The sequence below is a fragment of the Pangasianodon hypophthalmus genome, chromosome 10, assembly GCF_027358585.1.
Source record: "Pangasianodon hypophthalmus isolate fPanHyp1 chromosome 10, fPanHyp1.pri, whole genome shotgun sequence".
NCBI lineage: Eukaryota > Metazoa > Chordata > Actinopteri > Siluriformes > Pangasiidae > Pangasianodon > Pangasianodon hypophthalmus.
Genome location: NC_069719.1, coordinates 9,125,331 through 9,269,509, shown reverse-complemented (window position 1 = coordinate 9,269,509; position 144,179 = coordinate 9,125,331). Strand labels below are relative to the sequence as shown.

General features: G+C 38.6%; 2 protein-coding genes, 2 long non-coding RNA genes, 3 pseudogenes and 3 gene segments (V, D, J or C); 5 read left to right on the top strand and 5 right to left on the bottom strand.

The window, feature by feature from the left end:
* Window positions 1-4,255: 4,255 nt before the first annotated feature.
* LOC117598362 (T cell receptor beta chain MC.7.G5) lies at window positions 4,256-21,444 on the bottom strand. Its single transcript, XM_053237524.1, has 7 exons — window positions 21,359-21,444; window positions 20,922-21,221; window positions 14,427-14,549; window positions 5,433-5,771; window positions 5,308-5,319; window positions 5,038-5,141; window positions 4,256-4,895 (listed from the first exon to the last, which is right to left on the bottom strand). Exons 1-7 carry the CDS (start codon window positions 21,399-21,401, stop codon window positions 4,878-4,880), a joined length of 939 nt encoding a protein of 312 aa, XP_053093499.1. The 5' UTR covers window positions 21,402-21,444; the 3' UTR covers window positions 4,256-4,877.
* Window positions 21,445-28,441: 6,997 nt separating this feature from the next.
* Window positions 28,442-52,718, top strand: LOC128319133 (uncharacterized; annotated as a pseudogene).
* A 5,871-nt stretch (window positions 52,719-58,589) lies between these two features.
* Window positions 58,590-59,034, bottom strand: LOC117598367 (T-cell receptor beta chain V region C5-like). The segment is given in 2 exon segments: window positions 58,590-58,894; window positions 58,989-59,034. Coding segments are annotated over 2 exon segments (351 nt in total).
* A 2,741-nt stretch (window positions 59,035-61,775) lies between these two features.
* Window positions 61,776-62,970, bottom strand: LOC117598265 (uncharacterized). The gene is made up of 3 exons (XM_034308011.2): window positions 62,857-62,970; window positions 62,459-62,758; window positions 61,776-62,011 (listed from the first exon to the last, which is right to left on the bottom strand). Exons 1-3 carry the CDS (start codon window positions 62,951-62,953, stop codon window positions 61,776-61,778), a joined length of 633 nt encoding a protein of 210 aa, XP_034163902.2. The 5' UTR covers window positions 62,954-62,970.
* Window positions 62,971-67,382: 4,412 nt separating this feature from the next.
* LOC128319125 (T cell receptor beta variable 4-2-like) lies at window positions 67,383-68,753 on the bottom strand. The segment is given in 2 exon segments: window positions 67,383-68,619; window positions 68,708-68,753. Coding segments are annotated over 2 exon segments (384 nt in total).
* Window positions 68,754-82,730: 13,977 nt separating this feature from the next.
* LOC128319120 (uncharacterized) lies at window positions 82,731-84,932 on the top strand (annotated as a pseudogene).
* Window positions 84,933-85,011: 79 nt separating this feature from the next.
* On the top strand, window positions 85,012-88,912 carry LOC128319126 (uncharacterized). Its single transcript, XR_008302509.1, has 3 exons — window positions 85,012-86,173; window positions 86,976-87,032; window positions 87,816-88,912. It is a non-coding gene; the product is annotated as an uncharacterized LOC128319126 (long non-coding RNA).
* A 4,696-nt stretch (window positions 88,913-93,608) lies between these two features.
* On the top strand, window positions 93,609-99,594 carry LOC113545041 (uncharacterized; annotated as a pseudogene).
* Window positions 99,595-107,519: 7,925 nt separating this feature from the next.
* On the bottom strand, window positions 107,520-108,139 carry LOC113545042 (immunoglobulin kappa variable 3D-11-like). The segment is given in 2 exon segments: window positions 107,520-107,986; window positions 108,071-108,139. Coding segments are annotated over 2 exon segments (513 nt in total).
* Window positions 108,140-139,911: 31,772 nt separating this feature from the next.
* Window positions 139,912-144,179, top strand: part of LOC117598368 (uncharacterized) — an 8,645-nt gene continuing 4,377 nt past the window's right edge. Inside the window, exons 1-2 of one of the 2 annotated variants that reach the window (XR_004579026.2) lie at window positions 139,912-140,199; window positions 140,911-141,032. This is a non-coding gene — a long non-coding RNA (uncharacterized LOC117598368). The remainder of the gene's footprint in view (window positions 140,200-140,910; window positions 141,033-144,179) is intronic. The other variant, XR_008302505.1, reaches the window with a different exon arrangement.

The following is a 144,179-nucleotide window of genomic DNA, read 5'->3' as shown; positions in this document are numbered from 1 at the left end:
TGAATTTGTTTTTGACGTTGGTCCACACAGTTTGACTGACACTCAGTCTGCTGGACATGCTGTAAAGCCTAGTGTTTGGATCTTGTTGGGCCGCATGGTCTGTCGCAACACTATTGTTTCTCTCTTTCCCATTCACTTGCCAAATAATGCTAACATGATCGGGATAAAAATCTGTGGCTAAACACACCAAAGTAACATTGTCCCAATATTTCTGGGCGTTGCAGATCTCTTTTGGAGAAGGTGGCAGCATGTTTATTGTTGGACTGGTGATGGTCATGTTGGGATCTTAGAGGAAAAGGAAACGAGTTTTAGGGGAATATATTATCATGAATTTCATCAGTGACATTTAAAACAAAAGACACCATTACTAAAAAGAAAAAATTGTGATGATTCATGTGTCAATCACTAATTCTGTGATCATTTATAAAGAATCACATAAAAGATGTGATGTCTAATAAATATTGATTCACATAAAAATGCATGGAGTGTTGATTGGCTTTAAACTGACTTTCACTGGTATCTTGCCATTTTTTCTTGATTATTTTATCCTCACAATTGTTTTGTAAACTAAAGTAGAACTGCAAGAAGTGATCAGGAAGGACATTTAAGTCTTTATCCCTTTTTCAGTCCTCATCATATTTGAATATTTTCCTGATGCTCAGTGGTCAGATTTCTTTTTTTTTTGGAACCTTGGTAACAACTTACTATGAAGTCTAAAACTAAGTGATGTATAAACACAACTTATTTATTCATAATGATAAATGAATACATGCCCTAATCTTTAGCACATCAGGAAATAATGATGTGTTTACACTAACAGGCTCTGAGTCATACAGTCCCCACCAAATGTATTGGAAGGGCAAGGCCGATTCTTTTGTTTTTGCTATATAGTGAAGACATTTGGGTTTGAGATCAAAATATGAATATAAGATGATAGATCAAAATTTCAGCTTTTCTTTCCTGTTATTTACTTCTATTACATCTAGATGTGTTAAACAACTTAGAACTTGGCACCTTTTGTTTGAACCCACCCATTTTTCAAGTGATCAAAATTATTGGAACATGTGACTGACAGGTATTTCTTGTTGCCCTGGTGTGCCCTGTTAGATAGATTGTTTAAACAATTAATAGCTCTGAATGTCTGCTCTTGGTTTGAGCCCTGGGTTTTACCTGTAATTTGTTGTTAAAAAGTATAAACCAACATGAAGACCAGAGAGCTGTCTATGGGAGAAGAGCAAGGCATTTTGAAGCTGAGAAAGGAGGAAAAATCTGGTGCAACCACCAGACATTTCACAGATTGGCCAAGGAAAACAACAGCTATGACAGCAATGACAGAAACATTGTGAAACAAAGGTCAAGCACGGTGGAGGTAATGTCATGGCTTGGGCTTGTGTGGCTGCTTCTGGAACAGACTCACTAATCTTTATTGATGATGTAAGTCATGATGGTAACAGCAGAATAAATTCAGGAGTCTACAGAAACATTCTGTCTGCCAATTTACAAAGAAATGCTTGTAGTGTAATTGGGAGGAACTTGCAGCAAGACAATGACCTAAAACACACTGCCAACACAACAAAGGACTTCATCAAGGGAAAAAAAATGGAAGGTTTTAGACCGGCCAAGTCAATCACCAGACCTTAACCCAACTGAGCATGCATTTCATCTCCTGAAGAGGAGACTGAATGAAGAAACCCCCCCAAAAAAGCAACAAATGAAAGAAGGTGCAGTACGAGACTGGGAATGCATCACAAAAGAAGAATGCAACAGTGTAACAGTGATGTCAGTGGGTTGATGCAGTTTTTGCAAGGAAGGGATATGCAACTTACACTAAGACTTTCTGTTCCAATACTTTTGCTCATCTAAAAATTGAGTAAATATCAAGAAAAGAAACTGAAATTCTAAATCTATCATCTCATGGTCATTGTTTGAACTCAAACCCAAATGTCTTCAGTGTATAGCAAAACCAGAAGAACTGGCCTTACTGTTCCAATAATTTCGGAGGGGAATGTATATGAATAGCAGTGAATAAAAATAATAGTTAAATATTAAAATCTTGTAACTTATTCTATTAATTACTATCATGACTTTTGATAGTATTAATAAAGATAATTTGCATTATGGAAAGTATATTAGGAAACAATCTCGGATAACTCAGATTATAGGCTATAAGTCTAAACATATAGTCTAAGTTTGAGACCCTTGTCATCAAAACAATTTGTTAGTGGTGTTGGCTTCAAATTATGAATTTTTCAAGTTACTTAAACAACCTAAGGTTTTGGTTAACCTACATTATGCACAAAAAGACACTGTAAATAATCTTTATTAATGCTGCGTAAGTATTTTTAATTAGCGGGATGAGTTACCAAGATGTTACCATTACTAACGGCTATTCATATATGACCAAGCTGTTAATGTAAACACATTCATTTATTAGTTTATCATATTTGTAAGTCATATACATATACATGCTAAACTAAAAGTGTTACCGAATGCTTTTATATTGTATATTTTATACTGTATATTTATATTATATGTTTTATGCTTGCATATTTGGGTAGAGTACTACAAGAAAATAAAAAAAAATAAAAAAAAAAGCTGATTTAAAACTAGACTGACAATTACAAAATTCAGTGCTACATTAAAGATTTATTCTTAATTTTTAACTGGCTAAATTCTTAATGATAATTGCCTAAGAATCTATTAAGCTAGTTTCTACTCAATGTAGAGCAACTAAACTTCAACTATAAGCTTGGATCTAGTCAATTAGTAAAAGTGCATTGTGTATATAGTACTTGTAAAATGATCACTGAATGTTATAATAATAATGCAGTAGTTAACTTACCCAGGACTGTTAGTTTGGTCCCTGGTCCAAATTCCACTTTTGCGTAACTAGTACACGTTGATTTAACTCACGACAGAAACCAAACTTGCAGCAATAATTTTTATTGGGGTTTTTCTATCTCAGTAATTAAATTACTATGAAATCAGTAAAGAACTCCGTAACTGCAAACAGCTTGATTGTAAACAACATAAAGTGGATTTTGTAAAACATATATTAACTGACTTTTAGCAGTGGATTGTAATTGCATAGCTGATCACTAGTTTTCCAACAGAGATACAAAAACTGTGTGGCATGTTGCCCAAGTTGTACATGCTAAATATATCATTTAGATTTATGTGAGAGAATGTTATTGAGGCAGTCATGAAAAATTCAATTTTAATCCATGAAGCTATAAATCACAGCTGAGGTTATTGAATAGCTGATCAAACTGACTTTATACACTATTACTATGACTAGGTAAATGCTTTTAGTACAAGGGAATAGAAGAGGACAGTGAAGAACACAAGGATAATCCTTTGAGGTTTTTAAGCAACTTACTCACCTAGAACTGTTAGTCTCGTCCCAGGGCCAAATTTCAAGTCGGCGAAGCTGACACACTGACACAAGTCCTGACATAAACTGCAACAGCTTAAACGCACTGATGGCTATCAGTATTTGAGGCCCCACGTCTATTAGAGACTGGAAAAGACAAAGCTTTCCTCTGTACAACCTAAGAGGGGCCTCTCGAATTTAGAATTGTGCACTATCTGCAGTATCTGCCAAGTTTGATTTGTGCTAAAAGTTTGATGGGATCATTTTCATTTTTTAATAAGCTCTCTATAAGGATTGCAGCATTATTTATAGCATGATCAGTGTGGGCTTAGTTGGGTTGCTAGCTGGGATGCTGTTTGCCAGCAATTGCTGCTGCTGCCTCTTAGAAAAAAGTCACATGATCTTCAGATGTGAATAATCAAGTAAAATAAATACATGTGGATTTCAGACATGTAATATGTTTCACATATTTTATATGGACCTTTCACATGTAGTGCATGTGCTTTTTATTTTTCCAGATATTTTTTTGTACATGATTCAATTATTTACACATTTTAATCTTTCGTATGTTGGACACAGGCCATCATGTTGCTGCCTCAGGGTTTCTAGTGGAATTCTGCATGTTGTCCATGTGCACATGTGGGTTTCCTCTGTTTTCTCAGATTTTGTTCTAATACCCAAAAACATGCAGGTAAGTGGATTGGCTATGCTAAACTACCCCAGGGTGTGAATGTGTGTGTGTGAATGGTGCCCTGCGATGTACTGGCATCTCATCCGGGCTGAATTGTCCCTCCTTTCTCCCAGTGTTGCAGGGCCTGGCTCAGAATTCACCATTGCCCTGACCAGGACAAAGCACTTAATGAAGATAAAGGATGAAGATGATGTAGGACACATGGTTTTATTTATCACATGTGTTTACTTGAATTCACATATGCAATCTCAGGCCATAACATGTTGAAATGCACTTTCACATGTTTTTGTGAAATGTATGTGAAATATATGTGTATAATGTTGCAAAAATCCTTCAACGATATTCCATGCCATGAACCTACGTATGTTTTATTTTAATACCAAAATCATTGCTATAATGAAGCATTACAAGCAAGCTTGAATAATGTGTACAAGCATAAAAACTGCAAAAGATTCTTGTTTTATACATCACATGAAAGAACAAGTGCTGAGTAAAAATATTTATAATAAAATATAGTAAAAAAAAAAAAAAAAATATATATATATATATATATATATATATATATATATATATATGTGTGTGTGTGTGTGTGTGTGTGTGTGTGTGTAAATTTTGTTAAGCTGAAGAAAACAAAAGTAAAAACAACAAAGTAGAGCAAAATTAGCTAAGCGCTTGAAAATAATCATGCTTTTAAATACAGAGCTCATATCTGAACTAGCTGTTAGCATATTGATAATGTATAAACTGTGCATCCTCCTCTGTCACATGACCACATGGCAGCTCTCCATCATGCCCACACCAGACTCATCGCCTTTACTTTGAAATAAAACCCTGTACAACAAAAAATTAGACTTTATGTAAAATGATTTCGCTCCATTTAAGCAGTTAATAGTGACTGTACATATCCTTAGTGTAATGTGCGGACAGTAACGTTACAAAGGTAAATATGATAGCAGAGAAGGAGGATATTTACCTGTCTCTTAATGATGAGAAGGATGACTAAGCCGTATACAAAACTTTTGAGAACGAATACGCCATAGGCCAACATAGTTGTTTTCACTCTTCGAACATATTTTCCTAAAATCAGACAAAAGAGAAAATTGTAAATTCAATTGTTTCAAAAGCATTAAAAATAGATTTAAATAAAGATGGATTTAAATAAAGAGGGGTGTTTTATCTAAGATTTGATCAAAAAGATAACCCTATTATACAGTATGCCATGAATTGCAATGAAGGATCTTACCAGCATCATCGCCTTAAAAAAAAAAAAAATTACACACATTACTATTAAGATATAATAATAATAATAATAATAATAATAATAATAATAATAATAATGATGATAATGATGATAATAATAATGCCTACTTTCAGGTGGTCCCACTATATAGTGCTCATGGTGTGTGTGATTTGTCCCATTATAGAATGAGACAATACAGGTGAACGTTTTGCCTTCAGTCCACTCTTCATAATCGACATTCAGTCTGCTGGTGATGCTGTAGAACTTGTCATTACCTTGGGTGGCAGCTTCGTCTGTACTAACATCAGTGGTACGGTTTTCTCCATCAATTTTCCAGTTCACATTCACATGGTCAGGGTAAAAACGTTCAGCCACACATACTAGTGTGACATATAGCTTTTTACACTCTTCCCACTCTGAAACACTCAGCACCTTGACAGTTGGTGGTGTGATTTCTACATTTGTATCTGAAAACACAAGAAATGGAACATTTGCAATCTGTCAGTGTTACAGCGTAACAATTAAGACAAGGTCACAAAAGATTCATGAAATTATTGTACACATACTCTTTAAATGAGCTTTTTATTTTAAGCAACTGAATGGTATAGTATAACAAAGAGAGAAAATTATAAAGTGTTTTATTTTATTTTGTTTTTTAGAAATATAACTCATTTTCACCCAGGTTGTCAATTTAAGGTTAAGTTAACTTTCTGTGGTTTTTGCCTACTTGCGCCAGTATATTCAAATATTAGATATAAAAATCACTCCTTTTTATACTAATTTATTGAGTATTCATGCAATTTATGCAATATTTATGTATTTAATAAATAAAATGCCCAAACTATGCTCAAAAGGTGATTCAGTTTTTTTTTTTGTTTTTTTTTTAAATCTACAACAAAGACTACATTGACCACACTGTGTACAGTTTCAGGTAGAAATATTCCAAGGTCCTTTAGTATAGACATTTCACCCTTAAGCTTAAAGCTTGAAAATTATTTCTAAATAATATAACTACTCATCAGTGCTTTGGCATATAATCATTTTCACAGAATTTTTTGTTGAATTCAATCATCCTCCTAAAGAGCTGTTTAAGAGGCCAGTAGGCAAGTGTAACACTTTATCTTTAATATGACTAATTTTAAATACAGTCTCCTCTGAAAATAAGTAAGCAAGGCCAATTCTTTTTTGACATTTGGGTTTGAAATTAAAAGAATATAGACAATAGACCAGAAGTTCACCTTTCTTTTCCTGATATTTATATCTACATGTGTTAAAGAACTTAGAACATGGCACCTTTTGTTTAAACCCACTCATTTTTCAAGTGATCAAAATTATTGGAACATGTGACTGATAGCTGTTTCTTGTAACCCTGGTGTGCCCTGTTAGATAGATTGATTGATGTTAGATAGATAGATTGATTGATGAATTAATAGCTCTGAATGTCTACTCTTGGTGTGAGCCCTGGGTTTCACCTGTGAAGATTGCATTTGTTGTTAAAAAGGATAAACCAACATGAAGACCAGAGAACTGCCTATGGAAGAAAAGTAAACCATTTTGAAGCTGAGAAATGAGGGAAATAGATCAGAGCCATTGCACAATCAATACTACATTTTGGAATATCCTGAAAAAGGAAGAAACCATTGGAGTACTAACAACCAAACAATGAACAGTTTGGCCAAGGAAAACAACAGTAGTTGATGACAGAAACATTCAATGTAGTGTCATGGCTTGGGCTTACATGGCTGCTTCTGGAATGGGCTCACTAATTTTTACTGATGTTGTAAGTCATGATGGAAGCAGCAGAATGAATTCAGAAGTCTACAGAAACATTCTGTCTGCCAATTTACAGAGAAATGCATCCAATCTAATTGGGAGGAACTTCATCATGTAGCAAGACAATAACCTAAAACACACTGCCAACACAACAAAGGACTTCATCAGGGGAAAAAAAGTGGAAGGTTTTAGACTGGCCAAGTCAATCACCAGACCTTAACCCGACTGAGCATGCATTTCACCTCCTGAAGAGGAGACTGAAGGGAGAAACCCCCCAAAACAAGCAACAACTGAAAGAAGCCGTGGTACCAGCCTGGAAAAACATCACAAAAGAAGAATGCAACAGTTTACTGATGTCAGTGGGTCACCAGCTAGATGCAGTGATTGAAGCAAGGGATATACAGCCAAATATTAAGTGTGATTTACTTTAAGACTATCTGTCCCAATAATTTTGCTAAAAAAAAAATGGGGTGGTCTGCCATCAAAGGTGCCATGTTCTAAGTTGTTTAACACATCTAGATGTAAATATCAGTAAAAAGCTGAAATTCTGTCTCAAAAAAAAAAAAAAAAAAGAATTGGCCTTGCCATTCCAGTACTTTCAGAGGGGACTGTATGTGCTTATTAAGTATAAACAATTACATGGTTAAAGTCAATTATTTTCCTACGTTCACCTCCTTTAAGAAACCGCTTTTTCTTAGACCTTGATACTCTAGTTACTTTTAGGAACCAGCCTGTTTGTATTACATGAGCTGTCTGTAAAGAAGCCTTTGATTTAAAGGAATACAACATGCTGTTCATACACACATGACTCAAATAAAAATAGAATTTTTTGATTGGTTGTACTTCATGGCAAGATAAATGTTGTTTTAAACATGTATTAAAAAGCAACACATACAGTATTATTTACATGTACATGGAATGCAACATGATGAAGACAATCACATAATAACCATCATATCTGATAAAATACATAACTCTTATGGATATTTATCAATTATTTATAATCAAATAGAAAAAGCTCTGAAAATACGTTATTGCCCTAGACGATGAACTGAGAGTGTCTGTTTAACTCAGTTGCAAAACAAGACTTTTTTTAAGACCATAACTTAAAAATAACAACTTTTCAGATTCATAATAAGGAATTAGATTGATTATTGCCGCTAACTACAGCCAGTAGAATAAAAATAGGGAATCTATTTCTTAGACAGTCACCTAAAGAATAATGCATAACTGAATAATGCTTACATTTTATATTCATATTATTGTATGAATGGTAAACATACAGTGTTAAATTTTCTAACACAAAAAGTAAATTTTGACAAACACACAGTGTCATTTCTTGAATTGTACTTTCTTGGATTATTCATCTGATGTTACAGTTGTATGTTGAACTCAACTGACTCCTTGGCAGGAAAACCACAAGCAATTTTCTAAGAAACTACAATGATCTTGTATGTTTGCATTCCAACGTACAAACCATTTCAAGCATACTTGCCTTCAAGTCTCTAAATTTTTATACATTTATCATAGACAGATGAATAAAGCTTAATTCTCAGTGCTTTCACTTGCATTATATACAAAAAAGCACAGCATTTTACAGTGATCTGTAGTCATTGGAATAATATGTATTACTTTAAAGATTTCAGCTATTTACTAACTTATCTGACATAACATAACACTATCTAAAAGCCATTACAATGCTTGAATAAAATACATAATCTTAATCTTACCGAGAACAGTGAGTTTTGTCCCCTGGCCAAAGTATGCAGGACGGTTGTTCACACAGAACTTCAGTATGAGTAAAACAACCTGCAGCTCCTACGCTTGAAAGAAGTCTATTTCTCTATCCATCTACCATACACTTTAAATCCCTGGGTTCTTAAAAATACTGTACTAAAAATAAATTTGTCTACCATGTGCTTTTATCTGCTATAAACTGAAGATAGAAGTAGAAGATGCAGCATAAATGTAAGCAGAACTCCGAAAGTATGTACTGATAGATAATTACTTGACAGAGCATCTCAAAGGCCTAAAGTGCCTCATTTAATTTAATTAATCATTCTATTATCAAGAATGACACCAAAAAGTTTATAATTTTTCTAATAAAGAAGTAAGAATATTAAGCTGAGCTTTAAGGAACTGCCTTCAAGGGTCAATACAAAAATGCAATAAAACTAAGGTAAAACAAAACTTCCACTTCGAAGTCTGAACATAAGTAAACACAATGAATCTAGAAACTCTTACCTAAAACGGTGAGCCTAGTACCAGGACCAAACACAGCTTTTTCACCATAGCACAGAGTTCAATCCTTCCACATCAATGTTTTTATCTACATACTATACTGTACGTTTACTCACAAAATGCCTAGTTCCAACATATTCATTACTCAAAGAACACTGTAAATGTTAGTGTGAAGGTAATAACAAAAAAACCTAATGCTGAAAGGTACTTTTTTTAAAAAAGAGTATTGAATTTCTCACCTATTACTGTGAGTTTGGTGCCACTGCCAAAGTATGCTGGGTTGTTGTAGTTCACACTGATATCATGCTATAGAGAAAACCTGCACTACTCTGTACTCTGTACACTACACTACATGATCTGATACACACCAACAATCAAGATTTTGAAGGCAATTAATGTGATGGTTAATTTAATTTAAAACTACTCTACGTCTAGCAATACAGTTAAAAGAAAGGCAAAAATATTTGCACTGGAGCTGTAACAGACTGTACTGCATTGCAACATGTCAGTTAAAATAAACATTTATAGATTTACCACTTGGAAGTACAAACCAATATCAAATAGTTAGACAATCCATTACAGATGACCAGAGCTGAATGATTAGTATATTAAACAGTGATTGATATTAGTAACATGATATTTCTTACCAAGGACTGTTAACTTGGTCCCTCCACCAAAGTAAGCTTGGAGGCTCCCAGAGGCACAGCATACACTAATAGCTCACTAATGAAATCAGCCAGGTATCATGTGCCAAATAGTCCATGCAATCTACAATTTGCCTATTGTTTAATTATTTTAGTGCATTATCATGCAACTGACATGTCTATAATGTCTATTTTATCATTCCACATCTATCCAAAAGGAGACCAGAATGTCTTTATTATTATGTTTCGGCTAAATAGACATCTATACATACTGCATTAAAATCTAAGTCAAGTAAATAATCCCTTTCAAGAAACCTCAGAAATGTTTAAAACACTGAATCAAACTTTCTCACCTCTGACTGTAAGTTTAGTTCCACTGCCAAAGAATGCTTGATTGTAGCCTGTCACATTGACACTAAGCAACTGAAAAAACCCTCACTCTTTGTGCAAAACGAATATAGCTGTGCTATTATTCACTGGCACAATTCTTAGGGGATTTGTTTTTCCTTACCTAAAACGGTGAGTTTGGTGCCTGCTCCAAAATATGCTTGCAAGCCGGAGCACAGAGTTTCAAGGCTGTATCTTTAACATCTACACTTAGCTTAGTCTATTATAGCATGTGTGTTTTTTTTTTTTTTTTTTTTTTTTTTTTTTCACAAAAATCAGACATTTACATCAAACAATTCATGTACTTCTTGCACTCTTAAAGATGTATTAGCTCTGGACATTTATAGAGAGATTTGATACCAAGAATGGTATGTTGACATTAAACTGCCTAAGAGCAATTACAATGCCTGAATAAAATAGATAAACTTACCGAGAACTGTGAGTTTGGTTCCCTGGCCAAAGTGTGCAGGCTGAGTGTTCACACTGAACAGCAGTAAGATTAAAACAGCCTGCAGCACTTAAGCTTGAATGAATGCTAACATTGAACTATTTACACTGTACTTTTAATTGTAAATTTTCTACAGAACCCCTACTATAATGTTTCTCATGTATATAGCATGCCAATTGAATCTGTTAAGAAGAGCAAAACCCCTTTATGATTATGATTGTAGTTCATCTAAAAAGAACTGTTCACATTGCTTTAAATGTAGGCCTTTTAATATACCTCACAAATAAAATTAAATAGTAATCAAGCAAAAAATGTATTTTCTCACCTCTAACTGTGAGTTTAGTTCCACTGCCAAAGTATGCAGGATCTGTATTCGTCACACTGACACTGTGCTACTGAAAAACCTCCACTCTTTTTGCGCAGAACGAATGTCAACCTTAATATAGCTCTGCTACTATATAATAGCAACATTTCTATGCTCTTAAGAAGATACATAGTATAGATATGGATTTTTTTTCTTACCTAAAACAGTAAGTTTGGTGCCTGCTCCAAAATATGCTTGCGAAGCAGAGCACAGAGTTTCAAAGCTGTATCTTTAATGTCTATCCTTCAGCTTAGAGGATTACTCTCTATATTGCAGTGTTATTTACAATATTAGACATTTACATTAAAATAAGCAGAGTGTAAGCTGATTTAGTTTGATGAAAATATAGAGCAAGTTCATATTTCTTACCAAGAACAGTGAGTTTTGTTCCTTCACCAAAGTAAGCTGGATAGTTTCCATTGACACAACATGAACACTTATTGAAGAAACAGCTTGAATTGCATGCTCTTGACTGTAGAACAAACTAGCCTGCTGTTTTTTTTTTTTAAACATAACCCTTCAAGATTTGCCTGCTTTTCACACAATGCATTAAAGTTCTCCAAAACTCAATCTTTATAATATTGCTATTGATTAGTAGCATGATATTTCTTACCAAGAACTGTTAACTTGGTCCCTCCACCAAAGTAAGCTTCGCGGTTCCCAGAGGCACAGTGTACAAACTCACTAATGAAATCATCTATCCATCATGTCCTATATAGTCTGTACAATCTATCATTTGGCTAATGCATGATTATTTTATGTGCATCACATGTATATCATGTACATAATATCTATGCCCTGCATATCATGTCTATGGCAGGTCTATCTAGCCTTAAAGGAGGCCAGAAGTTCTTTATAACTATACATTTTTTTTCAGCAAATCAGACAAGATCTGTTTTAAAGCTTTTTAAGAAATAAAATTAAATATTAACCATGCTTTTTAAAATAGTTAATGAAACTTTCTCACCTCTTACTGTAAGCTTAGTTCCACTTCCAAAGAGAGCAGGATAACTGCCTGTCACATTGATACTAAGCTACTGAATAACTCCTGAAGGACTGAATATTTTTCTATGCCCTAAAAGGACTACCAACTGTATATTCTTCCTTCTTTTCACAGATCACCAAAGCCAAATGCTAATGATATTAAAGAGTAATTGCAATTGACTAGTAATATGATATTTCTTACCAAGAACTGTTAACTTGGTTCCTCCACCAAAGTAAGCTGGATTGACCCCAGAGGCACAGCATACAAGCTCACTAATGAAATCACCCAACCATGTGCCATATAGTCTATACAATCTATTGTTTCCCTACTGCTTACTTATTTTTGTGCAATTAAGATTTCTCACCTCTGACTGTCAGTTAGCTACTGAAAAACTCCCTAAGGACTGAATATTTTTCTATGCCCTAAAAAAGGATTACCAACTGTATATCTTTCTTTCTTTTTCACGATCAGCAAAGCTATATAGTGATAAAATTAAAGAGTAATTGCAATTGATTAGTAACATGATATTTCTTACCAAGGACTGTTAACTTGGTTCCTCCACCAAAGTAAGCTTGACTGGTCCCATAGGCACAGCATACAAACTCACTAATGAAATCACCCAACCATCATGTGCCAAACAGTCCATACCATCCATCATCTGCCTATTGCGTAATTATTTTTGTGCAGCATATTTACATCCTGTGTATATATTTACAGCAAGTTTATCAAATCTATAAAGAAGCTAATTCCTCTGAACAGCGTTTCAATTATAGAGCTCTAAAATGCAGCTCAAATGAACAACCTCTTTCAAGAAACATAATAAATAGTCTCAGTGAAATCTAATCCTTTATATATCATACTTTAAAAAATACATAATTACATATATATAGTTAAGTTTTCTCACCTCTGACTGTCAGTTTAGTTCCACTGCCAAAGAAAACAGGATAGCTGCCTGTCACACTGACACTCAGCTACTGAAAAACTACTTAAGGACTGAACATTTCTCTACACCCTAAAAAAGGATTACTGTATATTCTTCCTTCTTTTCATAGATTAGCAAAGCTAAATGCTGATCATATTAAAGAGTAATTGCAACTGATTAGTAACATGATATTTCTTACCAAGAACTGTTAACTTGGTTCCTCCACCAAAGTAAGCTGGATTGCCAAGAGTGGCACAGCGTACAAACTCACTAATGAAATCACCCAAGATAGATTTCTAAAAATGCAGCTCAAATGAACAACCTCTTTCAAGAAACATAATAAATAGTCTCAATGAAATTTAACTCTTTATATATATCATACTTTAAAAATATATATATATAATTAAGCTTTCTCACCTCTGACTGTTAGTTTAGTTCCACTGCCAAAGAAAGCAGGTTCGTAGTTATCACACTGACACTAAGCTACTGAAAAACTTCCCACTTACCTCTATAGTGCTATAAAATTTACTATAATATTATTGTACACTGTGACAGATGGATATATGATACTGTAGCAGAAGTTTAACATAAATAATCCAAGAAAGGACATAATATTACAACACAAAACCCTTCTATAATTTTGAATCTAAGATGATTTTTTTCAGATTGCTTTAAGTCTTCTAAGAAACCGTAATCATGCTTTTTATAAGTTTAATCAAATTTTCTCACCTCTTACTGTGAGTTTAGTCCCACTGCCAAAGAATGCAGGATTGTAGTTCGTCACATTGACACTAAGCTATTGAAAAACCTCCAGTCTTTGTGCAAAATGAATGTGACCCTCAAAGTAGCCCTGCTGTTATACAATAAGTACACAATATATTGGATTTTTTCTTACCTAAAACGGTGAGTTTGGTGCCTGCTCCAAAATATGCTTCTGAATATGAGCACAGAGTTTCAGGGCTGTATCTTAAATGTCTACACCTTATCTTAGAGAATTACTGCCTGCTTTGCTCTGGCTTACTTGGTTTTGAACATGATCAGATTTACCTGCTTTCCTTCAAGAGTTCTCGTAATACCACTTGTACACTTCCTACAGTAAGAACGGCTAGAAACATTTCAAACAAAATATAAGCAATACTTACCAAGAACGGTCAATTTTGTACCGCTGCCGAAATAAGCTTCATAATTGGCACAGCATTTGGTTGTCATATCAAAAAGTGTATCTAGATTCATGCTCTAATGACTATTTATATAATTACAGTTATGCATGCCACTAGATAAAACTTTTATACTGCTGTCTGCTTAGTAGATTTTAGTATTTTTTTGTCATATAATTTCAAGTCAAAGCACTTTCTTACCTAAAACTGTGAGTTTTGTTCCATCTCCAAAGTATGCTGGATCATTGAAGGTCACAGTCTGATCGCATGAACTATTTTCCCAGATCTCTCTAATGCTAACTGTGTCAACCTGACATGACCAAATTTTTCATATATTAGCCTTAACTCTAAATAAAACCTGACTGCTATGATTTTAAGACCAAAACTTTCTTACCTAAAACTGTGAGTTTTGTTCCATCTCCAAAGTATGCTTGATCACGGTTATCACGGTATGATTGTGTAAACAAATTTTTCAGCTCTCTCTAATGCTAATTGTCAGTATGTTTGCATCAACTCTCTAGTTTTTATAGAATAAAATAGAAAAATAAGATCACCTGGGTTCTGCTAAGGCTGAGTGAATAGAAAATTACAAACTTAGACAGAAACCATTTTTACTTAAAGAAAAGTTCTCTAAGCTTTAAGTCAAAGCAATGTTTTTCTGCAATGCCTAATGGATGAATGCTTCAGATTTCCAATTAACAATGCAATTTTACAATTTTATATTGGTGATAATTACAAGATCAAAATATTCTTACCTAAAACAGTTAATTTTGTTCCATCTCCAAAGTATGCTTGATAACCGCTGTCACAGTATGACTGTGTGAACAATTTTCCCAGATCTCTCTAATGCTAATACTGTGGACCTAGCATGACAACATTTCTCATACATTCGCATTGTATTTGCGAGTTTATAACTTTGGAAAGAAAAACCATCTTGAGTGCCCCAATGGCTTGGTGATACAGCACTTTAGATGTAGAAAATGACCTAGATTTGAACCACTAGCAGAGAAGGTCTGAAATCATTTAATTAAATCCTAACATCCTGAATAGTTCAGAATTTTCACTACCAGTGAAATAAATTTAACATTGATCAACATTTCAAGAACAAAACTTTCTTACCTAAAACAGTCAGTTTTGTTCCAGCTCCAAAGTATGCTGGATTGGCATTGGCACAGTATATTTGTGCAAACAAATTTCCTAGATCTTTCCAATGCTAATTTTTCCTTTACTTTGTAAATTATATAACTACATAATTTCTCCTGGGTGCTTCTATGGCTAAGTGAAATGGTACATTAAATAGAGAACATTACTGACTTAGATAGGGTCATTGGCACTTAAAGAAACAATCTGCACCAATTAAATCAAAGTAGTTATTTTCCCCACTACCTAATGCATGACCTCTTCATGCATTTACATTAATTAAAAATTGAGGACAATTACAGAGCCAAAACCTTCTTACCTAAAACTGTGAGTTTTGTTCCAGCTCCAAAGTATGCTTGATAGGCGTTGGCACAGTACACTTGTCCAGACAAATTTCTTAGATCTATCTAATGCTAGTTTTGACAACCTGGCATAATTGCATTTATAAACCTACTTACGGCTGATGTGGCTCAATAAAAATGCATTGTAGAGTTACAAACGCATAAAAATGGATTTAAAAAATCTAGTCACAAGCTTCATGTTAAAATGTGAATCTAGTGGACTTACCTAAAACGGTCAGTTTTGTCCCATTTCCAAAATATGCTTGAGTGCCAGTGTCACGTTGTAAAGCAGTGCTTCAAAATATGCATCCAGTCCCCATAGTATTCCATAATAAAAGATAAAAACATGAAACAAGGCATATCCAGAATGATTTCCAATTTAAAGGCACTTTGGTGCAAAGTTTTAAGTGATGTGTCTTTACAAAAACAGTGTGCATTTCCATGAAGAAAAAAAAAATCATCAGTAATGAGTAGAAAAAGAAAGTCGCATATTGAAAAGGATATGTAGAGTCTGGAGGTTTAAATCACTGTGAAATAAACCACACGTTCCTGTTCATGGATCCACTGACACTACCAGTAATAGCAGGGAGGTTTTTGTACGGCGGCTCTATGGAAATGTATCATCGTGGCCCCCTGTCCCCACGGTGTTAAAGCATTAAACAAAAACAAAATTGTGTATTCTGCCTCTAACCCGTACCCCTCCCACACCTCACTTTATCTTTACTTCTCATCGGACACTTCGCACACTATTATAATTTTGTCAGGTGTTTCAGCAGGCAGTGCAATCTAAACTGAATGTTGCTATTTCTGTGAGTACCAAGAAATCGAGCAGGTGCATTGTATCAAAAAAAAAAATCTTCCTGTGTCATTACCCCCACCCACATCCTCCTGTAACTGTATCAAAGTATGACCGATTACAGGCTCTGCTGCCTTCACTGTAACTGCACCAGGAGATGGAGACACAGAAGCCTTATATTACAAATATTCATTTACCTACTGATGCTGAAAAAGCCCTGAAATACTGATGATGTACAGTGATTTGCATAAGTATTCACCTCCTTGGACTTTTCCACATTTTGTAGCATAAAAAAATCTAACTGAAATGGACATAATTGGGATTTTGTCATGAACATGTCTGCCATGCATATTTCCCAGGCCCGGGACTAATTACTCTAGTGCAATATTTAATATTGCTTTAAGAATTATACCACACACTCCCTATTAAAATAGGAGTAATATTATAGCTGATGAATTGCAAAAGGTGAGTATGCCTACATTTTTGAGCATTATAGTTTGATCAAACAGATTTTTGTTCATACACCCTTATTCTGCATATTGATGGACAATTAAACCCTCCTGGGCCACTCTGCCCATTCCACCAAAATTCCAACCAAAAACAATAACAAAGAACAAACGTGAAAGTTGTGATTGCAAAAGTATTCACCCTCCTTGCTGTGAAACTCCTAATTTTTTCCTAAAGCAATCAGTTATCATCAGAAGTCACATAATTAGTTGGGGTTCACAGGTGTGCAATCAAATTTGAATATGGTCTCAATATTAATAAACCTGTTCCCAGTGGCATACGGGAGGAGCATGCAAGACATGCACTATGGGTTGGAGACGTGTGTTGGGAGGGGGAGAGGGTTCAGTGTAGGACACAAAAAATGAACCTGAAATGTAATCATTATGCAACTGGACTTCAAACATTAGCAAAAATTTATAAATGTACAAAAAACACACGTGTGTATCAATAACTTATTTACGTGATATAGTTTTGCCTTGTTAATCGCCTCCTTCCTGTCCCATAGAGCCCCCTGCCTCACCCTGCCATCAGAGCCTCCGAATTTTGCATTCTATCACGGCCTGTTCCTGGAAAGACCCTAAATTTGTTAGAGAAAATAGCTAAACAAACAGAAGCATAAAGACCAAAGAGCTATCAAAACAAATCCAGGACAAAGTTCTAGAAAAGTATCACAATATTAGTATCTCAATATTAGTCCTACTTGATCTTAGTACTGCATTTGACACTATAGATCATAACATTCTCGTAGATCGCTTACAAAATCACATAGGTATTCAGGGACAGGCATTAAAAGGGTTTAGATCCTACCTGTCTGATCGATACCATTTTGTACATTTAAATTTAATGCCAGTGAAATATGGGGTTCCACAAGGATCAGTTTTAGGACCTCTACTGTTAGAAGACATGGGATTAGTTTCCATTGTTATGCTGACGATACCCAGTTATACATCTCATCAAAACCAGATAAAATAAATAAATTGTCTAGATTAACTGAGTGTGTTAAAGATATAAAAGATAGGATGACTGATAATTTTCTGTTATTAAATCCTGATAAGACAGAAATATTACTTATTGGTCCAAAAACCAGTACACAAAAGCTCTCTCAATTCAACTTGCATTTAGAAGGATGTACTATTACTACTAGCTCGACAGTGAAAGACCTGGGCGTAATATTAGACAGCAGCTTGTCTTTTGAAAATCATATTTTCAATATTACTAAAACAGCGTTCTTCCACCTTAGAAACACTGCCAAGCTTAGGAACATTTTATCTGTATCTGATGCAGAAAAGCTAGTTCATGCATTCATGACCTCCAGACTGGACTATTGTAATGCATTGCTAGGTGGTTGTCCTGCATCTTCAATAAACAAGCTACAGTTAGTCCAGAATGCAGCCGCCAGAGTTCTTACTAGGTCAAGAAAAGATGATCACATAACCCCAATATTATCATCCCTGCACTGGCTACCTGTTAAGATTAGAATTGATTATAAACTAGCACTACTTACGTACAAGGCTCTAAATGGTTTAGCTCCCACGTATCTAGCCAGTCTTCTAACACGTCACAATCCACCACGCTCCTTAAGATCTCAAAACTCTGGACTTCTGGTAGTTCTCAGAATATCAAAGTCTACAAAAGGAGGTAGAGCATTTTTGTATTTAGCTCCTAAACTTTGGAATAGCCTTCCTGACAGTGTTCGGGGCTCAGACACAGTCTCCCAGTTCAAACGTAGATTAAAGACATATATCTTTAGCCAGGCATACACTTAACACACACCATAACCTTGTACTTCAGTACATCTGATTAATTGCAAATTATGACTTAGGGCTTACTAATATTTGAACAGCAGCTACGCTAATTCCTTTTCCACTTGTTTCCCTTCTTCTACCCATCCCCGAGGCACATAGAGATTGTGCCAGCTCCAGTAGACGAGGCCAACCCTGTGAGGATCCTGAGGCATCCAGAGATGGACCTGCTCCAGCTGGTTTCTGCCTCGTGAGGATTTGGGTGTTCAAAGCAACGCTGCCACCCCTGTGTGGACTTTGAGGATTTTGAGGAAGACAACAACCTACATGACTATAAATAAATACAGAAAGGACATTGTTCATATCACACTCTCCAGTGTCACCCAAATGAGGATGGGTTCCCTTTTGAGTCTGGTTCCTCTCAAGGTTTCTTCCTCATATCATCTAAGGGAGTTTTTCCTTGCCACATTCGCCTCAGTCGCCTCAGGCTTGCTCACTAGGGATAATTCTGTCTAACATCTAGGACTGTTTGCATGCTTTTTGTTTCTTATGTTCTGTAAAGCTGCTTTGAGACAATGTTCATTGTTAAAAGCGCTATACAAATAAAATTAAATTGAATAAATTGAATATCAGTTACAGTTTTTCAAAAACAGATTTGTGTCTCAGTTAAGCACAATCAACTTAAGTTTTATGCAGGGAATGTTCCTCGTATTCTGAGTTGGTTTATGCAAGTTGATTTTCATGGCAATCCCTTATTAAATCACTTGTGTTTAGATTACAACTCCAAAGTTTCCAGATTTTTCATGAGTAGAGATGTTTTAGATGGGGATTTTCTGTAGGGTCAGAAACAGCCTTGCTTCCCTCACCAGGTAACACAGAGCAGCTTACAAACATGGCCACCAACTACAACTCCCAGACCAAAGAGCAGCCTACAAACATGGCCGCCGAGGACTACAGCACCCAACAGCCATCACAGACTCTCTCACGTTCACATTCACCTTCATTCACACCTGGAGTCATTTGTTCTATCACTGCCACAGTATATAAGGACTCACTTTACAACGGTTTAGTCTGAAGTATATGCTCAGTGTTACGTCCCTCTCGATAACAAGCCTTATGTTCTACAGTTATTGTGTTTATGGTTATGACTACGTTTCTGGTTCCTGGTTTATGTCTTTGTCTTTTGCCCAAGTAACTCTGTTTGCATATCGCCTGACTTCTGCCTGGTTTCTGACACTGATTCTGCTCTGTGTTTTGGATTTGTTTGCCTGTGCTCAATTAAAGAATCTTAACCTGCAACTGTCACTGTTTCTGCTGCCTGACTTAACAAATTTTAAAAATAAATAAATAAATAAATGGAATAAGTTGAATAATCAATGTCTTCATTAACCAATGAAAAATCACCATCAGTGAAAAAAATTAAATCTATAATAAGTTTAATTAATTTTAAAGTTAAATGATAAAATTCAAAACTGAGGCTGAATAGCAAGTTCCATATATATATATGTGTATATATATAATATAAAAACATTATTTTTGGATTATAAAGTCTTAGGTCTGAAAGATCTAAAGAAAAATACAGCAAAGTTCTCTGTTATAACTTCGCATTATTTCTCAACCCCATGTATACTTTATATAACAGTGTAACTGCAAGTAACAGAAATATTATAATTTCAAAAGATCTAAATATATCACAAATAAAAATATTTTTATGTTTTGATTAAATAGTCTTTAATTTGCTAATACTATAGTAAGTTTAGAACATGTGATTCAGTTGGCTCATGTATTTCTCTGCTGTAGGTTACTGTAAATGTTGCTGATTTCCTCATTTCATCCTGCAGAGGTCAGCATATGATCTATAATCCACTTTATGGCACTGTAATTACATCACTCTCGCTTAGTAACCACATAGACATCTTAGAGTAACCTCAGTTAGGAACACTATAGAAGTTAGATATGAACACCAGATTTCAGTAATTATGTTGATTATATTTCTGGTAATTACAAGATATTTATTTTTTCCAGGCTGTGCTGTAATGGGAAGAAGGAAAATTAATTTAGAAAATAAACAGCTTTAATTACATCCCCCTGCTGCATGCTTTGACACTTCAGGGACGTGAATGCTGAGGTTATTGCTCATGTGTGTAGCTCAGCTAAAACACTGTGCTACTTGATGTGCAGAAGTACACAGCTGAATCATTCACTTCTAGTCCCTTTAGCTGCAGGGTCGCGTGTCGCACCTCAGGACGGATCATAGAATATTTACTCTTGTTAAATGGTTCAACTGTTTGAGCCATATCTTTCCCAACAGACATAGTGATCATGTCCATTTCACCCAAACTTCTCTGCCTGTACCAGTACATGTAGTAATGAGTGTCGTCATCATGCTGACATCCAATTTCCACTGAATCACCACCTTTCTTGATAAGTAAAGTTGGATTTTGAATAATGCTTACTCCATGTAAAGATTCTGTAAGAGAAAGAATAACATTTCTTACTTAAAATGTCCTGTCATGTCCTTAAATCCTGTTACATCACTTAAATCATGATTCATACTTCATTTAATACAGATCTAATAGCCTGTTCATTAATTCATAAATATCATACTTGCAATGATGAGTAAGGCAAGCCCGACATATACCAGCCCCATGATATGCAGAGGGAAACTGATAGCCTTGCTGTTTCTTTCCTTCACTTTCTCATTATATCAGTTCTTATTAGCAACAGGAAATGACATCACTAATCTGTTGAAAAAACACAGCAGATGTAGATCTTCAGTCTTGATCAGTCATACATTTTTCTCTACCATATATACAGAGTGTATGTTCTGTATATACTATATGTAAGAGGGTTTATGTTGTTAAATGCAAAAGCAAATTGCGAGTTGATTTTGAAATTTGAATTTCTTTTATTGTTTTAGTGTTTACTGCTCCATATAATAATTAATTTGTTTTTAATAAAAATTAATAAAAAAAATATTCATAAAGCAATGTAAGCTTTACAGAATTTTTTAGAAGAGCCTTTTGCACCACACACACACACCCACACACATACACACACACGCTCCATATTCACTGGGACCACACAAAGATACGTTCACTGTCCACTTTAATAGGAACACCTGCACCCCCTCATTCATGCAATCTTCTGATAATGTAGCTGTAACACAATGCATAAAATCATAGCTATGGAGTTGTGACAACAAATATTGGTTTACAAATAGATAAGTTACAAATAGCAGAAAAAAGTGAACAAGGATGACAGAAATAAATTTCAGTGAAGCCCAAACGTACACCATGTCCACGTACACTCTATAATAACTACATACAATTTGTAAAAGAAAACATAATGTGACATTAATAATGTTAACATAATTTTAATAAGGTTAAAAAATTTTCAGTTACATATTTACTCAGTAATTTCAGAATTTTTCAATGGACTCTAAATATATTTGACTCTAAATATGAGAAGTAGAATATTACATCAAACTTGTAACTTATAACTAATAATTTGTATGTAATTTCTTTGCAAAGAAAATTAAAAAGCCAATAAAATGATGATACAGTAATTCTACTTGACAAAAGCTGCATCCAAAATAGCTTTTTCAGAATTTTGCTATTCATTTGAGGGATATATACATGTAGTATCTTTAAATGATCTTCTCTGGCTTTATTGTGTGAGATATAGAGTTCATGGTAGGTCACTGTGTTGGCCGATGCAGCACACTGAGAATTTTGGGACTTGGAAGTTGAGACAGGAGCTGATAGAGACATGACATTTACATGATGTGACATGGAGTTCTCAATTAAAGTGTCTTTACAAATCAAAAAGTGGTTCAGAAAAAAACAATTGATCCAGTGCATTATGCTGTGTTGTAAAAACTAAATCAGAGGAATCACAAACATCAGATTTGGGTTCTTGTAAGACTGAACCCAACTTTTGCTCCACTGTGTCTGGCAGCACAGTAATAAATGGCACTGTCCTGCAGCGTCAGGTCTGAAATGTGCAAGCTGAACTTATTCTCGGCTTTGACAAGGACAACGTTCATTTTCTTTGTAGCCTGTGCATACTCCATCATAAGGAACTGTATAGGTGCGCCATAATAAGCTTGCTTGTACCATTGCATAATGTAGCTGCTCATGCTAAACCTTGCCTCTATAGTGCAGTGAAAGGACATGGAACTCCCAGCATGAGCCATCGCTGAGGATTTTTCCTGGAGCACTTGTACAGTTGAAGTCTCACCTATTCAAAAAAGAGTGTGAACTTTATTTAACAGTAAAAAGTCCTTATATATATTTTAATCATCTGTGCACAGCTTGAAATACAAATCAGATTATGAGTATATAATTGCTGTATCATATCATAATCATATATAATTGATTTCAATTGTTTTCTCCAGTGAAGCAGTCTAAAAAAGTAAAAATAATAATAATAATAATAATCAAACACGCACGAGTGCCCAGAAGCAGCAACACCAGCACGCCCAGTGACAGCATTTTTCAGCTCTTCACTTCTTTTCTCTGAACATCCTTTTTAGCATAGACAGAAGCAAGAAGTAAAGTCACAGACTCAGGCACTGCATGGATGGAGAGGAGGTCCCTTACACGTGACACTGATCTGACTCCGTGTTCATGCTTCATTGTGAAGGAATATTCATTTCGGTCTGTTTATGATGTGCATTCAACTATAAAATCTGGCTCTTCATAACCTGATAAAGCCATTTATTAGAAGGAACTAGGGTAGAGAATATGCCAATGGCCATCTTTAGTGCACTGTTCAGTGAATGTGTTTCACATTTTTAATTATCATAGTATACCTTGTTTAGATGTTTTATTAATTGTTAATCTGTTTTTTGTTTGTTTGTTTAAACAAATATATGCGTATACCATTAACCAAAAAAAATTCTGTTGTCTGTTCAGAATATATGTTCAGTCATAATGTTATCTGCACTAAAATTTGTGCAATGCTTTATTTGAAGGCTACCTGCAACAGGCCTTCATAACATATTCATAAGCATTATATAAAATATATAATTTATCCTTCATAAAGTAATGCTGAATGATTTAAGAAAGGCTTATCATGACCATTCATTTATTCTATCTGGGTGAAGTATGAATGGCAGACTAATCTCATGTTATGACGAAACTCATAAGGTGACATTTGAGGTTTTATGTAGTATGAGAGAAGAACTTCTTAAATAAGTACAGTTGTAGAAGGTGTACAAAAGCAAATGCAAAACTGATTATCACGTTAATCTGAAGGCATGAAATGCACTCACCTGGCTGAGATATGGGCTTTATATAAGTAAAACAGCATTGAAATTGTGTTTATTACTAGTTTTAAAATCAATCAATCACCAACAGTTCAGTCGATGAACATCCTATTCTGCTTCTTTATGATGCAGATAATGTAAATACACTAGAATGTAAGATGTGGAATCTTATTGAACATTCCTCATCCACACTTTGTGAATGTGCAAAACAGTCTACAACAGTCAACATACACTATATGACCAAACGTTTGTGGACACCTGACCATCACACCACACATGTGGTCCTTCTCCAAACTGTTGCCACAAAAATTGGAAGCACACAATTGTATAAGATGTCTTTGTATGCTGTAACATTACAGTTTCCCTTCACTGGAACTAAGGGGCCCAAACCTGTTCCAGCATGACAATGTTCCTGGGCACAAAGCGAGCACCATGAAGACATGGTTTGGCAAAGCTGGAGTTGAAGACCTCGAGTGTCCTGCACCCTGACCTCAACCCCACTGAACACCTTTGGTATGAGCCCAACATCAGTGCCAGACCTCACTAATGCTCTTGAGACTGAAGGGGCCAATCCCCACAGCCAAGCTCCAAAATCTATTGGAAAATCTTCCCAGAAGAGTGGAGGGACTAAATCTGGAATGGGATGCTCAAAAAGCATATACTGTATGGGTATGATGGTCAGGTGTCCACAAGCTTTTGGCCCTATAATGTATAATAATAACTGTAGTGTCTTGTTTTTCTCTTTTGTATAATAGCCACATAACTCTCACTCGATATAGATCCTACATAAATCTTACATATATATTACACAAATCCTACCACATTACTTTATAAATGTATATAGTGCTTATAAATGTATTATGAAGGCCAATCTAGCCATGGGGGTCACAGTCCAGTGACTTCTGTGAGGGTCCCAAGCCCGGATAAATAGAGAGGGTTGCGTCAGGAAGGGCATCCGGTGTAAAACATTGCCAAATTTAATCATGCGAATCGTCAGTACTCTGAATTTCATACCGGATCAGTTGAGGCCCAGGTTAACAATGACCGCCATCGGCGCCGGTGACCTACAGGGTGCCGGTGGAAATTGGGCTACAGTTGGTCAAAGAAGTAGAAGAGGGAGGAGAGTGTGTAGACAGAGAGAGAAGAGGAAAGGTAAGAGTAGGACTGAGAATAGGAACTCTGAATGTTGGTACTATGACAGGGAAAGGTAGAGAGCTGGCTGATATGATGGAGAGAAGGAAGGTGGATATACTGTGTGTACAGGAGTCCAGGTGGAAGGGTAGCAAGGCTTGTAGTATAGGAGCAGGATTCAAGTTGTTTTATTATGGTGTGGATAGTCAGAGAAATGGGGTAGGAGTTTGGGAGAAATGTTCTGGAGGTGAAGAGAGTGTCAGACAGGATGATGAGTCTGAAGTTAGAGACTGAAGGGGTGATGTTGAATGTTGTTAGTGGTTATGCCCCACAGGTAGGTTGTGAGTCAGAGGAGAAAAAGAGATTCTGGAGTGAATTAGATGAGGTGATAGAGAGTATTCCCACGGGTGAGAGAGTGGTGATAGGAGCAGATTTTAATGGACATGTGGGTGAGGGGAACACAGGTGATGAGGAGGTGATGGGCAGGTCTGGAGTTAAGGAAAGGAACCTTGAAGGACAGATGGTAGTGGACTTTACTAAGAGGATGGACATGGCTGTGGTTAACACTTATTTTCAGAAGTGACTTACAAGAGTGGAGATAGGAGCACACAGGTAGACTACATCCTATGTAGAAGAGGCAATCTGAAAGAGATTGGTGACTGTAAAGTCATAGTGGGAGAGAGTGTAGCCAGACAGCATAGGATGGTGGTGTGTAGGATGACTTTGATGGTCTGTAAGAAGAAGAGGTCAAAGATAAAGATAGAGAAGAAAACGTCTCTAGGTTACGCATGTAACCATGGTTCCCCGAGGGAATGAGATGCTGCGTCGAAACGCTATGGGAACACCCTCAGCGTGACCACACTCTGAATCATATGTGTAATCAGTCCAATGGATGGGCGAGACGTCACGGGCGGTAGCGACCAGGAAGCTTAAAAGTATGTGCAGTGGATACAGCGGCAGCTTCTGAGAAATGAAGCAAGCGCTCACAGGGATGCCGGAAGTATGGCACTGAGATGCAGTGTCTCGTTCCCTCAGGGAACCATGGTTACATGTGTAACCTAGAGACGTTCCCCTTCAGAGCCCGGAGTGGCTTGCATATCGAGGCCATAGAACCTGACACACATCCAGTTAAGCCTCTGCTGGACAGGCTCCTGAAAGGGAGGAGGACAGAAGGCCTGGAGTACGACAGGCTGTGGTGTAGAGGAGGGAACTTTAGGAACATAACCCACTCGAGGGCAGAGAAACGCTTTGGCCTTTCATGTGGGCGAGAATGACATCTCGATGCCGAACTGCCGCCTGCTCCGATTGAGCTAATATCAATTAAACGATGAAGTACCGGCTGTAGAACCCGGACTCTCTGTCGTGAGGAGGGACCACCTCGATGGCCTCCTTCCTCAAGAGAGTGTTTACTTCTTGTTTCATTACCAGACCCTGCTTGGGGCCCACAAAGTGGGAAGAACCCTGCAAAACCGAGGAGGTGGAGAACCGAATTGGATTCGGTAGCCTCTCTCTACAGTATGCAGGGTCCATTGAGACACATTTGGCAGAAGTTTCCACGCTGCCAAATAGTCTACTAAGGGAATCAGTCTCTCAAAACTGACCTCTGGTGTAATGAGAGCGGCTAGCTCGGTGCCCTGAAGCGGTGGACCGGGAGGGGATGGCCGAACTAGCTGCTCTGGAGACCTCTGAAGAGGTAGCGAGCCTCCCAGTACCGCTACGTTCCCGCGTGGAAACTGAGAGAACCGCTCGCCGCAGAGGACCGCTGTGCCCTGAAGCACCATGGGTGGCAGGGTTGGCAGATCGATCTCCTGAGGGCACTGAGGAGAGACGGGCACCATATGATGAGGTGTACACCGCTCTTCCTCAGAGGGGCCTGCCCTCAGAAGTCCTGGGCCTCCCGGTATGAGGAGCTAGATGGCCGGGGCTGCTCCTGCTCAGCAGCCCCAAAGACCGGGGAACGGTGACGGAGGAAGCGCTGGAATGCTGCCCCCTGCTGCTTCGCCTAGGTCTTTTAGCAGGTCGGCCTGTTAGATGCTGAAGACGGGGAGAGATAGCTCGCGAGCGTCTGCTCCACCGCCGGCATCACCCCGTATCTGCTCTCATTCAGCCCCGTGAATAATTCAAAACAGTAGGGCTGAAGAGTCAGAAAGAATATGGTTTCCCCCACGATCTCCACCTCGGTGTGGAGATTGGGGAAAAATGGAAGGCCCCGTCTTGAAGGCTGCGACGTAGCTCCCAGGAAGCGCTCATCCAGCTTGCTTCTGGGACGAGCGTCCCGCTTCCCGGCCGGCCAATCGATGTTGAGCTTGGCTACGGCACGAGTCACAACCTCCACGAGCTCCTCATATGCGAGGGACTGTGGTGGCGAGCTCACAGTCTCCTCAGTATCGATGCTCATCACATCAACCCCTCTGAGGAAGACAGATGAAACGCCTGGCTCTCTCTCCGGGGGGAAGAAACCACGGGGCGGGCTTCCGCCTTTTTTTTTCGAGAGAGAGCTGCGGATCCAGCGGGTGAGGATCGAGAAAAGGACAAGCCCCTCGGATCCCCTCGCGAAATCCACCTGCGATCCCCAGGATAACAGTCCAGACCGGAACCAGCGGGATCGCGAACCTGGCCGCTTTCATCAAAGGCAGCCAGGCGAGAGCGGAGCACTCGGAGTGGAAGAAGCTCACAATAATGGCAGTTAGCCCCCTCAAGAGCTAACCGTGCATGCTCCGCTCCCAAACAGACGACGTACAAATCGCGTGTATCCCCATCCGATACAGGGATACAGGGAGGAACACACGATCTGAAATGCCGTCCGCTCGCCACAAACTTTGATTTGTGCTTAGACATGATACACACGCACACACAGAGCACTTGCTGAATGACAGAAAGCTGCCGCAGTATCCACCGCACATACTTTTAAGCTTCCTGGTCGCTAAGTCACCCCGCCCGTGACGTCTCGCCCATCCATTGGACTGATTACACATGTGATTCAGAGTGTGGTCACGCTGAGGGGGTTCCCATAGCGTTTCGACGCAGCTTGAGTTCCTGAAGGGGAACCGAGTGGTGGAAGCTGAAAAAGGAGGAATGTTATGAGGACTTTAGACAGAAGTTAGTGGTCAGGTAGTGCTGCCAGATGACTGGAAAACTAAGAAGTGATCAGGGTGACAGGAAGAAAGGTGCTGGGTGTGTCATCTGGAAGGAGGAAAGAAGATAAGGAGACTTGGTGGTGGAATGAGGAAATTCAGGATAGTATCCAGAGGAAGAGGTGGAAGAAGTTAGCCAAGAAGAAGTGGGACATGGACAGGACTGAGGAGAGTAGACAGGAATACAAGGAGTTACAGTGCAGAGTGAAGAGGGAGGTGTCTAAGGCCAAGCAGGAGGCATATGACGAGTTGTACACTAGGTTAGACACTAGAGAAGGACAGAAGGACTTGTACAGGTTAGCTAGGCAGAGGGATAGAGGTGGGAAGGATGTGCAGCAAGTTAAACTTATTAAGGATAGAGATGGAAGGGTGCTCACAAGTGAGGAGAGTGTACAGAGGAGATGGAAGGAGTACTTTGAAGAGCTGATGAATGAGGAAAATGAGAGGGAAAAAAGAGTAGAAGGGGTGATCTCTGTGGAACAGAAAGTAGATAAGATTAGAAAGGATGAAGTCAGGAAGGCTTTGAAGAGGATGAAAAGTGGGAAGGCAGTTGGTCCTGATGACATCCACTCAGGTCTGGAAGTGTCTAGGAGAGGCAGCAGTGGAATTTTTAATTTTTTTGTTTGTTTAACAGGGTTTTAGAGAGTTAGAAGATGCCTGAGGAATGGAGAAGTAGTGTATTAGTGCCGATCTTTAAGAATAAGGGTGACGTGCAGAGTTGCAGCAACTATAGGGGGAGAAAGTTGATGAGCCACACAATGAAGCTATGGGAAAGAGTAGAGTGGAAGCTAGGTTAAGGAAGGTAGTGGAAATTTGTGAGCAGCAGTATGGCTTCATGCCCAGAAAGAGCACAACAGATGCAATTTTTGCTCTGAGAATTTTGATGGAGAAGTATAGGGATGGTCAGAGGGAGTTGCACTGTGTTTGTAGACTTGGAGAAAGCGTATGATACGGTGCCAAGAGAAGAGCTGTGGTACTGTATGAGGAAGTTGGGAGTAGCAGAGAAGTATGTCAGAGTGGTGCAGGACATGTTTGAGAGGAGCAGGACAGTGGTGAGTTGTGCTGTAGGTCAGACAGAGGAGTTCAAAGTGGAGGTGGGACTGCATCAGGGATCGGCTCTGAGCCCCTTCCTGTTTGCTATGGTGATGGACCAGTTGTCAGAGGAAGTCAGACAGGAGTCTCCTTGCACAATGATGTTTGCGGATGACATTGTGATCTGTAGTGAGAGCAGGAAACAGGTAGAGGAAAACCTGGAGAGGTGGAGGTTTGCGCTGGAGAGAAGAGGAATGAAAGTCAGTCGTAATAAGACTGAGTACATGTGTGTGAATGAAAGGGAGGGAAGTGGAACAGTAAGATTACAGGGTGAAGAGGTGAAGAAGATACAGGAGTTTAAGTACTTGGGGTCAACAGTCCAGAGTAATGGAGAATGTGGGAAAGAGGTAAAAAAAAGCGAGTGAAGGCAGGTTGGAATGGGTGGTGAAAGGTGTCGGGAGTTCTGTGTGATAGAAAAATATCAGCGAGAATCAAGGGGAAGGTGTACAAGACAGTGGTGAGACCGGCCATGCTGTATGGTTTAGAGACAGTGGCACTGAGGAAGAGACAGGAGTCAGAGCTAGAGGTAGCAGAGCTGAAGATGTTGAGGTTCTCTTTGGGAGTGGCAAGGTTGGACAGGATTAGGAACTAGTACATCAGGAGAATAGCTCATGTTGGATGTTTGGGGGACAAAGTTAAGGAGGCCAGATTAAGATGGTTTGGGCATGTTCAGAGGAGGGAAAGTGAGTATATTGGTAGGAGAATGTTGGACATGGAGCTGCCAGGCAGGAGGCAAAGAGGAAGGCCAAAGGGTTAGAATGAGAATACGAAGCTAGTGGGTGCAAGTGTTGAGGATGCAGAAGATAGGGATAGGTGGAGAGTGATGATTCACTGTGGTGACCCCTGAAGGGAAAAGCCGAAAGAAGAAGAAGAAGAAGAAGAAGAAGAAATGTATTATGAAGGCCCAATGTAAGTACTCTTCAAATAAGGCATAACCATAAACTGTAGGATTTAATTGTAGGATTTCTAAAATAAACAATACAGACACAATAATATACTGGATATTACAATTTCAAGTCTAAAACCCTCTCAGTATAGTGACATTCTCAGGGTAGGGTAAAATTTCGCTGTGTGACTGATTTTTTTGTAGTATATGTTTCATTTATAGAGCGTGAAGATCCTCAGGATCAGATCTCCCCCTACTGGTAAGAAACAGACAGCACCAAATTATACTGTACAAATGGTTTTTAAGTTAAATACACTGTTAGCTGTAATAGTAAGGATACATATGTACAATAGATTACATTAAAATGCCAAAAGTCTGAATATAGCAACAGTAGAAGCAGCAGACAGATCAGGATTAAATGAGAAAAGATGATATCAGCGGCAGGTCTGATCCAGCAAAGGTGGCAGCCAAGAAGTCAGGTATAAATCTGGAACTTGAGGCACTGAGAATGTCAAGGGAGAAAAATTGATAGTAGTAGAAGAGGTTATAGAGGGAAGCACAGAAAACAGAGGCCAGTATAGGTACCGGGATCCAACACCAGCCCATGGTGATTTGAGGCTCCAATACTACCTACTACACAACAGTCTATTACTTTACTGAACAGAGACATCATAACCAAGGAAAAGGTTCCAAAATAGCTATTAAAACTATGGGAGATGCTGTAATAATCATCACTGGAGTGCATTGTTACCATTTCCTTATGAAACACCAGATGGTAATATAAAACCTCATCAGATTAAAAAAAAAAATTCAGGTCGAAACAGATGCATTTGTGCTTCAGTGTATTGGAGGTTTTAGTAATGAGTTTGTGTGAATATACAGCACTGTGCTTACTGGCTGCACAGTAATAAACAGCAGAGTCTGACTGGAGGAGTTTAGAGATGGTCAGACTTCCTTCAGTCATGCTCTTTCTGCTCAGTCTGAATCGATCGTTAAATCCGTCCTCGTAATTTGGTTTACCTGTAGCAGTAGATGTATATCCAATCAGTGCCATGACTGTGTGGCTGTTTTGCACATACCATAACATTACTGGTAAGTTACTGTCATCATGGATGCACTGGATTGTTACTTCGCCTGTTTCGTTGGCTAGGAGCAAGGAGGTCTGTTGAAATTTTACACAGTTTGTTCTCCCTGTTAAAAAAACACACACACACACACACACACAAAGAAAATATTTGTCAAAGCTGTTACTTTAATTCCAAATCATGGAAAGTCAATGAATGTGTGTTCAATATGTCTTACCAAATAACAAAATAAACAACACAAAAAGCTCATAAATGCCAATCATCTTTCTGTTAACCAGCAAGAGTGGGTCTGCCTTGTTCTGTAGCATTCACATTGCCTTAATACTATCATGGGGCGGGGTTAAACTCTCTGAAAACAATTAAAACAAACTTTGTGACTCTCTTATTAATGATAGGTTTTTGGCAATTATTATCTTTTAGATTATGTTTGCTCATTTGCACATTTATTGGACCAATGATTTTTTTTCTTAATGTAAGAATGTGACACCTCGGCAGCATTAAGACATTAATCAATTTTTACAGGTGACAATAAAGCTTTGACAATATTCTGGAGTTATGCCAGTTGTTACGATCACCAGCTGGAGTGCCCACGAACTCCACTAGAGGGCACTCCACCCCGGACTCTTGCCATTGTCCTCAGGGCTCCATTTCCCATGTGTCCCTTGCCCCACCTGTGTCATGTGCTACCCCTTGTTTGTGTGTCATGTTCTGATTGGTTCCTTTGTTTCGTGTGTCATGTTTTCATTGGTTGGTTTTGTCATGTGTTCTCCCTGTTCTATATAAAAGTTGCTCACCCATGCTCCTAGGGGCTGATTGTTGTGTTGTGTTTGTGATTGTTATAGTTTCCGAGTTTCCGGGTTCACCTGTGTTTTTGACCCTTGGACTGTTTTCCATGTTTTTGATTGTTTGCTGCCTGCCCTGACCATTGCCTGTGTTCTGGATTACTCTTTTGCTTCTGCCTTGGATTATACTGTTTGCTGGTGCTCGACCCTGCCTGTTTTGACCACACTAGTAAATAAAGCCTTGCATTTGGATCCCCAACTCCGTTGTCGACCCCCCTACGTTACACCAGTTATGTTCTTAGCTAATATTAATAGTTATTGTTGGTAGTGGGTTAGTGGGTAGTGGAATTTAGCTAAGATTTTGTAGATTTATAATTTAAAATTAATCATTTTTCTGGTACGTTCAACATGACTTAATGAGATAATGATAGCTAAAGTAGCTTGAGGTCATTTTAGCTTTAGCTTGATAATTTTTTTTTAAATCTATAAAAACTCTTGTGTTTTTTGTATGTAATTTTTATTTAATATTGTTATTACTGATCTTTCAGTTATGTAACTTTTTTCAGATTGATTACTAGGCTATTAGAGGGACTTTATGTGCAATCAGAATTTGAATTGTGATTTATTGTCCAAATACACTTGCAGCAGAAAGAGTGCAACCATCCAAAGATAAATACATTGATATAAGGTATATAAGGTAAATATGATTTACATTAAATTGCAAAAGTTATATGCTATAAAAGTATTTCTAACTTATGAAACTCATGGAGGGGTTTGATAAAACACTGGAACTAAAAGGCTCAAACATGTTCCAGCATGACAAAGCCCCTATGAACAAAGCAAAGTCCATGAAGTCATGAGTTTCGAAGGCTGGAGTGGAAGAAGTCGAATGTCCTGCACAGAACCCTGACCTCAACTCCACTGAACACCTTTGGGATGAACTGGAACGCCAACTGCGCCCCAGACCTTCTCACCCAACATCAGTGCCCAACCTCACTAATGCTCTTGTAGCTGAATGAACACAAATCCCCCCAGCCACGCTCCAAAATCTAGTGGAAGGCCTTCCCAGAAGAGTGGAGGTTATTATAACAGCTTTGTGCTATAACCAACTCTGTGTTAATGTCCATGGTTTTGGAATGGACACATGCTATGGGTGTGATGGTCAGGTATCCATACACTTTTGGCCATATAGGGTAAACCCTCACAGCTTTTTGAACAAATCCAATAAAAACTCAAATAATCATCATCAAGTTCAGTCAACATATATATATAAAATACCAGATGTTATTTTTGTCCAAAACCTCATCAGATAACAAGCCTCTGGTGCATGTGTGTTATGTTTTAGTAAGGCTGTTGTGTAAGTGTGCAGCACTGTGCATACTGGCTGCACAGAAATAAACAGCAGAGTCTGACTGGCGGAGATTAGAGATGGTCAGACTTCCTTCAGTTACGCTCTTTCTGCTCAGAGTAAACCGATCTTTATATCCATCTTCGTAGTTTGGATCACTTGTCGCTCCAGCGGTATATCCGATTAGTGCCATAACTGTATGGCTGTTTTGCTGATACCAATACATACGTAGTAGGCTACTATCATCATGATTACAATGGATTGTTACATCACTTTTTTCAGTGGCTAGGACTGATGTAGTCTGTTGAAATTTAACACAGTTTGCCTTCCCTGTTGAAGCAAAAAAAGAAGCTGTCAAAATTGAAAACAAAACAGTCTATAATTTCAATGGACAAAAGTAAATATGAAATATTCAGTTAACTTCAGTAACTGCTTTATCTTGTTCAGGGCCACAGTGATATGCTTTCTGAAAAAATGCCTTACCATAAAACAAAACAAAGAAAACACAGAGTCCACAAGTACAATACATCCTTCTGATGCACAGCCTGAGTGAGTCTGACTCATCTTAAAGCATTTACATTTCCTTTACACTATTAAAGGTGGGTGGGGTGTGATGATGTGATGAGCTTCCACAAGTAAATCAGGAAGTTTTCAAAAAGTAACAAAAGCCAAATTTTGGAAGTCTATGAAGAAGTCTTTGAAATTACTGTAGTTTTACAATAGTCAAGTTTCTGGCAAGTTTATGTAAAATAATTTTTATTCACATCTCTATATATTTAGAACACATTATCTCTTCATTCTGAATAATGAATTCGTATTTGGTCACTTCCCCACTCTAGACAGATACAGTTAGCTCGATAAATATACGCTGTAGCATTTTTATAGCACTTTTTATAAGTGGTCCCCCAATTTTTACAGGACCAAAAATAATTGGTGAATAAATAAATAAATGGTCATTTTTACTTCTTGGGGGCACATCCTTTGCAGTCAATGACTGCCTGAAGTCTGGAACAGACATCACCAGCCACTGGATTTCTTCCATGATGTTGCTCTGCCAGGCCTTTACTGCAGTTGTCTTCAGTTCCTGCTTGCTCTTGGTGTGTTTTCCCTTCAGTTTTGCTTTCAGCAAATGCATGCTCAATTGGATTCAAGTCAGGTGATTGATCTGGCCATTGCAGTCCACTTCTTTGCCTTAAAAAAGTCTAGGGCTGCTTTCATAGTATACTTTGGGTCCATCTGCACTGTGAATTTTTCTGTCATTTACTACAGTTGTTTTCTGTGGTCATTCTGGCCTTTTGGTGTTCCTGAGCTCACCAGTGCATTCTTACTTTTTAAGAACATACTAGATTTGGCCACACCTGATGTTTTTGCTATCTCTCTGATGGATTTGTTTTGTTTTTTCAGCTTAATGATGGCTTGCTTCACTGGCAGCGACAGCTCTTTGGACTTCGGATTCTTAACAGCAACAGATTCCAAATCCAAATGCCACACCTGAAATCAACTTATCTGCTTATCTAAGTAAAATAATGAGAGAATAACACACATTTGGCCATGCAACAGTTGAGCAGCCAGTTGTCCAATTACTTTTGGTACCTTAAAAGTTAATAATAATAATAATAATAATAATAATCCTTTTAGCTAAAATACTGACTGTGAACCCTCTGCAGTGCAGTTATTCCTAATCGTACCACATCTGCAGAATGTCTCGCAGCAAAACAGAATAATTCAACGATTCAAAATGCCATGAATACAAAGAGATACAGGAGATCTTTGATTGGTGGTTTAGCTGACTAGCCAGTGCAGATACTGGAACATATGAGTATAATACAAATAAAACCATTTGAAAATAGGCATAATTAACTATTTTCATTAAAGAAAAAAAAAGATCACATAATGATCAGCCTAGAAATAAATCCATAGACCTTTTCTGAACAAATGCAAAGAGCAAGAGTTGCATCATTTGTATACAAACTCAAATAATCATAGTAAAGTTCAGCAACCTTATCCATATAAAACACCAGAAAGTAATTTAAAACCTCATCAGATAACAAACTTCTGATGTGTGTGATGTTTTAGTAAGGCTGTTGTGTAAATGTGCAGCACTGTGCTTACTGGCTGCACAGTAATAAACAGCAGCGTCTGACTGAAGGAGATTAGAGATGGTCAGACTTCCTTCAGTCATGCTCTGTCTGCTCAGTTTGAACCGATCTTTAAATCCATCCTCATACTGTGGCTCACTTGTCCGTCCAGCAGTATATCCAATTAGATCCATAACCGTTTGGGTTTTTTGCTGATACCATAACATTGCTGGTAAGCTGCTAGCATCATGGCTACAATTGATTGATATGTCTCCTGTTTCATTGACTAGGATGAATGAAGTCTGTTGAAATGTCACACATTTTGCCCTCCCTGTTAAAGCAAAAAAAAAGTAAATAGTTATAATATAATTTAATGTACTTAAGTCAATGCGAGTGGATTATTAATTCAGTTACTCAGTTCAGTTTAGTAACTGCTTTATCTTGTTCAGGGTGATATGCTTTTTTAAAAAATGTCCTACCGAAAAACAAAATGAAGACAACACAGAGTCCGTAAGTACCATACATTCTTCTGATGTACAGCCTGAGTGAATCTGACATTTTAGAGCATTTGCACTATTAGAGGTGGGTGGGGTATGATGATGTGATGAGCTTCCACATTTAATAAACCAGGAAGTCCTCAAAAGAGAGGAAGAGACTTTCAGTGTTCTGGTTAAGAAACATCTCCCCCTATTGACCCTAAACTGTACTGATCCTTAGAGAAGTGTAACTGAACCTGAAGATATATGAAAATCCATTGCTTATGGAAAAACTGATTTGGACCCCTGGTCCAAGCCCCTGTCCTGCACTGTTTAGTCTTTTCTCTGCTCTAACACACTCACTTCAACTCAATAAGGAGTGCTAATTAGTTGATTAGCTGAATCTGGTGTGTTGAGAGCAGGGAAAACACTAAAATATGCAGGACAGGGGGTACTCTAGGATCAGGGTTGGGAACTTTTACAATAACAAACCAGAAGCCAACTCTGTCACATAGAAAAAAAAAGAAAAGAAAAGACATTACGTATAGCTTAGGTGGCTTTACCTGATCTACCCCTGCACTGCCATACCAACATTTTATCCACTGCCATCCACTAACAGGTTCAAGAAAAAAAACTGTGAAACCTTACCTGAAAAACTGCATTAATTACTGCAAATTTCATAGTGCACTGCATACAAAACTCCCTTTAAACAAAATTTTAGAAAATTATACACAGTGTCGGGTCCCGACTAGTGGTTAGCCCACAGCGCTGAGAGTGCTGTGACCCAGGTTCGATTCCCGGCCAGGGAACCAGCCCTGGCCACTTGGGCGGTGTGCAACAATGCGCTCTGAGTAATGGTCCCAAGCCCGGATAAAATTGGGGAGGGTTGCGTCAGGAAGGGCATCTGGGGTAAAAACTGTGCCAAATCAAATACGTGGACCAATGATCTGCAGCGGTGATCCCTAACAGGAGCAGCTGAAAGAGGAAGAACAACAAAGATGCACAGTATATTGTGTGTGTGATTGCTAGGGGTGCTTGGTTGTTGCTGTGGTGTTCCAGGCATAAGGAATGGGGTATTTGTAGGTGTAAGGGCAACTGGCTGTTGGAATAATTGGTGGATATGGGAATTTTCACCTGTGAGGGTTATTTTTGGGGTTATTCATTAGCTGTGTGGGTAGTTCATGAGAGTTGTGGCAATTAGTGGTAGGGGGATGTGGGTGTGGCAATTAAATGAAGATGATATCTAATATTAAAAAGATGCCGTGTGAACCTTTCTGGCAAGTTTACATTAAAACATTTGCATTCATATCTGTATTTAAATCTGGTTAGAACACATTACATCTAATATCCTAACATCTAGTAGTAGAACACTAGAGTAGGTTATTCTACTCTCTAAACTTTAGAGTTTGAGCAGAGACATCGTATCCAAGGAAAAGTTTCAGAAAAAGCTGTTCATAGTATTTTGGTGCTGTAATATTTGCTTTAGCTTGATGTCATTTGTTTCCATATGAAACACCAGATGGGAATATTAATCTTCATCAGATAAAAAGGCGTTTGAAAGGGTGTGAAAAACACATCTCTTCAAAATAAATACAAAAAAATGCATGAAATAGTGCAATTATTACACTGATAGGAGATTATTTCTAATATAATGTAGGTCCCTCTCATATAACTTTTACAGGAGTTCAGAGAATTAAAAAAAAGAATAAGGACAAGATCGGCTGTTTTCTGTTTCATAAGCTCTCCAGAGCATGCCACAGTCTGGTTATCTCTACCTAAATTTTAAACTGTCTTAAGTGAACAGCACACAGTTTGAAGCAGGGTTTGAGGTTTTAGTAAGGTGGTTGTGTAAGTGTGCAGCAGTGTGCAGCAGTGCAGCAGTGTGCAGCAGTGTGTGTGTGTGGATCTTTAAATCCATCCTCATAGTTTGGATTCCCGGCCGCCCCATAGATGTAACCGATTAGACCCATGGCAGTGATGCTTTTTTGCTGATACCATAACATATTATATAAGTTAGTGTCATCATGACTACAATGGATAATTACTTTTTCTGTTTCATTGACTAGCAGTGATGGGATCTGTTGAAAATTTACACAGTTTACCCTCCCTGTTGAAAAAAGGAAATAGTTGTCAATCTTCAATAAGAATCCAAATGAAAGACAAAAATCAATGTGCATTTTTAAAATGTCCTACCAACAATCAAGATGAAGAACACACAGAGTTCACAAGAACCATCCATCCTTATGAGGCACAGCTTGAGTGAGCACACTGATATGAGACTTTATACCATTACAGAGGGGTGGGGTGTGTATAGCTTCTACATATAAACCAGGAAATCCTCTGAAAGCATTAAAGGCAAAACATTTTGAGGTCTCTACAAAATCATAGTATTTAAATTATAATTTTGTTAAAATTAGCATGCAGTTCTTGCAATGTCTCTGTATTCTTTAGATTTCTAAATATTAACTTTTGAAGCAGAGGAACTTAAAGTCTGATATCTATCTAAAAATGTAATACATTGCAAGGATAAATATTGGGATGTTAGGAGCTATTATCATTGTAATTGATGTCCAGCTCATGTAAGTTTTTGTTTAGGAGGTGTGCTTGCAGACCTACATTTTTGAAAAGGATTAAAGTCAGAGGATAAAAAAAGTTCTACTGTTATCTCCAACATAACATCATTAGCTTCATAGGTGTAAAAATAATAATCATAATGGTGTTCAGGTACCAGGTACCATATGCGTACAAAACACCAGATGGTAGTAGAAAAACCACTTCAGATAACAAACTTCTGATGTGTGTGATGTTTTAGTAAGGCTGTTGTGTAAGTGTGCAGCACTGTGCTTACTGGCTGCACAGTAATAAACAGCAGAATCTGACTGACGGAGATTATAGATGATCAGACTTCCTTCAGTCATGCTCTTTCTGCTCAGTTTGAACCGATCTTTAAATTTGTCCTCGTACTTTGGATCACTCGTAGCTGTAAAGGTATATCCGATCAGTGCCATTTCTGTACGGCTGTTTTGCTGATACCATAACATGCAATCTAAGTTAGTGTCATCATGGCTACAACTGATTGTAATGTTTTCTGTTTCAGTGACTAGGGTCGATGGAGTCTGTTGAAATGTCACACAGTTTGCCTTCCCTGTTGAAGCAAAAAAGAAACAGTTGTCAAAATTTAAAAAAAGATAAACACACTATAATTTCAATGGATTAGAGTCAATATTATCAATGTTCATTCATTCATTCAATTTCAACTGTGTTTGCTTCTTCTGAGTTGTGGTTATATGCCTTTAAAAAAATGTCCTACCGAAAGACAAAATGAAGAACACGCAGAGTCCACAAGTACAATACATGCTTCTGATGTACAGCCTGAGTGAGTCTGTCTCATTTTAGAGCATTTACCTTTCCTTTATACTATTACAGGTGGGTGGGGTGTGCCAATGTGATGAGCTGACACATTTAAACCAGGAAGTCCTCAAAAAGCAACACAAATCAATTACTTACAGAATAACTGATTAAGACTCAAATGACAAGAACTCTCTAAATAACATGACTTATTACTTTAATACAACAATTTGTAAAATGTCGGGATTTGGCCATTCAGCCACAGGAGTGAAGGTCTGGCACTGATGCTGGGTGAGGAGGTCTGGGGTGCAGTTGGGGTTCCAGTTCATCCCAAAGGTGTTCAGTGGGGTTGAGGTCAGGACTCTGTGCAGGACACTCGAGTTCTTCCACTCCAGCTTTGGCAATTTATACAATTGTGCGTTTTCAACTTTGTGGCAACAGTTTGGGGAAGAACCAGATATGGGTGTGATGGACAGGTGTGCATATGCTTTTTGCCATATAGAGTATTATTTGTGTGTGGTTGCTATGGTATTCCAGGCATTAGAAATGGGGTTATTTGTAGGAGTGAGGGCAATTGGCTGTGAGGGTAATTGGTAGGAGTGTGAGGGGTATTTTTTGGGTGGAGGGTTATTCCTGTTGGCATTAAAAGCAAAAATTTAAAATTTGAGGTCTCTAACTAACTCATAATATTAAAATTGTAATTATGTTCAAAATAGTATGCAGTTCTTGCAATTTCTCTGTCTTCTTAAGGTTTCTAAGAAAGAACCTTCGAAACAGAAGTGAACCTTTGAAACAGACCTACATTTTTGGAGAACATTGAAGGTCAGAGAATTAAAAAACAAACAAAAAAAAACAAGATCTACTGTTGTTTACAAAATAACATCATTAGCTTCATTTGTATTAAAACTCAATCATAGTGGAGCTCAGTAACCATATGCATATAAAACACCAGATGGTAATAGAAAAAAACACTTCAGATAAAAAACCTCTGATGTTTGTAATGTTTTAGTAAGGCTGTTGTGTAAGTGTGCAGCACTGTGCTTACTGGCTGCACAGTAATAAACAGCAGAGTCTGACTGATGGAGATTATAGATGGTCAGACTTCCTGCAAGTGTGCTCTGTCTGCTCAGTTTGAACCGATGGTTAAATTTGTCCTCATACTTTGGATCACTGATAGCTGAAAAGGTATATCCAATCAGTGCCATAACTGTACGGCTGTTTTGCTGATACCAATACATACGTTCTAAGTTATTGTCATCATGGCTACAACTGATTGTAATGTTTTCAGTTTCACTGACTAAAATTGATGGATTCTGTTGAAATGTTACACAGTTTGTCCTCCCTGTTGAAGCAAAAAAAGAAACAGTCGTCAAAATTGAAAACAAAAACACACTATAATTTCAATAGATTAGAGACAATATTATCTGATATTCATTAATTCATTCATTCATTCAGTTCAGTTAAGTAACTGCTTTATCTTGTTTAGGGTGATATGCTTTTTAAAAATGTCCTACCGAAAAACAAAATGAAGACAACACAAGTACCATACATCCTTCTGATGCACAGCCTGAGTGAATCTGACTCATTTTAGTGCATTTACACTTCCTTTACATTATTAGAGGTGGGTGGAGTCTGGTGATGTGAAGACCTTCCACATTTAAACCACGAAGTCCTCAAAAAATGTCAGTGTTCTGATTGAGAAACATCTCCCCCTATCGACCCAAAACTGCATTGATCTTAAGAGATGTCTAACTGAACAGATATCATCAGAATTCATTGTCTATGAAAAACCTGATTTGGATTCAGCCACAGCATATCTCAGCATATCTGGGGGCACACAGTGGCTTGGTGGATAGCATGTGTGCCCTGCACCTCTTAGGCTAGGGGTTTGAATCCCGCCTCCGCCCTGTGTGTCTGTGTGGAGTTTGCATGTGCTCCCTGTGCTTCAGGGGCTTCCTCTGGGTATTCCAGTTTTCTGCCCCAGTCCAAAGACATCTGTTGTAGGCTGTTTAGCATTCCCAAATTATCCATAGTGTGTGAATAGGTGTGAGAGTGTGTGATTGTGCCTTGCGATGGGTTGGCACTCTGTCCGGGGTGTCCCCCACCTTGTGCCACCAATGGTTGGATGGAAATCTCATGTGTTAACACCATGGTCACTAACCCTGGTCCTAGATAATCCCCTTTCCTGCAAATTTTATTATTTTCTCTGCTCTCACTTCAACTCAGGAAGGAGTGTTAGTTAGCTATTTAGCTGAATCAGTTCTGTTGAGTGCAGGGAAAAATACTAAAATGTGAAGGATAATGGGTAATCTAGGATCAGGGGAACCTTTAGAAACCAGAAGCAAAAAAAAAAAAAAAAGAGATACAGCTTATTTCCATTTTAACATGCATGTTTTTAACATGTTTTTAAAAACAAATTCTTGTGGTCAATTATGTGACACTCATGGTTCAGCTAAACTAGGCATAGTCCTAAATATGTTCATATGTGGACAATCCACTGGTTTTTGAATGCTATCAGCTCTTCATATGCTACACAGACACTCTTTTATAAGCCAGCATGAATGTGATGCTCAAATAACGTACTAACTATGATCTAAAATATTATATACAAAAGTTCACTAATTTGATATTTAGCATAACAGCATTGGGAAATTTCACTGTTTGTATCACCACTGTTTGTATCAAGCATGCTTGTTCCTGACTGCAATAGGCCTATAACATTATGAGTTAATTGAAGGGACTCTCCACAGCCATGCTCCAAAAATTAGTGGAAAGGATCTTAAATGTATTTTAAAAGGAAGCAGAATGGAGAACCACCATACTCAATACTATTCATAATAACATACTTTTTAACATTATGTCTTTTATGCTATGATAAAAGTTCATATTGCAAGGTTTGGTTTTGTATGTTATAAATGTGGCACTCAAGTTTCGCAGCATGCAACTTTTTTTTTTTTTTTTTTTGTATGTGCACATGTGCACATCAAGTAGGGGGCGCGGGTCAGGTAACCACAGAGTAAACCACAGTGTGGATGTACTGTAAATAAGTTTAGATATACATTGTGTGCTTGTGACGCAAAGTTGATATTTACTGTATAGAAGTTAGGCACGAGTAAGGCAAATGTGAATATTTTATTCTATGAGACTGGATGTTAATATAACTTACATAAGAATTATACAACACAGAAACACTAGACAATTAAAAAATATCTATTCATTAAATGTGCATATGAACTGGCTGTCTCCCCCCTGTTAATGATATTATTTCTATTATTATGTTGGATACATTTTTCCAACCAAAGCTATCAAATAAAATAAAATCTAAAATCCAAACCTAAATAAATGACAGTGCACTGCCCCACTTGTAAAATATCCCATGAATATGCTTGTAATAAGCCACCTGTGGAATCATGTAGATTTATAGATATGCAATAGGATGTTGTGTTCTGGTTTTTTTTTTTTTTTTTTTTGAGCTACTGCGTTTTTATTTTTGCAGTGAGGGCAGTGTGTTGATACCCAGATGCCCTGTGAATGTTTCTGGCATTTGCATTAAGTTACATTAAAACATTCATGTTCATGTATTCAGTATTTGTACCTGTTTTGAACACATTATCTGTTCATCCTGAATAATGCATCTATATTCGGTTACTTCCTTACTCTAGACAGATATGCTTTAGAGTTTGAGTAGAGACATCATAACTAAGGAAATGTTTCAATAAAGTCTCAATTAGAGATTATTGTAGCTGCTGTTGTCTAAATACTGCTGTAATATTTAATGGAGCTCATTCTCATAATTTCCATGTGAAAATCCAGATGGTAATATGAAACATCATCAGATAAAAAAAAAAAAAAAAAAAAAAAAAAAACACCCCTGTTTGAAACAGATGCTGCATTTGTGGTTCAGTGTATTTGAGGTTTTAGTAATGGGTTTGTGTGAATATACAGCACTGTGCTTACTGGCTGCACAGTAATAAACAGCAGAGTCTGACTGAAGCAGATTAGAGATGGTCAGACTTCCTTCAGTCATGCTCTTTCTGCTCAGTCTGAACCGATCTTTAAATCCGTCCTCATACTCTGGCTTACCCCTAGTGGTATAGGTATATCCAATCAGTGCCATAATTGTGCTACTGTTTTGCAGATACCATAACATTGCTGGTAAGTTACTGCCATCGTGACTGCACTGGATTGTTACTTCGCCTGTTTCGTTGACTAGGAGCGATGTTGTCTTTTGAAATTTGACACAGATTGCCTTCCCTGCTGAAAAAAGGAAATAGTTGTCAAACATCAATAAGATATTTTAATTCCAAATCAAATGCCTAAGACAATATAATGCAACATTACAAAAAAAAAGTCCTACCGAAACACAAAATGAAGAACACTAAGAGTTTACAAGAACCTTCCATCCTTATGAGGCACAACTTCAGTGAACACATTGATATGAACCTTTATACCATTATAGAGGGGTGGGGTGTGTTCAGCTTCCACATATAAACCAGGAAATCCCCTAAAAGTAAAACCTTTTAGGTCTCTAACTAACTCATAATATTAAAATTGTAAAAAATTTAAAAAAAAATTACTATGCAATACCTGCATTTTCTCTGGATTTGTACGAATTCTAAGAATGAACTTTTGAAACAGTGCACCTTAAAGTATGATGTCTATCAGAATAAATTTAAGAAATTATATAAGATAACTTTTGGGATGTTATAAACTACTTCCAGTATAATCGATGTCTATTTGATGAAAATTTTTGTTTAGGAGGTTTGCAGACATACATTTTTGGAGATCTGCCCAGGTCAAAGAACTAAACTGATTGTTGTTAAAAATTATGTTTACAACATAAACTCTTGCATAACTGTGGATAACTCTTGTGGGCTAAAATATTAAAGACATATCTGCAAAATATCTTGCAACAAAACAGAATAATTCAATGAATGATTAAGAATGGCATTCATAAAGAGCATGGGTGCATGAGTACATTATTCAAACTGTAATCAGTAATGGTCTACAAATAAATCCACAAAATTTTTTAAACAAAGAAAAATAGCTCTTAAGACTATCAGTAGTTATTATTTGTATAAAAACTCAAACAATCATAGTGGAGTTCAGTCACCATAACCATATAAAATACCAGATGTTAATATAAAACTTCATCAGATAACAAACCTCTGACATGTGTGATGTTTTAGTAAGGCTGTTGTGTAAATGTGCAGCACTGTGCTTACTGGCTGCACAGTAATAAACAGCAGAGTCTGACTGAAGGAGATTAGAGATGGTCAGATTTCCTGCAAGTGTGCTCTGTCTGCTCAGTTTGAACCGATCTTTAAATCCATAGTTTGGCTCACTAGTTGCTCCATAGTTATATCCAATCAAATGCATAGCTGTGTTGATATTTTGCTGATACCATAACATTACTTGTAAGTAACTGTCATCATGACTACACTGGATTGTTACATCTCCTTCTTCTTTGGCTGGTACTGATGGGATCTGTTGAAATTTTATGCAATTTGTCCTCACTGTTGAAAAAAAGGAAATAGTTGTCAAACATCAGTAAAATATATTTTTATTTCTAAAGCACAAAGGCTAATATGATGCAACATGTTTTTGAAAAATGTCCTACCGAAAAACAAAATGAAGAACACGCAGAGTCCACAAAAACATCCATCCTTATGAGGCACAGCTTGAGTGAACACATTGACATGAGACTTCATATCATTACAGAGGGGTGGGATGTGTTGAGCTTCTACATATAAACCAGGAAATCCTCTGAAAGCATTGAAGGTAAAAGTTTTTACAGTTCAGTTATTTCTACCTGCATCAGGTCTATAATATATAGCAGTTTTCCATCACTTTTATTGGGTAAATTTTACCCCATGTATTATTGAATAAGGTTTAACTATAATATTAATGATGTTTGGAGTTGTACATTAAACAGGAAAGTCTCCCTCACAAGTCTTTTGTTGGGGCCAGTGTTGCAGAAATCCAGCTGTGGAGGAGATAAACACTTTTAGAATCATACCTCTTAAGTATTCACAAATTATTTGTGACAATAATATAACATTGGTGTAGAAATTTCACTGGGTTTGAAAATGCTTTATAATGTTTCAGGTCACTGTGTTGATGTTGAATCGGAACTGAAAACATGTTGTGAAACTGAATACTTATGCTTATTAAGCTGATAAAAGTTTAATACTACAGTAACTTCACTTTACACAGCGCTTAACTGATCTGAATTCAAAATGGCCGGTGGCCAAAACGGACTAACACAGTACACAAAGTACTGCAACAGCTAAAACTTTTGCAAGCTATGTGGCACATAGCTGAATATATCTGCACCCAGTAAACACTTAACAATGCTATGTATATTATATTATTAATATACATATCAAACATACTGTACTGTGTCAGTTTTTACATAGGCATGTCTGCTTTATTACTAATATTGCTAATTACATGAGTAGGTTAAGGAGCAGTAGCTTATTAGTTAAATATGACTAGGTTAGCCACAAAAATTAATGTCAGCTCACTTTTTTTTTTTTTTTTTACAATGGATCATTAGCAATTTATTTAAAAGTATGTGTACAATTAGCATAAATATGAGTAGTAATGTGCCAGAAGGGATTGTTGTGTTAGTCTCTCTAAGCTAGCTGCTAAGATAACCCACTAAAAAATCCAAACGAACAACCAGAAAGAACCAGTTTCCTGCAGGCTTCTCTTAGCATGGGTTGTGATTAATGGGCAAGATTTTAATGGGGCAAATTTCATGAGGCTTTCGCATTTGGTAGATTTTACTTGAAATTCTGTAGTATATAATATGTACAATGTTAAGTATCCTTTAATGGCTTCTCTAAAGTGTGTTTATTACTGAATAAAATTACATAACTTGTGTAGATATTACCTAAAATCACAGACTGCAAGTTGATGACTTAATTATTTTAAGTAAATGTTATTCAATTTGTGAGTATTGTATTTAATAACCCCAACAATTTTTTTTTCTTTTTTTTTTTCTTTTTTTTATCATGTATGTAATTTACTATTCAAGAAGTTCTCTTTCAGACGTTAATTTTGGGAAATATGTCCAAGTCAGAAAATAAAACAGAACGCAATCTGCTGGTGTATGCTTCTTCTTGTGTCTTTTTAGTTAAAATATTGAATATGTCTTCCAGGACCCTCTGATGGCCAGGTTTTTTTTTTACCTGTACCACATCTGCAAATGTCTTGCAACAGAATAATTCAATGGAAGTTTAAGAATGTCTTAAAGAGCATGGGTACATGAGATCTTTGACTGGTAGTTTAGCTAAATAATACTTGCAGATATAGAAACCTTGCACTATGCACTGTTCCAATTGAAACATGGGAATAATATGAATAGAACATTTGAAAACTGGCACAAATGAATAAAACAGTAACATAATATGCATTAAATAAATTAATAATCACATATGAATCCACACAGCTTTTTGAATGAATACAAGTAGTTGTTAAGATCATCAGCAGCTTCTTTTGTGTAAAAATAATCATAATGGAGTTCAGTCACCTTATCCATATAAAATACCAGATGGTAATATAAAACCTCATCAGATAACAAACCTCTAGTGTATGTGTGTGTATGTGTGGGTGTGTGATGTTTTAGTAAGGCTGTTGTGTAAGTGTGCAGCATTGTGCATACTGGCTGCACAGTAATAAACAGCAGAATCTGACTGGCGGAGATTAGAGATGATCAGACTTCCATTAAGTGTGCCCTGTCTGGTCTGTTTGAACCGATCTTTAAATCCATCCTCATAGTTTGGCTCACTGGTCGCTCCCGTGGTATATCCAATTAGTGCCATAATTGGAAGGCTGTTTTGCTGATACCAATACATATTATATAAGCTACTATCATCATGACTGCACTGAATTGTGACGTCGCTCGTTTCAGTGGCTAGGATCGATGGAGTCTGTTGAAATTTTACACAGGTTGTCCTCCCTGTTGAAGCAAAAAAGAAATAGTTGTCAAAAAACACACTATAATTTCAATAAACAAAGGTTGGTATGAGTTGATATTCATTCATTCATTCAACTTCAGTAAATGCTTTATCTTGTTCAGGGCCATAGTGATATGCTTTAAAAAAATGTCCTACCAAACAACAATATAAAGACCACACAGAGTCCACAAGTACCATACATCCATCTGATGCACATCTTGAGTGAGACTGACTCATTTAAAAGAATCTGCATTTCATTTACACTATAAAGGTGGGTGGGGTATGATGATATGTTAAACTTCCACATTTCAACCAGGACAAGGAAATGTTCTGATTGAGAAACATCTCCCCCTGTTGACCCAAAACTACATTGATCCTTAGATACATATGTAACTGAACCTGAATATATTACGTAAAAATTCATTGTTTATGGAAAACTCGATTTGTACTCAGACCACAACAACTCTCCCAATAACTTCAGTAATCAGTGTAATGCAGTAATTAGTAAAATAGAGCTGAGTCTTATAAGAAACAAATAAAGTTTTATAAATGACACAGAAACACCATGGTTACCAGCCCTGGTCCAGCACCTTTTAATGTTTTCTCTGCTCAATCATTTCAACTCAGGAAGGAGTGTTAATTAGCTGATTAGTAAAATCATGTGCGTCGAGAGCAGGGAAGACACTAAAATGTGAAGGACAGTGAGTACTCTAGGATCAGGGTTGGGATCCTTTGCATTAACAAACCAGAAGCAAACTCACTGTAACACTGTAACGCTCATGGTTCAGCTAGGCTATATAAGTTTAGTACTCCTAAATATGTTCATATGTTGACATTTCACTGATTTTTGAATGATATAGGATCTTCATATGCTACATAGATACTATTTTATAAGCCAACATGAATGTGATGCTCATATTGAGTACTATCTATGATCCAGAATATAATATGATGCATATTTAATAATATGTAGTACACTTTATATATTCATATAGTTGCAGCCACTAACAGTTTGAAGAAAAAAAATTGTGAACCCTTATCTGAAATACGGCATCAATCACTATAACCTTCATTGTGCAATGCATGTTATATATAGACTTTGTTGTTCTTCTTCTTATGCCTGCTCCTGTTAGGGGTCGACACAGCGGATCCTCCATCTCCATTATGGAAATTCAGTTTATAATCTGCATATTTGATTTGGCACAAGTTTTACGCTGGATACCCTTCCTGACACAACCTATCCGGGCTTGGGACCGGCACTGAGAGTGCACTAGCTCGTGCAACCCCAGTGGCTGGGTTTGGCACTCTAACTCTAACCCTGAGGTTAAGAGTCTCATACTCAGGTGCCAGTGAGCTGGATGCCATGTTAAATATAGACTTTAATTTTGGGAAACATGTCCAAGTCAGAATGAAAGAGCACAATCTGCAGTTGTATGCTGCTTCCTATGGCTTTTATAGCTAAAATATTTAATATGTCTTCCAGAACCTTCTGCTGTCCAGTTTTCACATGTATTGCATAATAAATATCAAATGTCCGTCAGCAAAACATAATTCAGTGAAAGACTGAGAATGGCATGAATACATGGTGCATGAGTGGAGATACTGAATCATTGCAATACTGTACATACCAATCCTGCTGAACATGAGAATGATACAAATAGAACATTTTTAGAAAACCTGCACAAATTAAAGGAAGAGTAACAGAATATGCCCACAAATTAATCCATACAGCTTTTTGAACAAATGCTAATAGCTGTTAAGATCATCAGTTACTTCACTAGTATAAAAACTCAAATAATCATAGTGGAGTTCAGTCACCTTATCCATATAAAATACCAGATCGTAACATATAAAACCTCATCAGATAGCAAGCCTCTGGTGCATGTGTGTGATGTTTTAGTAAGGCTGTTGTGTAAATGTGCAGCACTGTGCATACTGGCTGCACAGTAATAAACAGCAGAATCTGACTGGCGGAGATTAGAGATGATCAGACTTCCATTAAGTGTGCCCTGTCTGGTCTGTTTGAACCGATCTTTAAATCCATCCTCGTAGTTTGGATCACTCGTCGCTCCAGCTGTATATCCGATTAGTCCCATTACTGTACGACTGTTTTGCTGATACCAATACATACGTGTTAAGCCACTATCATCATGACTACACTGGATTGTTACATTGCTTTTTTCATTGGCTAGGAGCGATGGCGTCTGTTGAAATTTTACGCTGTTTGCCTTCCCTGTTGAAAAAAAAATAGTTGTCAAAATTGAAACCAAAACACACTATAATTTCAATGGAATCAATTTCAAAAAATCAATATGAATCAATATTCATTCATTTATATATTTGTTGAAGTGCTTTATCTTGTTAAAAATGTCCTACCAAAAAACAAAATGAAGAACACACACAATCCACAAGTAACATACATTCTTCTGATGCACAGCTTGAGTGAGTCTGACTCATTTTTTTTTAAGCTTTCACATTGCATATCTAATATTGGAAGTGGGTGGGGTGTCATGAGCTTCATTTAAACCAGGAAGCCCTCAATTTCTTTTTAAATCTCCAAATATGTTTGCAATCATTATTTAAAAAAATAAATGGTTAATTTACATTTATTATTATTATTATTATTATTTATTTATTTATTTATTTATTTATTTATTTATTTATTTATTTTAAATGAGTGAATATTTTATATTTTAGGATGAGGCATTTAATTAAAATGTGTGTGAGAGAGGGAGGGAGAGAGAGAGAGAGAGAGAGAGAGAGAGGGAGCATCTAATTGTTCTGATTGAGAAATATCTCCCCCTATTGATCCAAATCTAAATTTATCCTTTGAGACATGTAAGTGAACAAAGACATCATATACATTGCTTACCGAATATCTGATTTGGACTCAGACCACAAGAACTCTCCCCGTAACTGCAATAATCCATACAGATGAGTTTTATAAGAACCACCAAGTAAAACCTCATCTGACAACAAGCCAGAAGATGGCGCCGCGGATGGCTGCCTCGGTGTTTTGGTGCGCTCTTCTATGTCTCTTTTTGTGTTTTAATTTAGTTTTCTGCCACTGCACTGGTGGCTCCTACTCCAGGGAAGAGCTCATGAACATCAGAGCTACTACCCCTGTGGACCCTTTTTCCGACTTTTCTGGCTTCTACCGTTGATTTACTGGCTATTTTGATCAAGGACGCTCGTAACAAAGTGAGGCTCTGCAGAAGAGGTAAACGCTCAGGTGTGCTTGTGCGTCTCCACCGGCGCGGATTACGCACCGCGCTTCCCGGGATATTCCTCTCTAACGTGCGCTCACTTTGCAAAAAATAGACGAGATGACACTGCTGCTGAATGAAAATAGAGACTTTTCTACGTCCTGTGTTTTGTGCTTCACTGAATCGTGGCTGTTTGATCTTATAGCGGACTCTATGCTCCAGCTGAGCGGATTTCAACTCTACAGAGCGGACAGACACACGGAGCTTTCCGGCAAAGCAAAATGAGGTGGAATCCGTTTTTATATCAACAGCGGCTATTGCAACGATGTAACTGTACTGTCTCAGCACTGTTCCCCAGACCTGGAGGCCTGCCTGCATCATTAACTGCAAACCTTTCTACTCGCCCCGTGAGTTCTCCTCATTCATTCTCATCGGTGTTTACATCCCGCCGCACGGTGATGCGCGTGGGGCGCAGCGTGCACTGGCTGACGGGAGTGTGGAACGGACAAACCCGGACGCCTTGGTTATTGTCCTAGGAGATTTTAACAAAGGTAATCTCTCCCGCGAACTCCCCAAATACAAACAGTTCATTAAGTGCCCGACCAGAGAGGGGAATGTACTGGACCACTGGTACACCACCATCAGCGGTGCTTATCGTGCTGTCCCTCTCGTTGCACTGGGTCAGTCTGACCACATCATGGTACACTTGATTTTGGCTTACAGGCAGAAGCTAAAACTCTGCAAACCTACTGCGAGGACATCAAAGAAGTGGACTAGTGAGGCTGTGGTGGAACTGCAGGAGTGTCTGGACTGTACAAACTGGGAAGTTTTCAGGTCTGCCACCAATAGTCTGGACGAGTACACAGACACTGTGACGTCCTATATTAACTTTTGTGAGGACAGCGTCATTCCATCATGCACCAGGGTGAGTTACAACAATGATAAACCCTGGTTCACAGCTAAACTCAGACAGCTGAGGTCAGAGAAAGAGGCTGCATTCAGTAGTGGGGACAAAGACAAATACAAAGAGGCCAAGTACAGATTTAGCAAGGAGGTGAGAAGAGCTAAATCAGAGCATGGTGAGAGAATGGAACAGAAACTCTCAGCCAACGACTCTGCCTCTGTCTGGAAAGGGCTTAAGGCAATCACCAACTTCAAGCCTAGAGCCCACCACTCTGTGAATGACCTGCGCTTGGCCAACAGCCTGAACGAATTTTACTGCCCCTTTGAAAGACAATGGGACATACCTGATATCCCCCCCCCCCCCCCCCCCCCCCCCCCACCACCAGTCATTGATCTGCATGACCTCCGATGCTACACCTGGATCATCCACACAGCCTCACACTTCAGTGTCGCCCTCTCCCTCACCACTCACACCTCTCTCCATCAAAGAGGGAGATGTGAATAGACTGTTTAAACGACTGAACCCCGGAAAGCCGCGGGCCCGGAAGCTGTCTCCCCCTCCACCCTGAAGCACTGTGCCAACCAGCTGTCTCCGGTGTTCACTAACATTTTTAACACCTCACTGGAGACCTGCCATGTGCCAGTCTGCTTTAAAACTTCACAGATTATTCCAGTCCCTAAAAAGGCAAGGATCACAGGACTTAATGATTACAGACCCGTTGCCTTCTGTGGTCATGAAATCTTTTGAGCGCCTCGTCTTGTCCCACCTCTAGGACATTACAGACCCTCTTCTGGATCCCATGCAGTTTGCCTACAGAGCCAACAGATCTGTAGACGATGCTGTTAACATGGCCATCCACTTCATCCTCCAGCATCTGGACTCCCCAGGATCCTATGCCAGGTTACTGTTTGTGGACTTCAGCTCTGCCTTCAACACTATCGTCCCATCTCTGCTCCGAGACAAGCTCTCTAAGCTGAACACGCCGGACTCATTGTGCAGGTGGATCACAGACTTTCTGACAGACAGACGGCAGGTTGTGAGGCTGGGGAAGCATGTCTCGGACTCCCGGATCATCAGCACTGGATCCCCCCAAGGCTGTGTCCTCTCTCCTCTGTTATTCTCCCTGTATACCAACAGCTGCACTTCTAGTCACCAGTCTGTCAAACTTCTGAAGTTCGCAGATGACACCACCCTCATCGGCCTCATCTCTGATGGAGATGAGTCGGCCTACAGAAGGGAGATGGACCGTCTGGTGTCATAGTGCAGCATGAACAACCTGGAGCTCAATGCTCTCAAGACAGCGGAGATGATAGTGGATTTCAGGAAGGACCCAGCCCCCCACCCACCCGTCATCCTCTGTGACACTCCGGTGACCTCTGTTGAGTCCTTCCGCTTCCTGGGTACCACCATCACCCAGGAGCTTAAGTGGGAGCAGAACATCAGCTCCCTCACCAAGAAGGCTCAGCAGAGGCTGTACTTCTTGCGGCAGCTGAAGAAGTTCCACCTCCCCGTGAAGATGATGGTCAACTTCTACACTGCCATCATCGAATCTATTCTCACTTCCTCCATCACAGTCTGGTTTGCTGCTGCCACGGCCAGGGACAAGGCCAAGCTGCAGCGCGTCATTCAGGTGATCGGCTGCAGCCTCCCATCACTCCAGGACTTGTACGTCTCCAGGACCTGGAGATGTGCAGCCAGGATTGCAGCCGACCCCTCTCACCCCGGACATGTACTCTTCCAGCCACTCCCCAGGACCAGGACCTCACGCCACAAGAACAGCTTCTTCCCCGCTGCCCACTGCAGTCAGCCTGCTGAACAGTGCCCCAATCCCCCCCTCCCCCCCCCCCTCTTCATTTCATCTCCCCCTTGACTTTATATCTTTGATTCTGTGTTTGCGCCTGACATCAAGACAAATTCCTTGTACTGTAGAGTGTCCTTTACTGTGCCTGGCAATAAATTGTTTCTGATTTCTGATTTCTGAAGTCAAACGTGTCACACAGACGTTCACATAAACATGCCGTTATGGTCAGTTAGAGTATATAGGCTTAGTAGTCCTAAATATGTTCATGTCAAAACACTTGCAACATTTCCATATGATAACATTCTAGTGACTTTCCAATCTTCATATTTTATACAGATGCTATTTTATAAGCCACTGTGGATATAAAGCTCATATAGAGTCCTGTCTATGATCCAAAATACAATTTTACAGTGTCTTCCAATATGTTACGCAGTACACTTTGCCCAATGATATAGGGCTTATAGTGTGTTCCTATAATATGCACTTTCTAAAATTTCTGTGTGCTACCTAGATCTTAGTTAGCCTTACCACACCTACCCCTGCACTACCATCCTCTCCTTACTTGCACCATATCCAATAACAGTTGCATGAAAAGGTTTGTAAACTCTTTGGAATTACCTGAAATACCTGCAGTGAAACTGAAACATCATCCCCACCATAGACATTACCTAGAGTCAGTGTCATTAGCTGGTGAGGTTACACATGGTTATTGAGAATCTCCTCAGTGTGGAGGAGAGTCTGAGCAAACAGTGTTGCTCCCATACACATGAGGAAGACCTCGACGAGCTCATCAAGGTAGAGCTGAACCAGCACAAGGTTCAGTGTTTGAGTGTAATCAGTGCTGCAAGGATGACCTCTGGGTAAACTTTCCTGAAAACAACTGGAACCAGTCAGATGAAGACCTTTAGCTTTAAGCAAACGACAATGCTCTCAAAGTATCAAACAAAACCCAAATATATTAAATGGAAGATTCCTTAGATGCTGCATACCCTTCAATCCACTGAGAATCTTATCAACAATCAAGAAAGCTTACCAGTGATTTTATTTTCTTTCACAGTTAGGTTGCGTGATATAATCAGTCTACCTATAAATCCCAAAATAGTTCTGCACTTGACCTTGAGGTTTGAGCTTAAATGTTTGGAACACATTTTTTTCTTCTTGTTGAAAGATGCAATATCACAAAATAAACATGTTTTTGAGTTATATGTATTTATGTATGTAACTGGTAGTGTGATCAATATGTTAAGTATGTGCTGTTATAACTCAAAATAAATCAATATGACACAATAAAGCATGAAATGTTGAGCTTGCTGCTGTATTTTAATGCATTTATGTTTTCCCTTATGGCACAGTGATATTTTATATAACTTTATTAATATATGTCAATATATACTGTACATTTTCCCTATTTTGAATTTATTGTGTTATATGAGCTACTGGAGTACATCAAAATGTATGTGCTGTGGTTGTGCTCCTGTTTGTGTGTGTGCATGTGTGTGTGTGTGTGTCTGATGTTTTAGTAAGGCTGGTGTATCAGTGTGCAGCACTGTGTTTACTGGCAGCACAATAATAAACAGCAGAATCTGACTGGAGGAGTTTAGAGATAGAAAGGTTTCCTTTCAGTGCGCTCTCTTTGCTCAGTTTGAACCGATCTTTAAATCCATCTTCATTGCTTGGTTGACCGGTACCATAGGCATAAGTGATGAGGGAAAAATCTGTACTGTCACTCTTTTGCTGATACCACAGCATAAGCAGTAAGCTAGTGTCATCATGGCTGCACTGGATCGTTATGCTGTCTCTTTCCTTGGCTAGTAGTGATGGGATCTGTTGAACTTTTACACAGCTTACTCTCCCTGTTAAAAAAAAAAATATATATATATATATATATATATTCATCAACCTTAAGAAACACTGCAATTCAAATAAGTCAAAGAAGCCAAAGACAAATCAAATATGATATCTAAATACCCAATATTTTTTTAAAAATGCCCTACCAAAAAACAAACTGAAGAACACACAGAGTTCAAGCAGCCTGAACATTATGATGCACAGCTCGCACATCCTATGATGCACACAATCACACTGCATTTATACAGTTATAGGTAGGAGGGGTGTGTTGAGCTCCCACAAAGAACTATGAAACCATTTACAATATTTTTAGGGCTCCATGTAATCATCGTTTATAATAGTTATTTTTATCAGTACTGCTTCAGTAAACTGTTCAAATAAACATAACCTCCAGATAGGTAGTGGAGGCATTGTGTTTTTGGTTGTCCGTGTATCAGTCTGAGATTTTTGTTAACGCAATTTCTCAAGAACAGGTGGTTGAATGTTTGTAGGATTTATACGAAATTATTATTGTAACCAGCAGATGAAATGATCAGATTTTGGAATTGATTCAAACGGGGTCAAGGTCACAGCAAGGTCGTATGTCTGAAATAGTAGATTTCTTCTTGTGGGTATTTCAGGCATAGAAATTAGTGAAAAGAAGACTAGACTTGGAGCTGGCAGAGGCATCCTAGTCAACACTGTTGGCTTTGAGTTCTACTTGTTTCTCTCTTCATCAACTAAACCTCATCCTTAAATAATCTCTAAACTGAAGAAGAATGTAAAAAACATGTAATATCCATGAAAAGCACAAAAGATCTGATAAATTAACAGTACAGTTTGGTACTTTCATTTCTGAGAGTGTAATGTGTCTTTATTGGTTTTCATTTTTGCTCATTCTGCTATGTTTACCATTTTTGAGTGGAATATTACGTGTAATGCTTCTCTGAAATTATTATATTAATATAATGGGTTTGAATACAAATGCAGGTTTATTGGTTTATTGCAGGTTCAATTGGGAGTCTGGTGATTATGATCGTGATTAAACATGACAAAGTTTGTAGTTTGCTGGGCTCCTGAGATACGGGGTCTGATGTGGAAGTGTTTTGTTATTGCATAGAATTCTGGAAGTTGGAGTGCCTGGTTAAAGGGGGTGGTGACATGGCAAAAATTTTGCTTTATTTCTCTTCTAAAGCACTCTGATCATACTAAAAAAATATAAGACAAAGAGAACAAATGGTTCTTAATGAAAGTTCTTACTAGTATAAATACAGAGCACCTGGTTGTGGCTAACCATCTTCAACTGTCAGATAACAACCTCTAACTGTAACATACCAAATTCTATGAGTATTTTAGTAAGCAAATGATTGGAAATGTAGCAATGTGTATACTGGCTGCACAGTAATAAACAGCAGAGTCTGACAGGCTGGGGTTAGAGATGGACAGTGCTCCAGATAACACGTCCTGCCTGGTCATTTCAAACCTCTCAGTGAAGCCATGCTCATAAAATGGAGTTCCAGCACTGTGGCCATAGCTGATCAGGGTTAGATTTGTGCTGCCTCTCTCTTGGCGATACCAAAGCATCAAGGTTAGTGTTCTGTCATTATGGCTACATGGAATCTTTGCTTTGGCAGTTTGGCTGACAATCAAGTGTGGATCCTGTTGAAAGTTTACACTATCCACCATTCCTGTTGAACATAAAAATAATATTATTAGAACCATTTTAATTGCACATTTGATATATTTTTACTATATTAGGCTATCTAGGTATATATACACAGCATTCCATGAGAGATTCATACTTGAAAAAACAATAAGATAAAAGCCAAGTGCATAAGTAACGCAACACATCCTTCTGAAAGTAAAATGAGTTCAGGTTGATTCAGTCTTACGATGAAAGCTAAAAGCAGATAAGCAGAGAGAGAGAGAGAGAGAGAGAGAGAGAGAGAGAGAGAGAGGTGGGGTGGGGTGGGGTGGGGGGGTGCAGATTGAGCAACATCTCCCCCTATTGGCCCAAACTGACCCAAAATAGTTTCTAAAATACCTCATGTGGATTCATGCGACACCAGTGGTACTGACAGTTTCACTACACTGGTAAAATGCAGCTGAGAGTTACCACTGTTGTAATAAAAATGACATCTGATAACAAACCAGAATCGTAAAATACCAGTTTGAAGCAGAGGCACTGTTTGGGTTCAGATGGGTTTGTGTGTTTGGGGTTTTAGTAAGGAGATGATATGAATCTGCAGCACTGTGCTCACGTGCAGCACAGTAATAAACAGCAGAGTCTGACTGCAGCACATTAGAGATGGTAAGTTTTCCTTCCGTTGTTTTCTGTCTACTCTGCTTGAACCGATCTTTAAAATCATCTTCATTGTTTGGCTCACTCGTGACATAGCTATATCCAATCAGCGCCATTCTACTGTCAATCTTTTGCTGATACCATAACATAATATCTAGGTTATTGTCATCATGGCTACAATGAATTGTTACATTCTGTTTTTCATTCACTAGGAGTGAAGAACTCTGTTGAACATCAGCACAGTTTGTCCTCCCTGCAGAAGAAAAATAATGTGTCAAATTTGAAAAAACACTGCAATAAAATCAGCACAAAAACTGATGTAAATTAAGTATTTAAAGTCCTACCTATAAATAAAAGTAAGAGCATGCACAACATGCAAACAGTTGTATACATCCTTCTGATGCACAGCTTGAGTGAGAGACTCAGAATGAAAGTGAGCACAATAACAAGAAAGAGGACAGTAACATTTTGGGACCCGTACAGAACATGTTCTACTGTAGACATCTCCCCCTATAGGCAAAACACTTAGGAATGGTTGTGTCTTAAATAATTTTAGGAAGGAGGTTAGTTGCAGATATAAAAAAGTTTCTTTTGTAGTTTATGTGGAGCACTTTACCATTACTCTGACTGAGATAATACACTCAGCAGAGTGTTACATTATTAGATACACCTACTGTGTACCTTCCCTTCTTGGTCATGAACTTCAAGTCATACTTTTAACTGTTTATAGTTACATTTAGTATTTTTTTTTTTTTTTTTTAATATTCAAACTAGCCTGTCTGGCACCAGCACCATGCCAAGGTGAAAGTCACTGAAATCACCATTTTCCCCAGTCTGACAATTAATGTGAAGATTAACTGAAGCTCACGACCTGTATTTGCATGAATTTATGAATTGTGTTGCTGCCGCATAATTGACCATAATTGATTTGATAATTGCGTGAATGTGCAGGTGTACAGGTTTTCCTAATAAAATGGTCGGTGCATATTTCTCAGCATTTCAATCTAAACTGAAGCAGAATTTCATTTAATTATTGGTTTTATATCAGAAATAAGAAAAGTTAACTTGCACAGATTCTTACAGATTTTGATTTCTTGTCAAGAATTCAGTAATACTGCACCAAAATGAAGATTCATGTGGTTGAGTCAGCTGTGAGAACTGGCTGCCTTCCAGAATTTTTTTGTCCCACTGATTAACAGCATTTACGCACTGTGGAAACTAGCAGCACACAGGTAAACTGCATCACTGTCCTCTTTAACATCCACTGTCAGGGACCACTTCTTCTTTTGTCCCCAGGCTTTGAAGCCATTTTCAAAACCCTTCTCCTGACTGGGACTGCCAGCTACAGATCTGGCTATAAGTACTGGCTCTTTGTCTTTGATTTGTCTGTACCAGTAAGTGTAGTCATAGTCTGTGTCATTTTGGTAACAGTGCATGTCCACTGAAGTGCCTTTAAAACTGGAGATATATTTAGGCCACTGAGTGATCAACACACCCTTACAGGAACCTAAAAGAGACACGGGAAGGTTATAGGATTAAGTATCTCTATCATAACACTTACATTTGATTTAAAATATTACAAGGTATTTAGAGTTACACACCTTTGAGTAAAATGAACGAGATTATGTATAAGAGAGTTCCAATCATGTTGATCTTGACTTGGTTCAGAACAAACTTTGCTGATGCGTCTCTGACACATGTTCACCTTTACTTCTATTTGTACAAGCCACGTGATATGTATTACAGAGCTGCAGTGCTGTTGTGTGAATTTCCTGTATGCATGGGTTTTAAGTCAGGAAGGTGATGAAACAGAAGCACTGTGTAGCTTGGCAGCACAGTAATACACAGCAGAATCTGACAGGTTGAGATTAGAGATGGTCAGATCTCCAGTTACAGTGTCAGTCCTGGTCTGTTTGAACCGTGTATCTGGGTATCCAGCCTCATTGTTTGGTGGAATTGTGGCATAACTATAGCCAATCAAATCCATAGATGTGCTCTCTCCCCTTTGTTGATACCATAACATGACATCTAAATTGTTGCCATCATGTTTACAGTATATTTTAACATTATCCGTGAGATTTGCAATCAGATCTAATGGTTGGTCAAACTGGACACAGTCGAACAGACCTGTAGGGAAAAAATACATATAAGTGAGTAGAACGTATATGGCAATAATAAAAGCAAAGTAAAGTAAGACTACAGATTTTAATGAAAGTCAAAGTGATATCATACTGGATAACAGAGTGAGAAGAATGCAGAGCCCATAAGCCCAAACCCACATCTTTCTGACGAGACAGAGTGATTGCAAAGGAGCTGTAGGAAGGAGAAACACCAACTGTCTCTCTGTTGACAATCTTATAGCCTCAACAAAACTTCTTGAGTTATATCACCCCCTACTGTCTCCTAATGCAAAGAAATGTTTTCGGCCCTTTTCCTTCTGCATCATATGCAGTTCCATCATATTGTATGAGCTATAAATTATACAGTGACGAGAACTGAAGCTCATACTTGCATAAATACAGAGTAAATGTTTGTAAGCATACAAATCTGACTTTGTGTGCATGCTGTTGCTCTCTTTATCTATGTACAGTACATTGGTCCCTTTAATAGATCCAATGAGTAAAAGGATAGACTGAATTAATTACCATTATCTACCATGTAGATACAATCCATCCATTTTCTCTACCTACACAGGGTCGCAGGGAGCCTGGAGCCTAGCCCAGGGGACTCAGGGCATAAGGCCGGGGACACCCTGGATGGGGTGCAAACTCATCGCAGGGCACAGTCGCACACACACTCACACATCCATTCACACACTATGGACAATTTAGAGATGCCAGTCAGCCTACAACACATGTCTTTGGACTGAGGAAGGAAACAGGAGTACCCGGAGGAAACCCCCAAATCACGGGGAGAACATGCAAACTCCATGCACACAGGGCAGAGGAGGGAATCGACCACCCAATCCTGGAGGTGCGAGGCAAATGTGTTAAACACTAAACCACCGTGCCCCCCATAGATACAATCACTGAAAAAAATCACTAAAACATTTTTTATCAAGTACACCTCCATATACTGTAGGTGAATTGTAAGTACACATTTACTGACATACCCCATTTATTGCACAATTTGCCAGTCCTGACAGGGTAGGGTTAGAAATGGACAATTCAGCAGATAACACATCCTGTCTGGTCAGTTCAAACTGCTCCATGCCCATAGGATGCTGTTTCCTAGATTTTGCCAAAGCTCATCAAGGTTAGATTTGTGCTGTCTGACTACTGGTAATACCAAAGCATCACCAAGATTTAAACCATGCAAAGGGAACCAACAGGTTTATTATTGCAGCCTGTAAAATACAGCTGATTGTTACTGTGTTTTTATAGGACACACCAAATAGTAGTATAATCTCAGACAGACAAATGCTTACTTTAATGCAGAGACTGTACTCCTGAGTGTTTGGGGTTTTAGTAAGGAGATGATATGAATCTGCAGCACTGTGCTCACGTGCAGCACAGTAATAAACAGCAGAGTCTGACTGCAGCACATTAGAGATGGTAAGTTGTCCTTCCGTTGTTTTCTGTCTGCTCTGCTTGAACCGATCTTTAAAATCATCTTCGTTGTTTGGCTCACTCGTGCCAGAGCTATATCCTATCAGCACCATTCTACTGTCAATCTTTTGCTGATACCATAACATAACATATAAGTTATTGTCATCATGGCTACACTGAATCGTTACAGTTTGTGTTTCCTTCACTAGGAGTGAAGAGCTCTGCTGAACATTAGCACAGTTTGTTCTTCCTGTAGAAGAAAAATTATATGTCATCAGTTTAAAAAAAAATCACTGTAACTCCAAAATAAACCCAGAAAATAACATAGTATTTAAAAGGTACTACCTGTAAACAAATATAATAAAAGGCACAACTTAGAAACAGTTGCATACATCCTTCTGATGCACATCTTGAATGAGAGACTCATTCAAATAAAAAGTGCCTTTATACTATTAGAAACAGAGACTTGGAGGGATTGAGCAACAGAGTGAGCAAATACTGAAAGAGCACAAAGGTTTGTTGGGACCTTTACAGCTGTAGACATCTCCCCCTATTGGCAAAACACTTGTGAATGGTTGTGGCTTAAATGGTTTTGGGGAGGTTCGGTGAGTGACGGCTGCTTATTTCAAGTTCTTTTCAACTTTATGTAGAAATTTGTAATTGTTTAATTTCTTTGTCTGACATAATACACTGTTTAGTGGTGTTGAACTTGTAGCTGATCGCAAAGCTAGAGGTATGGTCTGCTCCACCTGATACACTTGTACCAATGCTACATAAACTACCATGTCAGTGACTGCTCAAGCTCTGTCCGCTTGAATCAAGACCATTGGTGAGCAGTTTTCAATACTTGCCAGAGAATATAGCAAATGGCTTATAGCCTGGGATTTTCAACAAGTTCTTAGTTTTGAACAACTCCAGTGTAGCTTTGTCAGTGTTCTTAGGGTTGTTGTCCTGTTGGCAGGTGAACCTCAATCCCAGTCGCAGGTCTCTTGCAAAGTAGAACAGATTTTCTTCTCCGATTGCCCTGTCTTTGGCTTTATCCTTCCTACCCTCAACTTTGGCCACTTTCCCAGTTCCTACTGATGAAAAGCATACTCAGAACATGATTCCACCAAAATCATGCTTCACTGTGAGGATGGAGTTCTGATGATGAGCAGTGTTGGGTTTATACCAAATGTAGTACCTTGTGCCAAGGACAAAAAGTTCTATTTTGGTCTCACCTGGTCTTTAGCAGCCAACATGTAAAGGGGAAAAAAATATTAATAATTTTCCCTATTCTGTTTAAGCTGATGTGTCAATTGTTAAAATTCTGTCATGTGAGAGCAATTTGATTTCATTTCCTAGGATAGACTCTGAAAGAAATGTTAAAAAAACTAAACCAAACATAAATAAATTAATAAATAAATAAATATCAACACTCAGTAATACTGCACTGAAATGAGCATTCATGTGGTTGAGTCAGCTGTGAGCACTGGCTGCCTTCCAGTATGTTTTTGTCCCACAGATTAACAGCATTTATGCACTGTGGAAACTAGCAGCACACAGGTAAACTGCATCACTGTCCTCTTCAACATCCACTGTCAGGGACCACTTCTTTGTCTCTGATCCCCAAACCTTGAAACCTTTTCCAAAACCTGTCTCATAGCTGGGATTACGAGCTAAATATGTGGCTATAAGCACTAGCTCTTTTCCTTCGATTTGTCTGTACCAGTAAGTGTACTGATAGTCTGTGTCATTCTGGTAACAGTGCATGTCCACTGAGGTGCTTTTAAAACTGGAGATATATTTAGGCCACTGAGTGATCAACACACCCTTACAGGAACCTAAAAGAGACACAGGATGATTTTGGGATTAATTAGATATCTGTAACATTCCACTTACATTTAGTTTAATATCTTGTAAGTAATTTAGAGTTGCATACCTTTCAGTAAAATGAACAACAATGTGTATATGAGAGTTCCAGTCATGTTGATCTTGAATTGGTTCAGAAGAGACTTGCTGATGCGTCTCTGACACATGTTCACCCGAACCACGTGATGTGTATTACAGAGCTGCAGTGCTGTTGTGTGAATTTCCTGTATGCATGGGTTTTAAGTCACGCAGGTGAGGAAACAGAAGCACTGTGCAGTTTGACAGCGCAGTAATACACAGCAGAATCTGACAGGCTGAGATTAGAGATGGTCAGATCTCCGGTTATAGTGTCAATCCTGTTATGTTTGAACCGCTTTGTGTATTCAGCCTCATAGTTTGGTGTTGCTGTGGCGTAGTTATAACTGATTAAAGCCAGAGTTGTGCTCCCTCCCCTTCGCTGATACCATAACATGACATCTAAATTGTTGTCATCATGTTTACAGGAGATTTTTGCATTATTTGTGAGATTTGTTATCAGGTCTGTTGGTTGCTCAATCTGGACACAGTCTGACAGACCTGTAAGTAAACAAAAATACAAATATACAACAGTATTAAGAGCTAAATAAAATACTACATATTACATATTTTGAAAGTATTGGTACCATACTGGATAAGAGATCGAGGAGAATGAAAAGTCCATAAAGCAAATCAAACATCCTTTTTCTGTTCAGAATGAGACAGAGAGACAGAAGCTGTAGGAAGCAGAAGGAGAAAGACAGTTTTCTCTCCAAAACCTCAAGATCTGACCAAAACCTGTTGAGTTATATCACCCCCTGTTGGCTCACCATGCAAAGAAACATTTTCAGCACTACTATTTCCACATTATTTACAGTTGTAAGCACAATACTGGTTAAGGTATTTGCCTACTCTCTCACCTTCTATGTCTCAAAAATAGTGTGCACTCCAGGTTAGATGGCCAATTAAACTTAACAGCATATTGATCTTATTGTTAAACCTAAAGCAAAGTTCTTTGTAATACTAGTATACAAATACTTTAACCAGGATTGCTTTGATAGCAGCAAATCCTAGTTAACAGAAACAGCTAGTGTTTTTGTTATTTCTAAACATAAATATATTAAACCTCCAGATTTTATTAGTCAGTTTTATATTTTATATTTATATTTTATATTCAGTTATTTATTTTAAAGCACATTATTACCGTTTACAGTTTGGATTGCTGGGGATGGTGCCATCTGGGGGCTGTGGAGATGGCTTGGGGATCACATATGGGGAGCTGTACTGTAATGGCTTGGGACTGCGATTGCTGTAGTGGCTTTGGGGCTGCAGTTGCCACGAGCAGCTTCGTACTCAGGACTCCATCAGTGGACAGTGGATAGATTTTAACCAGCCGGACTTCTTGGGAAAACTGTGATGAATTTATTGGTTGCACAATTGCACTATTTGTCCATATAGTACACAATAATAGAAGGGATTTATTTATAATTGCACTATCCGTTGCACCCAGATGAGGATGGGTTCCCTTTTGAGCCTGGTTCCTCTCAAGGTTTCTTCCTCATATCATCTCAGAGAGTTTTTCCTTGCCACTGTCACCTCTGGCTAGTTAATTTTTTGATTCCATTTATTTCTGTAAAGCTGCTTTGTGACAATGTCCATTGTTAAAAGCGCTATACAAATAAAATTGAATTGAATTGAAAAATGAATTGAATTATTAATCCTATGATTTTTTCATTATTAGCAGGAAAATCTCCAAAAATAAGCTAAACAATTATACAATAAAAAAAACTTTACAAACAAACTTAATGAACTAATTAAGGAAACCAAGGCAAAATAACCTGAAACAATTGCATATATTTGACAGAGGGGGCGTGGTCAAGTGCTGGTTATGATGGGAGGAGGAGTGGCGAAAGACAAACAGGTAACGAGTGAGTTTTTACACCTGTATGTGCTTAATGAGAAGATTATTTATATGCTCTTGTTTTGTAGCGAAATTTCTTAAACCAGGCAATGTTGAGCAGTGTGACCCCGTGGTTGTGTATTTATTAGTGATTTCAGTCGAGTGAAGTATTTTTATTTTAGCATTAACCAGGTGGAAAACGTCTGAGCTCGACAAGCATAATAACAGTATTCAGCATCTCACTGTCTTAATCCTGGCTACTTAGTCCTCATTCCTTACTCACTCAACAGGGTGTCACAGTAAAATATCAGGAGAACATAGAAGCAACTAATAATTTATTTATAGGAATAAGCAGAACAAAGAGCTAACAAAGTTAAACAGCAGAAATATCAAAGGTAAAGCCTGGACACATGGTTCCATGTTTGGGATGCCATTTACCCATAACTCATAAAAATTAAATGTATTTATTTATTTTAATTTCTTAAAAAAATATTTTTTCAACATTAAATCTGGAAAAACATGCATTTATAACTATTCAAACATTGTAACCCATCTCAGGCAACAGTATCTCATTTTTACAATGTTCCTTGGCATTTTGCTCTTAAATGAGTAACAGAGATGAATTAAGAAGATTAAGCAAATACATAATATGTGGTTAATTAGTGTCCATGCTAATAGATTGAGGACATTAAAGACATTCTGATGACTTACCATTTTAAATAAATTATTTGCTTTCAATTTATAATATGTGTTGTGTACTTTTAACGTGACCTCATAAGTCAATGTTACAGTAATTGAAAATAAAGAAATGTTTTTTTTCTTCCCAGGATCTTTCAGGAAATTCGGCTGATGCAACTTCTTGGTGAACATTAACTTGAGGAATTTTCCAAATATTGAACATGGGAACATGTTCAGGTAACAGGATTGAATAATTGTTGTTGGACACAAAAATGTAAATGTTTAATTCCATATAATGGATGACTCATGGAAAAGGATGTTTCAGGTGTGAGACGTTAAATGGATTCACACATTAACTAAAGATGATCTGATTTAGTACTTTAATGACTTTACTCCAAGTTAAAATGTAGTTACAGTAGAATGGGACAGGCAAAAAGGCTTTTGTTAAAAAGTGCTCTAGATATGGTAGGTTTATTAATGTTACAAATTTTGCACCTGAAACATATATAACAGCAGGACACAAATGGCCCCCCAATTGTGGAATCACAAGCCACCAGCCTAGACTAGGCAAGGCAAGAGATACTAGCATAACAGGACTTTATTATAATAGGCAATATAAAAAAAAGGCTAGAATATAGGAATAACATGGCAGAAATGCAAGGTTACTGGAAGTCTGTGCAATGAGAAACTGTTTTCATGGGATGGAGCTATGATAAAAAGTAAATAAATGTCTTTATGTATTGCAATATGATACCTTTGCCATATGAAGCATCTCTAGCTCACACACACAGTATGTCTGAAACTAAAATGTAATATTAAACATAGTGAAATACTTTCAGGGAACACTACATTTTGAGTAAGGTCAAATGTTGCTGCTGCTTTCTGCACAAGACATCACTGCAGGAGCAGCTGGAGATGTGCAGATAGCAAACATAACTATAATACAGTGAGTTTTTGAAGTAGGTATCAGATAACTGTGACACTGTGTTTTCTCTCACAGCACAGAAATACACTGCACTATCATGTGAATTAAGGTTGGAGATCTGCAGGATCCCTTCACTTTTCGCATCTCCGTAAATATGAAAGCGTTTTTCATAGTCCGTCTCGCTTATGAAGGTTGCTGTAGAAAGATATCCAGTAAGCTTGAGTGATTTGTCTTCTCTTGTTTGTTGGTACCAGAAAAGATAATAAAAGTTCTTGTAAGTATGTATGCAACTGAGGTTCACATTATTTCCTGGATTCTTGATCACATCAGTAGTCTGAGTGATTTTGCTGCTTAATGAAGGATCTGAAAAGAAGAACAAAATGAATAGCATGTTATGTTAAAAAGAATTTACAAATATTTACATCACATATTACATTTACATTACAAATATTCTGAATGTGATCTGAACCTTCCTGTAAGATTTTGAAAAAGCTTTATATGTATTACTGCATCTTGGTGTACTCTGGAAAATTTGTAAATAATTACCTGTGAACCAGAGCAACAGAATATGAAAAATCACCACATGAAGCACCATCCTTTGTCATAAACTAATATTAGATGTAGAATCTAGAGCTATAAAATCAGGTTTAAAAAAATGATAGAGTGTATAAAAAAACGAAAACCTAATTAATTTTCTGTTGTAATCACTAACAGGAGTAGGTGCAATGACCCACCCAAATCCTTTTTTACCCCTTCTTGTTCATGAAATGCCTTCTCTTTTGAGGTGGAGTGTGAGGAGGGGTTTTTGCACTGTGGTCACAGCAGAGGAGAAGCTCTGTGTATATATGCTGCACAGAAATAAACTGCACTATCTTGTAGAGAGAGGCTGGGAATGCTCAGCGATCCTTTAGACCTTCCATCCCCACTCAGGTTAAACCTTGGCTCCTCAGGGTTTGGAGTTTCCAGGAAAAGATTTCCAAGATATTTCATCTCACTCCCAGAGCTGTTCATCTTGTACCAAAGTATACTGTTATAGCTTGATATGCTATGAGAGCAGTAGAGCACAGCAGTATCTTCTAGATTTCTCAGCAGATCTGGTGGAGTCTGGACAACATCTTTACTCAGAACTGATGCTATTGAGAGACAGTAAAAAAGAGTAGTGTAGTGTAAAGGTACATGATCGTGGAAGTGAACATATTTGTTTCCTTGTTATATAACAGCACAAAATCTCACCTGTTAATAACATCAGTGAGATTGTTTTAAGGATCAGGAATCTAATCATGAGCATAATTACATGCATCATTTTGAAAAGGCGTTTCAGTGCTCAGTGTGATCTTCCACTCTGTAAATAGTGTGCATAAAACTGACAAACAACACTGTTTATACAGTTTCATTTCTCTTTACTGCCCTCTATTGGAATAACTAGAATATTGCTTAAATGTTAGCTAACAGAACTAGCCAAGTCAAATCAATCCAGTAGGCTTTATTGTTAGAAACAAAATCTAGCTCTCCTGGAATCATCCTGCTGCACTGAATATGAAACAGTGACTAACAAGAAGCGTAGAAACACAGTAACAAACAGTGAAAAGTCAATAAATACAATAAATCCCGGCCATACACTATACAATAACCTATAAACTATATAATATCTAACAATAGAGTAAGCAAACTATACAGTAAGCACTAAACACTATAAAAACTCAGTAGTATTAATGGCATATTAACTCTATTAATAGCCCTAAGCACAACAGAAAATGTAAAGTGACTCGTGAGTGAAAATGATTTAAATGAGTTTCATATGAATTCTCACAAGTGAAGATCATGTTGTTGTTACACCTGAAATGAGCTTCACATCTTCTACATGCTACCAGTTTTATCAGTGACCTCTACTGTACACTTCCTATATTGCGTTCTATTACAGATTGTACTAATCAGAGAACAGATCTTATTTGCAGGTGTTTGGTGTGAAGCTTTTTGTTAAACAGAGAGGGAAGGTGTGTGGCTGTGCTTACTAGCAGCACAGAAATATACTGCACTGTCCTCAGGAGTTATACTGGATATGAGCAGAAACGCATCCTCTTTAGAGTGTCCTGAAATGTTGAATCTTGCTTTAAACTTCTCCTCAGGAGTGGGTTTTTCATACACAAGCATTCCAATGAGCTCAATTGAGCCACCGACTGTCTTTTGTTGATACCAGTACATGGAGTTATAGTTGTTATCACCATGCCAGCAGGTGAGCTTCGCTTCTTTCTGCTCAGCTGTCATTATTAGATGTGGTGGTAACTGCTGGATGTTGAGGGAAGAGATAACTGAAGCTGTAAAGAAAAGGGATGTGCAAATTCATTATTAGAAGTCAAGTAGAAGTCAAGCTGTTATATTATTAATTTTCGTAATCATGCTTACCTTTAAGACTGATAAGAATTATACTTGAGACAATAATTTTAGTCATCTTGTCAAGTATTCTCCAGTCTTTCCAGGCTGTACTCATATCTTTAACTTATTGTATATTATCTTAAATGATGAAATTTAAATTAGCTTAAATGATCCTCTGGCTCTCAGTACAGGTGCAAATGCATCACGATATGACGCAGGAAGGTGTCACGTGACAGAGGAGGGGATTTCATTCCACGGTTTAGTGTGTATACAGCACTGTGGCGCTCACTGCACAGAAATACAAAATCTACAAAATAAGTAATCTTATTGTTATACATAAAACAAAATTCTTCATAATACCAGTAGACAAATACTTTAACCAGGATTGCTTTGATAGCAGCACATCTTGTTTAACAGAAACAGCTAGTGTTTTTATGTTGTAAGGAAATTAGCTGTTTAGGTTAAGCTGATGTATTCTCCACCAAAATACGTAGGACATTAGCAGATCAGCTCAGAAGGAGAAATATAGTGTTTTAGGATATTATTGCCGGTGGCCACGGAGGTAATATCCCATACACAATTAATAAACACACTCATTTCAACTTATCGCTGGACGAATAGTTGATCAGCTATTAAAATATTAAGTTTACAAAATTTCCCCCTCTGAGCTGATGTGCTAATCTCCTACATATTTTGGTGGAGAACACATCAGCTTAACCTAAACAGCTAATTTCCTTACATTATTGGTGGAGAATGCGGGCAGTTTAATCTAAATTGTAAGCACTGGACAAGTCACAGGTGTGTATCTTTTCAGTTGTTGTGGATAATAGATCAGAGACAGAAAAGACGAGTCTGATGTGTTAGTGTGTGATGTACGCATTCAGCCGGCTTGCTGTGTGAATAGATGGAAAGTGATAACTCGGTTTGCTTCCCTAGTGTTAACCTGCCGTAAATGTTAAATTAATTCACCCCGTTAGGACGAAGAAATCTCCTCTCAGTGCGGTGAGGATAGAATTAAGCGTGTTCCTTAATTTCTTCCTAAAAAGGCCTCATGTTGTAGGTAGACTGATCCACTGCGTGTTCCAGTGTTATTCAGGTAGCTATCTGACTCCTGTTCCGAGCGAGGAATATCAGTCACAGTAAACTGCAGTAATTAAAGTGCCCCTGTCAAGACGAAGAAATCTCCTCACAGTACGGTTAAGATAAGAGTTGAGCGCGTTCCTCAATCTCTTCTTAAAAGGCCTTGTGTTACAGCTAAATTGATGCATTGCGTGTTCCAGTGCCATTCAGATAGATATTTTACTCCCAGGATTAGCCACTAGAGTAGCGAATTCATGCTTGTCCTTTTGTGTCTGCTCGCAGAGTTAGTTTTGAAAGCTATCTCTCTGTGTAACACTTTGTGAGTGTCCGAGTGTGTCTTGAATGTTAAGTTTTGTTAAGTAAAGTTAGAATAAATTTGTGTAACCAGCAGCGAAGAAACCCTGTTGTATTTGTGTGTCAGAGAAACTGGCACGGAAATTTAAGATCCGCCGAGATCACAATTATTGGATTATTGTAATCGTATTAGTTGCAGTGAACCTGCCTCTTTAAGTTTTATCTCACTTTAACAAACTGAGTTTTAAGCGCCATGCCTTAAAGCGGGCTACAAGTGGTGTTTATTTGCAATGCGCTGGAATGCGCCGACCTTTGATATAAAAGTGCTTAAACTGTGTGTCTCAAGCAGTGCGGTAGCGACCTACTGTTTGTGTTGGTTGTCATAGCAACAGTCGGGCCCTAGGAGCATGCGCAGTCTGACGACGCCATCTTGTAAACAAACTCTCAGGTGTAGCTAAGCTCACCCGAAGCAGTAGTGTTTATATTGAAGTCTATGCTAAAACCATTAGCCTCGAAGCTTAGCGGTTAGCGATTAGCATGTTGTGGCTTGCAGCAATTGAACAGCTCGTGTTTTGGACAATGTTAAAGTGATTAAACTTCATACTTATTGCTCTCTTTTCTGTTCCATTTACTCTTCTCCCTTCTTTTTCCATTTACTCTTCTTCTTCACACAATAATTATTTCACTTTGAGGCATTTGACACTCTTGTGTCCGTGCTTTACAAGTGTCACTTAGATAGGAGACACTACTGTTCCTTACTACGAGTCTCAAAGTAAATCAGAGACAACTCTCTTTCACTTTAAGCTCATTTCCAGTATATAATTGTACATCAGCTGTAAGCGATTCAGTACTCGTAGTTAAGCTGAACTGACAAGCAGGCCCCATTTGTGGACTTGATCCACTTGTCGTTTTAGCCAGTCTCCTTCAATTAATCAGGTTACTCAGGTGATTCCTGTCCTTTACTGCCTTCTTCTGTCTCAAAATCAAGGCCCTGGAAGGCCACCTGGAGAAGTCTAGAGACAACATTGAAAGTTTCACCCTGCAGCTTGACCACACCATAGAAGAGGTTGAGGAGCTCAAGCATGCCTATGAGCTACAACCAGAGCCAAGAAGGGTGAGACACTTGATAGCATCACCACTGCCCAGCAGAGCAGGGTCCCCCATTTATGGGGTGACACAAGAAACAAGAAGTGAGGGGGCACAACCCAGAGCCTGACTGGCCCTCACAGAAGAATTCATCCCTGCCAACAGAAGAATGGAACCCATCCATGCGGATGCCAAAGCGGTACATGGCCTGGCCCTAAAAGACCTTGACCCTCTGGCCAGAAACATTAACAAGTTCACCCCGAATGCTGCCGGAGGCTACGACATACAGGCCTACCTGCAAGACACTGACTTACACCTGGAAATGAGGCCTCAGGCGACCAACCGAGACAGGCTTTTTCTACTGAGGACAACATCTAGTTCAGAGGCGTGAAGCTTCCTAGATCGACAGCCCATTTGCACAAAATCTAACTATCAGCTAATCTGTCAGGCACTGATTAAAGAATTTGCAGACCCAGCTGAACATGGACTGTTAGTTGCCCTGGAAACCAAACATGGTCGGCAGGAGAACCCCCGAGCCTACTATAACCGGCTCCGACGAGCCTACTTTGGGGCATATAACGAACCTGAACTTGAAGAGGACATGAACTTCAAAACCCTCTTCCTAAGAAATCTGCATCCTGGAGTAAGCCATCACCTAGGTGTCATAGCCTGCCCTCGCATGATGACGATCCAACGGCTATGGGACCTAACCCAGAAGGCCGATAACAAACAGAAGATGGCCTCAAGAAAAGGTAACAAAACACCTACAGTCTCCATTACCCAAGATCCAACCCTGGCACTGGAAGACGCCCATTGCCATGACAATGCCAGATTCCTCCATAAAGAATGGAGAGAACCTATAACCAGCAACAAACGATACCCCCATGCCAATGCCAAACCAAAGAACCGAACAAAATGCTGGAAAAAGTGGGATCAGCCACACTTCTCAAGAAGTCCATCTCCGCACTACTCAAACAGGCACAGCACTGAGTATGCATGAGAACAAGACACTCCACCCTCAGCTGACCCACAAGAACTGATCCAGCTACTGAAGGAATTCCTCGAAAGAAATGAATCCTCCAAGGAACAGGAGGACATGCCAGAACTGCCTCACTGGACCAACACCCATGAGATTGTGGACAAGCTCTTATATAGGAAAGGACGCAATGAGCTGTCTCTCAACTAAGCCAAACCAAGAAACACTGTAGTCCAAAAGACAAGAAAAGGGGGGTAGCTGAAACAGACTGACACGGCTCAGACTGCCCATACACTACACCACATTAACATACATTTAAACCAACCACCATAGGAAACATTCAACTGTCTTCTTGATGGGTAGATCATTTAAATCAACTTACACTAGTGTAGAAGTTGCACTCACATCATTGCAGGGAAACCCCACTGTTTTCATCAAAATTATTTTTCTTCCTTCCTTTGTGATCACTGTCATTATCTTTCCTTTCTCTTGCTTTCAACTTTTCTTTTAGTAGGCCAAACGACCTAGAGAAAAGAAAGAGACCAAAGCCCAATCATAGCATCACAAGTGTCCCCAAAGGTATCCCATAGATCATCAAATAATTTTATTTCTCGCACCAGTACTTTGCCAGTAATGGAGGTGCTGTCTTGTTTGTATGTGTTTCTGCTTTGCCTGCCTGTTTTTGTTTTTTCCAGTGCTTGCCGATGACTTTGCCTCAATCATCACCAGGCGAAAGGGGGGAGATGTAGCCAGAAGCGAGCAGGCAAGGAAAGCAAAGAAGCCATAAAGCTAGGAATCCTGCTCCCAGGGGGGACGGGACGGGACTTAACCAAGGACCCTCATGGAATGAGACCTTTGCTTTCCCCAGGAACACAAAGTTCAGCACCCTTCACACATTCCACAGAACCCAGCTTTAACAGACTACATGAGGCTACTTTACATCTCCTGTAAGGACAATGACTTTTAAGATGATGCACCATAGTTTGAAAACTTGTTGCCTCTTTTAATGTCATTCCGTATATATATCATGCTTATAGCCACCAGGTCATTATGATGCTTTTGATCATTTAACAGGTGTCATAGTGTTCGTGGGTGTATCAATAACAGCAGGTATGTCATGTTTGGTATGTTTGTGATTGCTATTGAATTTCCTAAGGGTTGGTATAACGTGAAGTTGAGTACTATGTATTACATGCATGTTACCAAATTCCTTACCAAAGTTCTAATCTAGCCTTGTGCAAAGTTTGCAAAACACGTAACTCACACCAGAATGTTAATTAGTGTCAGAGGAAAAGAATGTTAATTAGTGTCAGAGGAAAAGAATACAGTTTACACCCTGCCCCAAGATCCTGCTGATTGGAGCAAACACTTTGGGGTCAGCCCAACTGGATAGGGTTAAAACCCCCTGACACAAAGGAAACTCTGAGTCTCATCCAGCATATCTTTGCAAGAGTCTCATCCAAAACATCTGTACGAGAGTCCAGAAAGCCTCCAACACTCACCTTCGCACCACTGTGAACCATTCATCAAAGTTTTGCAACCCACCTACGAGACTCCGCCGGGTTCGCTCCTCACTCTGTTTATCAGCCCCATTGGTCTTTCGAGACGCTACGTAAGGCCAACCAGACCGCCGACCAATCAACATTGTCGGAAACTCCTTCCAAACAACAACGCAACGAGGGAATCCCTGGAAACACAAACGCAAGTATAGTACCTCCAGTTTCTCACTGAACTGGTGCATTTAATACCAGCTTAGAGCCCTTCTAAATGAAGTGAATGTTAAATTAAACTGATAAGTTGTTGGTTCATTCAGGTCATGGTCTGAGAAACTGCTAGAAACTCAGAATTTCATTCACTCTCTTTTCAAAGCCATCTTCACCCCTGTTTGTCTTTGTGTGTGTGTGTTTGTGTTAGATTAGTTTCTGTGTTTTAGAATAGTAATAAAGTCTCGTCTGATTTTTAATAGCCAGTGTCTTGTGTCTCTGTGCTTCTAATTTACTGCCTTAAACTGCCGATCTTTTTACTGTGCTCTTAATATAGTGTTTTTAGGATATTATTGCCGGTGGCCACGGAGGTAATATTCCATACACAATTAATAAACACACTCATTTCAACTTATCGCTGGACAAATAGTTGATCAGCTATTAAAATATTAAGTTTACAAAATTTCCCCCTCTGAGCTGATGTGCTAATCTCCTACATATGGTAGAGAATACATCAGCTTAACCTAAACAGCTAATTTCCTTACAATGTCTAAAGGTAAATCTATTAAACCTCCATTTTTTATTAGTGAGTTATTTATTTTATACTCAGCCATTTATTATAAAGCACATTATTAATTCTATGAATTTTTCATTATTAGCAGGAAAGTTGCCAAAATATGCTAAACAATCATACACTAAAAAAAAAAACTTAATGAACTAATTAAGAAAGCCAAGGAAAATAACCTGAAACAGTTGCATAAATTTGACAGAGGGGGCGTGGTCAAGTGCCAGTTATGATGGGAGGAGGAGTGACAAAGGACAAACAGGTAACGAGTGAGTGTTTACACCTGTATGTGCTTAATGAAAAGATTATTTATATGCTCGTTTTGCAGCAAGATTTCTTAAACCAGGCAATGTTGAGCATTGTGACTCTTTGTTTGAATATTTATCAGTGAATTCAGTCAAGTGAAGTATTTTTATTTTAGCATTAACCAGGTGGAAAACGTCTGAGATCGACAAGCATAATAACAGTATTCAGCATCTCACTCGCTTAATCCTGGCTACTTAGTCCTCATTCCTCACTCAACAGGATGTCACAATAAAATATCAGGAGAATCTAGAAGCAACTAATAATTTATTTATAGGAATTAGCAAAACAAAGAGCTAGCATAACTTTAAACAGCAGAAAGATCAAAGGTAAAGACTGGCCAAATGGTTCCATGTTAAGGGTGCCATTTACCCACAGTTCATAAATATTAAATGTATTTATTTATTTATTTATTATAATTTCTTAAAAATTGTTTTCAACATTAAATCTGGAAAAACATGCATTTATAACTATTCAAACATTGTAACCCATCTCAGGCAACAATCTCATTTTTACAATGTTCCTTGGCATTTTGCTCTTAAATAAGTAACAGAGATGAATTAAGAAGATTAAGCAAATACACAATATGTGGTTAATTAGTGCTCATCCTAATGGATTGAGGACATTAAGGACATTCTGATGACTTACCCTTTTAAATTGATTATTTGCTTTCAGTTTATATTGTGTTGTGTACTCTCAACGTGACCTCATAAGTCAATGTTACAGTTATTGAAAATAAAGAAATGTTTTTTCTTCCCAGGATCTTTCAGGAAATTCAGCTGATGCAACTTCTTGGTGAACATTAACTTGAGGAATTTTCCAAATATTGAACATGGGAACATGTTCAGGTACCAGAATTGAATAATTGTTGTTGGACACAAAAATGTATGTTTAATTCCATATAATGGATGACTCATGGAAAAGGATGTTTCAGGTGTGAGACGTTAAATGGATTCAACTAAAGATAATCTGATTTAGTACTTTAATGACTTTACTCCAAGATAAAATGTAGTTACAGTGGAATGGGACAAGCAAAAAGGCTTTCGTTAAAAAGTGCTCTAGATATGGTAGGTTTACTAATGTTTCAAATTTTGTACCTGAAACATGCACATAGGTTGTTGTGAAAGACACTTTACCTTTGTATATGCATTTTACCTTTCTTTTGCATATGTATTTGTAAACATAATAACAGCAGGACACAAAAGGCACCTCAGCTGTGGAATCACAAGCCACCAGCCTAGACTAGGCAAGGCAAGAGATACTAGCATATCATAATCTAGCATAACAAGCCTTTATTATAATAGGCAACATAAAAAAAATGGAAGCCTGCGAAATGAGAAACTGTTTAAGTGGGATGGAGATGTGATAAAAAGTAAATAAATGTCTTTATGTGTTGCAATATTATACTTTTGCCAAATGAAGCACCTCTAGCTCACACAGGCAGTATGTCAGAAACTACAAATGTAATATTAAACATATTGAAATACTTTCAGGGAACACTACATTTTGAGTAAGGTCAAATGTTGCTGCTGCTTTCTGCACAAGACATCACTGCAGGAGCAGCTGGAGATGTGCAGATAGCATACATACCTATAATACAGTGAGTTTTTGAAGTAGGTAGCAGATAACTGTGACACTGTGCTTTCCCTCACAGCACAGAAATACACTGCACTATCATGTGAATTAAGGTTGGAGATCTGCAGGATCCCTTCAGTTCTTGCATCTCCATAAATATGAAAGCGCTTCTCATAGTCTGTCTCGCTTTTGAAGGTTGTTGTGTCGAGATATCCAGTAAGCTTGAGTGATTTATCTTCACTTGTTTGTTGGTACCAGTAAAGGTAAAAAAAGTTCTTGTAACTATGTGCACAACTGAGGTTCACATTATTTCCTGGATTCTCGATCACATCAGAAGTCTGATTGATTTTGCTGCTTAATGAAAGATCTTAAGAGAAGAACAAAATGAATAGCATGTTATGTTAAAAAGAATATACATTACAAATATTCTGAATATGATCTGAACCTTCCTGTAAGATTTTGAAAAAGCTTTATGTATTACTGCATCTTGGTGTACTCTGGAAAATCTGTAAATAATTACCTGTGAACCAGAGCAACAGAATATGAAAAATCAGCACAGGAAGAAGCATCCTTTTTCATAAACTAATATTAGATGTAGAATCTAGAGATATAAAATCAGGTTTAAAAAAATGATAGAGTATATAGTAAAAAGAAAACCTAATTAATTTTCTGCTAACAGGAGTAGGTGCAATGACCCACCCAAATCCTTTTTTTCCCTTCTTGTTCATGAAATGCCTTCTCTTTTGAGGTGGAGTGTGAGGAGGGGTTTTTGCACTGTGGTCACAGCAGAGGAGAAGCTCTGTGTATATGCTGGACAGAAATAAACTGCACTATCTTGTAGAGAGAGGCTAGGAATGCTCAGTGATCCTTTAAACCTTCCATCCCCACTCAGGTTAAACCTTGGCTCCTCAGGGTTTGGAGTTTCCAGCAAAAGATTCCCAAGATATTTCATCTCACTCCCACAGCTGTTCATCTTGTACCAAAGTATACGGTTATAGTTTGATACGCTATGAGAGCAGTAGAGCACAGCAGTATCCTCTAGATTTTTCTGATCTGGTGGAGTCTGGACAAATATCTTTACTCAGAACTCATCCTAATGAGAGACAGTAAAAAAGAGTAGTGTAGTGTAAAGGTACATGATCTTTGAAGTGAACATATCTGTTTCCTTGTTATATAACAGCACAAAATCTCACCCATTAATAACATCGGTAAGATTGTTTTAAGGATCAGGAGTCTAATTATGAGCATAATTACATGCATCATTTTGAAAAGGCGTTTCAGTGCTCAGTGTGATCTTCCACTCTGTAAATAGTGTGCATAAAACTGACAAACAACACTGTTTATACAGTTTCATTTCTCTTTACTGCCCTCTATTGGAATAACTAGAATATAGCTTAAATGTTAGCTAACAGAACTAGCCAAGTCAAATCAATCCAGTAGGCTTTACTGTTAGAAACAAAATCTAGCTCTCCTGGAATCATCCTGCTGCACTGAATATGAAACAGTGACTAACAAGAAGCGTAGAAACACAGTAACAAACAGTGAAAAGTCAATAAATACAATAAATCCCGGCCATACACTATACAATAACCTATAAACTATATAATATCTAACAATAGTAAGCAAACTATACAGTAAGCACTAAACACTATAAAAACTCAGTAGTATTAATGGCATATTAACTCTATTAATAGCCCTAAGCACAACAGAAAATGTAAAATGACTCGTGAGTGAAAATGATTTAAATGAGTTTCATATGAATTCTCACAAGTGAAGATCATGTTGTTGTTACACCTGAAATGAGCTTCACATCTTCTACATGCTACCAGTTTTATCAGTGACCTCTACTGTACACTTCCTATATTGCGTTCTATTACAGATTGTACTAATCAGAGAACAGATCTTATTTGCAGGTGTTTGGTGTGAAGCTTTTTGTTAAACAGAGAGGGAAGGTGCGTGGCTGTGCTTACTAGCAGCACAGAAATATACTGCACTGTCCTCAGGAGTTATACTGGATATGAGCAGAAACGCATCCTCTTTAGAGTGTCCTGAAATGTTGAATCGTGCTTTAAACTTCTCCTCAGGAGTGAATATTTTATTCTGGAGCATTCCAATGAGCTCAATTGAGCCACCAACTGTCTTTTGTTGATACCAGTACATGTAGGGATAGTTGGTATCACCATGCCGGCAGTTGAGCTTCGCTTCTTTCTGCTCAGGTGTCATTATTAGATGTGGTGGTGATTGCTGGATGTTGAGGGAAGAGATAACTGCAGCTATAAAGAAAAGTGATGTGCAGATTCATTATTAGAAGTCAAAACCAAGCTATTATATTATTAATTTTCGTAATCATGCTTACCTTTAAGACTGATAAGAATTATACTTGAGACAATAACTTTATTCATCTTGTCAAGTATTCTCCAGTCTTTCCAGGCTGTACTCATATTTTTAACTTATTGTATATTATCTTAAATGATGAAATATCAGTGACTCCACCTGCATTTTGATTTCATATCCTCTGGCTCTCAGTACATGTGCAAATGCATCACGATATGACGCAGGAAGGTGTCACGTGACACAGGAGGGGATTTCATTCCACGGTTTAGTGTGTATACAGCACTGTGGCGCTCACTGCACAGAAATACAAAATCTACAAAATAAGTACTAATAAGTAATCTTATTGTTATACATAAAACAAAATTCTTCATAATACCAGTAGACAAATACTTTAACCAGGACTGCTTTGATAGCAGCACATCTTGTTTAACAGAAACAGCTAGTGTTTTTATGTTGTAAGGAAATTAGCTGTTTAGGTTAAGCTGATGTATTCTCCACCAAAATACTTAGGACATTAGCAGATCAGCTCAGGAGGGGAAATATAGTGTTTTAGGATATTATTGCCAGTGGCCACGGAGGTAATATCCCATACACAATTAATAAACAACTTATCGCTGGACGAATAGTTGATCAGCTATTAAAATATTAAGTTTACAAAATTTCCCCCTCTGAGCTGATGTGCTAATCTCCTACATATGTTGGTGGAGAATACATCAGCTTAACCTCAACAGCTAATTTCCTTACATTATTGGTGGAGAATGCGGGCAGTTTAATCTAAATTGTAAGCACTGGACAAGTCACAGGTGTGTATATTTTCTGTTGTTGTGGATAATAGATCAGAGACAGAAAAGACGAGTGTGATGTATTAGTGTGTGATGTACGCATTCAGCCGGCTTGCTGTGTGAATAGATGGAAAGTGATAACTCGGTTTGCTTCCCTAGTGTTAACCTGCCGTAAATGTTAAATTAATTCACCCCGTTAGGACGAAGAAATCTCCTCTCAGTGCGGTGAGGATAGAATTAAGCGTGTTCCTTAATTTCTTCCTAAAAAGGCCTCATGTTGTAGGTAGACTGATCCACTGCGTGTTCCAGTGTTATTCAGGTAGCTATCTGACTCCTGTTCCGAGCGAGGAATATCAGTCACAGCAAACTGCAGTAATTAAAGTGCCCCTGTCAAGACGAAGAAATCTCCTCACAGTACGGTTAAGATAAGAGTTGAGCGTGTTCCTCAATCTCTTCTTAAAAGGCCTTGTGTTACAGCTAAATTGATGCATTGCGTGTTCCAGTGCCATTCAGATAGCTATTACACTCCCAGGATTAGCCACTAGAGTAGCGAATTCATGCTTGTCCTTTTGTGTCTGCTCGCAGAGTTAGTTTTGAAAGCTATCTCTCTGTGTAACACTTTGTGAGTGTCCGAGTGTGTCTTGAATGTTAAGTTTTGTTAAGTAAAGTTAGAATAAATTTGTGTAACCAGCAGCGATGAAACTCTATTGTATTTGTGTGTCAGAGAAACTGGCACGGAAATTTAAGATCCACCGAGATCGCAATTATTGGATTATTGTAATCGTATTAGTTGCAGTTTTATCTCACTTTAACAAACTGAGTTTTAAGCGCCACGCCTTAAAGCGGGCTACAAGTGGTGTTTATTTGCAATGCGCTGGAATGCGCCGACCTTTCATATAAAAGTGCTTAAACTGTGTGTCTCAAGCAGTGCGGTAGCGACCTACTGTTTGTGTTGGTTGTCATAGCAGTCGGGCCCTAGGAGCATGCGCAGTCTGACGACGCCATCTTGTAAACAAACTCTCAGGTGTAGCTAAGCTAACCCGAAGTAGTAGTGTTTACACTGAAGTCTATGCTAAAACCATTAGCCTCGAAGCTTAGCGGTTAGCGATTAGCATGTTGTGGCTTGCAGCAATTGAATACAGCTAGTGTTTTGGGCAGTGTTAAAGTGATTAACCCTCATGCTTATTTCTCTCTTTTCTGTTCCATTTACTCTTCTCTCTTCTTGCTATTTCCCCTCAGTCTACTTAGAAGGAAAATATTTACCTACACTTATTGTGTGAAATTTAAATTTAATCAAGCTATTAAATTTTACTGAAAACACTTGAGTGTAGACACTTCCCCGTCAAGTTAAAGTCACACAATAATTATTTCACTTTGAGGCATTTGACACTCTAGTGTCCTTGCTTTACAAGAGTCACTCAGATAGGAGACACTACTATCCCTTACTATGAGTCTCAAAGTAAATCAGAGACAAGTCTCTTTCACTTTAAGCTCATTTCCAGTATATAATTGTACATCCGCTGTAAGCGATTCAGTACTCATACAGCCCCTGGCAAAAATTATGGAATCACCAGTCTTGGAGGATGTTCATTCAGTTGTTTAATTTTGTAGAAAAAAGGCAGGTCACAGACATGACACAAAACTAAAATCATTTCAAATATCAACTTTCTGGCTTTAAGAAACACTAAAAGAAATCAAGAAAACAAATGTAGTAGTCAGTAACAGTTACTTTTTTAGACCAAGCAGAGGGAAAAAAAATATGGAATCACTCAATTCCGAGGAAAAAATTATGGAATCATGAAAAACAAACAAACAAAAGAACACTTCAACACACCACTAGTACTTTGTTGCACCACCTCTGGCTTTTATAACAGCTTGCAGTCTCTGAGGCATGGACTTAATGAGTGACAAACAGTACTCTTCATCAATCTGGCTCCAACTTTCTCTGATTGCAGTTGCCAGATCAGTTTTGCAGGTTGGAGCCTTGTCATGGACCATTTTCTTCAACTTCCACCACAGATTTTCAATTGGATTAAGATCCGGACTATTTGCAGGCCATGACATTGACCTCATGAGTCTTTCTTCAAGGAACGTTTTCACAGTTTTTGCTGTATGACAAGATGCATTATCATCTTGAAAAATGATATCATCATCCCCAAGCATCCTTTCAATTGATCGGATAAGAAAAGTGTCCAAAATGTCAATGTAAACTTGTGCATTTATTGAAGATGTAATGACAGCCATCTCCCCAATGCCTTTACCTGACATGCAACCCCATATCATCAATGACTGTGGAAATTTGCATGTTTTCTTCAGGCAGTTGTCTTCATAAATCTCATTGGAATGGCACCAAACAAAAGTTCCAGCATCATCACCTTGCCCAATGCAGATACGTGATTCATCACTGAAAATGACTTTCATCCAGTCATCCACAGTCCAAGATTACTTTTCCGTAGCCCTCTGTAACCTTGTTTTTTTTCTGTTTAGGTGTTAATGATGGTTTTCGTTTAGCTTTTCTGTATGTAAATCCCATTTCCTTTAGGCGATTTCTCACAGTTCGGTCACAGACGTTGACTCCACTTTCCTCCCATTTGTTCCTCATTTGTTTTGTTGTGCATTTTCTGTTTTCAAGACATATTGCCTTAAGTTTTCTGTCTTGACGCTTTGATGTCTTCCTTGGTCTACCAGTACGCTTGCCTTTAACAACCTTCCCATGTTGTTTGTACTTGGTCCAGATTTTAGACACAGCTGACTGTGAACAACCAACATCTTTTGAAACATTGCGTGATGATTTACCCTCTTTAAGGAGTTTGATAATTCTCTCCTTTGTTTCAATTGACATCTCTCGTGTTGGAGCCATGATTCATGTCAATCCACTTGGTGCAACAGCTCTCCAAGGTGTGATCACTCCTTTGATGCAGGTTGGAAAGGAAATTGGCAGGGTAATTTTTTCCTCGGAATTGAGTGATTCCATATTTTTTTTCCTCTGCTTGGTCAAAAAAAAAGTAACTGTTACTGACTACCACATTTTTTTCTTGATTTTAGTGTTTCTTAAAGCCAGAAAGTTGACATTTGAAATGACTTTAGTTTTGTGTCATGTCTGTGACCTGCCTTTTTTCTACAAAATTAAACAACTGAATGAACATCCTCCAAGACTGGTGATTCCATAATTTTTGCCAGGGGCTGTAGTTAAGCATAATAGCAGCAGGGCCCATTCGTGGACTTGATCCACTTGTCAGTTGAGCCAGTCTCCTTCAATTAATCAGGTTACATTCCTGTCCATTTCTGCCTTCTTCTATCTCATCTGTCCCATTTTCTAGACCAAGCCGTGGGAACCATCAACAAACTCTTTAAAAAAAAAAAAGAGAGAGAAAAGAAGAGAGTCCCATGAAAATGATTTTAAAGTTGAAACTCATCCCTTATTTATCGTAAATCTGTTCCTGTGATTTAGTCTCTCTATTGAACAGAAAAGGCTCCTCTTTCATTGGGAAATTTAGGTGTTTCTTTTCAGTTTCTCCTTTACTTGTTTGTTCTGACTTGTGTTGCAGGAAGAAACACTCGACCCTGCTAGTCATTCTCCCTCAGTCAGACCACAAGTCATCAACACACTCCACTAGAGTTTCACAGTCACAGTCACTGAAACAACACTTAGCTGTCCACTACACCTAGGCCCCAATACAGTGTAAAGATCTGTGTCAGTCTCGCCAACACCAGGTTCCCCAACAGTGCGTCAACATGCCTCAGATCACAGATCCCATCGCCCACTGGGAAGACTTAGAGGCATGGCTGAGCATTGCGATGAACTGCCTGACACCCAAAGCCTTTGAATTATAATTATTACTACTAATAATTGTAATTCTCAGAAGACTCCTGACACATGATCCAAGACAGAGCTACAGCCACCAGGAGCTAGCTAAAATCACCGGCTCCCTAAGCCACAACCTTATAGACCAGCTGAAACTAAGCGACAAGCACATCACCCACTTACAAGAGGAGATGACACATACCCAAAGACGCATAGACAAGCTGGAAGAGAAAGCCCAATACCAACTGAAAAAGTCAGAAGAAATGGAGCAATAGGCAAAGAAGGAAATTGCAAAGCTCCAAGAAACCCTGGCAGCTACCCAGAACGAAAAGGAGGAAGCGAAGGCGGCCCAGAACGATCTAGCAGACAAACTCCAATACACCAAGCAGCTACTGGAGAAAGCCAAGTCTTAGGTCAAAGATAAGAATGCCAAAATCAAGTCCCTGGAAGGCCACCTGGAGAAGTCTAGAGACAAAGTTGAAAGTATGACCCTGCAGCTTGACCACACCATAGAAGAGGTTGACACAGTCAAAGAGGAGGTGACACAAGAAACAAGAAGTGAAGGGGCACAACCCAGAGCCTCACCAGCCCTCACAGAAGAATTCATCCCTGCCAACAAAGAATGCGACCCATCCATGCGGGCGCCGAAGCGGTACATGGCCTGGCCCTAAAAGACCTTGACCGTCTGGCCAGAAACATTAACAAGTTCACCCCGAATGCTGCCGGAGGATATGACATACAGGCCTACCTGCAAGACACTGACTTACACCTGGAAATGAGGCCTCAGGCGACCAGCCGAGACAGGCTTTTTCTACTGAGGACAACATCTAGTTCAGAGGTGCAAAGCTTCCTTGATCGACAGCCCATTCGCACAAAATCTAACTATCAGCTAATCTGTCAGGCACTGATTAAAGAATTTGCAGACCCAGAGTCTGAACATGGACTGTTAGCTGCCCTGGAAACCAAACGGGGTTGGCAGGAGAACCCCCGAGCCTACTATAACCGGCTCCGACGAGCCTACTTTCGGGCACATAACGAACCTGAACTTGAAGAGGACATGAACTTCAAAACCCTCTTCCTAAGAAATCTGCATCCTGGAGTTAGCCATCACCTAGTTGTCATAGTCTGCCCTCGCACAATGATGATCCAACAGCTATGGGACCTAACCCAGAAGGCCTATAACAAACAGAAGATTGCCTCAAGAAAAGGTAACAAAACACCTATAGTCTCCATTATCCAAGATCCAACCCTGGCACTGGAAGACGCCCATTTCCGTGACAATGCCAGATTCCTCCATAAAGAATGGAGAGAACCCATAACCAGCAACAAATGGTACCCCCATGCCAATGCCAAACCGAAGAACCGAACAAAACGCTGGAAAAAGTGGGATCAGCCACACTTCTCAAGAAGCCCATCTCCGCACTACTCAGACAGGCACAGCACTGAGTATGCATGAGAACAAGACACTCCACCCTCAGCTGACCCACAAGAACTGATCCAGCTACTGAAGGAATTCCTCGAAAGAAATGAATCCTCCAAGGAACAGGAGGACATGCCAGAACTGCCTCACTGGACCAACACCCATGAGATCGTGGACAAGCTCTTATCCCAGGCAAGGACGCAATGAGCTGTCTCTCAACTAAGCCAAACCAAGAAACACTGTAGTCCAAAAGACAAGAAAAGGGGGGTAGCTGAAACAGACTGACACGGCTCAGACTGCCCATACACTACACCACATTAACATACATTTAAACCAACCACCATAGGAAACATTCTTGATGGGTAGATCATTTAAATCAACTTACACTAGTGTAGAAGTTGCACTCACATCATTGCAGGGAAACCCCACTGTTTTCATCAAAGTTATTTTTCTTCCTTCCTTTGTGATCACTGTCATTATCTTTCCTTTCTCTTGCTTTCAACTTTTCTTTTAGTAGGCCAAACGACCTAGAGAAAAGAAAGAGACCAAAGCCCAATAATCATAGCATCACAAGTGTCCCCAAAGGTATCCCATAGATCATCAAATAATTTAATTTCTCGCACCAGTACTTAGCCAGTAATGGAGGTGCTGTCTTGTTTGTATGTGTTTCTGCTTTGCCTGCCTGTTTTTGTGTTTTCCAGCGCTTGCTGATGACTTTGCCTCAATCATCGCCAAGAGAAAGGGGGGAGATGTAGGATCTGAAGCGAGCAGGCAAGGAGAGCAAAGAAGCCATAAAGCTAGGAATCCTGCTCCCAGACTTTGCAGACCCAAGTTAATTACCGCTTGTTTACTGATTGATGGATTTCAACTGACCTGTGAACAATCGGCAACTGATAGGACATCCCTGACCAGAGGACGAACCCTCTCAGCCAAGAGGAACCTCTGTCAAACTTATTGATCTAGGCCATTGGCCAAGACCAGATGGCTCACCCAACACGATGGTCATGGAATGAGACCTTTGTTCTCCCCAGGAACACAAAGTACAGCACCCTTCACGCATTCCACAGAACCCAGCTTTAACAGACTACATAAGGCTACTTTACATCTCCTGTAAGGACAATGACTTTTAAGATGATGCACCATAGTTTGAAAACTTGTTGCCTCTTTTAATGTCATTCCGTATATGTATCATGCTTATAGCCACCAGGTCATTATGATGCTTTTGATCATTTAACAGGTATCATAGTGTTCGTGAGTGTATCAATAACAGCAGGTATGTCGTGTTTGGTATGTGTGTGATTGCTATTGAATTTCCTAAGGGTTGGTATAACGTGAAATTGAGTACAATGTATTACATGCATGTTACCAAATTCCTTACCAACGTCTAACCTAACCTTGTGAAAGTTTGCAAAGGACATAACTCAGAGACTAGAATGTTAATTAGTGTCAGAGGAGGAGAATTGGTCTTTCGAGACGCTGCATAAGGCCAACCAGACCGCCGACCAATCAACATCGCCGGAAAATCCTTCCAAACAACAACGCAACGAGGGAATCCCTGGCAACACAAACGCAGGTATAGTACCTCCAGTTTCTCGCTGAACTGGTGCATTTAATACCAGCTTAGAGCCCTTCTAAACGAAGTGAATGTTAAATTAAACTGATAAGTTGATGGTTCATTCAGGTCATGGTCTGAGAAACTGCTAGAAACTAGGAATTTCATTCACTCTCTTTTCAAAGCCATTTTCACCCCTGTTTGTGTTTGTGTGTGTGTGTGTGTGCGTGCTGCATGTGTGCGTGTGTTTGTGTTAGATTAGTTTCTGTGTTTTAGAATAGTAATAAAGTCTCATCTGATTTTTAATGGCCAGTGTCTTGTGTCTCTGTGCTTCTAATTTACTGCCTTAAACTGCCGATCTTGTTACTGTGCTCTTAATATAGCGTTTTTAGGATATTTTGCCAGTGGCCACGGAGGTAATATTCGATACACAATTAATAAATACACTCATTTCAACTTATCGCTGGACAAATAGTTGATCAGCTATTAAAACATTAGGTTTACAAAATTTCCCCCTCTGAGCTGATTTGCTAATCTCCTACATATTTTGGTAGAGAATACATCAGCTTAACCTAAACAGCTAATTTCCTTACAATGTCTACAGGTAAATCTATTAAACCTCCATTTTTTATTAGTCAGTTATTTATTTTATACTCAGCCATTTATTATAAAGCGCATTATTAATTCTATGAATTTTTCATTATTAGCAGGAAAGTTGCCAAAATATGCTAAACAATCATACACTAAAAAAAACTTACAAACTTAATGAACTAATTAAGAAAACCAAGGAAAATAACCTGAAACTATTGCATATATTTGACAGAGGGGGCGTGGTCAAGTGCCAGTTATGATGGGAGGAGGAGTGACAAAGGACAAACAGGTAACGAGTGAGTGTTTACACCTGTATGTGCTTAATGAAAAGATTATTTACATGCTCTTGTTTTGCAGCAAGATTTCTTAAACCAGGCAATGTTGAGCAGTGTGACTCTTTGAATATTTATCAGTGAATTCAGTTGAGTGAAGTATTTTTATTTTAGCATTAACCAAGTGGAAAATGTCTGAGCTCGACAAGCATAATAACAGTATTCAGCATCTCACTCGCTTAATCCTGGCTACTTAGTCCTCATTCCTTACTCACTCAACAGGGTGTCACAATAAAATATCAGGAGAATCTAGAAGCAACTAATAATTTATTTATAGGAATTAGCAAAACAAAGAGTTAAGATAACGTTAAACAGCAGAAATATCAAAGGTAAAGACTGGACAAATAGTTCCATGTTAAGGGTGCCATTTGCCCATAATTCAGAAATATATTATAATTTCTTAAATATTGTTTTCAACATTAAATCTGGAAAAACATGCATTTATAACTATTCAAACATTGTAACCCATCTCAGGCAACAATCTCATTTTTACAATGTTCCTTGGCATTTTGCTCTTAAATGAGTAACAGATTTGAATTAAGAAGATTAAGCAAATACACAATATGTGGTTAATTACCCTTCCATCCTAATGGATTGAGGACATTAAGGACATTCTGATGACTTACCCTTTTAAATTAATTATTTGCTTTCAATTTATATTATGTGTTGTGTACTCTTAACGTGACCTCATAAGTCAATGTTACAGTAATTGAAAATAAAGAAATGTTTTTTCTTCCCAGGATCTTTCAGGAAATTCAGCTGATGCAACTTCTTGGTGAACATTAACTTGAGGAATTTTCCAAATATTGAACATGGGAACATGTTCAGGTAACAGGATTGAAAAATTGCTGTTGGACACAAAAATGTAAATGTTTAATTCCATATAATGGTTGACTCATGGAAAAGGATGTTTCAGGTATGAGATGTTAAATGGATTCGCACATTAACTAAAGAGAATCCGATTTAGTACTTTAATGATTATATTCCTAGGTAAAGTTTAGTTATAATGGAATGGGACAGGCAAAAAGCTTTTGCCAAAAAGTGCTCTAGATACAGTGGATATATTAATGTTTCAAATTTTGTACCTTAAACCTGCACATACGTTGTTGTGAAAGACACTTTACATTTGTATATGCATTTTACCTTTCTTTTACATACGTATTTGTAAACATATTAACAGCGGGACACTAATGGCACCTCAGCTGTGGAATCACAATCCACCAGCCTAGACTAGGCAAGGCAAGAGATACTAGCATATCAATCTAGCATAACAAGACTTTATTATAATAGGCAACATAAAAAAAGGAAGCAGGCGAAATGAGAAACTGTTTAAATGGGATGGAGATGTGATAAAAAGTAAATGTCTTTATGTATTGCAATATGATACTTTTGCCATATGAAGCACCTCTAGCTGACACATACAGTATGTCAGAAACTACAAATGTAATATTAAACATAGTGAAATACTTTCAGGGAACACTACATTTTGAGTAAGGTCAAATGTTGCTGCTGCTTTCTGCGCAAGACATCTCTGCAGGAGCAGCTGGAGGTGTGCAGATAGCAAACATAACTATAATACAGTGAGGTTTTTGAAGTAGGTAGCAGATAACCGTGACACTGTGCTTTCTCTCACAGCACAGAAATACATTGCACTATCATGTGAATTAAGGTTGGAGATCTGCAGGATCCCTTCACTTTTCGCATCTCCGTAAATATGAAAGCGCTTCTCATAGTCTGTCTCCTTATTGAAGGTGGTCGTCTGAAGATATCCAGTAAGCTTCAATGATTTGTCTTCTCTTGTTTGTTGGTACCAGTAAAGGTAATAAAAGTCCTTGTAAGTATGTGTACAACTGAGGTTCACATTATTTCCTGGATTCTCGATCACATCAGTAGTCTGAATGATTTTGCTGCTTAATGAAAGATCTGAAGAGAACAACAAAATGAATAGCATGTTATGTTAAAAAAAAATGATACATTACAAATATTCTGAATGTGATCTGAACCTTCCTGTAAGATTTTGAAAAAGCTTCATATGTATTACTGCATCTTGGTGTACTCTGGAAAAGTTAATAATTACCTGTGAACCAGAGCAAAACAATATGAAAAATCAGCACAGGAAGAAGCATCCTTTGTAATGAACGAATATTTGTTTGTGAAAATAAGGTGTAGAATCTAGAGTTAGAAGAAAAAGGTCAGAAAAAAATGATAGAATATATATTTAAAAGAAAACCTAATTAGTTTTCTGTTGCAATCACTAACAGGAGTAGGTGCAATGACCCACCCAAATCCTTTTTTACCCCTTCTTGTTCATGAAATGTCTTCTCTTTTGAGGTGGAGTGTGAGGAGGGGTTTTTGCACTGTGGTCACAGCAGAGGAGAAGCTCTGTGTATATATGCTGCACAGAAATAAACTGCACTATCTTGTAGAGAGAGGCTGGGAATGCTCAGCGATCCTTTAGACCTTCCATCCCCACTCAGGTTAAACCTTGGCTCCTCAGGGTTTGGAGTTTCCAGGAAAAGATTGCCAAGATATTCCATCTCACTCCCAGAGCTGTTCATCTTGTACCAAAGTATACTGTTATAGCTTGATATGCTATGAGAGCAGTAGAGCACAGCAGTATCTTCTAGATTTCTCAGCAGATCTGGTGGAGTCTGGACAACATCTTTACTCAGAACTGATGCTATTGAGAGACAGTAAAAAAGAGTAGTGTAGTGTAAAGGTAGATCTTTAGAAGTGAACATATCTGTTGCCTTGTTATATAACAGCACAAAATCTCACCTCTTAATAACATCAGTAAGATTGTTTTAAGGATCAGGAATCTAATTATGAGCATAATTACATGCATCATTTTGAAAAGGCGTTTCAGTGCTCAGTGTGATCTTCCACTCTGTAAAGAGTGTGCATAAGACTGACAATCAACACTGTTTATATGATTTCATTTCTCTTTACTGCCCTCTATTGGAATAACTAGAATGTTGCTTAATTGTTAGCTAATGGAACTAGTCAAGTCAAATCAAGTCCAGTAGGTTTTATTGTTAGAAACAAAATCTAGCTCTCCTGGAATCATCCTGCTGCACTGAATATGAAACAGTGACTAACAAGAAGCGTAGTAACACAGTGACAAACAGTGAAAAGTCAATAAATACAATAAATCCAGGCCATACACTATCCAATAACCTAGAAACTATATAATATCTAACAATAGAGTAAGCAAACTTTAATATTAAGCACTAAACACTGTAAAAACTCAGTAGTATTAATGGCATATTAACTCTATTAATAGTCCTAAGCACATTAGAAAATATAAAGTGAGTGAAAATGATTTAATTAAATTTCATATGAATTCTCACAAGTGTAGATCATGTTGTTGTTACACCTGAAATGAGCTTCACATCTTCTACATGCTACCAGTTTTATCAGTGACCTCTACTGTACACTTCCTATATTGCGTTCTGTTACAGATTGTACTAATCAGAGAACAGATCTTATTTGCAGGTGTCTGGTGTGAAGCTTTTTGTTAAACAGAGAGGGAAGGTGCGTGGCTGTGCTTACTAGCAGCACAGAAATATACTGCACTGTCCTCAGGAGTTATACTGGAGATGAGCAGAAACGCATCCCCTGTGGAGTGTCCTGAAATGTTGAATCTTGCTTTAAACTTCTCCTCGGGAGTGAATCTTTTATTATGGAGCATTCCAATGAGCTCAGTTGAGCCACCGACTGTCTTTTGTTGATACCAGTACATGTAGTAATAGTTGTTATCACCATGCCGGCAGTTGAGCTTCGCTTCTTTCTGCTCAGGTGTCATTATTAGATGTGGTGGTAATTGCTGGATGTTCAGGGAAGAGATAACTGCAGCTATAAAGAAAAGGGATGTGCAAATTCATTATTAGAAGTCAAAACCAAGCTATTATATTAGTAATTTTCATAATTATGCTTACCTTTAAGACTGATAAGAATTATACTTGAGACAATAATTTTAGTCATCTTGTCAAGTATTCTCCAGTCTTTCCAGGCTGTACTCATATTTTCAACTTATTGTATATTATCTTAAATGATGAAATATCAGTGACTCCACCTGCATTTTGATTGTATATCCTCTGGCTCTCAGTACAGGTATAAATGCATCATGATGTGACACAAGAAGCTGTCACGTGATACGGAAGGGGATTTCAGTGCACGGTTTAATGTGTATATAGCACTGTGGCACTCACTGCACAGAAATACAAAGTCTACAAAATAAGTACAAATAATTTTGCTGCTTAATGAAGGATCTGAAGAGAAGAACAAAATGAATAGCATGTTATGTTAAAAAGAATATACATTACAAATATTCTGAATGTGATCTGAACCTTCCTGTAAGATTTTGAAAAAGCTTTATATGTATTACTGCATCTTGGTGTACTCTGGAAAATTTGTGAATAATTACCTGTGAACCAGAGCCACAGAATAAATTCAGCACAGGAAGAACCATCCTTTGTCATAAACTAATATTAGATGTAGAATCTAGAAATATAAAATCAGGTTTAAAAAATTATAGAGTATATAGTAAAAAGAAAACCTTATTAATTTACTGCTGCAATCAGTAACAGGAGTAGGTGCAATGACCCACCCAAATCCTTTTTTTCCCCTTCTTGTTCATGAAATGCCTTCTCTTTTGAGGTGGAGTGTGAGAAGGGGTTTTTGCACTGTGGTCACAGCAGAGGAGAAGCTCTGTGTATATATGCTGCACAGAAATAAACTGCACTATCTTGTAGAGAGAGGCTGGGAATACTCAACGATCCTTTAGACCTTCCATCCCCACTCAGGTTAAACCTTGGCTCCTCAGGGTTTGGAGTTTCCAGGAAAAGATTTCCAAGATATTCCATCTCACTCCCAGAGCTGTTCATCTTGTACCAAAGTATACTGTTATAGCTTGATACGCTATGAGAGCAGTAGAGCACAGCAGTATCTTCTAGATTTCTCAGCAGATCTGGTGGAGTCTGGACAACATCTTTACTCAGAACTGATGCTATTGAGAGACAATAAAAAGAGTAGTGTAGTGAAAAGGTGCATGATCTTTGAAGTGAACATATCTGTTGCCTTGTTATATAACAGCACAAAATCTCACCTCTTAATAACATCAGTAAGATTGTTTTAAGGATCAGGAATCTAATTATGAGCATAATTACATGCATCATTTTGAAAAGCCGTTTCAGTGTTCAGTGTGATCTTCCACTCTGTAAATAGTGTGCATAAGACTGACAATCAACACTGTTTATACAGTTTCATTTCTCTTTACTGCCCTCTATTGGAATAACTAGAATGTTGCTTAATTGTTAGCTAATGGAACTAGTCAAGTCAAATCAAGTCCAGTAGGCTTTATTGTTAGAAACAAAATCTAGCTCTCCTGGAATCATCCTGCTGCACTGAATATGAAACAGTGACTAACAAGAGGTGTAGACACACACTGATAAACCGACAAAAGTCAATGAATACAATAAATCCAGGCCATACACTATCCAATAACCTAGAAACTATATAATATCTAACAATAGAGTAAGCAAACTATACAGTATGCACTAAACACTATAAAAACTCAGTAGTATTAATGGCATATTAACTCTATTAATAGTCCTATGCACAATAGAAAATTTAAAGTGAGTGAAAATGATTTAAGTGAATTTCATATGAATTCTCACAAGTGAAGATCATGTTGTTGTTACACCTGAAATGAGCTTCAAATCGTCTACATGCTACCAGTTTTATCAGTGACCTCTACTGTACACTTCCCATATTGCGTTCTATTACAGACTGTACTAATCAGAGAACAGATCTTATTTGCAGGTGTTTGGTGTGAAGCTTTTTGTTAAACAGAGAGGGAAGGTGCGTGGCTGTGCTTACTAGCAGCACAGAAATATACTGCACTGTCCTCAGGAGTTATACTGGATATGAGCAGAAACGCATCCTCTTTAGAGTGTCCTGAAATGTTGAATCTTGCTTTAAACTTCTCCTCAGGAGTGAATCTTTTATTATGGAGCATTCCAATGAGCTCAACTGAGCCACTGACTACCTTTTGTTGATACCAGTACATGTAGGGATAGTAGGTATCACCATGCCGGCAGCTGAGCTTTGCTTCACTCTGCTCAGGTGTCATTATTAGATGTGGTGGTAATTGCTGGATGTTCAGGGAAGAGATCACTGCAGCTATAAAGAAAAGGGATGTTTAAATTCATTATTAGAAGTCAAGTAGAAGTCAAGCTATTATATTATTAATTTTCGTAATCATGCTTACCTTTAAGACTGATAAGAATTATACTTGAGACAATAATTTTAGTCATCTTGTCAAGCATTCTCCAGTCTTTCCAGGCTGTACTCATATCTTTAACTTATTGTATATTATCTTAAATGATGAAATATCAGTGACTCCGCCTGCATTTTGATTTTATATCCTCTGGCTCTCAGTACAGGTGCAAATGCATCACGATATGACGCAGGAAGGTGTCACGTGACACAGGAGGGGATTTCATTCCACGGTTTAGTGTGTATACAGCACTGCGACGCTCACTGCACAGAAATACAAAATAAGTACTAATAAGTAATCTTGTTGTTATACATAAAACAAAATTCTTTGTAATACCAGTAGACAAATACTTTAACCAGGACTGCTTTGATAGCAGCACATCTTGTTTAACAGAAACAGCTAGTGTTTTTATGTTGTAAGGAAATTAGCTGTTTAGGTTAAGCTGATGTATTCTCCACCAAAATACTTAGGACATTAGCAGATCAGCTCAGGAGGGGAAATATAGTGTTTTAGGATATTATTGCCAGTGGCCACGAAGGTAATATCCCATACACAATTAATAAACAACTTATCGCTGGACGAATAGTTGATCAGCTATTAAAATATTAAGTTTACAAAATTTCCCCCTCTGAGCTGATGTGCTAATCTCCTACATATGTTGGTGGAGAATACATCAGCTTAACCTCAACAGCTAATTTCCTTACATTATTGGTGGAGAATGCGGGCAGTTTAATCTAAATTGTAAGCACTGGACAAGTCACAGGTGTGTATATTTTCTGTTGTTGTGGATAATAGATCAGAGACAGAAAAGACGAGTCTGATGTATTAGTGTGTGATGTACGCATTCAGCCGGCTTGCTGTGTGAATAGATGGAAAGTGATAACTCGGTTTGCTTCCCTAGTGTTAACCTGCCGTAAATGTTAAATTAATTCACCCCGTTAGGACAAAGAAATCTCCTCTCAGTGCGGTGAGGATAGAATTAAGCGTGTTCCTTAATTTCTTCCTAAAAAGGCCTCATGTTGTAGGTAGACTGATCCACTGCGTGTTCCAGTGTTATTCAGGTAGCTATCTGACTCCTGTTCCGAGCGAGGAATATCAGTCACAGTAAACTGCAGTAATTAAAGTGCCCCTGTCAGGACGAAGAAATCTCCTCACAGTACGGTTAAGATAAGAGTTGAGCGTGTTCCTCAATCTCTTCTTAAAAGGCTTTGTGTTATAGCTAAGCTGATGCTTTGTGTGTTCCAGTGCCATTCAGATAGATATTTTACTCCCAGGATTAGCCACTAGAGTAGCGAATTCATGCTTGTCCTTTTGTGTCTGCTCGCAGAGTTAGTTTTGAAAGCTATCTCTCTGTGTAACACTTTGTCAGTGTCCGAGTGCGTCTTGAATGTTACGTTTTGTTAAGTAAAGTTAGAATAAATTTGTGTAACCAGCAGCGAAGAAACCCTGTTGTATTTGTGTGTCAGAGAAGCTGGCACAGAAATTTAAGATCCACCGAGATCACAATTATTGGATTATTGTAATCGTATTAGTTGCAGTGAACCTGCCTCTTTAAGTTTTATCTCACTTTAACAAACTGAGTTTTAAGCGCCATGCCTTAAAGCGGGCTACAAGTGGTGTTTATTTGCAATGCGCTGGAATGCGCCGACCTTTGATATAAAAGTGCTCAAACTGTGTGTCTCAAGCAGTGCGGTAGCGACTAACTGTTTGTGTTGGTTGTCATAGCAACAGTCGGGCCCTAGGAGCATGCGCAGTCTGACGACGCCATCTTGTAAACAAACTCTCAGCTGTAGCTAAGCTCACCCGAAGCAGTAGTGTTTACATTGAAGTCTATGCTAAAACCATTAGCTTCGATGGTTAGCGGTTAGCGATTAGCTAAATTTTACTGAACACTGGAGTGTAGACACTTCCCCATGAAGTTAAAGTCACACAATAATTATTTCACTTTTAAGGCATTTGACACTCTTGTGTCCTTGCTTTACAACTGTCACTTAGGAGATACTACTATCCCTTACTACGAGTTTCAAAGTGAATCAGAGACAACTCTCTTTCCCTTTAAGCTCATTTCAAGTATATAATTGCACATCAGCTGTAAGCGCTTCAGTACTTGTAGTTAAGCATAACAGCAGCAGGGCCCATTCATGGACTTGATCCACTTGTCTGTTGAGCCAGTCTCCTTCAATTAATCAGGTTACTCAGGTGATTCCTGTCCTCCCCTGCCTTCTTGTATCTCATCTGTCCCATTTTCTAGACCAAGCCGTGGGAACCATCATCAAACTCTTTAAAAAAAAAAAAAAAACATAGAGAGAAAAGAAGAGAGTCCCATGAAAATGATTTTAAAGTTGAAACTCATCCCTTATTTATCCTAAATCTGTTCCTTTGATTTATTTTCTCTTATTGAACAGAGAAGGTTCCTCTTTCATTGGGAAATTTTGTTGTTTCTTTTCAGTTTCTCCTTTACTTGTTTGTTCTGACTTGTGTTGCAGGAAGAAAGACTCCACCCTGCTAGTCATTCTCCCTCAGTCAGACCACAAGTCATCAACACACTCCACAAGAGTTTCACAGTCACAGTCACTGAAACAACACTTAGCTGTCCACTGTACTGTACAGTGTAAAGATCTGTGTCAGTCTCGCCAACACCAGGTTCCCCAACAGTGCGTCAACATGCCTCAGCTCACAGATCCCATCGCCCACTGGGAAGACTTAGAGGCATGGCTGAGCATTGTGATGAACCGCCTGACACCCAAAGCCTTTGAATTATAATTATTACTACTAATAATTGTAATTCTCAGAAGACTCCTGACACATGATCCAAGACAGAGCTACAGCCACCAGGAGCTAGCTAAAATCACCGGCTCCCTAAGCCACATCCGTATAGACCAGCTGAAACTAAGCGACAAGCCCGTCACCCACTTACAAGAGGAGATGACACATACCCAAAGATGCATAGACAAGCTGGAAGAGAAAGCCCAATACCAACTGAAAAAGTCAGAAGAAATGGAGCAAGAGGCAAAGAAGGAAATGAAATTGCAAAGCTCCAAGAAACCCTGGCAGCTACCTAGAACGAAAAGGAGGAAGCGCTGGCTGCCCAGAAGGATCTAGCAGACAAACTCCAATACACCAAGCAGCTACTGGAGAAAGCCAAGTCTGAGGTCAAAGATAAGAATGCCAAAATCAAGTCCCTGGAAGGCCACCTGGAGAAGTCTAGAGACAAATTTGAAAGTCTGACCCTGCAGCTTGACCACACCATAGAAGAGGTTGACAGTGAAAGAGGAGCTCAAGCATGCCTATGAGCTACAACCAGAGCCAAGAAGGGTGAGACACCTGATAGCATTTATGGGGTGACACAAGAAACAAGAAGTGAGGGGGCACAACCCAGAGCCTGACCGGCCCTCACAGAAGAATTCATCCCTGCCAACAGAAGAATGGGACCCATCCATGCGGACGCCAAAGCGGTACATGGCCTGGCCCTAAAAGACCTTGACCGTCTGGCCAGAAACATTAACAAGTTCACCCCGAATGCTGCCGGAGGCTATGACATACAGGCCTACCTGCAAGACACTGACTTATACCTGGAAATGAGGCCTCAGGCGACCAACCAAGACAGGCTTTTTCTACTGAGGACAACATCTAGTTCAGAGGTGCAAAGCTTCCTAGATCGACAGCCCATTCGCACAAAATCTAACTATCAGCTAATCTGTCAGGCACTGATTAAAGAAGTTGCAGACCCAGAGTCTGAACATGGACTGTTAGCTGCCCTGGAAACCAAACGGGGTTGGCAGGAGAACCCCCGAGCCTACTATAACCGGCTCCGACGAGCCTACTTTGGGGCACATAACGAACCTGAACTTGAAGAGGACATGAACTTCAAAACCCTCTTCCTAAGAAATCTGCATCCTGGAGTAAGCCATCACCTAGTCATAGTCTGCCCTCGCACGATGATGATCCAACTGCTATGGGACCTAACCCAGAAGGCCTATAACAAACAGAAGATGGCCTCAAGAAAAGGTAACAAAACACCTATAGTCTCCATTACCCAAGATCCAACTCTGGCACTGGAAGACGCCCATTGCCATGACAATGCCAGATTCCTCCATAAAGAATGGAGAGAACCCATAACCAGCAACAAATGGTACCCCCATGCCAATGCCAAACCGAAGAACCGAACAAAAAACGCTGGAAAAAGTGGGATCAGCCACACTTCTCAAGAAGCCCATCTCCGCACTACTCAGACAGGCACAGCACTGAGTATGCATGAGAACAAGACACTCCACCCTCAGCTGACCCACAAGAACTGATCCAGCTACTGAAGGAATTCCTCGAAAGAAATGAATCCTCCAAGGAACAGGAGGACATGCCAGAACTGCCTCACTGGACCAACACCCATGAGATCGTGGACAAGCTCTTATCCCAGGCAAGGAAGCAATTAGCTGTCTCTCAACTAAGCCAAACCAAGAAACACTGTAGTCCAAAAGACAAGAAAAGGGGGGTAGCTGAAACAGACTGACACGGCTCAGACTGCCCATACACTACACCACATTAACATACATTTAAACCAACCACCATAGGAAACATTCAACTGTCTTCTTGATGGGTAGATCATTTAAATCAACTTACACTAGTGTAGAAGTTGCACTCACATCATTGCAGGGAAACCCCACTGTTTTCATCAAAGTTATTTTTCTTCCTTCCTTTGTGATCACTGTCATTATCTTTCCTTTCTCTTGCTTTCAACTTTTCTTTTAGTAGGCCAAACGACCTAGAGAAAAGAAAGAGACCAAAGCCCAATAATCATAGCATCACAAGTGTCCCCAAAGGTATCCCATAGATCATCAAATATTTTTATTTCTCGCACCAGTACTTAGCCAGTAATGGAGGTGCTGTCTTGTTTGTATGTGTTTCTGCTTTGCCTGCCTATTTTTGTTTTTTCCAGTGCTTGCCGATGACTTTGCCTCAATCATCACCAAGCGAAAGGGGGGAGATGTAGCCAGAAGCGAGCAGGCAAGGAAAGCAAAGAAGCCATAAAGCTAGGAATCCTGTTCCCAGGGGGATGGGACGGGACTCAACCAAGGACCCTCATGGAATGAGACCTTTGCTTTCCCCAGGAACACAAAGTTCAGCACCCTTCACACATTCCACAGAACCCAGCTTTAACAGACTACATGAGGCTACTTTACATCTCCTGTAAGGACAATGACTTTTAAGATGATGCACCATAGTTTGAAAACTTGTTGCCTCTTTTAATGTCATTCCGTATATGATTTATGCTTATAGCCACCAGGTCATTATGATGCTTTTGATCATTTAACAGGTGTCATAGTGTTTGTGAGTGTATCAATAGCAGCAGGTATGTCGTGTTTGGTATGTGTGTGATTACTATTGAATTTCCTAAGGGTTGGTATATTGTGAAGTTGAGTACAATGTATTACATGCATGTTACCAAATTCCTTACCAAAGTTCTAACCTAGCCTTGTGCAAAGTTTGCAAAGCACGTAACTCAGAGACCAGAATGTTAATTAGTATCAGAGGAAAAGAATACAGTTTACACCCTGCCCCAAGATCCTGCTGATTGGAGCAAACACTTTGGGGTCAGTCCAACTGGAAAGGGTTAAAACCCCCTGACACAAAGGAAACTCTGAGTCTCATCCAAAACATCTGTACGAGAGTCCATCAACATCTTCAGGCAGCCTCTACCAACATCTTCAAGGAATTCTCTTCAACTAACAGCTCAAGAGAGTATCCATCCACATCTGAAGGAATTCTCATCAACCAAGAACTTTAGTAGTTCATCACGAGGAGACTCCGCATCCAGACTGGTTCTTGCAAAGCCTCCAACGCTCGCCTTCGCACCGCTGACAACCATTCATCAAAGTTTTGCAACCCACCTACGAGACTCCGCCGGGTTCGCTCCTCACTCTGTTTATCAGCCCCATTGGTTTTTCGAGACGCTACGTAAGGCCAACCAGACTGCCGACCAATCAACATCGCCAGAAACTCCTTCCAAACAACACAACGAGGGAATCCCTGGCAACACAAATGCAAGTATAGTACCTCCAGTTTCTCGCTGAACTGGTGCATTTAATACCAGCTTAGAGCCCTTCTAAACGAAGTGAATGTTAAATTAAACTGATAAGTTGTTGGTTCATTCAGGTCATGGTCTGAGAAACTGCTAGAAACTAGGAATTTCATTCACTCTCTTTTCAAAGCCATTTTCACCCCTGTTTGTGTTTGTGTGCGTGTGTTTGTGTTAGATTAGTTTCTGTGTTTTAGAATAGTAATAAAGTCTCGTCTGATTTTTAATGGCCAGTGTCTTGTGTCTCTGTGCTTCTAATTTACTGCCTTAAACTGCCGATCTTTTTACTGTGCTCTTAATATAGTGTTTTTAGGATATTATTGCCGGTGGCCACGGAGGTAATATTCCATACACAATTAATAAATACACTCATTTCAACTTATCGCTGGACAAATAGTTGATCAGCTATTAAAACATTAGGTTTACAAAATTAGGTTTCCCCCTCTGAGCTGATTTGCTAATCTCCTACATATTTTGGTGGAGAATACATCAGCTTAACCTAAACAGCTAATTTCCTTACAATGTCTAAAGGTGAATCTATTAAACCTCCATTTTTTATTAGTCAGTTAATTATTTTATATTCAGCCATTTATTATAAAGCACTTTTATAATAATTCTACGAATTTTTCATTATTAGCAGGAAAGTTGCCAAAATATGCTAAACAATCATACACTAAAAAAACTTAATGAACTAATTAAGAAAACCAAGGAAAATAACCTGAAACAGTTGCATAAATTTGACAGATTTGACAGATTTTGACAGCGTGGTCAAGTGCCAGTTATGATGGGAGGAGGAGTGACAAAGGACAAACAGGTAACGAGTGAATGTTTACACCTATATGTGCTTAATGAAAAGATTATTTACATGGTCTTGTTTTGCAGCAAGATTTCTTAAACCAGGCAATGTTGAGCAGTGTGACTCTTTGTTTGAATATTTATCAGTGAATTCATTTGAGTGAAGTATTTTTATTTTAGCATTAACCAGGTGGAAAACGTCTGAGATCGACAAGCATAATAACAGTATTCAGCATCTCACTCGCTTAATCCTGGCTACTTAGTCCTCATTCCTTACTCACTCAACAGGGTGTCACAATAAAATATCAGGAGAATCTAGAAGCAACTAATAATTTATTTATAGGAATTAGCAAAACAAAGAGTTAAGATAACGTTAAACAGCAGAAATATCAAAGGTATAGACTGGCCAAATGGTTCCATGTTAAGGGTGCCATTTGCCCATAATTCAGAAATATATTATAATTTCTTAAATATTGTTTTCAACATTAAATCTGGAAAAACATGCATTTATAACTATTCAAACATTGTAACCCATCTCAGGCAACAATCTCATTTTTACAATGTTCCTTGGCATTTTGCTCTTAAATGAGTAACAGATTTGAATTAAGAAGATTAAGCAAATACACAATATGTGGTTAATTACCCTTCCATCCTAATGGATTGAGGACATTAAGGACATTCTGATGACTTACCCTTTTAAATTAATTATTTGCTTTCAATTTATATTATGTGTTGTGTACTCTTAACGTGACCTCATAAGTCAATGTTACAGTAATTGAAAATAAAGAAATGTTTTTTCTTCCCAGGATCTTTCAGGAAATTCAGCTGATGCAACTTCTTGGTGAACATTAACTTGAGGAATTTTCCAAATATTGAACATGGGAACATGTTCAGGTACAAGGATTGAAAAATTGCTGTTGGACACAAAAAATGTAAATGTTTAATTCCATATAATGGATGACTCATGGAAAAGGATGTTTCAGGTATGAGACGTTAAATGGATTCGCACATTAACTAAAGAGAATCCGATTTAGTACTTTAATGATTATATTCCTAGGTAAAGTTTAGTTATAATGGAATGGGACAGGCAAAAAGCTTTTGCCAAAAAGTGCTCTAGATAAAGTGGATATATTGTTTCAAATTTTGTACCTTAAACCTGCACATACGTTGTTGTGAAAGACACTTTACCTTTGTATATGCATTTTACCTTTCTTTTGCATATGTATTTGTAAACATATTAACAGCAGGATACAAGTGGCACCTCAGCTGTGGAATCACAAGCCACCAGCCTAGACTAGGCAAGGCAGGAGATACTAGCATATCATAATCTAGCATAACAAGACTTTATTATAATAGGCAACATAAAAAAAGGAAGCAAACTGTTTAAATGGGATGGAGATGTAGCTGGAGAAAAAGTAAAAGTCTTTATGTATTGCAATATGATACTTTTGCCATATGAAGCACCTCTAGCTCACACATACAGTATGTCAGAAACTACAAATGTAATATTAAACATATTGAAATACTTTCAGGGAACACTACATTTTGAGTAAGGTTAAATTTTGCTGCTGCTTTCTGCGCAAGACATCTCTGCAGGAGCAGCTGGAGATGTGCAGATAGCAAACATAACTATAATACAGTGAGGTTTTTGAAGTAGGTAGCAGATAACCGTGACACTGTGCTTTCTCTCACAGCACAGAAATACACTGCACTGTCATGTGAATTAAGGTTGGAGATCTGCAGGATCCCTTCACTTTTCGCATCTCCGTAAATATGAAAGCGCTTCTCATAGTCTGTCTCCTTATAGAAGGTTGTTGTGTAGAGATATCCAGTAAGCTTCAATGATTTGTCTTCTCTTGTTTGTTGGTACCAGTAAAGGTAATAAAAGTCCTTGTAAGTATGTGTGCAACTGAGGTTCACATTATTTCCTGGATTCTCGATCACATCAGTAGTCTGAGTGATTTTGCTGCTTAATGAAGGATCTGAAGAGAAGAACAAAATGAATAGCATGTCATGTTAAAAAGAATATACATTACAAATATTCAGAATGTGATCTGAACCTTCCTGTAAGATTTTGAAAAAGCTTTATATGTATTACTGCATCTTGGTGTACTCTGGAAAAGTTGTGAATAATTACCTGTGAACCAGAGCAAAACAATATGAAAAATCAGCACAGGAAGAAGCATCCTTTGTAATGAACAAATATTTGTTTGTGAAAATAAGGTGTAGAATCTAGAGTTAGAAGAAAAAGGTCAGAAAAAAAATATAGAGTATATATTAAAAAGAAAACCTAATTAATTTTCTGTTGCAATCACTAACAGGAGTAGGTGCAATGACCCACCCAAATCCTTTTTTACCCCTTCTTGTTCATGAAATGCTTTCTCTTTTGAGGTGGAGTGTGAGGAGGGGTTTTTGCACTGTGGTCACAGCAGAGGAGAAGCTCTGTGTATATATGCTGCACAGAAATAAACTGCACTATCTTGTAGAGAGAGGCTGGGAATACTCAACGATCCTTTAGACCTTCCATCCCCACTCAGGTTAAACCTTGGCTCCTCAGGGTTTGGAGTTTCCAGGAAAAGATTGCCAAGATATTCCATCTCACTCCCAGAGCTGTTCATCTTGTACCAAAGTATACTGTTATAGCTTGATACGCTATGAGAGCAGTAGAGCACAGCAGTATCTTCTAGATTTCTCAGCAGATCTGGTGGAGTCTGGACAACATCTTTACTCAGAACTGATGCTATTGAGAGACAGTAAAAAAGAGTAGTGTAGTGTAAAGGTAGATCTTTAGAAGTGAACATATCTGTTTCCTTGTTATATAACAGCACAAAATCTCACCTGTTAATAACATCAGTAAGATTGTTTTAATCTCACCTGTTAATAACATCAGTAAGATTGTGTGATCTTCCACTCTGTAAAGAGTGTGCATAAGACTGACAATCAACACTGTTTATATGATTTCATTTCTCTTTATTGCCTTCTATTGGAATAAGTAGAATGTTGCTTACCTATTAGCTAATAGGACTAGTCAAGTCAAATCAAGTCCAGTAGGCTTTATTGTTAGGAACAAAATACACAGTGACAGAATGTGCAAAATCAACAAATACAATAAATATATAACAATGGGGTAAGCAAACTATACAGTGAACACTATAAAAACTCAGTAGTATTGATGACATATTAACTCTATTAATAGTCCTAAACACACTAGGAAATGTAATGTGACCGGTTAGTGAAAATGATTTAACTGAATTTCATGTGAATTCTCACAAGTGAAGATCATGTTGGTGTTACACCTGAAATGAGCTTCACATCTTCTGCATACTACCAGTTTTAACAGTGACCTCTACTGTACACTTCCTATATTGCGTTCTATTACAGATTGTACTAATCAGAGAACAGATCTTATTTGCAGGTGTTTGGTGTGAAGCTTTTTGTTAAACAGAGAGGGAAGGTGCGTGGCTGTGCTTACTAGCAGCACAGAAATATACTGCACTGTCCTCAGGAGTTATACTGGAAATGAGCAGAAACGCATTCCCTGTGGAGTCTCCTGAAATGTTGAATCTTGCTTTAAACTTCTCCTCAGGAGTGAATTTTTCATACACAAGCATTCCAGTGAGCTCAATTGAGCCACCAACTGTCTTTTGTTGATACCAGTACATGTAGAGATAGTTGGTATCACCATGCTGGCAGTTGAGCTTCGCTTCTTTCTGCTCAGGTGAAATTATTAGATGTGGTGGTGATTGCTGGATGTTGAGAGAAGATATCACTGCAGCTATAAAGAAAAGTAATGTGTGTATTCATTATAAGAAGTCAAAACTGAGCGATTATATGAGTATTTTTTGTAATCATGCTTACCTTTAAGACTGATAAGAATTATACTTGAGACAATAATTTTAGCCATCATGTCAAGTAATCTCCAGTCTTTCCAGGCTGTACTCATACTTTTAACTTATTGTGTGCTATCTTACATGATAAAAATATCAGTGACTCCGCCTGCCTATTGATTTTATATCCTCTGGCTCTCAGTACAGGTGCAAATGCATCATGATGTGATGCAAGAAGGTGTCACATGACACAGGAGGGGATTTCAGTGCACGGTTTAGTGTGTATACAGCACTGTGGCACTCACTGCACAGAAATACAAAGCACTGTAGTCTGCTGTCACAGACTGTGCCGTGAGATATCCTTCTTTCTCTGCATCCCCTGAAATGTTGAACCCGTTCTTGTCTATTTGGGGCTTCTTGAAGAAGAAAAATCCAATATGCTCGAGACTTTGCTGGTTAAACTGCTGATACCAGTGTATTTTTGGTCATGGTTGCTGCATGTGATATGTAACGATTCACCAGGTTGCAGAAATAGGACAGTAGGGAACTATGAAACAGATAAACACATGCAGTTTCCTAGAGGGATTTTACGGGGCAAAAACAATTAGTTTTTAAAACAGTGTAATAGAAAATATGTTGCTGTATCTCTGATGCATGATGCATAATGGCATATTGAGACTATTAAGTTGATCTGATTACTGTGCGGTTTTATGTTATATGTGTCACTGCTGCCTCCTTATGGACCTCTTCTCCTGATACCCCACTGTTTGGATGTCACTGAGCACATAATGAAATTCAATCCTTCTTTTCCTGCATTTCATTATAGCCTATTCATCAACTAACTTACATATAAATGCAAGTAATATTTATAAGCATACATATACATGCTTGTGGAAGGGGAAAACCCTTCACACTGTGGATTTTTAGACATTTTCTACTATACAGTATATTCACTCACTAGCCACTTTATTAGGAACACTATACTAATACTGGGTAGGGCCTCCCTTTGCTCTCCAAATAGCCTCAATTCTTCATACCATGGATTCTACAAGATTATGGAAACAATACTTTGAAATTCTGGTTACTACATGCAATTCCTGCAGACTTGTCAGGCGCACATTCATGCTGCGAATGTCCCATTCTACCACATCGCAAAGGTGTTCTACTGGATTCAGTTCCAGTGACTGGGAAAGCCACTGAAGAACACTGAACTCACTGTCCACTGTCCAGTTTTGGTGAGCCTGTTCCCACTGCAGCCTCAGGTTTCTATTCTTGTCTGACAGAAGTGGAATGCTTCATGGTCTTCTGCTGTTGTAGCCCATCCACATATTGTTCATTCTGAGATGCTTTTCTGCTGACCACAATTTTATAGAGTGGCTATCTGAGCCTTTCTGTCAGCTCAAACCAGTCTGGCTGCAGAACTGCCTCTCACTGGATGTTTTTCTTTATTGCACCATTCTGAGTAAACGCTAGAGACATGTGAAAATCCACGGAGATCAGCAGTTATAGAAATACTCAAACCAGCCCGTCTGACACCAACAATCATGCCAGGGTCAAAGTCACCGAGATCACATTTTTTACCCATTCTGATGTGAACATTACCCAAAGCTGCTGGCCCGTATCAATTGATTTTATGCATTGCACTCCTGCCACATGATTGGCTGATTAGATCATTGCATGAATGAGTAGGTGTACAGGTGTTTCTAATAAACTGTTCTGTGAGTGTAGATCTGAAAATGCTTCTCTTTTGGATGTATTTCACCACAACTAAATTTCTAGCATTTTAAATGGGAGAAAACTGCATTTAAAGATTCCACTCCAACTGTGGTGCAGGATGATCATGGATATTTTGACAGTCGGTGTCTGATCACAAACGCAATTTATCAGGCTCATGTCCATTTAGCGTGTAGCTATCCAACAATTGATCAAAACAAGACATTGACTGTGTGAGGTCACACTTAGCTAGCAAGATTTTAGCAACAACTTTAGTTAGATGTTTCGACAGTTTTTACCACCATATTCACTAAACTGCCTCATGATTTTTCATGAAGACAGCAATATCTTGTAGAGAGAGGCTGGGAATACTCAGCAATCCTTTAGACTTTCCATCCCCACTCAGGTTAAACCTTGGCTCCTTAGGGTTTAGAGGTTCCAGGACAAGATTTCCAGGATATTTCATCTCACCCCCAGAGCCGGATACGTTATGAGAGCAGTGGAGCACGGCAGTTTCCTCTAGATATTTCAGTAGATCTGGAGGAGTCTGGACAACATCTTTACTCAGAACTGATGCTATAGCGAGTTAATAAAAAAGAAAGTATGAAGATATATGATTTCTGTAGTGAATATATCCCTGTTTCCTTGATAAATATACACTCACCATCCACTTTATAAGTAACACCTGTACACCTGCACATTCATGCAGTTATCTATTCAGCCAGTCATATGGCAGGAATGCAATGCAAAAAAAAATCTCAGTGACTTTGATTGTGGCAAGGATGTTGGTATCAGAAGGGGTGGTCTGAGTATTTCATAAACTGCTGAGCTCCTGGGAATTTCACACACAAACGTCTCTAGAGTTTACACAGAATGATGTGAAAAACAATAAAACATTGAGTGAGCGACAGTTCTGTGGGTGGAAATGCCTTGTTGATAAGAGAGGTCAGGGGAAAATGGCCAGATTGTTTCAAGCTGCCAGGATGGCTACAGTAATTCAAACATTATTAGAAAAAAAAATCAACTGGTCTTCAACTATCTAGTTTCGGTGAGTCTGTGCCCATGATAGCCTCAAATTCTTGTTCTTGTCTGACAGGAGTGGGACCTGATGTGGTCTTCTGCTGTTGTAGCCCATCCACCTCAAGGTTTGATGTGTTGTGTATTCTGGTATTCTTTTTACTGCTCACCATGGTTGTAAAGCATGATTATTTGAGTTATTATAGACTTTCTGTCAGCTCAGATCAGTCTGCTCATTCTCCTATGATCTCTCTCACGCTTAGGTGCTAGCCAAGTCAAATCAAATCCCCTTCTAAATGGCAGAGGAGGAGGTTGTCGCACTCATTTATAATGATAATCTAGGCATCACACAAAAACCTAGTCATAAATTCAATACATTTGAAGTTCCTTATACTAACCTAACAAATGTAGCCACAAAAAATATGTCTACCCAGTCAATTCTGCTAATTATAATTTACAGACCCCCAGGGCCATATTCTGAATTCCTTTGTGAATTTGCAGATTTCATCTTTTCTTTAGACAGAGTATTAATTGTTGGGGACTTTAATATTCATTTTGATAACCTGGAAGACCTTCTGAGAACAGCAGTTGTGTCCATTCTAGATTCAGTAGGGGTCAATCAGAATGTAATAGGTCCCACTCAAAATGGTGGTCACATTCTTGATCTAATACTAACATTTGGATTAAATATAATAAATCTAGTCACAAGATCATGTGGGTGTTACACCTGAAATGAGCTTCACATCTTCAACACGCTACCAGTTTTATCAACGACCTCTACTGTACACTTCACATATTGCGTTCTATTACAGATTGTACTAATCAGAGAACAGATCTTATTTGCAGGTGTCTGGTGTGAAGCTTTTTGTTCAACAGAGAGGGAAGGTGTGTGGCTGTGCTTACTAGCAGCACAAAAATATACTGCACTGTCCTCAGGAGTTATACTGGATATGAGCAGAAACGCATCCTTTGTGGAGTGTCCTGAAATGTTGAATCGTGATTTGAACTTCTCCTCAGGAATGGATCGGTCATACTGGAGCATTCCAATGAGCTCAATCGAGGCACTGACTGTCTTTTGTTGATACCAGTACATGTAAAAATAGTTGGTATCACCATGCCAGCAGTTGAGCTTCGCTTCTTTCTGCTCAGGTGTCATCAGCAGACGTTGTGGTGATTGCTGGATGTTGAGGGAAGAGATAACTGCAGCTATATAGAAAAGTAATGTGTATATTTGTTAGAGGAAGTTAGAACAAAGCTATTATATTGAGTAATTTTTGTAATCTTGCTTACCTTTAAGACTGATAAAAATTATATTTGAGACAATAATTTTAGCCATCTTGTCAAGTATTCTCCAAGCTTCCACTCTGTAAAGAGTGTGCATAAGACTGACAATCAACACTATTTATACAGCTTCATTTTTGTCTTTACTGCCCTCTATTGGAATAACTTGCTGAAGTGTTATCTAATGTAATTAGTCAAGTAGTCAAGTCGATTCACATCCAGTAGGCTATATTGTTAGGAATAAAATAGACGAGTGTGAGTCAGATGAAATCCTTAAAATGCAACATAAACTAGAATTGAATCTTTTTTTTTTTTTTTTTTTTTTTAGAGGGATTCTTGTCACTCATTAGGCCCTGGAACACTTGCATTGAAAGAAATGGAGATTATGTGGAAAACTATACACTTTTTGACACCTATTCGCAATAACGAATACAAAATAAAATAAAAGTCATTCATTCATTTGGCTTGCCCTTGTAGATCCCCCAGAATCATGCTGCTACATGTACCCGAGTGGCAGACAGTGCAATAAATAAATACAATAAATACAGTCCATAGACTATACAATAACCTATAAACTATATGAAAAACAATGCAGTAAACAAACTATATGATAAACACTAAACACTATAAAACTCTATTGCACAGTAGCATTGGCAGCATAAACATAATATTCCTGAGCAGCAGTAAACTAACTTGTGAGATGATTTAGTTGACTTTCCTATGACTGACGTCTGAAATGTGAATTCTCACAAGTGTAGATCATGTTGGTGTTACACCTGAAATGAGCTTCACATCTTCAACATGTTACCAGTTTTATCAGTGACCTCTACTGTACACTTCCTATATTGCGTTCTTTTACAGATTGTACTAATCAGAGAACAGATCTTATTTGCAGGTGTCTGGTGTGAAGCTTTTTGTTAAACAGAGAGGGAAGGTGTGTGGCTGTGCTTACTAGCAGCACAGAAATATACTGCACTGTCCTCAGGAGTTATACTGGATATGAGCAGAAACGCATTCCCTGTGGAGTGTCCTGAAATGTTGAATCGTGATTTAAACTTCTCCTCGGGAGTGAATCTTTCATTCACGAGCATTCCAATGAGCTCAATAGAGCCACCAACTGCCTTTTGTTGATACCAGTACATGTAGTTATAGTAGGTATCACCATGCCAGCAGTTGAGCTTTGCTTTACTCTGCTCAGGTGAAATTATTAGATGTGGTGGTGATTGCTGGATGTTGAGAAATACAAAGCACTGTAGTCTGCTGTCCCAGACTGTGCCGTGAGATAACCTTCCTTCATAACATATTTCTGAAATACTCAAACCAGTCCATCTGGCACAACCACCATGCCACAGTTAATGTCACTGAGATCACTTTTTTTCTCCATTCTGATGTTTGATGTGAACATTAACTGAAGCTCTTGACCTGTATCTGCATGATTTTTGCATTGCACTGCTGCCATAATGATTGGCTGATTAGATAACTTCATGAACATGCAGGTGTACATGTTTTCCTAATAAAGTGGATGATTAGCGTATCTTAGAACATCAGTAAGATTGTTTTAAGGGTCAGGAATGGAATTATGAGCATAATCATGTATCCACTGCATCATATTGCATGCATCATGCTGCTTACCACTACCAGTATCCTGTTTATCTTAACTAACTGCACCATAATTCTTATTTATTTCATTTAACTTAATTGCTATTTGCATTACTGGTATGCATCATATTGTTTACCTTTACCTGTACACTGTCAACTTATTGCACCATAAATTTGTTGCCTCATTTTAACTTATTTGCTATTTGCCCTACCCGTTGGATGCTAACTGCATTTCGTTGTCTCTGTATTTGTACTCTGACAATGACAATAAAGTTGAACCTAACCTGACCTAACCTGACCTAATGGCATGCATCATTTTGAAAAGCGATTCAGTACTCAGAGTGATCTTCCACTCCATAAATAGCATGCATAAGACTGACAATCAGCACTGTTTATACAGTTTCATTTCTCTTTACTGCCTTCTATTGGAATAACAAGAATGTTGTTTAAGTAATAGCTAACAGAACTAGCCAAGTCAAATTAAGTCCAGTAGGCTTTATTGTTGGAACGAAATATATATTTCTGCTAGAATCATGCTGCTACACTTCATATGAAAGAGTGACTAACAAGAAACATAGTAACACAGTGACAGAAAGTGCAAAGTCAATAAATGCAATAAATAAATAAATAAATACAATAAATATATAACAATAGAATAAACAAACTATACAGTAAGCACTAAACACTATAAAAACTCAGTAGTATTAATGGCATATTAACTCTATTAATAGCCCTAAGCACAATAAAAATGTAATGTGACTTGTGAGTGAAAATGATTTAATTGAATTTCTTGTGAATTCTCACAAGTGTAGATCATGTTGGTGTTACACCTGAAATGAGCTTCACATCTTCAACATGCTACCAGTTTTATCAGCGACCTCTACTGTATGCTTCCTATATTGCATGCTATTACAGACTGTACTAATCAGAGAACAGATCTTATTTGCAGGTGTCTGGTGTGAAGCTTTTTGTTAAACAGAGAGGGAAGGTGTGTGGCTGTGCTTACTAGCAGCACAGAAATATACTGCACTGTCCTCAGGAGTTATACTGGATATGAGCAGAAACGCATCCCCTTTAGCGTGTCCTGAAATGTTGAATCGTGCTTTAAACTTCTCCTCAGTAGTCAATCTTTCATACTGGAGCATTCCAATGAGCTCAATTGAGCCACCAACTGCCTTTTGTTGATACCAGTACATGTAGGGATAGTTGGTATCACCATGCCGGCAGTTGAGCCTTGCTTCTTTCTGCTCAGGTGTCGTTATTAGATGTGGTGGTGATTGCTGGATGTTGAGGGAAGAGATCACTGCAGCTATAAAGAAAAGTGATGTGTATTCATTATAAGAAGTCAAAACCAAGCTATTATATCAGTAATTCTTGTAATCATGCTTACCTTTAAGACTGATAAGAATTATACTTGAGATAATAATTTTAGTCATCTTGTCAAGTATTCTCCAATCTTTCCAGGCTGTACTCATATTTTTAACTTATTGTATGTTATCTTAAATGATAAAATATCAGTGACTCCACCTGCATTTTGATTTTATATCTTCTGGCTCTCAGTACAGGTGCAAATGCATCATGATGTGACGCAAGAAGGTGTCACGTGACACAGGAGGGGATTTCAGTGCATGGTTTAGTGTGTGTATAGCACTGTGGTGCTCACTGCACAGAAATACAAAGAGCTGTAGTCTGCTGTCACAGACTGTGCCGTGAGATATCCTTCCTTCTCTGCATCTCCTGAAATGTTAAACCCCTTCTTTTCCATTTGGGGCTTTTTGAAGTTGAGAAACCCGATGAGCTCAAGACTTTGCTGGTTAACCTGCTGATACCAGTATATTTTGTCGTATTTTTGGTCATGGTGACTACATGTGATATTTAATGATTCGCCAGGTTGCAGGAATAGGACAGCAGGGAACTGTGAAACAGATAAACACATGCAGCTCCCTAGAGGGATTTTAGGGGGAAAAAACAATTAGAAACAGTCACAAATTTAAAAAATTTAGATTTCAAAGAAGCATGTGATATCTCATTTTCACTCACCTATAAACCAATGTAATATAAAATATGTAGCTGTAGCTCTAAACATCATGCGTAGTGGCATATTAAGAATATTATGTTGGTCTGAATACTGTGCTGTGGAAGTATCTGGATGAAGCTTTGTGCTGCTTTATGTTTTATGCATCACTACTGCCCTCTTATGGGCCTCTTCATCTGATACCCCATGTTTTGGATGTCACTGAGCACATAATGTAACTTAACAGTATGTAGATCTGTACAGTATATAGATTTGAAAATGTTTCTCTTTGACATGTATCCCACCGCAACTAAATTTCTAGCATTTTAAGCTTCCTTAAAAGTGAAAAGAGAGAAAATTGCATTTAAATATTCCAGTTCAACTGTAGTGCAGGAGGATCAGGGATCTTTTAACAGGCAGCATCTGATCACAAACTGAACTGATCAAGCTCATGGCCATTGCACTATGGCATGTAGCTATCCAAAAAACATGATCAAAGTGTGACATTCAGTGTGTGAGATCACACATAGCTAGCAAGAATTTAGACATCTTTAGCATTTTTTTTTTACCACCATATCTGTTAAATTGGCTCCTTTTTCATGAAGATAGTCTAGACAAGAAAAGAAAGTAAATAAACTTTTCCATGTCATTTCAGTAAAATTTATTTAAGGTTAATTAAAGTTGAGGTGTCAAAAATATGTTAAAGGCAGAAAAAGAACAAGTTTGGCCAAAATCTGTTTTATATTCTTTATTATTATTTATCTATGCATGTAATTTTGGCCAGAATTCAGCCACACTGACATTAAACAGGTTATCCCAAACCAACACACATATATTTATACCATAACTCAGCATGCCATACTGCATGCATATGATAGTGATTCAGTGTGAGCTTTTTGTAGAGCTAACCAGGGATCTTGTACACTGTGTGTGTTCGAGCTGCACAGTAATACACAGCACTGTCATTTGTTAACACATTTTCCATAATCAGAAAGGCATCACTTGCTCCATCTCCATCCAGTTTAATTTCTCTAGTCAAACCAGATTGTATATATTTATTGTTTCTGTAGAGATATCCAAGTAGTTGTAGATCTTGGTCCCCAGACTGTTTGTACCAGAGGATAACATTGTAGTCTGGGACACGCTGAGAACACTCAAGCCTCACAACATCATGCTCTTTCATCAGCAAATCAGGAGGCTTTTGAAGGACAGTGAAGCTTAATGACATTCCTGTTAAACCAACAAAATTTAAAGGTTTATTTAATTTCTTTACAAAAGTTCATGTTTCAAAATGATCACTGCTTGACTAATATATATATATATATTTATATATATATATATATATGTATGTATGTATGTATTATTATTATTATACTGCCCTTTAAAAGATATTTTCATACCTGTCAAAAAAAACACAAAGGCAATAATGGTGACAATGATGGTTCTGATCATGGTTCTGCATCTGGCGTGAGAGAGCATATTATTCTTCTCAGTTATGGATCCATAATATGCAAGGCAGGAAATGACATCATATGCTTGTTGCTGATGACTTTTCTGTAGCATGTGGCTGTGGTTTCAGAGTTGATTGCTATCAGCAGGTGAGATGAGGTATTTGTTAGACAGTGGCGATGTGTGCACCAGTGTGCTCTTCTGACAGCGCAAAAATACAACGCAGTGTCCGCAGAGGAAAGATTCCTTATAGTTAATGAACATTTTTTGACTGCATCTCCATCAACTTTAATTTTGCCTTCATAAATAGACTCAATAGTGGGGAATGTGGCATAAAGATTTCCCATCAGTTCAAACCCCTGGTCAGAATGTTTGTACCAGAGGATGCGATCATACGCTGGATCATCATGTGAGCAATTTATTTCAGCAGAATCCTTGGTCGTCTTCGTTATGTGTGATGGAGATTGATTAACATGTATAGCCATAGACAAGCCTGTTAAAGGGAATCACACAGACAGCATGTTGCATATTAACATTATTTCACAACAAATGATCATGATCAGTGTGATCTAAAAATGACACACAACGCACCAGTCAGCATCAGAGAGAGAATAAGGCGTTTAAAATCAATCATGTTAAAATTCTGTCTTCACGTGTCAACATCAGGCTTAGAAATGCTACAAGTACTAACACTAAACACTTTTGGGGCCTTCTGAAAAGGGAGAGGATCATTACATCAGCAGTGATGCTGTAATCATGTGATCATAAAGTTCATTACAGGGTCCATGATGAAGGGTGGAGCACAGAGGCAAGACATATCTGACTCACGTTGTACTTTTCAGTGGATTTATGCTTAAGTTAAAGTGAACCCTTATATTTTCTTTATTAATATGTTACCTCAGAGGAAACATCTAAGATACAGCTGCATAAATATAACTCTACAAGCTGTCAGCCTGTGTGCTTTCTAAAATAAAAGTGCACAACCTACATTCAGGAGGAATCATAGCTAATGTAAATTGTCTTATTTTATATTATCACTATAATCAATATCTTTCAGCCATATTGTAAATAACATATGATTAATACTGTAATCATCATAGTTGTCACTTTTACATAACAGTCATGCTGGTAGCTACTTTTCCCCCAAAATAGAAATATTTTCTTAGCATATCACTCATAACATTTATATCTCATTTTATTTCCTGCTTTTTGATTTAGCTGAAGATCTTAGCAATGTACATCTGTGCACATTGCATTTCAGTAGTGTGCAAGCAGAAATTTGATCAGTTTGATCTTTTTTACTCAGTTATAGTTTTTCGTCAGACATAAGTTTGCATGATATTCATTGTACATTTCTTTTAAAAAACACCTTTCTGATTATTCATCCATTCATCTTCATTAAGCGCTTTACCCTGGATGGACACCCTCATTCACACCTAGGGCCAATTTAGTGTAGCCCATTCACCTATCAGCAAATTTTTGGGTTTTCCTCAGCTAACGCTGACATGGGGAGTAAATGCAGAACATTGCACAAACAATAACTGAAGCTCAGGATTCAACAGAGGTCCATGGAGCTGTAAGGCGGCAATGCTACCAGCTACTTCACCATGCAGCCATCTTGCTGATTATGTTTTATAATAATTTATTAGCTCTGAAAATGGCAAAAGTATTCCTGGTACTGCAATGACCAGGAAATCGCAGCAGTGCCATGCCAACTGTTGCAGCTTCTTATAATATTCTGGGTTGGTGTATGTGAAGACATTCATTTCACAGCAGGCTGTGATAGAGGCTGCACAGAAATACACAGCACTGTACTCACTCTGATTTGCTTGGAGAAGTTGAAGAGACATAATGTTTTCGCCATCCCCGCAATGTGGCTGTTGTGACTTGTGATATGGTTAAACAGGTGTATGAGACTGTACAGTTGATTAAAGTTTTTGTTTTAAGGAAAGGATGTGTGTGATACTGTGTGTAATAAGCTGCACAGAAGTACAGAGCGCTGTGCAGCGATTGTCTTGCTTCAGAAATCTGGAGAGAAGCTGATGACTGCCCATCTCCCGTCACAGTAAAATTACCTTCGTTTTCCTCATATTTTGGATTGCTATAATAAACATATCCGATGAGTTTCAGGTGGGTGTCCTTATGTGTTCTCTGATACCACAGTATTGTGTCATAGCTCGGGATGCTGTGTTTGCAGGTAAGAGTTACATTTTCTTCAGGCAAACACAACACATTAGCAGGGGTCTGTTGAACATCTTTGCAAATTAAAGAACCTAGGTAGTAAGAAAAGTGATTCATTAAACAGTTTATCTAGTAAATGTATCTAAACATGTATCTAGGAAAATACACCCTCAGTATGATCCATATATGCAGAGCACAATGTAATAAATATTCATGATGTATCCACACTTCTATTACCTGTGAGGCGGCTCAGACAGATGATGAGTTTAAATGGAAATGTAATCATACTGATTCTTTAAACTGGTGTGAGAAAGAAATGATCTAAAAAGTGATCCAAATCAGTAAAATTTGAAACATGCCAACTAAAGAGACAGGATATGACATCATTACACTATGTGACGAGCTGCAGACTATGAACACACCCATTATATGAAATCTGATGCTGCTAAGCACTAAGTAGAGCACGTATTACAGAGTATATTATTTAGAACATTATTATATGCTTGTGATGAAAAAAAATATGCTCATGCCTACATTGCAACTCTGTCACTAAAATAACCCCACTCAAGTCAAAGCACAGAGAACTTTAGAACTTCTATCATCTGCATTCACATCATAAATGAACTAAACTACAGCACCATCTAGTGACCAGGCAATGAGCCACACACTGTCCTCATCCACAGCTGGACTCCTGCTGCTGAAGTCAGATGAGTGGATACAGTGTCCTGATATGAATTCATTTGGGGATGAGTTCATTTAATGTAAATCATTTAGCATAAATTAAACTGAGCTGATATCTACTCTTTGTATAATGAATAAAATGGCATCACATGTCGCTGCTGTACTGACAGAGTGGTTTAATATGTGGTTTAATATAATCAGCAGTGTAGTTGCTGTGACTTGTGATGTGGTTATGGGGTTTTTTTTAAGGAGAGGATGCGTGTGACATTGTATTGCTAAAAGATGCATAGAAGTAAAGAGCACTGTGGGCACGTGTCTTGATTTAGGAATTTGTAGAGAAACTGAAGACTGTCCATCTCCAGTCATGGTAAACTTTCCTTCATTATTTTCCTCAAATTCTCTTTTATGGCTATGGCCATATAGGCATATCTGACCAGTTTCATGCTGGTGTCTCCATGTGTTCTCTGATACACATTATAGTGTTATAGAGAGTGATGTTGTGTTTGCAGATTAGAGTTACACTCTTGTCAGGCAAACACAGCACATTATCAGGGTTTTGATGAACTTCTGTGCAAAATAAAGAGCCTACATTAAAAAACATGAGTTTCTTAACTCATTATTTCTTAATATATAATATATTTAATAAATATTCAGTCATATCAAGTCTAATATTACCTGAGAGGCAGCTCACACATATGATGAGTTTAAGTAAAAATTGAATCATATTGAGTTATTAAACTAGTCTAAGTAATAAATGATCTGTATGTGACACGTCTCATATTGTGTATGAAGAGACAGGAAATGACATCAGTAAACTGGTGAACACTACAACCACACCCATTAAAACTGCTGTTTCATATATTAATAATTAATTATTTTAGTTACTGTAGCCTTATTGTGAGCTCAACCTGGTAATTCTCCTCTGACCTCTCTCATTAACAAAGCATTTCGGTCCACAGAAATGCCACTCGTACTTGTTGTATGTGGAAAACCCCAGAATTCAGATCAGCAGTTTCTAAAATATTTAAACCAGTCCATCTGGCACCAACAACCATGTCATGGTCAAAGTAATTTTTTACTTTGTATGCACGTTCTCCCGTGCTTTGGGGTTTCCCTCCTCCAGTCCAAAAACATGCGTTGTAGGCTGATTGGCATTTCCAATTGTTCAAATTGTGAATGGGTGTGTGAATGTGTGTGCGATTGTGCCCTGCGATGGGTTGGCACCCCGTCCAGGGAGGACGTGTGTGACACTGTGTGTAATAAGCTGCACAGAAGTACAGAGCGCTGTGTGGCACACGTCTTGCTTTAGGAATTTGTAGAGACACTGAAGACTCTCCATTTCCAGTGAGGGTAAAATTTCCTTCATAATTTTCCTCAAATTTTTTTGTGTTCATATCTCACGTACCCGACGAGTTTCATTTGCAAAATAAAGAACCTAGATTGAAAACAAAACAGAATTTTAAAAAAATCATACATCTGATATATCTAAATTAATGAATTCTGCTTCATACTACAAAATATATTACATCAAATATTCAGAATAATATATAATATTACCTGAGAGGCAGCTCACATAGATGATGAGTTTAAATGGAAATCTAATCATATTCATTTTTTCATTTCAATTTAAATTTTCAAATCAATTTAAATTTTTTCATTTAGGCTTGTATGATCTAGAGTTAATGCATTTTCCTCTCTAAGAGCAGCATGAAACTGCAGTTTTAAAATAAAATTCTTCTGTAAATTATGTATACAAGCAAAAGACACAACATAGCAAAATGAAGTGATTAGACATGTGGTAATAATAATAATAATTATCATAAAGATGTGTTAGCTTACACAGAAACCTTATTGTTGAAGAATCACCAAATAGCTTAAATAGCACAGAATAGCACAGGTGTCATTATGGAAAATAACATGTGAAAATAACAAATACAGTATTTCTAATTCAAATTTAAATGATTGTATGACCTTATTTAACTGTATTTCCTCCACCAACTTAAACTGAGGCAGTGGGAGCTCAGTGGTTAAGGTCCTGTCTTAGATTGTATTCTGCTTCAGATAAATGTTTCTGTTCATTAATGAGTGAATTAAGCTACAGCACCACCTACTGATGCTGAGTTGTTTTGTCAATTTTTGAATGTCAGGATAAGATACTTATACTCCTTAACCAGGATCAAGCAGTTACTGAAGATGAATGAATGAATTAATGATTAAATGTAAGGTACAGATATGATAGTTTAACCATTATATTAAAAATAAAATAAATACCATTAAAATACAATTAAATAAATAAATAATAAAAGAAATGGATCTAAAGCCATCCCTTTACTGAAATTTTCAAAGTCTGGGTTATCACTAACAAATGTAAATTCAGCAAGTGTAATTTTCTGATATCATATTGTGACTGCAGTTCATTTCTACAAAACTCTCTGGACAACCCCAAATCATATCCGACATCCAAAAAATACAATTTCCATCACTGAATAGAGTGAATGTTGGAATAATGTCAGCAGTTTGGTGTTTAGTGTAAGTTGTGATGTGGTTAAACAGGTGTATGAGGCTTTAGAGTTGATTAATTAAAGACAGGTTTTTGTTTTGAGGAGAGGACGTGTGTGACACTGTGTGTAAGAAGCTGCACAGAAGTACAGAGCGCTGTGCAGGACTTGTCTTGCTTTGGCAATTTGTAGCGAAGCTGATGATCTCCCATCTCCACTTACTGTAAAATTACCTTCATAATTTCCCTCATATTTTGGATTGGTATTGGTAATATATGCAATTAGTTTTAGGTCTGTGTCTCCATGTGTTCTCTGATACCACAATATTGTTCTGTAGCTCGGGATGCTGTGATTACAGGTAAGAGTTACACTCTCTTCAGGGAAACACAGCACATCAGCAGGGGTCTGAAGAACATCTTTGCAAAACAAAGAACCTAGATTGAAAGAAAAATATTAAATGCTAATTTCTGTTACATGGGTATTTTAATATATCTAATCCCATATAGAACTAAAATAAATTGCAGTACATTCTCAGTAATGTATATAGAATGCATTATAATAAATATTCAGTTTAAACCATTTTCCATGGAGTCATATCAACTCTAATATTACCTGAGAGGCAGCTCACACAGATGATGAGTTTAAATGAAAATCTAATCATACTGATTTATTTAAACTAGAGTAAGGAACAAAGAATCCACATTTGGTTTCATACAGAAGAAATGTGACACATGATCAGACCTCATAGTGTCAGTAAGGAGACAGGATGTGACATCATTACACTGATGAACACTATGATCACACCCATTACTCTAATTAAAATTAGAGACTGCTGTTTCAAAAATAAAATGGGGAAAGCACTAAAAAAAAAGCACATAATACAGACAGAAATCATTATGAAGATGTTTGAGTCTAGAGAATCATTCACTGAAGACAGCTCACTGAGCTTGCTTATCAAAAAAAAAAAAAACAGCACAGACAAGATTATTGATAAAAGTCTTCATAATCTAAATGTAAACGTTAAAGCTTGAGGCAGCTGTGAGGCAAAAGAAATACCAGCTCACATCCTCTACTCATTTAAAATGACACAGTAGCTCAGTGTTTAAGATCTGTGTTTGTGAATTAAATGTTTGAAGTTGAATGTTATTGGATTTTACTCTGATGCAGATTTAAGAAGCTTTTGAGAAAATTATTTTCACAAAATATGTGAATTGTATCACTGGACTGTTGGGCTGTGCAGGCTAACTAATAAGTTTCGGTTGTCAAATTTTCAATCAATAACAAAAGTGAAATAGTAAAAAAGTGTTTGGAGGACAAGAAGACAGAGAGGAGTGACAGAGCAAATGATATGAGATACTGTTTCATATTATGTTGATGATTATGGTAATACGAGGAGTGTAATTCCCTCCCCTGGAAGCTGCTTAAACCAATTCATCTGTCTGTAAGTGATATCTTTATTGTGACTGCAGTTCATTTCTGCAGAAATTCCTGGAGAACCCCAGATCATATCAGGCATCTGGAAAACACCACTTCCATTCACTTGACGTGAGTGAGACATAGACAGAATTAATTCAAGTGCTGAAATAAGTTAAAGCTAAAACAGCGTGTTTGTAGTTGTGAAGCCTAGCCAGAAAAAAAGACAAAGTCTCAGAATAAGGAGAGCTGTGATCATGGACTCCTGCTATGGGAGGAGCATAAATTAAACAGAGTTAATCTCCCTTTGTATATAATGAAGGAAATGACGTCAGATATTGTTGCTCTACTGACAGAATGTTTTAATATTGGAATAATGTGAGCAGTGTGGTTGCTGCGACATGTGATGTGGTTAAACAGGTGTATGAGACTGTACAGTTGATTAACAAGAGGTTTTTGTTTTGAGGAGAGGACGTGTGTGACACTGTGTGTAATAAGCTGCACAGAAGTACAGAGCACTGTGCAGCACTTGTGTTGCTTTGGGAATTTGTAGAGAAACTGAAGACTCTCCATTTCCAGTCAGAGTAAAGTTTCCTTTATAATTGTCCTCAATTTTTTTTGTATGGCTATAGCTCGCATATCCGATGAGTTTCAGGCTGGTGTCTCCATGTGTTCTCTGATACCAGAGTATAGTGTCATAGTTTTTGATGCTGTGGTTGCAGGTTAGAGTTACGTTCTCTTCAGGCAAACACAACACATCAGCAGGACTTTGATAAACATCTTTGCAAAATAAAGAACCTAGGAAAAAATAGATTCTTAAATTTCATAATTTCATAATAATATAACATGGATTAATTATTTTATATACTTTTAATTAATCACTTTATGTTTCATATGAACACTAATATTACCTGAGAGGCAGCTCACACAGATGATGAGTTTAAATGGAAATCTAATCATATTGATTTATTCAAACTAGTGTAAGAAATAGATGATCTACAGATAATCAAATATACCTTGTGACATTTAGCCAGACCTCATATTGTGAGCAGAGAGAAAGGATATGACATCATTACACTGACAAGCATTATGGTCACACCCATGTTTAAGCTCAAACAGAAAACACATTGCGGAAGAATCACCACAGAGATAAAACAAAATGGAAGATTACAGGAGTCCTTGTAAATTTGCAAAAGTAACAAATACACTATATCTAATCCCAATTTAAATGGCTGTATGACCTTATTTTCTGTTGACGCCAGTATGAAGTTAAAGAAATATAAGGGTTTTCTTCAAGTCAACTAAACCGAGGAAGTCATAGCTCAGCGATTAAGTTTTTATTTTAGATTGTATTCTGCTACAAGAACAAGGCGCTTCAGACGAAAGTCTCTATTCATGAGAGAATGAAGCTACTGCACCATCGAGACACCAGATGAATATTCACGTTTTCATTGATTATTGGAATATTTATAGTTATTTGTAGAGTATAAATTGTAGTACAGAAACTTTGCAACATTGAGTCATGCCATGACACCTCCACACCAACAGAGGGCTCCTCCCCAGAGTTCTAGTACACACATTTCCTGTTCTGGGGTCACTACCTAATTATGGATGATAGAAGGATTATGTACAGAGGCATTTGTTGTTACTGATTCATTAAACCTCGAGCGCATGTAGCCTGAAGCATGAAGCATGAAGGTAAACACCCTGGCCAGGATCAAGCAGTTACTGAAGATAAATGAAAGAATGAATGTATGTATGATACACATATGATACAGGCTACCCTTTATATTAAAAATAAAGTAAATAAACAATGGTGATAAATGAAATGGATGTAATGCCATCCCTTTACAAAAATTTCAATAGACTGATCCACCACCACCAAGTGTAATTCCATTTCCAGTCCTAATGTTGGAATAATGTCAGTAGTTTGGTGTTTATTGTGACTTGTGATGTGGTTAAACAGGTGTATGAGACTTTAGAGTTGATTGAAGACAGGTTTTTGTTTTAAGGAGAGGACGTGTGTGACACTGTGTGTAAGAAGCTGCACAGAAGTACAGAGCGCTGTGCAGCACTTGTCTTGCTTTGGGAATTTGTAGAGAAGCTGATGATCTCCCATTGCCACTCAATGTAAAATTACCTTCATAATTTTCCTCATATTTTAGACTGGTAGCATAAACATATCCGATGAGTTTCAAACTGGTGTCTCCATGTGTTCTCTGATACCAGAGTATAGTGTCATAGTTTTTGATGCTGTGGTTGCAGGTAAGAGTTACACTTTCTTCAGGCAAACACAGCACATCAGCAGGGGTCTGAAGAACATCTTTGCAAAATAAAGAACCTAGATTGAAAGAAAAGTGTTAAATCCAGATTTCTCTTAAATGGGTACTTTTATTGAATATATCTAATCCCACATGAAAATTACAATACATCCTTAGCAAAGTATGTAGAGTACATTATAATAAATATTCAATGTAGCACATTCTCCGTAGTGTTACATCAACTTTAATATTACCTGAGAGGCAGCTCACACAGATGATGAGTTTAAATGGAAATCTAATCATATTGATTTATTTAAACTGGTGTAAGAAGCAAACAATCTACATCTGTAAATCAGTAAAATATGACGCATGATCAGACCTCTGACTAGTGTCAATGAGGAGACAGGATGTGACATCATTACACTGATGAACATTATGATCACACCCATTACTCTTAAATTAGAGACTGCTGTTTTCAAAATCACATGGGGAAGCCCTAAAGGAAGAACACAGCACATAATCTGTTTATTGCAGGATTATCATAAGAGTGTAAATTCACTGCACTGTCAGGCTAAACTGTGATCTCCTGGCTTCAGAATTTGTTCCCTCCCCAGGAAGATTTACATTTTCTATTTTTCTACATTTTCTATTTTTCTGCATTTTCTGTTTTTGCTTTTCTAATTTCTGCATGTGATTTCTGCATCTAACCTAAAGGTTAGATTTTTAGTTTACTCTGTTTCTAAAAGTACTATACTACTGTTTTATAGTTTGAACTTCTGTGAGACCAGTGAAGTTTTGTTTTTTAGAAGTGAGATTAAACTAGAGAACCCTGAGGAAACTCACACAGACACGGGGGGAACATATGAAACTTGCCACAGACATTAACCTGAGTTCAGTGTTGATCAGTGCCATCAGTTAAATAAATAATAGAAATAAATGGATTGGATCTCATGTCATACCGTTTTTCATTTATTTGTCAGCTGAATTTTGATGAACCAGACAAGTCTCAGTGTTTAAGTCTAGGCTGAAAAGATATTTGTTTAGTCATGCCTTTTGTGAATAGTTTTTTCTTAGGTAAAGGAGCAGGTCTGGAGGGTTCACAGGCATAGAGTGTTGTGGTAAACTGGGATGTTTGGATGCTGTCGCCCCCCCACTCTCTGAATATCTACACATTCTCATTCTTTCAGTATTTGTTCAGTGCTGTAGTGAGTTTGCACCACAGTGTTTGACTCACAGCACAGAAATACAGAGCATGGTCTCCTGGATCCAAGTTCTTCACTGTTAAAGAGCCACTCTCAGCTACAGTCTTAACTGCTTCATACTTTTCTTTACTGAATTCCCCATAATCTGGTTCAACACCAACCGATGTGAATACGAGGAGTGTAACTCCCTCCCTTGGAAGCTGCTAAAACCAGTACATCTGCCTGTAGTTGACATCCTTATTGTGACTGCAGCTCATTTCTAAAGAGTTCCCTGGAGAACCCCAGATCATATCAGGCATCTGGAAAACGTACTCGGTTACTTACATAGCCTCGGTCCCCTGAGATACGGGAATGAGTACTGCGTCGCTAGTCGCTATGGGGAAAACTCCTTTATCTCCGATGACTGAAGCCTTTACAATCACGCAGTGAAACTGCACGGCCATTGGTTAGTGCAGTGCAATAAAGTGAACCAATGGCTCGGCAGTGGAACTGCACGCACCTATGGCGAGGAAGCCTGCCAGGATGGGCGGAGCGATTTGGCTATATAAACGGGCATAGCGCCATAGGATCTCGGGTCAAATCGACTGAAGCGACGAATCTGAGTTGTGCAACGTTATGGCACGGCCTGCAACGCAGTACTCGTTCCCGTATCTCAGGGAACCGAGGTTACGTTAGTAACCGAGTACGTTCCCTTTCAATACTATACTCGTACTGCGTCGCTAGACGCTATGGGGAACCAATACAATCACGCCGTGCCATGAGAGTGGAACAATGCTCTGGAGGCCCATGGAGGCCCAGGGAGGAGTATGCTACCGCAATAGCGTCAACTAGCCATCGAGAAATTCTCTGCTTTGTGACCGGAGACCCCTTGGTGCAGCCACCAAAGCACACAAAGAGTTGTTCCGACAGCCTAAATAGAGTGGAACGCTCGATGTAAATCCTCAGCACACTGACAGGGCAGAGAAGGTTCAACTCTGGGTCTTCCTCCGATGGAGGAAGCGCCAAGAGAGAGATAACCTGTGCTCTAAACGGGGTATAGAGCACCTTAGGAACATAACCATGCCTCGGCTTTAGGATGACCTTGGAGTCGTTAGGCCCAAACTCGAGGCAGGCAGGGCTCACAGAGAGCGCCTATAAGTTGCCAACTCGTTTGACCGATGCTAACGCCAGTAGCAGGGGGATCTTTAACGATAGGGTTTTTAGGTTCACAGACTGTAGTGGCTAGAAAGGAGACCCCTTGAGGGCCCTCAGGACCGTGGGTAGGTCCCATGCAGGGACGGTAGGGGGCCGGGGCCGATTGAGCCTCCTGTAACCCCTCAGGAAACGAACAACTAGGTTGTTCTGGCCCACACACTGTCCTGCTATAGGAGCATGGGAAGCTGCTATAGCTGCCACATAAACCTTGAGCGTGAAAGGGGAGCAGCCCTTGTCCAACAGCTCTTGTAGAAAGGACAATATCACTGATATTTCGCAGGAAATAGAGTCTTCGCCGTGGGTTGCGCACCAGGCAAAGACTGACCATTTAAGGTCATAGAGACATCTCGTGGACGGGGCTCTAGCCTGTGAAATAGTGTTTAGGACACTTTCAGGGAGATCTACTGATTCCCGTTGAGAGCCCATAGCCCACAACTCGGCCCTCAACGACCGCAGATTAAGATGTGCCCACTCCAAGAGGCGTTTTACCATCTCGGAAAGGCGTTTCGAGGAAAGCCCGCCTTGGCGATTTATATAGGCGACCACTGTCATGCTGTCCGAGCGGACTAGCATGTGGTGCCCTTTCAGGTCTGGCAAGAAGGTCTGAAGGGCTCGACATACTGCTTCCATCTCGAGGCAGTTGATGTGTAGCCGACCTTCTGCAACCGACCAGGAGTGGAAGGCCGGTTTGCCCTTGCACAGAGCTCCCCAAACCATGTTGGAAGCATCTGTCGAGACAACCTTCCTTCTGTGAACAATGCCCATGGTTATGCCCTGCTTGAACCATTTGGGTTCCTTCCAGGGAGCCAGAGCCGCTACGCAGGCCTGGGTCACCCTGATACAAAGGTAACCATGATGCCACACGCTGGGCGGCACTTGTGGTTTCAGCCAGTACTGAAGGGGTCTCATGCGAAGCAGGCCCAACCGTAGTACTGGAGATGTGGAGGCCATGAGGCCTAGCATCCTTTGAAACCTTTTGGGGGCGAAGGGCTCCAATTTTGAAGGAGGCCACGAGCTGCTGTATGACTAGCGCACGTTCTGGTGTGACTGCAGCCCTCATGTGGACTGAGTCAAAAACTGCCCCCAGGAACGAAGTTCGTTGGCTGGGAGACAGTGAGCTCTTAGCGAAATTGACCCTGAGTCCTAGGCACTCCAAGTGGCTGAGGAGGAGGGATCTGTGGGACACTAGCTCGGCCTCTGACTGGCCTAAAATGAGCCAGTCGTCGAGGTAATTCAGAATGCGGATTCCCTTCTGTCTCAGAGGAGAAAGAGCCGCATCTATGCACTTCGTAAAAGTGCGAGGAGCCAGGGACAGTCCGAAGGGCAGGACCATGTATTGATAAGCCACTCCCTCGAAGGCGAATCTCAAGAATCGTCTGTGCTGGGTGGCTACCTGAATGTAAAAGTATGCATCTTTTAGATCCAGAGAAAAGAACCAGTCCCCTGGACGTATTTGCGAGAGAATCTGATTCAAAGTAATCATCCTGAACGGCCGCTTCATGAGCGCGCAGTTCAGTTGTCTGAGTTCAAGGATGGGCCGAAGGCCGCCATCCTTTTTTGGGGACGAGGAAGTAGCGGCTGTAAAATCCTGACTCGCTCTGTGCTGGCGGAACCATTTCTACGGCACCCTTCACCAGCCATCACCTCAGAGCATAGGACGTGAGCGTCCTTGGCTTGCACTAAGGTGGGAACCACACCGCTGAAGGTCTTCGAGCGAACTGGAGTGAGTAACCTAGCTTTACAATCCCCAAAACCCAATCTGACACTCCTGGGATGGCCTGCTAGGCCTCTGCCTGTGTGGCGAGGGGTTGGATGGGTTCGAGTGGCAGATTGCCGTGAGGAAACCTGACACTCGTTATAAGTGGAAGAGGAATTTTGCTCTCTGTCTGAAAATGTTTGTGTTTTATTTTTGTTGTTACAACAACAGCTTCTTGTGTGGGCGCTTTCAGAACAGGCCCAGTGTCCACAACAGTGTTTACAAACACACTGCCACCGGCACCCGGAACAGAACGGGGTGCTTGGGGGCATAACAGAGATCATTTGGGGGGTGGTCCGGTGATGGCGAGACTTTGCCCCCTCCTCTTCCTGTCTGGCAGATCAGGATGACGCCCGAGGCGCAGGATCCAGCGTCAGCTTAGGCCGGGGTCCTTGGCGTCTCAAAAATGAGTGGCGTCTGGCCGAGCGGGAGCGCTGCGGAGGCTCAGGCTTTTGGGTAAGCTGGGCAGACACAGGCGCAGGTCTAGCCGGCTGCTGCACTGGAGCAGGCTTGGGGCAACTGGTGGCACTCGCAGAGCTTGAGCGCTTTGGCAAGAAGTGTCGCAATGCCTGGGACGACTTCTGTGCGGCAGTAAAGTGCTCTGCAAACCCTTCGACAGTGGCACCCGTAAAAGCCGCAGGATTGGGCCCCGACTCATCCATAATTTGGAGGAGTTTGGCCTGAAAGACCTGGAGCATGGCCATGGAGTGCAGAGCTGAGGCCGCCTGCCCAGCGGAGGAGTGCGCTCGTCCAGCAAGGGCAGACTTCATCCTGCATGGCTTAGAGGGGTGCGCAACCTTCGCACTCCATCCAATGGCAGTGGGCGGGCAAAGGTGTGAGGCCACTGACTCATCCAGCGGACTCATCCATAGCTCTTTTCGTCCACGCTGTCGACCGTGGAAAACGCGGATGAAACGGACGTGCGAAGGCATGCAGAATAGGGAGCGCGCCACGACTTTGTGAGCTCATTGTGGACCTCTGGAAAAAAAGGTGCGGCTCGCTGACGAGGGGCCTGACGGCGCCCTGGAAGGAACCATTCATCCAGACGGCTCTGAGTGGTCTCCTCCGGCATGGACCACTCTAATCCCAGCTCTTCCACCGCTTTAGAGAGAATGCGGAAAAGCTCGGCGTCCATCCCCGTCTTGGTGATGCTGGGGTCCATAGACGGCAGGGGGGCGGGGTCGAAGGACAAACCCCGAAATATCCTCCGCGTCTGACGCCGCTAACGACATGCTGGCGTCCACGAAACCACGTTGCACGCGTCAGCCGAGGGACGCTGGTCCAGGCGCTCAAAGAGGACGGGAGAATCCTCTCTGCACAGCAAGAGCGAGGCACGCGGGGTCTAAGCCGGCGTGAGCTCGCTCGCGGCCGGGCGCTGAGCCTCTCTGCCTTGCCGAAGAAAGTGGGGGGGGCGCAAGGGGCGGGGTCGCTTCCAGAAAAGAAAGCGATCCGAGCACACAGAGAAGAGTGGCCGTCTTCAGCATGCAGGGCGGAGTTGCACGAGCTGCAACGACGGCGCAGCATTATATCAATGCCGCTTTGCTCTTTTAGAGGAAAAAAGCTCTTTCAGAGGAAAAAAAGCTCTTTTAGCTTTTTTGCTCTTTCAGCTCTTTTAGCTCTAAGCTCTTTTTTAGCTCGCCAGATGGCGGCAGGGGACGATCCGGTATCTGCGCCGGACGCTGAACGGCAGCTCGAAGCTCGGCGGGAACAGCGGGACGGCGCAGGCGAGTAGCTCTTGTCCACAGCGAGGCGTGTCAACGGCGAGCGGCTTCAGTCTCGTAGCTCAGCAGAGAGATGATCCTCGTTGCTGAAGGAGAATTGATCTGAGATCCGATGGCGCTATGCCCGTTTATATAGCCAGATGGCTCCGCCCATCCTGGTGGGCTTCCTCGCGTGCAGTTCCGCTGCTGAGCCATTGGTTTATTGCACTGCACGAACCAATGGCCGTGCAGTTTCACTGTGTGATTGTAAAGGCTTCAGTCATCGGAGAAAAAGGAGTTTTCCCCATAGCGTCTAGCGACGCAGTACGAGTGTAATATCGAAAGGGAACACCACTTCCAACCACCTGACCTATAAGAGAAAAATACATAAAATTATTTTAAGTGGTGAAACAAGTTAAAGCTAAAACAGTGTGATTGTAGTTGTAAAGCCTCACCAGAAAAAATACAAAGTGCCAGAATAAGGAGAGCTGTGATCATGTTGGACTCCTGCTGTTAAAGAGGGACACAGTGACCTGAACTGAACTCATCTGACAGTGGGAGGAGAATAAATCAAACTGAACTGATCTCTCTCTATGTATGATGTAGGAAATGACATCACATATTGTTGCTCTTCTGACAGAATGTTTTAATATTGGAATAATGTCAGCAATTTGGTGTTTATTGTGACTTTTGATGTGGTTAAACAGGTGTGTGAGGCTGTAGAGTTAATTAAAGGGAGAGGTTTTTTGTTTTAAGGAGAGGATGTGTGTGACACTGTGTGTAATAAGCTGCGCAGAAGTACAGAGCGCTGTGCAGCACTTGTGTTGCTTTGGGAATTTGTAGAGACACTGAAGACTTTCCATTTCCAGTCATGTTAAAATTTCCTTTATAATTTTCCTCATAGTTTGGATTGCTATGAAAAACATATCCGATGAGTTTCAAACTGATGTCTGCATGTGTTCTCTGATACCACAGTATTACGTTATAGCTCGGGATGCTGTGGTTATAGTTTGAACTTCTGTGAGACCAGTGAAGTTTTGTTTTTGTGAAGTGGGAGGAAAGTAGAGAACGCTGAGGAAACTCACACAGACACAGGGGGAACATATGAAACTTGCCACAGACATTAACCTGAGTTCAGTATTGATCAGTGCCATCAGATAAATAAATAATAGAAATAAATGGATTGGATCTCATGTCATACCGTTTTTCATTTATTTGTCAGTTGAATTTTGATGAACCAGACAAGACAGAAAACAAAATGCAAGAATCATCACAGAACAAGTCAAATACAATGTGTCCACAAACTGTATTTCTCTTCTTGGATCATGGTGACAATGTTTAAGACTATACACTAGATAGATGGATAGATAGATAGATAGATAGATAGATAGATAGATAGATAGATAGATAGATTGATAGATAGATGCCAACTTATAGTCTCCATCCACTTTATATGACACAGTGGAACTCAGTGTTTCAGGTCTCTGTAGATTCTGTGAGTTCAAAACATAGCGCTGTCCTAAGCAAGGCACTCTAAACTGATCAGATGAATGCCTGAGATTTATTCCACTGCAAACGTAAGGTATTCATATAAAACATCTTTTAAATTAGTGAATAAATGAAACTAGAGCACCTCCTAGAGACCAGATGAATATCTACACATTCTCATTAGTTCTTTCAGTATTTGTTCAGTGCTGTAGTGAGTTTGCACCACAGTGTTTACTCACAGCACAGAAATACAGAGCATGGTCTCCTGGATCCAACTTCTTCACTGTTAAAGAGCCACTCTCAGCTACAGTCTTAACTGCTTCATACTTTTCTTTACTGAATTTCCCATAATCTGGTTCAACACCAACCGATGTGAATACGAGGAGTGTAATTCCCTCCCCTGGAAGCTGCTTAAACCAGTACATCTGTCTGTAAGTAATATCTTTATTGTGACTGCAGTTCATTTCTACAGAGCTCCCTGGAGAACCCCAGATCATATCAGGCGTCTGGAAAACACCACTTCCATCCACCTAAGAAAAAATACATAAAATTATTTTAAGTGGTGAAACAAGTTAAAGCTAAAACAGTGTGATTGTAGTTGTAAAGCCTCACCAGAAAAAAGACAAAGTGGCAGAATAAGGAGAGCTGTGATCATGTTGGACTCCTGCTGTTAAAGAGGGACACAGTGACCTGAACTGAACTGATCTGACAGTGGGAGGAGAATAAATCAAACTGAACTGATCTCTCTCTCTCTCTCTCTCTCTATCTATCTATCTATCTATCTATATATATATAGATATATATATATAAAATTAAAGGGAGGGAGTTTTTGTTTTGAGGAGAGGACGTGTGTGACACTGTGTGTAATAAGCTGCGCAGAAGTACAGAGCGCCGTGCAGCACTTGTGTTGCTTTGGGAATTTGTAGAGACACTGATGACTCTCCATTTCCAGTCATGTTAAAAAACTTTTCATAATTTTCCTCATATTTTGGATTTCTAACAAAAATATATCCGATGAGTTTCAGACTGGTGTCTCCATGTGTTCTCTGATACCACAGTATTATGTTATAGCTCGGGACGCTGTGGATACAGGTAAGAGTTACAGGCAAACACAGCACATCAGCAGGGGTCTGAAGAACATCTTTGCAAAATAAAGAACCTAGATTGAAAGAAAAGTGTTAAATCCAGATTTCTCTTAAAGGAGTATTTTTAATATATTTAACCCCATGTGGAAATTAAATAAATTTCAACACATCCTTAGCAAAGTATGTAGAGTACATTATAATAAATATTCAGTGTAACACATTCTCCTTAGTGTTATGTAACTCTAATATTACCTGAGAGGCAGCTCACACAAATGATGAGTTTAAATGGAAATCTAATCATATTGATTTTGTTTAAACTAGTAAAAGTAACAAATGATCTACATTTGCTCCAAATCAGTAAAATGTGACACATGATCAGACCTCATAATGTCAGTGAGGAGACAGGATGTGACATCATTACACTGATGAACACTATGATCACACCCATCACTGTACACCCATTAGAGACTGCTGGTTTGGAAATCAGAAATTAAAGCAGTAAAGCAAGCATATAGTTCTGAGTCTGTTTACTGCAGAATTATCATAAGACCGAGCTTTTGTAGAATGTAAATTTTTCATCCAAGTTATATTCCTATAAGTTATATTTTTAATTTATCCTGTTATAATATTTTGTTGTAGTTCACCAGTTTTTTTTTTCCTCCAGTAAAATAGCACCCTGAATTTGCAGTTAATGTACAGTGAAGACTCATAGGATACATTTATATTAAAATTAAGCTAAATTAATTCCTTCATTAATTCATGGATGTGAGGTGGGAATAAACACTGACTAGGATGACAGTCCACCCACAAACACCTTCTTACACTTATTTACACCTAGGGGCCTGGCCAGTTCACCTACCATCCTTTTTTTTTTTTTTTTTTTTATGAGGTGAAAGGAAACTGGAGAACCTGTAGGGGACTGGCACAGTCACAGGCAGTATCTTGAACTCAGATCAAAATGAGCCACCAGTTAAATAATTAATAGAAATAAATGGGTTAGATCTCATGTCATATGCTTTTTCATTTATTTCTCAGTTGAATTTTGATGAACCAGAGGTAGAAAAAAGGCAAGGATCATTGTAGAACAAGTAAAAGAAAATGTGTCCACAAACTGTACAGTTGCAAGAAAAAGTTTGTAAACCCTATGGAGTTACCAGAGTTTTTGCATTGGTTATTTGTAAAAAGTGGTCTGATCTTCATCTCTGTAACAATTGTAGACAAACACAATCTGACTAAACTAATAACGCACAAGTAGTAGTACCTTTCAAGTCTTTATTGAGCACACTGAGTAATCATTCACAGTGCAGGCTGGAAAAAGTTAGTGAACCCTTGAATTTATTATCTTACAGATCCTCCATTAGCAGCAACAACCTCCACCAAATGTTCCCTGTAGCTGCTATAAGACTGGCACAAAAATTAGGAAGATTTTTGGACCATATCTCCAAACAAAACTGCTTTAGTTCATCAATATTTTGGGGCTGTCTTGATTGAACAGCCCTCTTCAGGTCATGCCACATCATCTCAATTGGGTTAAGGTCAGGACTATGACTTAGCCATTCCAAACCACAAATTTTCTTCTTTTTTAGTCATTCTTTAGTTGATTTACTTGGGTCATTTTCTTGTTGCATCATCCAACCTCTCGTAAACTTGGAGTCATGGACTGTTGCCCTGACACTCTCCTGTAAAATGTCTTGATAGAAAATTGAATTCATTGTTTCCTCAATGTTTGCAAGGTGTCCAGGCCCTGAGGCAGTAAAGCAGCTCCAAACCACAATGCTCCCTGCACAATGCTTCACAGTTGGGATGATGTTTTGGTGTTGCTGTGCAGTGCCTTTTTTCCTCCAAACATAGCATTGTGCTTTTTTCCCCAAAAAAGTTAAACATTTGTCTCATTTTCCCAGTAGCGTTGTGGAACATTCAGGTGGTTTATGACAAACATGTTTTCGTGTGGTTTGTGCTGCAATGTTTTTTTTTGAACAGCAGTGGTTTCTTTTGTGGTGTCCTATTCCTGTTCAGGGTTTTTATGATGGTGGACACAGGAACAAAGACTTATGCAACCAGTAGAGTTTTCTGCAGGTCCTTTTCTGTTGTTATTGGGTTCCTTTTCACCTCTTCAGGATTGCCTGTTGTGCTCTTGGTGTGATCTTTGCAGGATACCCACTCCTAGGGAAAGTAGCAACAGTCCTGAATTTCCTCTATTTGTAGACAATTTGTTTTATCAGGGACTGATAAACACCCAGGTTTCATCTTTTCCAGCTTTGTGCATCTCTATAGTGCATCTTTTCAGGGATGTGAAAGTTGATGGGATCGAGGGATGGTTCACACTAATCAGTTGTTCTCAAGAAGAACAGATTTGTCAGTAACCAGACTTCATGTGTCTTTATTTAAAGGGCAAAGCACCTATACAAGCCACACTTCCAGTATCTCTTCAATTGAAACACCTCACTCCAATTAACTTTTGGAATTATCACAGAGGTTCACTTACTTTTTCCAGCTTGCACTGGCACTATGAATGATTACTCAATATGCTTGATAAAGACCTGAAAATTACTACTCTATGTGTGTTATTAGTTTAGTCAGATTCTGTATGTCTATATTTGTGACTTGGATGAAGATCCAACTGCATTTTATGATTAATCAATGCAAAAAAAATTCCAAAGGGTTCTCAAATGTTTTCTTGAAATTGTATTTCTCTCCTTGGGTTTATTATCAAGCTTTTCTGGAAAATGAATAATTTTTTTTTCTGTAGCCAAAAATGTAACTGATTGGGGGGGCAGGGGGGGCGGGGGTGCGGGGTTGCTGACCGTGCCCTGCGATGGGTTGGGACCCCCCCTTGTGCCCAGAGTCCCCTGGGATAGGCTCCAGGCTCCTCTGTGATCCTGTGGAGGATAAGCGGTTTGGAAAAGGGATGGATGGATGTCTCAAATGTATACCTCAATTTTATTCTGAGGCAAGCTTAAGGTGTTTCATATAAAACCTGTGTTTTATTTATTTTGACTAAATGAAACTGCAGCACCATTTAGAGACCAGATGAATATCTACACATTCTCATTAGTTCTTTCAGTATTTGTTCAGTGCTGTTGTGAGTTTGCACCACAGTGTTGACTCACAGCACAGAAATACAGAGCATGGTCTCCTGGATCCAACTTCTTCACTGTTAAAGAGCCACTCTCAGCTACAGTCTTAACTGCTTCATACTTGTCTTTACTGAATTCCCCATAATCTGGTTCAGCACCAACCGATGTGAATACGAGGAGTGTAATTCCCTCCCCTGGAAGCTGCTTAAACCAGTACATAAATCTGTAGTTGATATCCTTATTGTGACTGCAGTTCATTTCTACAGAGCTCCCTGGAGAACCCCAGATCATATCAGGCATCTGGAAAACACCACTTCCATCCACCTGACCTATAAGAGAGAAATAGATAAAATTAATTCAAGTGCTGAAACAACTTCAAGGTGAGACGCTGTGTTTGTAGTCGTAAAGCCTCACCAGAAAAAATACAAAATGCCAGAATAAGGAGAGCTGTGATCATGTTGGACTCCTGCTGCTAAAGAGGGACACAGTGACCTGAACTGAACTCATCTGACAGTGGGAGGAGAATAAATTCAACTGAACTGCTCTCTCTCTATATATGATGAAGGAAATGACATCACATAGTGTTGCTCAACTGACAGAATGTTTTAATATTGGAATAATATCAGCAATTTGGTGATTAATGTGACTTGTGATAAACAGGAGTCTGAGGCTGTAGAGTTGATTATGAACTCCTGCTTCTAAAGAGGGACACAGTGACCTGAACTGAACTCATCTGACATCTTCTCTTCTATAATGAAGGAAATGACATCATGGATTTTCACTGTACTGATAATGTTGTGGTTAGCAGTGTATTTTGTGTGACTTGTGTAAATTGTTTTAAGAACAGATACAACGCAGAACAGGATTGCCAACAGAACGTACTGCTTATTTCCTTCTGGTTACTCTCCTTTTTTTTACACCTGTCTGCCTGTGTCCCTTTTTTTCTAAAACCTGACGACCCGCCTCCTCCCGTATAACACCAACCTTAGAGGGCTATGGCAACATTTAACAACTCTACAACTTGTGATGTGCTTAAACAGGTGGATGAGGCTGCACGGTTGATTAGAGACAAGTTTTTGTTTTAAGGAGAGGACATGTGTGACACATTTACATTTACATTTATGTCATTTGGCAGACGCCCTTATCCAGAGCGACTTACAAAAGTGCTTCAAAGTCTATCAAAAATACATTCTGACACCATGTCTAGTGAGCTGCACAGAAGTACAGAGCGCTGTGCAGCACTTGTTTTGCTTTGAGAATTTGTAGAGAAACTGATGATCTCCCATCTCCACTCACTGTACAATTACCTTCATAATTTTTCTCATATTCTGGCTTGGTATAATAAACATATGCCATGAGTTTTAGGTGTGTGTCTCCTTGTGTTCTTTGATACCACAATATTGTGTTATAGCTCGGGATGCTGTGTTTACAGGTTAAAGTTACACTCTCTTCAGGCAAACACAGCACATCAGCAGGACTTTGATGAACATCTTTACATATCAAAGAACCTAAAAAAGTGTTAGGCGCAGCATTACTAAACAAGTCACATTAATAAAGCACTATTTATGTATTACGCATAGTACATTGTTGATATACTGTTTGCATTTCATATATTAATGATATTACCTGACAGGAAGCACACACTGATGATGAATTTATAGGAAAATTTGATCATATTAATTGATTTAAGCTGATAAAAGAAAATTAGGATCAACAAGTTTTTACAATATGACACAAGATCTGGTATGACATTAGTAGTGGTGATACAGGATGTGATGTCATTATGTAAATGAACACAATTATCACACCCACTGTACTTCAGAAATTCACAGAACATATTCCATTCACTTTGTGTGTAAAGCTGAAAAGGCAAATACCATTAATAAATCACTTATCAGAATGCAAGTTGCACTCAATCGCTTTTTACTTAACATTTTTTAGAGCAATCACAACAAAATAAATAACACATGACAACAAAAGAAAACACATTTTCATAAATATATATTAAAGACCTCAAAGGTTTTCTTTATTTTTTTTAACCATAAACAAAAAATGAAAAGCCATAAGTCAGATGTAGATCATGAGAAATAACACCTCACATACTCCACCCACTTAAATAAATGAATGAAACTGCAGCACCACCTAAAGACCAGATGAATATCCACACATTGTCATTCTTTGTTCAGTAGTGAGTACTGAGTGTAGTGAGTTTTCACCACAGTATTGACTGACAGCACAGAAATACAGAGCAGTGTCTCTTGGATCCAATTTCTTCACCGTTACAGAGCCATTCTCAGCAACAATTTTAACTGCCTCATATCTGTCTCGAAATTCAGTAAACTAAATACTCACTAACAGGGTTTAAGCCTGACAGTAGGCCTTTTCTTAGACCCTGATTTGTTTATACTAGAATGAGAATATGTTTCTGATGGAGACTGCAAAGCACTTCTGTAAACTGCTCTGGATACAGATACTTAGTTTGGTTGAGCAACAGCACATGAATACTGGGAACAAACCTTTATTGTGGTTTACTGAATTTATATTTATTCATTTGTCAGACACTTTTCAATTTCTATTCAATTCAGTTTTATTTATGTAACACTTTTTACAATGGACATTGTCACAAAGCAGCTTTACAGAAATCCATATTTAGATTTAGATCCCTAATGAGCAAGCCAGAGGCAACAGTAGCAAGGAAAATCTCCCTGCGATGACATAAGGAAGAAACCTTGAGAGGAGCCAGACTCAAAAGGGAGCCCATCCTCTTCTGGGTCATTGTGAGTTTCTTCCACAACTATATGCTCTAAGGTCAAACAGTACTGAGTATGTTGAAAGGATCTTCTGTACGAGCACCAGGGTCCTTTAGATTTTATTCGTTTTCAGCTATAAAACTATAGTATCCAAGTGAAGTTATTCACTGAATAATGAAGGAGACCTGGGCATAAACTGTAGTACATAAGCCCTATTATCACACCATTTAATGTTAAATATAAGGCTGCTGGTTCACATATCAATTAGGAGAGCTCTGAGGGATGGGTTTGTAATACAGAATCTATTATTTGCAACACTATAACATTCACAGGCCAGAAGAAGACAGATGACCCTGAAACATATAACACTGGCAGATTGAGTTCTGCAATCTGGATGAACTCAGATTTCAAAGAGAATATAAATAAGAAACCTGGGTCTATTTATAAGCAGAAGGTAAGTTCTTTTCTTGAGACTCCAATTTTCTTTCCGTCCACAGCCGCATTTACATTTTCCTCCATTTTTTGTCATTTGAGGTTTTTGCTTATTTTTTATCCGTTCCTGGTCCTAAGTACCGTTACAGCTCAGTCAAGTCAGACATACAACACAAAATCAAAAACAAATGGCAAATATACTCTTATTCACTACAGCCACGCAGCACACAATTAAACATAATAATAATAATAACCTAGCTTGTGCCATCTTTAGAAGAACAACTCCAAAAGTTTACTGCTGCTGAGAATATCATAATGAATACATTATGTTTCTGTTAAAAGAAGAAAAGAAGACATCATAAACTGTTATCATATTGACAGAGTGGTTTAATATTGGAATAATGTCAGTAGTTTGGGGTTTAGTGTGACTTGTGATGTGGTTAATCAGGTGAATGAGACATTAGAGTTGATTAAAGACAGGTTTTTGTTTTGAGGAGAGGACGTGTGTGACACTGTGTGTAATAAGCTGCACAGAAGTACAGAGCGCTGTGCAGCACTTGTTTTGCTTTGGGAATTTGTAGAGAAGCTGATGATCTCCCATTTCCACTCACTGTAAAATTACCTTCATAATTTCCCTCATATTTTGGACTGGTACCATAAACGTATGCTATGAGTTTTAGGTTTGTGTCTCCTTGTGTTCTTTGATACCACAATATCATGTTATAGCTCAGGATGCTGTGGTTACAGGTTAGAGTTACATTCTCTTCAGGCAAAATCAGCACATCAGCAGGACTTTGATGAACATCTTTGCATATCAAAGAACCTAGAAAAAAGTGATAGTCACAGTTTTAGTAGACAAGTCACATTAATAAAGCAATATTTATGTATTACACAGAGTACATTGTTGATATACTGTATATATTTCATATATTAACAAAATTACCTGAGAGGAAGCACACACTGATGATGAATTTATAGGAAAATCTGATCATATTAATTGATTTAAGCTGGTAAACTATAATCAGCAAGTTCTTACAATTTGACACAGGATCTGGTATGACAGTAGCACTGGTGATACAGGATGTGATGTCATTATATAGATAAACACAATGATCACACCCACTACTGTGAATTCTTTCAAATGTCATATAGGAGAGCACTACATCATGAATATGAAAGACTTCCCTATTAATTATGCAGTACAAGGCAGAGTTTCTTGTAGACTGAAACCTATAAAAAGATAAAAAAGAAATTCACAATTTTTATTCCTATCGCAGAGCAAACATTACAGTGTTATGTATTAAAGTGTTATGACTTAAAAACTGATTCCACCTTTAAAGAATTCAGGTTGAAAAAAGTGTTTAGAGATTTACGTAGTTTTAACAGTAGTTAAGTTTCTGCCTATAAAAAGTATTTATATTGTGATGCATTCTTATTATAAGTAGAATGCGACATCATTATGTGACAAAGCCCTGTTATCACACATTTAATGTAAAATATAAAGCTGCTGGTTCAAATATCTATTAGGAGAGCTCTGGGGGATGGATTTGTAATAAAGAATCTATTATTCGCAACACTATAACATTCACATGCCATAGGACAGATTTTTCAGAGTTTATTCTACAGCTCTGAAACTCATAGCACTGGCAGACTGAGTTCTGCAATCTGGAAACCCTCCAAATTTCAGAAGGAGAAAAACAGTTTTTCTAGCTTAGACAGAATATAAAATAATTTTAAAATATGTTTGTCTTTAGAAGAAAAAGTATAGACCTCACTGCTTGATGAGAATATTATTATGAAGAATATTACTCTGTTGAATAAACAAAAAATGACATCACAAACTTTTATCATATTCACAGAGTGGTTTAATATTGGTTTAATGTTAGCAGTTTGTTCTCCAGTGTGATTTGTGATGTGGATAAACAGGTGTACAGTTGATTAAAGACAGGTTTTTGTTTATAGGAGAGGACGTGTGTATCACTGTGTGTAATAAGCTGCACAGAAGTACAGAGCGCTGTGTGGCACTTGTCTTGCTTTGGGAATGTGTAGAGAAGCTGATGACTCTCCATCTCCACTCACTGTAAAATTACCTTCATAATCTTTCTCTATTTCTAGAGTAGTAGTGAATCGTACATATCCAATGAGTTTCAGACTGGTGTCTTTGTGTGTTCTCTGATACCACAATATTGTGTTATATCTCGAGATGCTGTGGTCACAGGTAAGAGTTACATTTGCTTCAGGCAAACACAGCACATCAGCAGGACTTTGATGGACATCTTTGCAAATTAAAGAACCTAGATTGGAAAAGAAAAGTTAAACATGGATTTCTCTTACAGGAGAGTGTGAGGCAGTGGTTTCACAGACTCCAGAAAAAAACCCACCCCAGGGGAAAAGGGGAAGAATGATGGCAATACTCGCCAAGATGTTATAGTGCAAGGTGATGATTTATTTACAGTGCTCGAGAGGTGATCCAGTAAGGGGGCAAAGCTATATACAAAGTTACAAACAAACTAACAAACAAACAAACTTTAACTCTATATACAATAATTTATACTCCAACAAATATTGATCACGGCACCACAGTTGCACACTCGCTCAAAAACAACAACCAACCTACCAGCCACACCACACTCTAGTGATGGGTCGTTCTTGAACGATTCGTTCAACTTGAACCAGTGTTTAATGTGACTCGGGAAGAACGAGTCGTCTCGGGGAGTGAGTCCTTTAGTCGCGCATGCGCAACATCCTATAGGTTGTGTACTGGAATTAGTTCACCTGTTTCGAGTCTTCGGGTCTGAGGCGTTCGTTCATCACGTGACAGCCCCATAAACTTAACCAATGCAGTCTGAGCCGGAAAGAGAATTGATTAGTTCATCTCTCGAGTCTTTCGTTCTTTTGTCACGTGACATGACAGCATTGGATAGAGAAATTAGTTAATTTACAACCTTCCTTACAAACGCATGGTAATTATTATTATTATTATTATTATTATTATTATTATTATTAAAACATAACACCACAGATGTTCAAGAAACAGTAACAAAAACATAGTGACAGAAATGGACAGAACTTTTTTATTTCTAGGAAAATGCTTATTACACATCTTTTGATAATTTTGTGGTAATTCCTAAATATGATCCAACATACAAAAAATACAGTTTTACGTTATAGTATTACTGACTGAGGTACTGATCCGGGAAGTGGTCACGTGACAAAAGAACGAACGACTCGAGAGACTCGAGAGACACAAGAGATGAACTAATCAATTCTCTTTCCGGCTCAGACTGCATTGGTTAAGCTTATGGGGCTGTCACGTGACGAACGAACGACTCAAACCCGAAGACTTGTCAGGTAAGAGGTGAGTTGAGCTAATCATAGACTAAAGATCCAGGTAAACAATGAATTAATGTTTTCTGTTTCTTATAGCATTATAGTTTTGTCTTGTTTGTAGTGTGATCAACGTTTGCGTAAGTAGTAGATGTGTTAGGGAAGTAACACGTAACATTTTAATTATATTTTGCTAAAATGAACGAAATGAACGAAATGACTCGAAAAAAAGATTCGTTCATTTCACCGAACGAGACTCAAAGGTCCGAGTCGGTAAAATGACCCGAACTTCCCATCACTACCACACTCTAGTTTGGGGCTCTCTTTTAAACCAACTAACAAGGATAGTACAGGGTAAATAGACACATATTTTACAATAATACACCCATATCATACATACCTATTTAAGATACCATCTACTACATAATATTTATATATCTTTACACTATAAAATAAAACATTTTACACAATAATAGCAAATAGAGATATAACGTAAACATAAAAACATTTCGCGATTGCCCTACGAGACACACAGTCTGTTTCCGGTTGCTTCGCGACAATTCTGGCAGTATATAGCAGGCCACCAGGTGGCGCCCAGGTTTGGCCGGCTTATGGAGGAAACGCCACACGAAGAACCCACTACACAGCCAATAACAAGCACAAACCACTGGTGTGTATTTAAGACATGACACCGTAAACCATTAACTCAAATATATGTATGTGTTTGTGTTGTCATGCGCAGCGTGAATTAATGTCAGGGGATGAAACGGAGTGGATATGTTTGTGTGTATGAAAGTCCAGTATGCTAACAGCGTGCGTGTGCACCCACATCGCCTCAGCAGGGGTTTACGGAGGAAGAATGAGGTAAGTTGCGGTGTGTGTGTTAACCAATAGGGCCAGGTCACTTCCTCACAGACAGTTTTTAATATATCTAATGTATGGAAATTTAATAAATTGCAGTACATGCTCACTAATATACTGTAGAATGCATTTTAGTAAATATTAGGTATATTAGATTTTTCCAAGTGTTTGTATCAGTGCTGTTATTACCTGAGAGGCAGCTCACACAGATGATGAGTTTCAGTGGAAATGTAATCATATTGCTTTATTAGGATCGGTGAAAGAGATTAATGATCTACATTTGACCCAAATCAGTAAAATGTGACACATGAATCAGGCCTTATAGTGTCAGTGAGGAGAGAGGATGTGACATCATTATACTCGTGAACACTATGATCACACCCATTACTCTGAAATTTGTGTCTGCTGTTACAAATAACAAATGGGAAACCACTTAATGAAACATATAGTACAGAGTTTGTGAAGTGGGATGTTATCACATATCACATATTATATCATCCAGAAGAGAGAGCCAAAGACTTTTTTTTTGTACTGTCATGCTGATTTACGATGGTTCTACATTACTTTCCATTGGTTGTCACTGAAGAAATTAATGCACACTGAATGAACAGTTCATTGTGACACTAAAAGAAATATATGCTCATTTATTATATATATATGCTCATTCATTTGCTGCACACTTAAAATGAGACAGCTTAGTGGTTAAGTTTTGTGCTTATGACCAGAAGGTTGAGTTAAAATCATATGACTGCACTCAATAAGGCTCTTTATCCTAAACCTGTTCATATGCAGGCTCAAATTTTATTCTGCCACAGTTGGAAGGTGCTTCAGGTAAAGACAAATTATTAAAACTACAGCACCACCTAAAAGGAAAGTGTTACACACTCCTCAGACAAAAACAACACATCCCCATCTTTGCAAATTAAAGGCATAATCACCTATTTGGGCAGAAGTGAGCTGTTTTTGATACTCAAAATTACAATAATTATAACCGTCGCACTGTAATACTTCATCTAAAGACAAGTACTCAAAGGACATGCCTAGGACAGACCGCCTTAATGCTGGTACAAGAGATTGAACTTCCTAGATCTGATCCTTGTGCTGATTGGTTGTGATTGGTGGTCCACAACATTTGTTTCATTTCCTTTCACAGAGCAAATATTATAAAGTGTTATGATTTAAAACCTGCTGAGCCTACCTTTAAGGAACCTGGGTCGAAAAAAGTGTTTAAAAAATTTAAGTAGATTTTGTAAATTTAAGTAGATTTTGTATTTAATAGTGCTTATAATTATAATTAATTATATGTTAATACATTCTTATTGTAAGTAGTATATGACATTATTATGTGACAAAGCCCTATTATTACACCATTTAATGTGAAATATAAGGCTGCTCATTTAAATATTAATTAGGAGAGCTCTGAGGGATGGGTTTATAATACAGAATCTATTATGTGCAACACTATAACATTCACAGGCCAGAAGAAGACAGATGACTCTGAAACACATAACACTGGCAGATTGAGTTCTGCAATCTGGAAGAACTCAGATTTCAAAGAGAATATAAATAAGAAACCTGGGTCTATTCCGAATTTTTATTCATATTATTTGCAACATTATATTATTCACAGGCCAAAGGAGGATAGATGGTTTTTAGTTTGTTAGTTTGCAGCACTGAAAAATCGTAGTAGTGGCAAGTTCAGTTCTGCAATCTGTAAATCCACTAAATTTTCATACAATCTGGATTACTGGAGAATATAAATATAACTTACCTTCTTGATTTCATAATCAGAAGGTAGGTTTTTTGAGTCTCCAATATTTTATTCCTTCCACAGCCTTATTTACATTTTCCTCTAGTTTTTGTGTCATGTAATGTTTCTCTGATCTTCTAAAAATCTACTTTTAATAAATAAATAAATACCAGACAGGCAACACACGGTTAAACATAAAAACAGATCTTGATCAGTGTTCTTTTTTTAATATATTTTCATTTAAGAAATGTAGCTCTTTAAAAGAAGAAAATACCTCACTGCTTGAGGAGAATATTATAATTAGAACATTGTGTTTCTCTTGAATTAAGAAATAATGGCATCACAAAGTGTTATCATATTGAGAGAGTGGTTTAATATTGGAATAATGTCAACAGTTTGGTGTGTAATGTGACTTGTGATGTGTTTAAACAGGTGTATGGGGTTGTGTAGTTTGCTAAAGACAGTTTTTTGTTTTAACAAGAGGACGTGTGCGACACTGTATGTAAGAAGCTGCACAGAAGTACAGAGCGCTGTGCAGCACTTGTCTTGCTTTGGGAATTTGTAGAGAAGCTGATGACTCTCCATCTCCACTCACTGTAAAATTACCTTCATAATCTTTCTCAACTTGTTTAGTAACGCTACGATAAACATATGCAATGAGTTTCAAGCTAGTGTCTCCATGTGTTCTCTGATACCACAATATTGTGTAATAGCTTGGGATGCTGTGGTTACAGGTTAGAGTTACATTCTCATTAGCCAAACACAGCACATCAGCAGGACTTTGATGGACGTCTTTGCAAAAGAAAAAACCTAGATTGAAAAAAGAGGATTAAACATTGATTTATCTTGTGTATCTAATCCTACATGGAAATTATATAAATTGCAGTAAAACATTTGTAAAACAGTAAAAAAAACATTTGTAATACTTTTTTGTATAGATACATATCAACTCTAATATTACCTGAGAGGCAGCTCAGAGAGATTATTAATTTAAATGGAAATATAATCATATTCATTTATTCAAACCAGTGAAAGACACAAATGATCTACATTTAATTCAAAACAGTAAAATGTGACACATGATCAGACCTCATAATGTCAGTGAGGAGACAGGATGTGACATCATTACACTGATGAATACTATGATCACACCCATTACTCTGAAATTAGAGATTTAAATAAATACATGAAACTGCAGCACCACCTAAGGACCAGATGAATAAAATTCAATATTCTAACTCCTCACCACAGGGTGTTAACTTGAGAAAATTCTTAGACACTGACCTATTTATACTAGAATGACAATATGTTTCTTTTTTTTTCCTGATTCTCTCCATAATTTAGTCAAGGTCAATTACCACCATTCAGGCATCTCTCCCCTGTCACATGATAGCTACCAA

Bases quoted from the DNA above. Each gene is read 5' to 3' on its own strand.
- LOC117598362 (XM_053237524.1), bottom strand. From the start codon at position 21,401: ATGGGGCTGGTATATGTCGGGCTTGCCTTACTCATCATTGCAA. The intron at 21,222-21,358 runs GTATGATATTTA...TTTCTCTTACAG, and splicing joins TGCCTTACTCATCATTGCAA to AATCTTTACATGGAGTAAGC. The intron at 5,772-14,426 runs GTAAGAAAGTGC...TTGTGTTTTCAG, and splicing joins AACAAAACTCACAGTTTTAG to ATACAAATGTAGAAATCACA.
- LOC117598265 (XM_034308011.2), bottom strand. From the start codon at position 62,953: ATGTGTCAGAGACGCATCAGCAAGTCTCTTCTGAACCAATTCAAGATC. The intron at 62,759-62,856 runs GTATGCAACTCT...TGTCTCTTTTAG, and splicing joins GTTGTTCATTTTACTGAAAG to GTTCCTGTAAGGGTGTGTTG. The intron at 62,012-62,458 runs GTGCATAAATGC...TTTCATCAGTAG, and splicing joins GTGTGCTGCTAGTTTCCACA to GAACTGGGAAAGTGGCCAAA.